At 42.7% G+C, this 143,158-nt stretch overlaps 2 protein-coding genes, 1 non-coding gene and 1 pseudogene across 5 annotated transcripts; 3 read left to right on the forward strand and 1 right to left on the reverse strand.

Moving 5' to 3' along the window:
• Positions 1 to 482: 482 nt before the first annotated feature.
• On the forward strand, positions 483 to 29,315 carry MKRN2 (makorin ring finger protein 2). Its single transcript, XM_059940418.1, has 8 exons — positions 483 to 633; positions 14,613 to 14,741; positions 15,639 to 15,820; positions 16,672 to 16,976; positions 17,882 to 18,096; positions 19,766 to 19,876; positions 27,726 to 27,870; positions 28,048 to 29,315. Exons 1-8 carry the CDS (start codon positions 608 to 610, stop codon positions 28,183 to 28,185), a joined length of 1,251 nt encoding a protein of 416 aa, XP_059796401.1. The 5' UTR covers positions 483 to 607; the 3' UTR covers positions 28,186 to 29,315.
• On the reverse strand, positions 29,223 to 101,507 carry RAF1 (Raf-1 proto-oncogene, serine/threonine kinase). 3 transcript variants are annotated; one of them, XM_059940409.1, is made up of 19 exons: positions 101,154 to 101,507; positions 66,422 to 66,506; positions 58,903 to 59,135; positions 51,420 to 51,532; positions 48,580 to 48,682; positions 48,131 to 48,288; positions 46,326 to 46,424; positions 44,516 to 44,669; positions 43,864 to 43,923; positions 41,380 to 41,407; positions 41,142 to 41,269; positions 40,673 to 40,790; positions 34,749 to 34,833; positions 33,801 to 33,977; positions 32,551 to 32,597; positions 31,252 to 31,370; positions 30,744 to 30,875; positions 30,474 to 30,608; positions 29,223 to 30,246 (listed from the first exon to the last, which is right to left on the reverse strand). In XM_059940409.1, the coding sequence occupies exons 3-19, from the start codon at positions 59,107 to 59,109 to the stop codon at positions 30,103 to 30,105; spliced, it is 2,007 nt and encodes a 668-aa protein (XP_059796392.1). In that variant the 5' UTR covers positions 59,110 to 59,135; positions 66,422 to 66,506; positions 101,154 to 101,507; the 3' UTR covers positions 29,223 to 30,102. The 3 variants fall into 3 exon arrangements, with proteins under 3 accessions (XP_059796392.1, XP_059796391.1, XP_059796393.1); XM_059940408.1 differs by lacking the exon at positions 66,422 to 66,506; XM_059940410.1 differs by lacking the exons at positions 43,864 to 43,923; positions 66,422 to 66,506.
• TRNAG-UCC (transfer RNA glycine (anticodon UCC)) lies at positions 80,706 to 80,778 on the forward strand. The gene has a single exon. It is a non-coding gene; the product is annotated as a tRNA-Gly (tRNA).
• Positions 101,508 to 124,010: 22,503 nt separating the features above from the next.
• Positions 124,011 to 124,767, forward strand: LOC132375356 (ferritin light chain-like; annotated as a pseudogene).
• The last annotated feature ends 18,391 nt before the right edge of the window (positions 124,768 to 143,158 follow it).

The raw sequence follows: 143,158 nt of genomic DNA on the forward strand, positions 1-143,158 counted from the left end.
AATGCCAGGAAAGAAAATGAGGTCTAAAACTTGGGGTGGGAATGGAGATTTTGAAAAAGAGCAAGATCTTTGGATTTTGCCCTGGAGAGGGCTAAGGAATTCCTTAAGTGGGAGGCGAGGCTTGGCGGAAACAGCTGAGGCTGGGTCTGAGAAAGGGGCCTAGGGAGGGTTTGGGTGGGTAGGAGTACTTGGGATTAAGGTGCGCAGAGGAGAGGCGGGAGCTTGGCCTCGGGAGGGGTGAGGTAATTCTAAGCCGTGAGAAGCCGCTAAGAAATGCAGTTGGAGAAAGGGGCAGACCCATAGGAACTAATAGTCGGCACCCGGGATAAAACCTGCAGGACTGGGAGGCTAGCCAGGCCCCGCCTAGGAGGTTTGAAAATGCCGGACTAGGAGTGCCCGAGATTGGGGGTCGGCCCAGCCTCACCCCTGGGGCGGAACCAATTGTGACGGCGGCGAGGTTTGCTGCCGGCGCTACAAAAGTGCCGCACGGGGACGACGGCGTGCGCCGGCGTGACGCGGCCGCGCGGGATGGGCAGGGCCGAGGCCTAGGCGGCGACGAGAGCGAGAGGCGGCAGCGGCGTGACGGCGGCCCTTACACCCGACCGCCATGAGCACCAAGCAGGTCACTTGCAGGTCAGTGCGCGGCCCCGCAAGTCCTTCCCCGGGTGCGCCCCAGTCCTGCGCCAGAGAAACAAGCCGGAGCGGGTTCGTGGAAAGTGGCTCCCGGTTCGGGGTCCGGCTTCCCTAGGCGGGGCGGGCGCGGCGGCCGGAGCCTGGGACCCGGCGGTGCGTGGCCGAGCCTCGTGGCGACACCTGGACGAAGCCAGCGCGGGCGGCTGTGCCGCGAGTTCCAGGGGTGGCCCGTGCGGCTGGAAGGAAGGAATGCTGGTGGGGCCTTGGGGGGCGGGCCCCTGGGCCTGAGGGTTTAGCTGGAGGAGGTGAATTGGAGTTGAGTAAAGGGACACCAGGAGATGGTTTACAGATGGAGATACCACGCAGGTGTAGTCTGTTAATCGTCGGCGAGGGCCTCAAAGAAGCTGGGGCCCCGAAAGCGGCCTTGGTTTCCTGAGAGTTTGGAGAATTCCGATGCAGCGTAAACTTGCAGAGTTAGCGAGTTAAGAATTGCTGTGTGGAAAATAGCATTTACTGGAAGTTTGTTCATTGCCCCGCATATTCCCAAGTCATTTATACTCGTCACCAGTCTTCACTACAAGGCAGACATTATTCCTATTTTGCAGTGCACGAAACTCAGGCTAACGGAGGTTGAGACTCTCATCTTACTGAGAGACCCATTTCCGTGGAGAAATGCAACATTAATGGGTGGCTGGCTGTAGAAAATTCAAAGCCGGATGGCTGCACTGCTCCTGTTAAATACAAATAACTTGATGAGTAACACCCTCATTCCTTGCTAAGCGTGTGGCTTGAAGGTACTGGAATCCTAGTCTTAATTGGACCTGGAAAGTACGATTTTTCTTTTAATAATTGGTTTCAGTTAAGTCTGTGTGGGAAACATTGATTAGGGGGGAAAAAAACCAGCCCACAGTTGTATGGTTTGATTGTGTAATGAGCAGTTTATTTAATTATCATCTGTGTTGTTACTTCTCTTCGTTAGTGTGAATAGTTGAGACAGTGTAATGTAAAAAGTTTCCTGTTAGTATTAGTCTATATTAACTGTTCAGCCAGTTTACGCAAGGCCTAGATGATGTATATTTAGCAGTTGTCAGAAACTTGCACTTAAGTGTCTATAGAAAAGAGTTTTACTAGGTTATTTGTGATAAAAGGTCTTTTGTGAAGACCTTTGTGTATGTTTATTTTTATTTGTATAAAGTTCCGCCTGTTGGAGCAATATGCTTAGTCATTGTGGACTGTATAGCAAATTCTGGTTACTGCTCCTAAGATGCGGCCACATAACGGTGCACGTTTGTATGATGATTTGTAATTGAATCTCAACTCTGTGTGGTAATTTAATTTTGCAGATAAGGAAACCTTATGCTCAGGCTTGAACCTTGCCACTAATTCACATCTAACTGCAGGAACAAAAATGTAAATTAGGATCATCTTGGGTTTTTTCCTTCTATACTAGGAGATGGCCTGACCTAAAAGCTTTAATTCTGTTTTTCCCAAATAGGGGTATCCTGCAGGAAGTTGGTGCAGAGAAACTAGAGTGGGTTGGAACACTGGGAGGGGATCAGTTCTGTTTAAGTACTAACTGTTGTTCGTTGCAGGGGCTTGCAGTGTGCTGGGTGCTCTTTGAGGTTCTTTACAGCCGTGTCGCAAGTAATCCAGCAACACGCACCATTCCACAGATCGTAAAAGCAAGCCTCGGCATTGAAGTGACTTGCCAAGGTTATTCAGCTTCCACGTGGCAGATATGTGGCATCAGAATTTATGCTCTTGTAGACCCTATGGCTCCCAGATAAGTTTCAGAAATGCTAAATTAAAGTTTCTTTACTACAGGAATTTTCAAAGCTTTTAATATGCTCATATGAAAGGAAAACTCAACCAAAACCATAAGGAAAGTAAAGGTTACTTGCAAAGGGATGTGAAGGAGTTGGACCTCACAAGGGCTGCCTCGCCAAATAAAAAACAGAACACATATTTAAACAGGAAAAACGGCCATATTACCAAGAGTACCAGGTTTACGTTAGTGTGCTCGTGATGGGAAAGCTTTTCTCACTTGATTATCTTATTCACTGAAGTCATATCTCCACACATTGGTAACTTACATGAAATAATCCAGGTATGATTTATTTGGGGGACCAGATCTAAACTGGGTGGTCTGCTGTTTTTGGTTTATGTCAGGGTGCAAACTGTTTTTTGGTTTGTTTTCCTTGCTGTGGGATGTGATATACTTGCTTATTCTGAATGTCAGCTGGACAGAGAGTTTGTTTTGCTTCCATTCTAATACGAATTATTTCTCTCAGAGAGATGGATGTGAAATGCTAGGATTCCCAGACTTAATGACAAAGACACTCCATATTTATTGCCTGGAATGCAAGAAAGGCCGCTCACACAGTTGTGCTATCAGTCAGCTCCCCTGATTTCTTGACATTCCACTCTATCCAGAATCTCAATCTGGGGATCCTTTTTTGCTGATGGTTTTTCCAAACCATCTCCCTATGTCTTCCAGTCTGTTTTCAAAGCCCTGGTGCAGGCCTTTATTATTGCTTGGTAACCAGTTTGTTTGTCCTCCTCCTCGATGTGATAGAGGTCCCTTTGTTTTATAATCAGTAGTACAAGACCTAGAATTACAGTTTCCTGAGAGTCGTGCCTAGAGCTTTTGACTCATTGAAAGTCACAAAATATGGGGCATCTTGTGGCCAGTGAGTGGTAGGAAGAGCTTGAGCTCCAGACTAGGGCAGTTCTGGATTCTGATTCTGGTATCACAGTCTCTTTATCTGTAAAATTGGGATAGTAATGCCTAACCAGCAGCGTTGGTTTAACCAACATTAGATAGTCGTTAGATAACAACGACTAACCATCCTAAGAGCATTTATGGTGTGTTAGGCTAAGCACTGACATGCAGTCTGTGAAGTACAATTATATCATACTACAGATGGGGAAACAGGTTTGGAGATTTAAATAATTTGCTCAAGGTCACAGGAAGCTCTCTGACCTCAGAGTCTTCCTTTAACCACTACACTGTACTTTATTTCATCCCCACCTCTTATCAGTTATTTCAAGCCTCCCACCATGCCTCGCATTAGCTGTGTTCCCCCTTGATGGATCTTTTGTCACAAGCAGTACAGCCATAAAATTTAAGTCTGTGAAATTATGTGCGAAAACATAAAGGAAGGTGACACTGAGAATGCAAATTACCCATATACCTGGAAATGATTTGCAAAAGTGTTTTGCTAGAGACAGGCACCATTGAAAGACCTGCAAGAAACCAGATTGATTCTGTTTGGTTCAGCCCTCAGGCACAGCGAGAGCTGCTGGCCGTTTTGTGGCCAGTAGTGAACCTCATATCCTTTGCAGCATATAATAGCCACACCATCTGAAACGGTCTTCGGGGTCACCCAGGATAACAGATGACTTTGGAGTGTCCCCTAGAAAGAATCTCCCTGCTCTGAGTCTCCAGCCATGCACTTCCCCCCTCATACTAGCAACAGCCCACCCCCCTCCCCAGCTCGAGTCTCAGTCTTCCCTCTAGGAAGATATAAGGGATGGTTTGGCCATAGGGAAGGGTGAGCAGTTGGAAATTTATTACAGGGTGTAACATGAAAGAGGCCTGGATTAAGCTTAGTATAACCTAGATGCTGAGGAATCTCTGTAAGCGGATGATAAAGATGCCCCGAAGGACAGGCAGGATGCGCTCTAGGGAGTTTTGTGTTTGTCACTGGGGAGTGGAAGTGGTGACATATGCTACAGAAATAGCGCTGGCTGGCTCCACCTCTTATAACACTTGTTTCACACTCACCTTTCTTGAAGGCAGTGATGGTGGCCTAGAAGTTATTTTTGAACCTTTTAAAATTTCAGCTCAGTCACTTACAGAAGTGAAATGGCTTGCATGAAGTCACCAGCTTATAAGTGACAAAACTAGGAAGCTTTAGGTGGTGGTTAAATATTTTGGATTTTTGATGGGAAAGATAATTAGTGCAGTTTGGAAGGCAAGTTTTCTGAATGGGACTTATGGGAGACGGTAGAATTATAAAAGGCATCTGCAGGACCACCACTGAACGTCTTTCCTCTTGCACGCCTGGTTAACAGGTAGTATCTGGTAGAGGAGCTCTGGTAGTCTCTTGCCCTGATTCTTTCAGGAAATCTTGTCTAGTTCTCCAAAAGAAATTATTAATGAAGTATTTGTTAGATCTCTCTTTTGTGAAACTGTTTATGTAACCAGTTTGAACCTGTTCTCTTCCACTCTTTATGAGTTTACTAATCCTGATAATTGGATTTGGCTCTTGGCACTGATTTTCTTTATTATTTTTTTTGTTTGTTTTTCTACTTTCATACCTTCAAAGATTACCGTAGTTGAGGATGATTGGAATAATGTCACAGTGTTGAGTAGCATTTCTCAAGAAGAATTACCAAACTGCTTAGAAGCATAATAAACTTCCGTGTCCAGGGTCCCAAGACCACCCCTACAGCTAGTGATTGGCTAGAATGACCCATGGGACTTAGCGCATAGTCGTACTCAAGGCTAAGATTTATCACGGTGAGTAGTGAGGAGTCACAGATGGATCACAAGGGAGAAGGACTCAGGCGGCATCTGGAGGAGCCCATGTGCAGGCTTCCTGCCCTCACTTCCTCCCATAAAGGGTCACAGCACACTCTTCCTCCCGCAGCAGAAATGCAGCAGCAACATGTGCCCAGCGAAGCCCGCTAGAGATCCAGTGCCCTGGACGGTCACCCTCTGCCTAGCATGTACCCAGACCAGGCTCCCAGAAGGAAAGCAGATGTTCAGCGTAAACCACATTGTACACAGTATAGGCACAGTGAGCCACTTTCATCACTTAGAGACAGTTTATATCAGTGTAGGGAACTGTTTACCAGCCAAGTCCCAGGTGCTATAAGCAGGGCCTTGCCTCGTAAGCAGACTCAGACCTGCTCTATTAACTCTTCTGCATACTTTTTAAATCAGTATTGTGACAAGATTCTTTTCATATAGACTTTTTTTTTTTTAAGTTTCTAACAAGAATACCCTTTGTTTGCCAGATTCTGAGCCTTCTTTCTTTTTAAGTAAATCTACAGCAGCCTTATAGCAAGTTACTACACAATCTCTGATTTAGTGGAAGACTCCCAGGGGGTGTTGCCTGGGAAAAGCATAACTGACCACCTAGAAAAGACCCTATAGGACACCACCTTAGTATAGTCACTTACATCACAGGTCCAGTCATCTTTGTAGGCTCAGAAATTTGATTCTGTTGGTGTATTTAGAGATGGCTCATGCTACCCAAACTCAGTAGACACTGACATATGAAGTAGAATACCCTTTTAACATTTCCTGGGTGAAAAGAAATTGTCAGGTGGGCCTGGTCAGCACTTCTGCTTTTGGGGAGATAGGTGGAGAAAGTTAGAAGTATGCTTAGGGAGCAAGGAGGGAGGGAAGGGCTTAAAAACTTGTGGCCTCCAGCTCAGCGGCCTAGCAGCCTCCCAGGCCCATTGTAGGGCCGAGGTGCGGCACGAATTGCCACCCATGTTCTCTGGTACCCTTTCTCTGGGAAGGACAGTCTGGGCCTTCTGACCTTCCTTAGAGTCCACTCTGTTTCCCAATGTTTGAACGTTGTCAACCGTTCTCCAGTTCCAGGCAGAACCACATAATTGGTTAGGTTTAGGCTTTCTGTGTTCTATCGCATTTAGTGATGTTCCAGCTGTGTCTTCCTCAAGTTATTCCCAGGCTTTTTTTTTTTTTTTTCCCCTTGATGTGTACTCGATGTACAATATTATATAAGTTACAGGTATATAATATAGTGATTCATAGTTTTTAAAGATTATACTCCATTTATATTTATTATAGAATATTGGCTATATTCCCCATGTCATACAATATATCCTTGTAGCTCATTTTATACCTAATAGTTTGTTCTACTTAACCCCCTACCCCTATATTGCCCCTCCCCCCTTCCCTCTTCCTACCAGTAACCACTAGTTTGTTCTCTGTATCTGTAAGTCTGCTTCTTTTTTGTTACATTCACTAGTTTGTTATATTTTTTAGATTCCACATATAAGTGATGTCATACAGTATTTGTCTGACTTATTTCACTTAGCATAGTGCCCTCCAAGTTCATCTACGTTGCTCCAGATGGCAAGATTTCATTCTTTTTTATGGCTGGCTGAGTAGTAGTCCGTTGTATATACGTATACCACATCTTCTTTATCCATTCCTCTGTTGATGGACATTTAGGTTGCTTCCACATCTTGGAAATTGTAAATAATATTGCTGTGAACATTGAGGTGCATGCATCTTTTCAAATTAGTGTTTTGCATGTATCTTTTCAAATTAGTGTTTTGCAGGGTTTTTTTATACACCCAGGAGTGGAATTGCTGGGTCATATGGTGGTTCTTTTTAGTTGGTTGGGAAACGTATGTACTGTTTTCCACAGTGGTTGCACCAATCTACATTCCCACCAACAGTGTAGGAGGGTTCCCTTTTCTCCACATCCTCACCAACGTTTGTTATTTGTGTTCTTTTTTATGATAGCTATTCTGACTGGTGTGAAGTGATCTCTCATTGTGGTTTTGATTTGCATTTCCCTGATGATTAGTGATGTTGAGCATCTTTTCATGTGCCTCTTGGCCATCTGCATGTCCTCTTTGGAAAAATGTCTATTCACGTTTTCTGCCCATCTTTTTTAATCAGGCTGTTTGTTTTTTTTTGATGTTGAGTTGTATGAGCTGTTTATATATTTTGAATATTAACCCCTTATCAAATCATTTGCAAATATTTTCTCCCCTTCAGTAGGTTGTCTTTTCATTTTGTCGATGGTTTCCTTTGCTGTGCAAAAGCTTTTATGTTTAGTTTGTTTATTTTTGCTTTTATTTCCTTTGCTTTAGGAGACAGATCCAAAAAAATATTGCTACGATTGATGTCAAAGAGCGTTCGGCCTATGTTTTCCTCTAGGAGTTTTATGGTTTCCAGTCTTACATTTAGGTCTTTAATCCATTTCGAGTTTATTTTTGTGTATGGTGTTAACAGATGTTCCCAACCATGTGTTCAAGAGCACCAGCTCTCTTGGGTCAGGGGCCCCAAGTTGGGAAGCACTATACCGTGGAGCTGCCAGGAAAGCACACTGTGGGCTGGAGGGGTGGGAAGGTTTCTTGGTCCAGCCAGGACTCGTGCTGGTCTTGAAGGAAGGTGGGTTATCACAGTTAAGTACAGTGAAAGATGGGGTACAGTGTTGTAGAAAGGGGCCACGGTATGGACAGAGGCAGAGTGACAGGAAAATCAGTTTTGGTGGGAAAAGGTCAGGGCTTGGGAAGACCGGAGCTGAGGTCCCCTACTCAGCAATTAGATCTTCTCTAAGTCATCACACCTCTCTGAGCCTCAGCTTTCCTGTCTGCACCATGGGTATAGAGCTAATATTCCTCAGAGTAGTATCAGGATTAAGTGAGATAAAGAAGTGAAAGTGCTAGACAGAGTACTGATGGTACTGCTCGTTGGAGCTGTTGTATTTTTGCTCATTTCATATATTTCTGATAACACATTTCATATATTTCTGATAACATACTTGTTCAGAGGGAGGGAGGGCCCTCCTTGCCCCAAAGTCTTCATTCAAGAGGTATGTGTTATCCCTCTTTAAAAAGATAAACTGTCACAGCCATACGGGAGAGGGGAGAAATGGGTGAAACCAGAGTGCTTGGGAGGTGATAAGGTGAAAGCTGGTGTGGGAACATCTTGGGAGTTACCCTACCACTGTCTGCTTTTGTATATGTTTGAGACTTTCCATAGTATATTTTTTAAGTTAAAACATGGGTTCACAGAACAAGCCCCTTTACAGAGCAACCTCCTGACGGGTTCCTCTCACCTACACTTCCAGCCTCTCCTGTCTGTCTTCGCCCTGCAGCTCCAGTGGCCTTTCTGCAAGAGGCCTAGGAAGGGGGTTTAATGTGTCTGAGGGCTTGACTTGGGCCCCTTGTCCCCTATTGGGAGGCGCACTCATCAGTATTCCAGCTGCCCCAGTCAGGCCTGATCCGCCATCTGTCTCAGCAGGCCTGCCGCGCCCTCATGGGGCCTCCCTTCCCTGCCTTTCTGTGTGCTTCTGGCGCCTGCTCCTCCCGCCCATCGGCACCCCGGCATTCTGTAGACTGCTTGGCTAGGCGGCCCCTGGGCCCGCGCCCCCTTCTGTCTGCCTCGGTCCATGGACTGACTCCTCAGCCCTATGCGTGCGTTGTGATAAGGCACAGGTCCCTCTTGTAACTGTCAGCTTAATCGGCAGCATTTTTTACTAAACTTTAATAAGAGCTGAACTTTGGGGGTACCCACTGTGAGATAGGTATTGTACTGAGCGTTTATGTGTTTGTTTGTTTGTTTTTTTAATTAATTAATTAATTTATTTATTATTTATTTTTGGCTGTGTTGGGTCTTCGTTTCTGTGCGAGGGCTTTCTCCAGTTGTGGCGAGTGGGGGCCACTCTTCATCGCGGTGCGCGGGCCTCTCACTGTCGCGGCCTCTCCCGTTGCGGAGCACAGGCTCCAGACGCGCAGGCTCAGTAGTTGTGGCACACGGGCTTAGTTGCTCCGCGGCATGTGGGATCTTCCCAGACCAGGGCTCGAACCCGTGTCCCCCGCACTGGCAGGCGGACTCTCAACCACTGCGCCACCAGGGAAGCCCCCTATGTGTTTTTTTTAAACCATACTCTCTCCAGTATTCGATACTTATTGTAATTTTTTTTAAATAAATTTATTTATTTTTGGCTGTGTTGGGTCTTTGTTGCTATGCACGGGCTTTCTCTAGTTGTGGCGAGCGGGGGCTACTCTTCGTTGTGCACGGGCTTCTCGTTGCGGTGGCTTCTCGTTGCGGAGCACGGGCTCTAGGCACGCAGGCTTCAGTAGGTGGCGTGTGGGTTCAGTAGTTGTGGCTCATGGGCTCTAGAGCGCAGGCTCAGTAGTTGTGGCGCACGGGCTTAGTTGCTCCGCGGCAGATGTGGGATCTTCCCAGACCAGGGCTCGAACCCGTGTCCCCTGCATTGGCAGGCGGATTCTTAACCACTGCGCCACCAGGGAAGCCCTTCATAATTTTTTAAAACTAAAGCAACCATTTACTATTACAAAAGCAGTATATGTTCATAGTAGAAATATTAGAAAGTACAGATCAACAAAAATAAGAAAATACCACGGGGGAAGGGTAAGCTGGGGCAAAGTGAGAGAGTGGCATGGACATATATACCCTACCAAATGTAAAATAGATAGCTAGTGGGAAGCAGCCGCATAGCACAGGGAGATCAGCTGGGTGCTTTGTGACCACCTAGAGGGGTGGGATAGTGAGGGTGGGAGGGAGACGCAAGAGGGAGGGGATATGGGGATGTATGTATATGTATAACTGATTCACTTTGTTAAAAAGCAGAAACTAACACACCATTGTAAAGCATTTATACTCCAATAAAGATGTTAAAAAAAAAAATACCATATGCCTTACCCTCAAGGATTGCCACTCTTAAAAAGGCTATTGTCTGTCTTTCCACATTGTTAAAATGCAGATGTGTGCATGTGTGTAGTTAGTGTTTAGCAAAATGAGAGCGTACTGTACGTGCTGTTTTAAAATTTTTTAATTGTAAAATGTACATAACATAAATTTATCCTCCTAACCATTTTTTTTTATTGTATTTATTTATTTATTTATTTATTTTTGGCTGTGTTGGGTCTTCGTTTCTCTGCGAGGGCTTTCTCTAGTGGCGGCGAGCGGGGGCCACTCTTCATCGCGGTGCGCGGGCCTCTCACTATCGCGGCCTCTCTTGTTGCGGAGCCCAGGCTCCAGACGCGCAGGCTCAGTAATTGTGGCTCACGGGCCCAGTTGCTCCGCGGCACGTGGGATCTTCCCAGACCAGGGCTCGAACCCGTGTCCCCTGCATTGGCAGGCGGATTCTCAACCACTGAGCCACCAGGGAAGCCCCTCTTAACCATTTTTAAGTGTTCAGTTAAGGAGTAGTAAGTACGTTCACACTGTTGTGCAGCCATCACCACCATCCACCTCCAGAACTCTTTTCTTCTTCCCAACCTAAAACTGTGTCCCCTTTATACACTAACTCCTCATTCTGCCTCCCCCAAACCCTGACCACACCCATTCTCCTCCCTCTTTCTGTGAATTTGACTATTCTAAGCACCTCTCATTAGTGGAATCACACAGTGCTGTCTTTCTGTGTCTGGCTTCCGTCAGTTGGCATAACATCCTCAAGGTTCATCCCTGTTGTAGCACAAGTCAGACTTTCCTTCCTTTTTAAGACTGAGTAATATTCCATTGTATGTGTAGACCACATTTTGTTTATCCATTCATCCTCTGATGGACGCTTGGATTGTTTTCACCTTTTGGCTACTGTGAATAATGCACTATGAACAGGGGTGTACAAATACTTGAGTTTTTGCTTTCAGTTCTTCTGTGTGTATACTCGAGTGGAATTGCTGAATCATGTGGTAATTCTATTTTTAATTTTTTGAGGAACCGCTGTACTGTTTTACATAGCGGCTACACCATTTTACTGTATATTCTGTTATATAATATGCTTTTCTCAGTTAATCATCTTCAACTTTCCATGTCAGTAAATTATCTGATACCTAGTCTGTACTCAGATTTCCCCATTTGTCCCACAAATGTTTCTTACAGCTGGTTTGTCCAAACCAGAATATAATCCAGGGCCAAATATTGCATTAGTTATTACATACCTTATATTCTGTCTACTAATCTAGTGCAGTTTCCTCCTTTTTAAATTTTCTTCTTTTAACAGCTTTATTGAAGTATAATTTACATACCATATGTAGGGACTGTGTCTATATGTAGCCTATATAGGCTGTATAATAGTCTTTATAAGGACCATTCTGTTCCTATAGATTTGCCCCTTTTTTAACACTACTTATAAATTGATTCATGCAACATGCGTCCTTTTGTGTCTAACTTATTTCACTTACTATAATGTGTTTGCATCTCATCCTTGTAGCATGTATCATTATTCATTCCTTTTTATTGCCAAATAATATCCCATTGTATGGATATATTACATTTTATCTATCTGTTCACCAGTTGATGGAATTGTCAGAGTTTTCACCTTTTGACTATTATGAATAATGTTGCTATGAACATTCACATATTATACACATATTTGTGTGAACATATGTTTTCATTTCTCTTGGGTAAACACCTAGGACTGGAATTGTTGAGTCATATGGTAAATTTATGTTTAAGTTTTTAAGAAACCACCAAATCATTTTCCAAACCCAGCCCCCCCCCCCCCCTTATTTTTTTTCCATGACACTTCCTTGGTAAAGAGATCTGGCCCACATACTGCCTCTTCTTTTGTATTTATCTGGTTGCTTCCTCATGAGGTCTTTTAGCTTGTTCCCAATCCCCCTGTATTTCCTGTAAACTAGAAGTTAGATCTGAAGTTTTGTTGGATTCAAGTTAAATGTTTTTGGCTAGGATACGTGGCAGGTTATGTTGTATACTTCATTCATATTGGGGAACATCCGCAGACATGTAATGTTTGAGGTTTTTTGGTTTTTGTTTTTCCATATAGATACTGGGTCCAGCATCATTTGTTGAATTACCTTGACAGCGTTTATCAAAAGTTAATTGATCGCGCATGTGTGATTCTATTTACAAGCTTTTTAAAGAGCCTTCCTCAGCCTCCTTGAACTCCAGTTTCTGTCTCTTCACCTCAGCAAGACAACAGTGCTCTGCTTGGGGTTCCCCTCCCTGCACCAAGGTCCAAAATATGCCTCAAGGCAGAAAGCCAGGCTCGCCTCCCTTGTTTTCCTTCTCTTCAAGGGCCAGTCTTGTGTTGCCTTTTGTCCATGTCTGAAAGCAGTTGTTTCATATATTTTGTTCTGTTTTCTAGTTTTTCACAGTGGAAGGGCAGGTTCCATGCTCCTCCAAAGCTGGAAGCAAAAATCTGTTCTTTCTCTTTCTTCTTCTTGTACTTTAGTTTGGATAGTTTCTATTGCTTTGTCTTCAAGTTTTCTGAGATTTTCTTATATAGTGTCTAATCTGCCGTTACAATGTAATTCTCATTTCATGTATTGTAGTTTTCACTTCTAGAAGTTCCATTTGGTTCTTTTTTATATCGTCCATTTCTTCCCATGTTATTTTTGTGTTTTCCTTAAAATCTTCAGCATATAGAACATATCTGTAATATCTGGGTTATATAAAACATATATGTAATAGCTGGGTTTTTTTGTTTTGTTTTTAACTTTTTATTTTATATTGGAGTATAGCCGATTAACAATGTTGTGATAGTTTCAGGTGCACAGCAAAGTGACTCAGTCATCCCTATACGTGTATCCATTCTCCCCCAGACTCCTCTCCCATCCAGGCTGCCACATAACATTGAGTAGAGTTCCCTGTGCTATGCAGTAGGTCCTTGTTGGTTATCCTTTTTAAATATAGTAGTGTGTACATGTCAGTCCGGAACTCCCTAACTATCCCTTCCCTCCACCCTTCCCCCCTGGTAACCATAAGTTCGTTCTCTAAGTCTGTGAGTCTGTTTTGTTTTGTAAATACGTTCATTTGTATCATTTCTTTTTAGATTCCACGTATAAGCCATATCATATGATATTTCTCTTTCCCTGTCTGACTTTACTTCACTCAGTGTGACAATCTCTAGGTCCATCCATGTTGCTGCAAATGGCATTATTTCATTCTTTTTTATGGCTGAGAATGTTACATTGTATGTATGTACCACATCTTCTTAATCCATTCCTCTGTCGATGAACATTCAGGTTGCTTCCATGTCTTGGCTATTGTAAACAGTGCTGCAATGAACATTGGGGTGCATGTATCCTTTTGGACCATGTTTTTCTCCAGACATATGCCCAGGAGTGGGATTGCAGGGTCATATGGTAGCTCTGTTTTTAGTTTTTTAAGGAACCTCCATGCTGTTCTCCGTTAGTGGCTGCACCAATTTACATTCCTACCAACAGTGCAAGAGGGTTCCCTTCTCTCCACACCCTCTCAAGCATTTATTGTTTGTGGATTTTTTGATGATAGCCTGTCATAGCTGGTTTTAAAGTCCTTGTCTGCTGAGTCCATCATCTGTCATTCCTGTTATTGACTAATTTTTCTCCTGGTTATGGGTCACATTTTCCTGCTTTTTGGTATGTCTAGTAATTTTTGATTGGATGCCAAACATTGTGAGTGTTTTTGAGCATTTGGATTTTTTTGTCTTCCTTCAAAGAATGTTAAAGTTTGTTTTAGCTGACAATAAGTTATTTGCTATCAGCTAGATCGTTTTGAAGCTTGTTTTTTTTAAAAAAACTTTATTAGGGCAGGTCTAAAATCTCTTTATTTGGGGACTTGTTTACCCTTAATGCCAAGGCATGTCCCTCTACAGTTTCCTCTGAGTATTCAGCCAGGCCTCTCTGCTCTGGCTGGACAGAACTAGAATGCCTCCCAGTTGTTCTTTCAGGGCCAGAATTGGACAACTTAGTGGAACATTCTTATATGTGTCTCCTGGTGCTCCACTATCTTACTTGAGCCTCACCACAGTTTATAGTAGAGTAGGCAGTGTAATTTTCGTTTTATAGGTAAAGGTAGGAAGGCCCAGGGAAGTTGGTTTTGTGACTTGCTTACACGTGGCACAGCTAGATCTTGAGCCCAGGTCTCTGACTCCTTTACAACCATACCCTTTAAAATCCATGAGAACAGAGCAGTCTTTCAGTGTGCATTTTCTCAGTCATGAGGCTCACATTTTATGTATGTGGCATATCTTAAATCAAGAGGATATATCTTAAGACAGAAATGCATGGGATCATTTTTCTTCCAGAAAAGCTGTCATTGAAATAGATGTGGTGCATCTAAAATCACTGTCTTAGAGACAAGGACATAAGTGTACCTGCAGTGCCCAGGAGAGCCTTGATACATAGTATATGCACAGTGTGTGTTTATATACTGGGTTCAAGAATTTGGTGATTTTACAAAGCAAAGTGTGCTTCTAAAAGTTTTATGCCTCTGCTTGTCTCATCAGGTATTTTATGCATGGTGTGTGTCGGGAAGGAAACCAGTGCCTGTTCTCACATGACTTGGCAAACAGCAAGCCATCTACCATCTGCAAATACTACCAGAAGGGCTGTTGCGCCTATGGAACTCGTTGCAGGCAAGAACCCACTTGTGTCGCCAGCTGTTGCACTGAGTTCACTACCTTCAGGGATTTAAATCCTGGGTCTTGATGATGGGAAAACTTTAGTTTAAAAGTAATGTTACAAAAATAATTTTGAAACCTCAAATTTAGTACCGTTAAAATAATTTTAATTTTTCAAAGTCACTTTTCATGCCTCTTCTTATGAGTCTATAGTCATAAATTTGCCCTCACAGTATACCTAAGATTTTCTGTCTTGCCTTTTTTTACCATGTCATAAGCTCCTTCCAGTGCTGCTACTTTGTCTTAACTGTAACTTTATAATTCTTCATCACGTTGACGTACCATCATTTTATTAACTATCCCTGTATTAGATAGTTAAGGGGCTTCCAGTTTTTTGCTATGAGTGCAATGAACATTTATGAGCATGTAGAATCTTCCTTTTTTACTGACATCTGTAGGCAAGTTTTGTAACTTCTAGACAGGAGAACATTCCAGAACCTGTTCTTGTGCTGTTGTCGTGAGGGCTGATCTGCTTTCCTGGGCTGCAGAGCTCCCTTCAGTCCTTCCTCTGTGCTGCCTGGGATGTGGGACGTTGGCCCACTCTGCCCTCCCCCTGCCAGTGGGCGCCCCCGAGAGACAGTCCAGGACAAGCCAGTCAGTCAGCATCTCCGGAACCGTCGGGCTCTCTTTGTGTGGTCTGGGCGGTACATCTGTCCCACTTAAGTGGAGGTGATAGACAGCAGTGTACTACTCACTCTGAATTGCCAGGCAGTTCTTACTAATTGATGAGATTTTTATCCATTAAAATACGGGAAACGACTGAGCAGAAGGAGGGATGTTCCAGGTCTGGGGAATGCGGGAGGTATGTGCGTGTGGTGTGTCCGTAATGCATCTGCTGTGTGTTTTGTTCAGATACGATCACACGAGGCCCTCTGCTGCAGCTGGTGGGGCCATGGGCACTGTTCCCCACGGGGTGCCCTCCCTGGGTTTCCACAGTCCTCACCCTCCTTCTGACCTCACTGCATCAATCGTGAAAACTAACTTACATGAGCCTGGGAAACGTGAAAAGAGGACATTGGTACTTAGAGACCGAAGTGAGTGAGCAGAATCCTTCTATTGCCTTTTTGAACAGCACTCTTGCCTTCCTTGGCCTTCTCCTGTCAAAGGGGGTCCTAACCTCACACCCAGAACGGTCCTGAGAACAGGCTTCATCTGGCTGCAGAGCATTCAGATGACGCATTAGGCCTCGTGTCCGTGTGTGTCCTCGTCTCTGCTTGTGTCCTGACATGTAACATCGTATGTTCAGCACACGATAGGCAGATCCCATCCTAAGCACACAATAAGTCCATCCCGTCAGCTGTATCCCCTCGGAAAATGTTAGAAGCCTGATGGGTACGCAGCAGCTCCCGTGTGAGAAGCGGGTGGGTGGCCGAAGGACAGTCTGACTCTGGCCTCAGGACCCAGAGACTTGCTCCAGATTTTCATTCTCCTTCACTTTAAAAAGATTGGTAACTTTACTGGTAAAAAGGAAACCACTGTATTCTATTGACCTCATTCTGAATTCCTTTTGACTTATACTTTGTTTTCTTTAAAAAATTTTTTTTTAAGTGTAACTGGTCCATGTGTTGAGATTTCCATACTTGCCATTTTTAAAAAGGAACATTAGTGTTATTTTATATAAATATATCATGGTCTGCTTTGCTATTTCCCTATGTTGCCAATTATGTTTTTTTGTTTTTTATTATGATTCTAAGTAATATCACTCTGAACATTTTTTCCTTTTATTTTTCCCCTCTTGGCCTGTTTTTTTCCATACATCCCAAGAGTGAAATTCCCAAAGTCAGGGTTAATTTGTCACGTTTTGACTGATTGCTTACCAGAAAGGTTGGGCCAGTTTTCATGTGTGTGTGTGTGTGTGTGTGTGTGCTGTGTGTTTTATTTTAAGATCTCTCTGGCATGGCTGAAGAAAAGACTTGCCCAAGTGTGGTGAGTAATCCCGGAGGCTGCAGCGACCCGCAGAACAGCCCGGAGCTGAAGCCGCATTCCTACCTAGAAGCAATCAGGAGTGGTCTCGACAGCGTAGAAGCTAGCAGCTCCTACAGCAGCGAGCAGCAGCTGTGCCCCTACGCAGCTGCCGGGGAGTGCCGATTTGGGGATGCTTGTGTCTACCTGCATGGGGAAGTTTGTGAAATCTGTAGGTTACAAGTCCTGCACCCGTTCGACCCAGAGCAAAGGAAAGCTCACGAGAAGGTACAGTTGCAAGCCTTTATGTGAAGTCGTTTTAAGGAATTTGAAGTGCACTAAGTGACAAAGTCGGTATTTCTGTAAGCATCTTTCCGCCAGTAATACCTGCATTCTGTACCTGGCCAGCCAGGCCGAGTTCTGGAGAATTTGAGGAGTTCAGTGTCGGAAGGGACCTTGCAGGTCATTAGGCTCCTGTGTTTGTGCAGGCTTCTGCTCAGCACAGGGCTGTGGAGGTTGTCTGAACCCTCTGCCGTCTCCCGGCGGGTGTTCAGGTGAGCACAGGTTAGAGCTTCCCTCCTCCCCAGGGACATGACATCCGGGTGCTGTGCTGTGGGTTCGGCTTGAGTGTGCGTCCACTGTGCCAGGGCCTGGGTCCTAGGTCCTTTGCATTGATTCTGGTGCCTGATGCGTGGTGCTGCGGGGGGGGACATGCTCTGTTCACCTGCCTCCTGAGTGAAGGGATTCGTTCAGTAACTGGTTCTCGTAGGAAGAAGTGATGCTGCTGACCTCTGACCCTGGCCTGTCAGCCTGATGTTTTAGATTAAGGGTTATTTGGCATTTCTGGTGTTGGTGTTGGGAAAGGCGGTACCCAGAGGGGCAAGGAGACCAGGGTCCCAGTCTTTGGGACCTCCTTGACCCCACAGTGGCCCTCTAATCTTCTTGGGCCTCTGGTCTCGGCTTTAAATTGGAAGTGACCGTGGAGCAGTGCCGACAAGCAGGGGGGCAAGCCAGTGGTGGTCTTGAGAGAGCTTTGTGTCCCGAATGCAGGGCGTGGCCGGACCTGCCTGAAGCAGCCACAGTCCCCGTTCCCTCCCGATCCTGGTTGTACTGTGTGGCCGGCAGTCACTCCAGGCTCTCACCACTCCCCAGCCCAGAACCAAAGGTTTCCTTCCTCCCTCCCTGTACTTCAGATCTGCATGTCAACATTCGAACACGAGATGGAGAAGGCCTTTGCCTTCCAGGCGAGTCAGGACAAAGTGTGCAGCATCTGCATGGAGGTTATCCTCGAGAAGGCGTCAGCCTCGGAGCGGAGGTTCGGGATCCTTTCCAACTGCAACCACACGTATTGCCTGTCTTGCATCCGGCAGTGGAGGTGTGCCAAGCAGTTTGAGAACCCAATCATCAAGTAAGTGCAGCAGGGGTCTTACCTATAGAATCTGGGAGAAGGTTTGATTTGGGATCTGCTTCCGTCCACAGGGAAGCCTTCCCTTGTCCTCCACAGGTGAGCGGTGAGTCCTTGAGCAGGGACTTGAGCAAGTCGCAGACCTTCCCTGAGCCCAACTGCCTTTTCCTTTAAAACACGGGTGACAATTCCTGCCAGGCATTTAGGGTGTTGGGGGGACACTCAGCAGGGATCCTCTGTGTGAGAAGGCCCATTTGACTCTGGCACAGTTACTGGTGGTCCGCCCGTAGGCCGACTGCCTTTTTTTATTTAATCTGTAACGTAGGGCTTATTTGAGGACTAAATGGAATAGTGCATGTAACACATTTCACGTTATGTCTGATAACATGGGATGTACTCAGTGAGCCAACACAGGGTTTTATCCCCCAGCTTTATTGAGAGATAACTTACACATAACATCATAGGATCCTTAAATTCCACAGTGGGGTGGGAGAAAAGCTAAGTCATAGTGAGAAGTTACTGCGTGCTGTGTACTGTCAGAAACTTCACATACATTAAGTCGTAATTCTCTCAGAGACCCTTGATCATCATTCTCATTTTATGTATAGGGAAACTCAGATATGGTGAGGTCAAGTAACTTGCCTGAAGTTACACATTCGTATGGTAAAATAACAGCTTTATTGAGATAAAAATGTACAATTCAGAGGGTTTTTTTTAAATGTATTCAGAGTTGTGCAGCTGTTGTTACTATAGTCTAATTTTAGAACATTTTCATCATCTTAAAAAGAAACCTCTACCTACAGTCACTGCCTGTTCATCCCTCTTTCCAGCCCCTGGCAACCACTAATCTCCTCTTTCTCTATGAATTTACCTGTTCTGGACATTTCATATAAATGGAATCATACAATACGTGGCCTTTGTGTCTGGCTTCTTTCACTCAGCATGTTTTCAGAGTTCACCCATATTGTAGCATGGATCAGTACTCCTTTTATAGTGACTATAAATAGTATTCTGTTGTATGGCTAGACCACATTTTGTTTATGCATTCATCAGTTGATGGACATTTGGGTTGTTTCCACCTTTTGGCTATTACGGCTAGTGTGCCTATGAACATTTGTGTATTTGTTTGAATACTATTTTCAGAACTTTTGGGTATACCCTTAGGAGTGGAGTTGCTGGGCATATGGAAACTCTGTGTTTAACATTTTGAGAAACTGCTAGACTGCCATCCAAAGTGGCTGAACCATTTTACATCCCCATCAGCAACATAGGAGGATTCCAGTTTCTCCACATTCTTGCCAGCACTTAGTTGTCTTGATTTCTGATGTTAGCCATCCTAGCAGGTGTGAAGTGATACCTTAGTATGGTTTTGATTTGCATTTCCCTGATAACTAATGGTACTGAACATCTTTTTCTGTGCTTATTGGCCATTTTGGAGAAATGCCTACTCAAATCCTTTCCCCATTTTAAAATTAGGTTGTCTTTTTTATTGTTGAGAAGAACATGTTTCAACAGTAAATTCGGTTAGAGGATTGCGTTTGTACCTTTTAGAATTCTGGGGTGGGAAACAAACACCTGGAGCGGTCATGCATTTGAGCACAAGGTTTAGTGGTGGAGTGTGCACAGGATTTGTAACTGAATCTCTCCCTTACTAACCTGATTCTTATTTCAGGTCTTGTCCAGAGTGCCGTGTGATATCAGAGTTTGTAATTCCAAGTGTGTATTGGGTAGAAGATCAGAATAAAAAGAACGAGTTGATTGAAGCTTTCAAACAGGGAATGGGGTAAGTGCTCTGCGCTCAAGCGTGATCTGGTGCGGGCCTGGCTCTTGTTTCTGTCTTTGCTTCATGCAGGGCCTCCCCTGTGGGGAGGCCACTCAGTGTCTTCTTTCTCTCGGGCAGCATGCTGGGCTCTGGGGACACAGAGGTGAGCAAGCAAGGCCGTGGTGAAGTGGACTTGCTTAACGGTTCTTAAGCTGAGCAGTATCCCCTAGAAGTCCTGCTTGTAGTGCTGAGATAGCCTTTTTATCTCTGATCATTCGTTCAACAAATAGAGATGCAAGATCTATCTGATAGGCCTTTTCTAGTTGCTGGGGATAGAGCATTAAACAAATCAGACAAAAATCCCAGCCCTCACACAGTTCACATTCTACTGAAGGAAAAAATAAACAAGAATAATAAGAAACAAACAAGAAAATAGGAAAATGTTTATTGGATGGTGGGGCTAAGGAGTGAAATAAGCCTGGGAATGGGGATAGGAAATGAGGGGATTGTAGTTTCCATACTGGAGCCCAGAGGACACAGTAGGGCGACCTGTGAGCAGAGACCTCGAGGAGGCAAGGCAGCGAGCCATGTCCATGTGACTGAGAAGGACACTCCAGAGGGAGGGAACTGTCACTGCAGAGAAAGCTCTGAGGCTGGAGTGTGTCTGCCTTGTTCGGAACAGCAAGGAGGAGCTGGACGAGAGAAGCAGGTGGGGAGAACACTGGAGACGAGGACAGGGGGAGTGGGGTGAATTGTGTAGGGCTCTGTAGGTCATTGGATAGACTAGCTTTTTTATTCTGGCTGAGGTGGGCAGCCGTCATACGATTTTGACCAGAGGAGTGACATGATCTGATATATATTTTGAAAGGATCACTGTGGCTGAACCACTGAGAATATATTGAAAGAGGAGGCAAAAGTGGAAATGGGGAGACCAGTCAGGCTGTTACAACAGTCCAGGTGAGATGTGGCAGTGGCTTGGACCAGGGCAGGAGGCCTGGAGGTGATGGGAAGTGGTCGAATTCTGGATCTGTTTAGAAGAACTGGGATGGATTTGCTGATGCGTTGAATATGGTGGAGGGGTTGAGGATTCAGATTTCACTTCCAGTGTTACCACTTTTCATTTCTTTGCTGCACTCCTATCTTTGTTGGCCAGTTTCCTCTTTCAGTTATCCGTTTTTGTAAAATGTCTTGTGGGTGTATCACTGGGAAAAAAGGAGGCAACACAGCGCCACTGAATAACGGATGCACAGTGACCACTCACCGACAGACTTGGGAGGAGAGTTAAGATGGTCAGTCACTGACCATGGTGCACATGTGTTGTTCCTGTGGTGGTTTGGACTGAACTGAAGAGCTGACAGTGTGTGCTTCACATGGTCACTCACAGTTGTGTGTTGTGGTGACAGAAATTTGAACCGTGTTGCTGGGGGACCATTGGCACTTAACGAAACCATGGTGGATTCATTTCCTGTGGCTGCCGTAACATTACCACAGACTGGGTGCTCAAAACACCAGACATCTGTTCTGTCACACTTGTGGAGGCTGGAAGTCCAAAATCCAGGTGTGGGCAAGGGTGGCTCCTCCTGGAGGCTCTGAGGGAGAATTTGTTCCAGGCCCCTCTCCTGGCTTCTGGGCGCAGCGTAACTCCAGTCTCTGTCTTTGTCTGCTCTGTGTCTTTTTCTCTCCCCTCTGACTCGTGTCTAAGACCCTCCCATTAATCCAGGATGATCTCATCTTGAGATCCTTAACTCCATCAGTAAAGGTCCTTTCTCCAAATAAGGTCACATTCACAGGTAGCAGGGCTTAGGATTTTGACCTGTCTTCTGGGGGCCACTATTCAACTCACCGTACATGGTGTATCAGTCTGTTCCAGATTAACAGCAGACTGGGTGACTTTTATAAACAGCAGGCATTTATTTCTCACAGTTCTGGAGGCTGGGAAGTCCAAGATCAAGGTGCCAGCATGGTCGGGTTCTAGTGAGGGCCAGCATCCTCTCACTGTGTCCTCACGTGGTGGAAGGGGTGAAGGAGCTCACCGGGTCTCTTATAAGAGCACTAATGGCATTTATGAGGGCTTCACCCTCATGACTTAATCACCTGTCTCCTAATTCTATCCCGCTGGACATTAGGATTTCAGTATATGAATTTTAGGGGGATCCAAACATTCAGACCATAGCACATGATCCGAACCTTGCAAAAGCAAGGGCTGCCTGTTTACCGGTTGGTCTGTGCCCCTGTTGATGGATACCTCTGCTGTTTCTGCTGTGTTAGCTATTTTGAATATTGTTTAGAATTCCATTTTAACTTGCAGCTTTTTAGCTTATCTCTTTTTTTATTTTTATTTTTATTTTTTATCTCTTTTTTTAAAATGGTTTTTTCTTGGGATTACAATATACTCCTAATATTTTAGTCACAATTAATGTTCCTGCTGCCTTATATAATATGCAGTTACTTTCTCATTACCATCTTTGTGCTACAGATATAATGCATATGCATTATGTTTACATACATTAGAACAGCACAAGGTAATAATATAATTTTTTATTATTTAGGTATAATTGACAAATAAAATTATGAAATACTTAAAGTGTACATCATGGTAATTTGATATACATTGTGAAAGGAGTCCCCCATCTAGCTAATTAACATATCCATTGCCTCACAAATTTTTTTTTCTACCGTGTTAGCAAATTTCAGTTGTACAATACAGTGTTGTCAACCACAGTCACTATGTTTTATCTTTATTCATCTTAATAGGTGATAGTTTGTACCCTTTCACCAACCTCTCCCTATTTTCCCTGCACCCTTGCAACCACTTTTCTACTGTTTCTATGAGTTTAACTTTTTTTTTTAGATTCCCACATATATGTGATGCCGTCCAGTATTTGTCTTTCTCTGACTTATTTCACTTAGCATAATGCCCTCGAGGTCCATCCATGTTGTCACAAGTGGCAGGATTTCCTTCTTTCTCGTGGCTGAATAATATTCCATTTTGTGTGTGTGTGTGTGTATACACACACACACACACACACACTACACATTCTTTATCCATTCATCTGTTAAACAACTTGTTTTCATATCTTGGATATCGTGAATAATGCTGCAATGAACATGGGGGTGCAGGTATCTCTTCTGACAGGTGTGAGGTGATATCTAATTGTGGTTTTGATTTGCATTTCCCTGATGATTAGTGAGATTGAGCATCTTTTTATGTGCCTGATGGGCATTTGTGTGTCTTCTTTGAAAAACTGTCTCTTCAGTTCCTCTGACCATTTTTAAATCTGATTGGGTTTTTTTTTTTTTTTTTGCTACTGAGTTGTATGAGTTCTTTGTATATTTTGGATATTCACCCCTTACCAGATATGTGATTTGCAAATATTTTCTCCCATTCAGTAGGTTGTCTTTGCATTTTGTGATGGTTTCCTTTGTTCTGCAGAAGCTTTTTAGTTTCATGTGGTCCCTCTTGTTTATTTTTGCTTTTGTTGCCTTTGCTCTTGGTGTTAAATCCAAAAAATCATCTCCCAAGGCAGATGTCAGGGAGCTTGTTGCCTATGGTTTCATGTCTTACATTCAAGCCTTTAATCCATTTTGAGTTAATTTTTATGTGTGGTACAAGATTGTGGTCCAGTTTCATTCTTTTGCATGTGGCTGTCCAGTTTTCCCAGCACCATTTTTTGAAGAGACTGTCCTTTCCCCATTGCATATTCTTGGCTCCTTTGTTGTAAATTAATTGACCATATATGAACAGGTTTATTTATGGGCTTTCTATGGTGTTCCATTGATCTGTGTGTCTGGTTCAGTACCATACTGTTTTGATCACTATAGCTTTGTAACCTAATTTGAAATCAGGAAGTGCGGTGCCTCCAGCTTTGTTCTTCTTAGGATTGCTTTAGCTGTTCAGGACTTTGTGGGTCTGTACAAATTTTAGGATTGTTTTTTTCTATTTCTGTGAAAAATGCCATTGGAATCTTGGTAGAGATTGCTTGCTTTGGGTGGTATGGACATTTTAACAGAATTCTTCTAATCCATAAGCATGGAGTATCTTCCCATTTATGTGTCGTCTTTGATTTCATTCATCAGTGTCTTGTAGTTTTCAAGTGTATGACTCTTTCACCTCCTTGGTGTTTCTAGGTATTTTATTCTTTTTGATGCAATTGTAAATGGTACTGTTTTCTTAATTTCTCTTTCTGATGATACTTCATTGTTAGTATATGAAAAAACAACTGATTTTTGTATATTGATTTTGTATCCTGCAACTTTAATGTATGGGATGTAATATTTACATGCATTAGAACCTCACAAGGTAATAATTTTTGCCTTAAAACTTGTGTATTTTTTTAAGAGTAAAAAAGTTTATATTTACTCATATATAGTATTTCCAATGCTCTGTTATTTGGTATGTAATTCCTTCCAATTGATACAGTTGCCCTTCAGCCTCAAGAACTTCCTTTAACATTTTGCTGATCTGCTGGTGATGAGTTTGAAGGTTTTCTTTTTATCAGAAATAGCTCCCCCCCCCCCATTCTTGAAGGATATTTTCATTGAATTTATTGGTCTAATTGGTCTTATTCACATATTTGCCTCCTCTTTCAATGAGTAAAATTCTGAAATAATAGTTTGGGGTTTTCCCCCCCTCTTCTTTCAGCACTTTGCAAATGTCGTTCCACTGTATAATCTGGCCTCTGTAGTTTCTGATGAGAAGTCGTGTGTGATTCAGATTGTAATATGTCATTTTTCTGGGTCTTTATCCTGGTTTCAGCAGTTTGATATTTTGCCTAGGAGTGAGTTTTTTCGTATTTTACTGCTTGGTTTTCTCTGAATTTGATATTATTCACCAAATTTAGAGAAATTCTGGCCATTGTTTCATCACATTTTTTACTACCCTGTTTTTCTTCTGGGATTCTAATTACAGGTGATAGACTTTTTTATATTGTCCTATAAGTTTCAGGCTCTGTTCTTTTTTTTTTTTTCCAATCTTTTTTCCTCTCTGCTCATGTTCTTGAACACATGTATAGTAGCTGCTTTGAATCCTTGTTATCTTGAAGTTAGACTCTGTTGATTGTCCTTTAAGAATGGGTCACATTTTACTGATTCTTCATTGAGTTATTTTGGATTGTAACCTAGACACTGTAAATCTTACCTTGTAGAGACTCTGGATTCTGTTAGGTTCATTTATAAAATGTTAATGTTTTTGTTTTAATAGGCAGAGAAATTGTTTAGACTCAAACCCTTGGGCAGCAGGTCAAATCTCAGTTCAGTTTTTTTATCCTTAGCTGAGTTGCCTTGAGCCTGCTGCATTATTGATGTGTGGGTTAGGGGCTGGTCCGGGATTTGGGAGGAGTTAGTATGCAGTATTTGGATGGGTCCCTCTCAGGCCCTTTTCTTTGGGGGACTGTTTCCTTGCTTCCAATGGTTGATTTCCACCAACTCTTTTTGTTCTTCAGGCCGGAAAGACTTGATTTTTCCACTGGAGTTTAGCCACCCTGCGTAGATACTTGCCTGGAGCCTGCTCTAGGTTAAGTGCTATTTTTTCTTAAAAAGATAACTCAGTCTCTTGCCATTCCATTCTTCCAGGTGTCTAATCTCTTGAAGAATCCTACTTTTGTTCACTCTCCAGTGCGTTCAGGTCTTTTAATAGTGTCTGTATTTCTAGTTCATCTGCAGGAAGGGTACTAAAAGCGAAACTGTACATTATCTTTTTAAATAGTTCCTTTAAGTTGCATATTGATTACTAAAGGCTTGGTATCTTCTTGTTTTACCATTTTTACCTCCTGCGATGTTCTTGTGTGTCCACCAGAGGGCAGGAGTGGCAAGGCAGAGGGGTCCAGCCTGTAGAAAGGAGCTCTGCTGCAGTTGTCTGAAAAGTCACGTTATTGCTGCTTGGGTCTTCCTGGCCTTGCTTTCTGTTGATGACAGTGTTTTCATGCATTCCACAGACATTTACTGAGCTGCAGGCCAGGTTCCCTCAAGCTAAACACCAATGTGGGATATAGAGTAAAATTCAGTAAGAAATTTCATGGGAAATTACAAAAGGACAATTATGATACAGGTTATCTGGTGACAGATTCATCATGAGAGGCCCGAGCCAGATGTCACAATAAAGAAGGCACTGGGATCCACCTGGGAGTGTCAGGGAAAGCAGGATGGGAATGGGACCCTGAGCCCTGAAGCATGAGTAGTCCGTGTGTCGGGGTTGGGGGCTGGGATGGCAGATGGGATGACATGGATGCAGAATGGTGCAGATTTTGTGTTTGGGGAGCAGTGGGCGTGGTCCCTGGGGTTGAAAGAAGTGTGTCGAAGGATGTGGGACCTACAGGGACACAGGCACAAGTCTGAAGGGGCCTTGAGTGGTCTTGAAGAACAGGACGACAAGGGACAAACTGTTTGGGGAAGCTCCTCTGAGGTGTGTGAAGAGAGTAGAACCTGGTGGGAGGGAGGCCAGTTGAGACTGGACCATGGCAGGCAGGCAGGCAACAGAGGATGGTGCCCCGAACGCGTCAACGGTGTGGGAACCGAGAGGATGGTCGACTGGGGAGGTGTTTTGTAGGCAGAAGTAACAACTGGATGTGGGCGCTGAGAACAAAGATGGAGTCGGAGTGATCTGTAGGCTTATGTCCCTGGTAACCAGATAAAGCTTGGAGGGGGGGGGGGGATCATTTTGGGGTGGGGACCAGAGAATAATGTTTTGAACCTGACGAGTTTGTTAAAGCCAGTGTCCCATAGACCCTGTTAAGAACTCGCCACTTGAACGGTCATTTGAAGATCTGCTCAGAACCTTGGGGACAGTGGGCCATGGATGGCGTCTGGTCCACAGACCTCTGCTCGAATCCACTCCCCAGTCACCTGTGCTTGAGTCAGACCTGGTGGAAGTGGACAGCTGCTGGGGAGCTTTTCTTTGTGCTGCTCTGAGGCCTGCCTCAGGGGCTTTCACCACCCCATCTCTGCCGTCGTCCCCTTGTCTGAGAAAACAGGAAACACTGACGTCAAGAAGGTCCCTTCCTTGTCTGCCACCACCACGTACCCCATCCCCGCGGCAGGCTGCCCTTTCTGCTGGGATTTGGCTTCATTTCTGCACCTTCCCCACCCTTCTGGCTTCTCTTCCTCTGCAACGTGGGATCACTTATGATTACATAAGCCAAATTTCATTTCAGCAAGAAGGAATGGGAATTGTCTGTTCGGTTCTCTATTTGGTTCTAAGTTTCCTCAGGAGCAGGGGTCTGTAACATAGGGGTCTGTAGCTAGAAACTGAAGATGGGGGGAAAATCTTTTTAACTTTCTGATAACTGCATTTTGTAGACCTATATGTCTTCTTTTATGCATTTAAAAACATTGTTCCAAGAAGGGTTCTGTATAGAGTTACGAAGCCCTGCTCTGGAGGGTGGGGACCAAGGAAAATTGGAATGAGACCTGTAACTTTAGGCAGCTGCTAAAGCCTGCTGCTTTCCCTGTGACTCCTAAGTAAAGGCTTCCTGTGGTCACCTTGACATCACTGCTGGCCAGAGGAAGGGGAACTTTCCTGGGTGAAGCTCCTGTTGGGACTTTGAGCTGAGGCAAGTAGCCCAGCTTCAGAACCTTGGAGCCCAGACAGCTGGCCCAGAGGAATGGTCAGGCCTACCTGCCCCTGGAGGCCTCTGGAGCACTGCAGGCTCAAAACACAGTGGGGGCCCCGTGCACGTTAAATTCCACATGAGGCAGCATATCGTGGTGCAAGTACCGTCCAGCTTGGAAATCAGCATCCAGCCTTTCTGAGCCTCACTTTCAGCACCTCTGACCTGAGGCTGACCTGGCTCTGGTAGGGATGGAGGAAGACAGTGGTTCATCTGCACCCCAGATTTTCCCACTGTTCTTTTGATCTTTTCTTTCTGCTTTTCAGAAAAAAAGCTTGTAAATACTTTGAGCAAGGCAAAGGGACCTGCCCATTTGGAAGCAAATGCCTTTACCGCCATGCTTACCCTGATGGGCGGCTAGCAGAACCAGAGAAACCTCGGAAACAGCTCAGTTCTGAAGGCACCGTGAGGGTAAGGACTTCGCCATCTCGTCAGGAACACCCACCTGTAGGCATATCCCGGGACTGCTCCTGGCCCCTCCTTGTAGCTTTGGCAGAAGGGCGTTGTGGTAGGCAAACGAAATAGAAGCTACTTAGCTTTCACGTTGCCTTTAGCAATAACCAGGCACGTTTGCTGGCTGTCTTGCAGTTCTTTAATTCAGTGCGGCTCTGGGATTTCATTGAGAACCGAGAGAGCCAGCATGTCCACAACACTGAAGACGTCGACATGACAGAGCTTGGGGACCTCTTCATGCACCTCTCCGGAGTGGAGTCATCAGAACCCTGAAGAGTAGGTGGTCGCCCTGCGTCTTTGGCTCCACCAGCCGAGCCTTCCCCAAGCCAGGGTGTGCAGAGCTTCCTTCACGGCAGCCTGGGGTGGCGTGTCACTTGGATTTAACCTTGGTCTCATCCACTCCATTATTACAGCCATGGGAAGAGTGAGGATATAAAATAACCTTAACACATATATGGAATCGCTGCTTCTCTAGTTGCTATTTATCTTAGTTGCACCTCAAACTCCTCAGGGGGGCCAGCTGACCAGCCAGAGTTTTCATTGATTGATTCAGACCAGCCTGGCTCCCGTCCTCGAGGACCGTGCAGCTGCCCCTAAAAGCAGCAGATTCATTTATCTTACCAAAGGATTCCTGTGTGGTGAACCTCCCTAGTATACTGAAATAGTGTGGTCAACACTGGATTTGTATATTGCTTTTAAAAAACCACGCTGCACACCTTAGCACAAAACTTGACTTAGGGCTCTGCAGTGTCCCAAATCAGGGGAGAAGTCTTGCTGCAGGACGTTCAGCAGACAGGTATAAACCTTCTTACCTGGGGGTGGGGGCTCTTGAAGTAGCAGGAAGCAGAGATACGGCCCCTCTTTTACGGTTTATGTTAGGGTCACAGTCAGAGTAATCTTGCACACACGCCTCCAGGGGAAACTCTCACCTGCTGGCTTGTGCCCCGAGGGCTCAGCCCCGAGGGCTCATGTGTGTTTTTATCTGTAAAGAACAGTTTCTGGTCCTGAAGAGAATTGAGTACAAGTCTTCTGTCATCAGTAGTGATTTTAATTGAAGGAACATTAGAACTTAAGGAACTCCAAGCCTAAATTATTTTTATAGACAGCTGTAGACACCAAATGTTTTATTAAAGAAGAAAGTCTTACTCTTTACCTGATTTGGAGTAAGAAGGGTGACAAAGGCTGAATTCAATTCCCAGCAGAGGCTCTGGGCCCATTTCCTGTTTCTTGAGTTCTGCTCCCAAAGGCATGAACAAATGGAGTTCAAGCTGTGAGCTCAGGATTTAAAAGGAGGAAACAGCCATTAAACCTACATTTAATTTATTTTATTAAAATAACAAATTGAATAACTGTATTTTGTCAGGCGCAATAAAAACAAAATTAAACCCAAATTATCAAGAAAACCTGTGTTCCTGGCTTCCTTGCATATGATGATGTAGGGACCAGGCTGGCGGTGGGCGGGGGGGGGGGGGGGGCCCCGCCCCATAGGGGCAGCTCCTGGAAGACAAATTCAGCACAATGGAAGACTGCTCCCTGAGAGGGCGGAGACTGGGAGGGGCACGCCAAGCACCTCTTCTGGAAAACCATCCCAAAGCACTAGAGACCTTCAAGAAAAGGAAGTGTCCCCAAAGTCAAGTCCATATAGTACCAAAGCAGGCTCCTCCAGGCTGCCACGGTCTCGACAGTCCTGGGCTGTTTGGTGCATTATGTGCAAAAACTACCTGTTTGGTGCCACACCACGTATCTCTGAAGAGAAGTCCGTCCTTCCTTCTGTGGTAAGCGTTCCTCGTAGGAGCTGATTTCCAAAATCCACGTGTCCCCACGTCACGGCTGGTTTGCCTGCTACCTACATTTCCCCTCTGGGTGCTTTTTCTTGCCCTAAAAATACTCGTTTAGCCAACAGCTGGGGCCCCAGATCATGTACTGCCATCAGCAGCCACCGGTGCATCTGAAGGAGGCTCGGCTCATGAGCACAGGGGTTGCGGGTGAGCAGGACAAACCAACACTGTGAATGGCTTCCTCCTCCCAGGGCCAGAGGGGTAGAAAAGGCAACGTGAAGTTAAGGCCCTGTGAGTGGTCTAGAAGGTCCTTAGCAGCAGCTTCTCTGAAGACGAGCAATGTCCCCGCAGAAAGGTGATGCCTGCTGACTTCCCTTCCCACCTGGTGGCCTGAGTGCAGGTGCAGAGTCAGCTAGAAGACAGGCAATCTAGGGGATGTGGTCAGCGTGCAGGCATTGATGTCCTCGGTATGGGCCGCCCGGTGCAGGGATGGCTCAGAAGCGCTCCGGTTGATTTTCGGTAGAGAGTGTTGGAGCAGCTCAATGGAAGACAGGATCTGAAACGAGGCCATAAAATGGTCTCATGGCGGGAGGCGGGGCGTTCTGCAGCAGCAGCTTTCAATCTGGCCCAAAGACACAGGCCGTTCTCCCCACCCCACCTGCATCATCTTGTGGAGAACACAAGTCCCTCCCTATAGAACAAAAAGCAAGAAACTTCTCTCCTTGTTTGTATCACTAAGAACTCCTGCTTTAATCACTTCTAGCTCCTTGAGCCAAGTCTTACCTGGGGAAAAAGAGGCCTCTCTTCCTTAACTTTCTTCACACAGTCGGCTACCAGCCTCTTCATTGCTTTGGGGCAGTTCTTGTACAGCTTACTAAGGTCTGGGGAGGCGTACCCTCGGCCCACCATGAAGATGATCTAAGGGAAAGAAAGTAGTTGAGGGAACAGGTGGATGAACAACCGTGAAAGCAGCACCTTCCACCCTGTGCTGCTCAGACGGGCAGAGCCCAGGGGCTTCCACAGTGAGCGGGTCGTTGAGCGCCAGTGACGCACCTGATCGCGGTTGCTGATGTGGGAGTAGGGCAGCTCCCCTGTCATGAGCTCGTACAGCACGATGCCGTACGAGTAGACGTCGGACTGGAAGCTGAACGGGTTATTGTCCTGCATTCGAATCACCTCTGGGGCCTACGGGGACAAAGTGCGTTTGTCACCATCTGGGCCCCACAGACATGCAGGAGCCGGGCTGGGTATGAAAGTCCTCGCCTCAGCCCTGCTGTATGTAGCTCTTTCCCAAAGGGCTCCCACTCTCAGGCTCAAAGGAGCTCAGGAATCCTGTCTCTGAGATCCAGCACTCCCCATCACCTAACTCCCCGAGCTGTGCTTCAGCACTTCCTCGTCGCCAGCTTCCTCCAGGAAACCCAAATTTGCCCAGGGGCTGCCAACACTAAAGGTGTTACCGAGGTGGTCGGGGAAATGTAGAGAAATACTTGAAGTTTGCACACACATCTCCCATCACCCCTTCTGGCCCTGTACCCTGCTAGAGGGGGCCTAGCCGCCTCACCATCCACAAGATGGAGCCGCTGGGTTGTTCAACCTGCTGAGAACCACTCCAGCGCGACTTCACTGTTGCCAAACCAAAATCTCCAATTTTCACCGTCAGGCCTTCATGGAGAAATATATCTCAATGCTTGTTAAGGACTCTGGTTTTAAAAGAATGGTCAAGCTACTTTTGAAAAACTTCCCAAAGTTCTTACTAGCACCATCTCTCGGCCTCCCATCTGCCCCAGCCTTCGCTGCACTGGATTCGCTAGTGCTTTAGAACGCGGCTCCTTCCAGGAGGTGCTCTGGGTACCAGATTCTCTGGCTCCAGCCACAACAAGCCAGTTTGCCCCCCCGCTGCTGCTGCCTCCATTTACACACCTAGGAGCCGGGTGTCTGGCCTTGTGACATTCCCACATAACGTAGGTGCCTTACGCCCCAAGACTCTGAGCATGGCCTGCTGACTGCTTACATCCATTTCTGCCTGCATCCTGCCCTCTAATGGCTAATGGAAACACCCTGAGTCCTGAATGCTGTCTGCCTGAAGGCATTTCTCACAGGATAGGTACCACTTGGTGACTTCGAAATCAAAACCAAACACCTCAGTTCTGAGTAAAGAAGCCAGGCGGTTTAAGGCCGACTTGTGTGATCTGCTGATGCCCAGTAATTCATACCCTTAAAATCGGTGGTGTCTGCCTTCATGGTATAATATGTTGGTCCCCCAAAACCCACCACTAAAAGGTATCCTATGTCTCAGACCCATGCCCAAAATAGGCCACATCCCATCATGCGACCCAACACAACTGCTGTGCCTCGCACTGGCCAAGAAGCAAAGTGCGGCTGTAATGCCATACTCCTTTCAAAGAGAAAGGCTGGGGGAGGGAGGCAGACGTAAAATTGTTACATTTCACACCCTACAGCATGAAAAACACCTTTATTCATTCCCCTTCCGTAAAAGCACATTAAGTCTTGGAAAGGGTTGATTCCAACAGTAATCTCTAAGGAAACCATTTCTGTGCATTCAAGAAAGACAATTTTAAGTAGTAATTTTTAAAATCTTGCAACTTTTGGCTTGAAGCTACTGTCTAACCAGATATACAGTCCACAAACTAGAAAATAGCATAAAAGACAAAAGGCCCATTCCCCCAAGTTAAATTTAATAATAAATAGCATTTAAAAATTAGGCCGGTTTCAAGCATAACCCAAACAGGTATCTCAACTTCTATGGAACTCTTTCCAGAGTCACTTTTGCTGAGGTAAACTTTAAAAGTGTCCTAAATTTAGAACTGAGCAGTCAGATGAAACCACCACCAAAGGATACTGTTGGATTTCATGTCTCTGTGGATGATGTTCTTTGCATGCAAATAGCTGTGAAGGGAAAATAAGTCTATTAAAACCAGTTTGAGAGATATTGGTAGAAAGCAGCTTCAAAATACATCTAAGAAGTAAACCACTTGACGGCCTGACTCCTAGTTGAGAAGTCACGTTTGGGGATTGGCCCTGCACTGGTTCAGCCTGGTCCACGTCAGGAGTTACATCTGAAAGTGAGGCCACAGCGCAAACAGGGAAGGTCTTCTTTAAGCATCAGTTTTATTCAAAAAGTAATTCCAACAACCCAAATATCCATCAACTGATGAACAAATAAAACGCTGTATACAATGGGATATTCTTCAGCCACAGAAAGGAATGGAGTACTGACACACACTACAACATGGATGAATCTCTCAAAAACACGCCAAGTGAAAGAAGCCAGACACAAAAGACTTCATCTAGTATCTTGAAAATCTTCTAAAATTAGACAGTGGTGATGGCTTACACCTCCGTGAATATACTAAAAAAACTGAATTGTACACTTTAAAGGGGTGAATTTTATAAGTGAATTTCATCTCTAAAAAATAACTAGTCATTTCTGAAAATGTATACAATGCAAATTCCATATGAATTTTAAAAGTACAACATGAGATTTTATAAACCACTTGTAAGCACAGCTTTAGTTAAGTTCCTAGTCGTCAGGGGGTATGAGGAGTTCCCCCTGTTCCACATTAGGGGTACTTCAAAGGAAAAGTTTGAGAAGCACTGCCCTGGCTTAGCCAAGACTGAAACGCATACGCACACCCCTTTCACAGAGAAATGTGTCAAGCACAAAGACCCAAAACGATAGTATTTAATGGAGGTGCTATGGATCACCTTAATTTAAGCATTCTCCAAAAGGAAAAAGTACACAGAACGTGACATCTGATCAAACCCTTACGTGGAATAAGCACACTTGATGCGCTACACCTCAGACACGATGCCCACCAGAAGGTGGCAACCCGCACTGTGCTGGGTGTCTGGCTGAATTTTGAGGGCAGTTGCTGTAACCTGAATCTGAGCCCTAAGGGGGTAGCCTCAGTTTGGGCAATAAACCTGAATTTCTCGTTCCTTTGGCCCAGCACACAGGTTCATTTCCAGCTGTGCAAAAATATCACAGAAGTCACTTAACAGGCTTGGCTTTTCCTAATCTTGGTTCTGATTTAGGGACAAGTTGATCCTTGGACCCCAGATTTTCTACTCGTCAGGCCATTCACTCACTCCATTCCCTGAGCCGTCTGCCGGGCAATGTCAATCAACTGGAACATCTGGAACTTGGTCTCCTGGACGTGCAGGTGTTTATAGAGGCTGCTGCCCTCGCACCACTGGGTCACAATTGCCAGGTTGTCCTTCGTCATGTACCCCATGAAGAGCAGGATGTTCACGTGCCGGGTTTTGCTGGAGAGGGGAGGAGAGAAGAAAAGGCTCTGCACCTGCCGCTGCTGCAGGACAGGGAGATCTCGTCTGCTTTCCCACGGTCTCTGACCAGACCCTGCGTGCTGCTGACGCCACCCATGCTTACAGTCCAGGCGCTGGCAAAGCCAGCACAGTGGACTGCTGACGATCCAGCTGGTGCTGTGAGCTGACAAAGGGGCTGCCGTCACTGCCCTCAGTGCTGGCCTGGATCGAACAGAGGACGTTCTCTTCCATCAGCACGTATTCACCAATCTCCCCACAGGGGTCACAAGGACCCCTCATCTGTGGAATCCATCCTTATTCAGTTTATTCCTACAAGTCTCAACAGTGACTCAAAGACTTAAAAGCTGACGGTTTTGAAGTCCAAATTAAGGCATAAAGAGTTCTTGGAAATAAAGGTGAAAATAGAACCCATCTCTCCCTACGTCAAAACAAAACCCAGAGATAGAACCTGGGCTGTTCTATCAACGTAGTGAGCCCAGAGACCTGAGGCAGTGGAAGGGGGTATGCTCATCAAAGGGGGCTCTTCTAAAGGCTTAACAAGCGCATAAGCTGGAAGAAACCCTCCGCTCCTTTTCACTCATGAGGGAGTTGTTTCAACCACAGGACTCCACAGTGGACACTCACCACCGGTCCCAGCCATCAGCCCTCAGAGACAGGTCACGTCATGCAGCCTGCTTCCTCTGCAGTGCTTGTACCAGCATCCACGCCCCGCCCCTGCCACACCAAGGGACAGGCCAGCTTTCTACTCACCGAAGGACAGCCACTTCATTCCTAAAGGCCTGGAGCTGCTCCGGTGTGGGATCAACAACCTTTAGAATCTTTACTGCAACGTCTCCTGCAAATTAGTTTACAGTCAGTGCAGCTGAATGATCTTACTTTGTTATTTTTCATGTACACTAGTTCTGAGGAAGATATAATTAATCACTTATTCAAAAATCATATACCTACACAGACGGAACAAATACTATGCAAATTTCTGAATTATCAAGTAGCCTAAAAAATTAGATTATACTACTATCCTTAAAATACCGCCCCCCAGGCCTTGAACCAGCTTGGTTTAAACTACTCCTGTCAAGCCTGGCATCCCCAGCGGTGAGGTCCTGTGTGACAGGTCACGACCTGGGCCTGTGAGGATGACATCAGCAGGTGGATATGAATGGCCCAGCAAATACTGAGTCTTCGGGGCCAGGAGGATGGGGCCCGGAAGCAGGCCAGTTAGTAAGCAGTTGATGCTAACTAAACTCAGCAGCCACATTTCACAAGGGAGAAGCTCCCTTGTACAAATTCAAAGACATATATTGAAATTAAGCCTTTCGGCTTTCAATGCCATTAGAAAGTAATCCTAATGATTAATACTGGTTGCTTACTATACCCTGGCACTGTCTGTTCTCACAGGTATTACCTCTTTTAATCCTCGTAGCTGCTCTATGACGTTAATACTGTTGTCCTCATCTTACAAGCAACAAACTGAAGTTTAGTTACTTGGCCAAAGTCATATAGCCAAAAGAAAAGTGCTGGAGCCAGGATCAGAACCCTAGTCTGATTCCAATAGCTGTACTTCTAACTAAAATACTGACTACTAACTGACTGTCAATCACTGTGAGTAAAACCAGCCTCTTCATATAACTTCAGAAACATCCAGAGATCAATTCTACTTTCTAGGTGCTACCGATTTAGAAGCCATTTTAGAAGTGTTATGTCATACTTATAATAGTTGTAATGATAATAAATTACCTGAAGCCCTATTAGGACCTCAGCTTTTCATGACAAGTAACTTTACTAAATACAATGATCAAACAAAGTAGGAGTTAAGTTCAGTGGCACTTGGAGGTGACTTAGTTCCTCCACAACTGAGCATGTGCCCTTGGCAGCACCCCCTGCAGCCTGCTGGAGCACTCATTCCACTTTTGGGGAGCACCAAATGGTACAGAGATGGTTCTTATGATAGGTCCCTAACTGTTGCCCCGTGATCTCTGTTTGCATCATCTAAAGCTAAAATCCCCACTTAGCGGCAGCTTCCAAATTGGTTCTTATCCAGTTCACTGGTGCATGAACTTACTGAGGGCCCAGGGCTGCCTGGAAGGTGCTGCTGACGTTGGATGGCAGAGCTGCATGCTGTATTCAGGGCTGCCTTATATCTAGGAAGATGGAGCTGGTCAACTATGCAGCCCCAACCTCAAGTTCCTTATGACTGAGTAGAGGGACAAGAGTCTTTTGCATAAGTGCCCATTCTGGAGCAGTCTGAGCCAAGACAGGATTGGGGCGAGGGATGACAGAGGAGGGGAGTAAGTATCTTGGCAAAGATATAGAAAAGTTTTCTGAAGGAAATGGGATATAAGCCAAAGGAAGGGGCTGTTCTAGACTTGGTACACCAGGAACAAAGGTGAGGTAAGGGGGATGAGAGAAACGGCAAGTTGTGTTTGGGAAACTCTAACATAGCATGTGATCTGACACCTGTAGGACACGAGGGAGGCCAGGGAGGAGGAACGCAGGTGCAACGCAGGCACGTGGGTGACAGTAGGGATAAAAAGGAGATGGAGGCAAGAAACCCTGTGAAGGTGAACTGACTCAATGTGGCAGTCAACTGAGAGGAAGGGCCAGGAGACGGCCAGGCAATAGATGGGGGTTTAAAGGGACAGGCTGGAGATAGGGATGCAGAAGAAAGACTTGGGGAGATGCTGGATGGTCCCTCAGAAGGGGTTGGTTTCTAGTTCATGAGCCTAGTTTTGCAAGCCCTTCCCTTTCTCACAGCTTTTCTCTGGGCATGCTCCAGTCGTCGCTGAACTCACCCTCAGCGTCACCCATTTTGGACCTGATCAGTAATGCAACCTCAGACCTCAGATGATCCACCAGCAGCCAAAGCCTGTTCACAGTGACTCGCTCTGACCTGCTGTCAGCTGAACGTCTTCCACCTCTAGCCTCTACTTTCTGGACTCCTGAACAAGACTTACTCCTGTTAAAAGTTCATCTTTTCTTTCTTCTATCATCATAGACACTTCATATCCTCCCATCTTTCTAAATCCAAATCCTGTTATCCAAATCTGCATGACACCGCTGTGTAAGTCATCCACAATACCTGAGTCATGCAAGTCACTGATGGGAAGACTGAACAGGGTCAAACTAAAAACAGAGCCCACAGCACCGTAGGGATCCAGAGGCCAGGCAGCTCACGGTTAACAGTTATGGTAACAGATTATGCGCACTTTCTTACTGAAACCCAGAGACCATACTCTGCGTTACAGCACACCCTCATTTGTACGTGTACCCTCCAAGGACTGCCATACCAGCGATTCAGTCTGCTAGGAACAATGGGCAAACACCATAGGAAAACCAATTTCAACTCCTATACAGAACGGTTTTCCACTGGTAGGAAATGCCCAGAGCTAGAATGACTTTTCAGGTAACTCATGAGCTCCCTATCACTCTGGTTTTCAGGCCAAGGCTGGCCAAACCTCCTAAAGATCTTGCACAATCTGAGACCCCCATTTCACCCAAATGATATCCAAAGTCTTTACGGTACCCTATAACCCACACCCCAGACCTCACACCCCAGACCTCACTTCTATGAGCCTCTCCCTCACTCATCCTACTAAAGCCATTCAGACCTCCTTGAGTTCCTCGGACAGGCCAGGTGAGTGGCCCATTTTGCATCTGCTGTTGCTGCTTCCCAAATGCCACTTCCTCAGCAGATTCCTCCCTAACCAGTCTACTAAAACCTATGAACCAGGCCTGCCGCTCTATACCTGCTTTCCTCCATTTTTCTCCTTAGCACTTAGGACACACTATCTAATTTGCTTTTCTTGGTTATTATCCCCACCAGAATATCAACTCCATAAGAGAAAGAATTTTTATCTGTTTTGCTCAGGGCTTCATTCCTAGCCCCTAGAAAAATGCTCGGTATTAGAAGAATGCTCAGGAAACACTGGCTGAAGAAATGAGTGAATTCTAAGATGCAACTGTCAGCAAGGCAAGTTATGAATTGAAAAGCTGTCTGTCTGAAGCTCTGGAGCTGGAAGTGGGCACAGCCTCTAGCAGGGAACACCGGGGACTTAGTTGCTCAGCAGTCCTCGGGGCCAAGCACGTCATGACCAAGTCCACCTCTCCAGCATTCCGTGCAATAGGCATTCAGTAACACTGCTTAATAACTACATGAAGTACTCAAACCAGAACTTCTTACTTTCCCTTCATAGTAAAGTCAGAGGCAAATGTAGTACAAGCAAGTTAAGATACATGGCTATTGGTTATCATGTTTTTAATAAGATATTACGTTAATATTATTCATCTACCATTGAAGAAGAGCAAGCTACTATCACTGCTGAATTTCAAATGTTTTTACCTTTTTAAACACCAATTAATTTCCCTGCTTTAATCATCTGAGATTGTCTAAAACTTATTATACACACCCCTGCTTTCCAGAACAGAAACAGAATGAACACCATTCCTCCACTTCTTATTGACTCAGTCAAAATGACAAACCTCAGCCTTAGGCTGGGCTGGGGATCCCTATACATGGTTATACCAGGCTGCTGACTTCACACTGTGGCCCAAGAGTGTTCTCAGGTTGGGGGATCTGCTCTTGAGGGGGTTGCTGCCTTCTTCTCATGCTGTAAGTGACCTCGCTGCTAACAGTCTGACAGCTTCAACTGCTATCTTCATCTCTTTTAATATGTCGTCTGTAATTAGCAGAGGCTGCCAAATCAGACCCCAAATTCATGCTCAAAAGGAGACTCTGCACTTGGGCCCAAAGGGTCTCTTCTGTACATAAAGTGCGCTTAGTTCACGGATCTGAGGCCTCCACTTTGGCTGCTTTAAGACCTTTTCTGTTCACAGCCGACGGGCAGAATCGGGGCGGCGGCGGGGCGGGGGGGGGGGGGGGGGGGGAATCACCAAAACGGCTGTAATTTTTAAGAAATTGAATAAAATATTCTATTATATATAGGAATCAGAAAAGCAACAGGGGAAAAAAAAAGGAAGCAAATATAGCACAAAATACTCAATCTAGAAATTACGCTTTCCTTGACCCTCTCATTTTCCTCTTCGTTCACAGACCATGGCTTGCTTTCTGAGGGGCTAAAAGTCCACTGCTCCTCGCTCCTCCGACTTTTGACACTCTTAACTTAGAAAAAGTAGAATCTTAAAGCATTAGATGTTATCTACATTCTAACAGTTGTCTTTGTGGAAGTAACACTATAGCAAATACATCTCCTTACCATAATCTAAAAGTTCGAGATTGAGAGAAAACACAAGCTCAAGGCAGTACTGTGGCAAATCTAATGCTCTGCAAAACTATGAACCCCCAAATAAAAGTGCTCAATCAGAGGAGGCTTAAATTTGGGCCCAACTTAAACTGCACGTATTGGCTTTTAGCTGAGGCTTCAAAACGGATAAAAATGATAAAATGCTCCTAATGGAAGCATTAAAAGCAGTGTTTTCTGCTCCACTTCCTGCAATTACTTACAGCCTTCTTGTCTCAGATACAAGCACTCAATCTCACAAAATTGTGTTTTTCTTTTCTAAGGGATCACCAAGACATTTATGACATCTATTTAGAAAATATTCTGCAACAGCATAATTTCTCAGTGACCCAGGAGGCAGGCCAGTAGTATATTAGACACAATTTTTGAAAGAAAAGGAGTCACCCTACGTGTATCTACAAATGTTCAGTCCTTTGCCAGTTCCTGCAAAGAACGAGAAATTTGTCAGATGATTAGTTATAAGTGGAAAACCCAGTGTTCCTCAGTTTTTAGCAACTTGAATTTTAATGCTCTAATGTATTTTACGCTCATAACTTTGTCCATTTATGTATAAAGATAAATATGGTGGCGTCCAAAGTAGAAACACAGGCATCTAGGCACTTTAGGTTTTGTGTGTGGTTTTGTTGTTGTTGTTTGCTTTATTAAAATCTGAATTTAGAAGAGATGTCTTTTGGGGAACATGTAGCATTTTCAAGAAAATACTCTATTTTCTGGCTGACATCCTAAAGCCAGAGGCATTAAAAACCTGACAGAAATGTTAAGTATGTTGACAAAATACAGAAGCTTTGGCCACAGACCTTAAATTAGAAAGTTTCTTCCAAGTGACAAAGTGTTTCCATTAAAATAAGAATGTCAACTCCCCACAGATTCAAGAATTAAGTCTGTGCATTCCTGTTTGATAGAGATTCCCACAACCAATCCCAGGGCAGAGCAAAGAAAATCTGTTTTAGGAGGCTCCTGGCTTTCCTGTGCCCAACTGTTTGACCATGGGTATGTTAGTTCCCCCTCTTGGGGACCTTGGTTTTCTGGCATGTAAAATCTCTAAGGTCTTTTCCAGTTTTAAGTTTCCAGAATCCATGCCCCTCCTAATAGCAACAGCCTCTTAAACACATTTAAGGAGCTTCAAAGCATGTTCCTCCCAGGCGCACACTGTATTTAATCAGTTTATAAGAGACTGTGACATTTCACTATGGTGCTCAACTCTTCACCAATTTCTCATTATCCTGAAAACTTTCATACCAATTATAGCATTGCTGAGTCTTAGAAAGAACAGTATGAAATGTCACTGAGATACCGTTAAGTTCAATCTTCACATGCAATCAAGTACCCTTGGAGAGTGCTGCTGTGAGCCTGCCTGGCCCTCTCTGGACTGAAACGTGACTTCACCCTGGTAGTAAAGGGAGGGGGCCCCAAACTTACCATGCCACTTGCCCTTATAAACAGTTCCAAAGGAGCCTGACCCAATCCGAGTGGAGAGCATCACTTCACTGGCTTCTATTTCCCAGTAATAGCTTGAATCTCTCTGTCCACGAGGCCTCTAAAACAAGCAGAGATCACTGATATACTCTGTGGACTGTTAAAAGACTGTTTAACAAGGGTGTCAAAGAAAAGATCAACCCAACTCCATCCATTCCCATATCTTTTAAAGATAGACATATTCACTATAATTCCAGTTTTTGTCTTTTGAGAAAATACCGTTTTAGTTGTGCCCCGCCTTGCAACAAAGCAGCAAGTTTTCCAATGTAAGCATGCCAAAAATGGCATTGACATTTATAATGTATTCATTTAATTAGAGTCCCCCAACCCTAAAATTAAAGGCATTCTCATTTCTGACTAAGCTTTTCTTACTGAACCCTAACATGCAGGAGGTACTGTTGACCATACTCACAATTTTGTTTTTCTCCTGGGTGCTGGATCCCGGTGCCCGCTCTCTCTGTGCCGGCACAGGGGTTTTGGGCTGTGACCAGCCTGTTGGGCTCAGATTGTTGGGACTGCTGGACAAGGCTGAAGGTGAGGCTTAATAATAGACAAGACAAACAGAATTCACACATGGCTAAGCCAACAGAAGATGCACAGCATAAAGAGAAAAAGCCCATGACTATTTGCTAAATGACTTAGACAAGTACCTGATTCACTGTGACTTCGAATTGCATCCTGAAACAGAAAAGGAAAGCTGGTCAATTTCTGCACTAGAAAAGATGTTCTCTGGGGGAGGGAAAGGGAGAAGGATTTACAGGAGCAAAGTGGATTATAAAATCTCTAAAACACAAAAGGTCTAATTACATACTCTTACTTTTCTTTGATTAAATTCATCAAATGTCTGTGGCCAATATCTCCAAGATTGTTATCATCAAATATTAGGAGGACTGATGCTAATTTCTCATACACAATAAAGCAGCATTCTTTTTTCTCTGAAGAAAGCAATGCACACTGCAGACTGATACTCTTTAAAGGAAGGCTGGCAAAGTTACTATCAAGCTGAGCTCCTTCCAGTGGTTGGGGATCTTGCTCCACTGAAGCTCAAAAAAATAATAATAAAATATTTTTAATGAGGGGTTCAGTGGCAAGTTCACTGTTACCCCTCTAGGAGTTGGATTTGCTATGGGTAAGCACCACGACTACATATTTTATCCAAACCTAATATCATAGAAAGCTGGAAGGACCATAAATCCCCTAATCTAAAACCTACATTTTACATATAAGAAAACACATGTGAACAGATAAAGGAACATGGCGAGTGTCACACAACCAGTAGGTGGCAGAAAAAGAACTAAAAATCACCACCCACGGATCTCAGCCATGAGCTCATTCATCACAAAATGCTCCTCAGATCTTATGGGTAAGCTCTGAAACTAGTTACATTCTACTCAGGTAAGAGGTCAAAGGCTACCTTTAGAATTTATTAAACTGTTTAGTTGGAACAGTTTAAATCACAGGGCGCTCCATGAGACCTAAATCCTCATTTTTATAAATCCTCACTTGGAATATATAAATAACAATAATAGAAAAATACTTGGTCCCCATATCCTCAAAAAGGATTATTTCTCTTGGAAGTCTTACTCTGTTTTCTTTGTGTAACCACAGTAAAGACAGGATCCTTTTTTTCACACAACTGTTACCAGAATGCTCACACGCTATGACATCTTTACAAGAGATAAGAAGAATCACAGGCCAAGCTGCCCCTCCCCCACTTTCACAGCCCCACCCAAACATCTTCAGAATTTGCCAATAAAGCCTGGTTCTGGGGTTCTCAAACCTGGCCAGTCTTCAGAATCACCAGGAGAGGTGTTTAAGAATACAGATTCCCAAGCCCCTCCACCCCACTAGGACTGATTTAAGTATGTCTGGGAGGGAAGGCGGGAAACCTAGGAACCTGCATGCTTTTAAGTATGACAGGATGACTGCCAGGTAGACAAAACTTTCTCCAAAAATAACTTGAATTTCAGTAGAATATTTAGCAGCTGTAGCTTTATTATTCAACTAATCTATTCTTTGTTTTTAGTCAAAGCGTGGCACAATGTATTTTTACTGACCAGAATTACATTCCCATGCACTAGGATTTTTTCTTAATGTCGTCATAATTTTCTTCCCCGTATCCACTTACATACCTCATACTTAATTCTGTGCTAGTTTCTACAGCTGGACTGATTTATCATCATCTCAAAATCTAAATATTAGTTAAAGAGAACTAAGATGGTTTAAACAAAGCAAGAAAGTGTACTTTTAAAATGCTGAATCATATGTAATTTTTACAAAACAGGAATCAAAATTTGGTCTGCTTCTAAAGTACAGAGAGGATTAAGCACCACAAATGTGCTAGTTATTCTATAATAAAACTTCAAGAATTTTCACTTTTCATGTTCCCTCTAAGTATTAGAGTGTTTATACAGGACTAAATCATATATCAGAAGAAAAGTAACTGGTATATTACTGTATTATTATCAGGGCTAGTGACAATACAATAGAAACAATAAAACTCATAGCGTGCATATACATGACCCCCTCACAATAATCTTGTGATAACCAAAGTGCCCCCAAATGACCAGTTTAGGCCCCACATTCGAAAGCCAACTCTTTTGTTGAGTCCCTCCCACGTCTCACTGGTAGGACAAGTATGTCGAAAATGATGTGAGGTCTGAGTGAGGTACGTAAGCTGTGCGTGAGGTAGTGGGTGGCCCTGAGGTTTTTCAAGGAACAATTCATGATGTAGATAGAGCACAGCTGTCTTTGATAAAAGCTTATCAAAGGATTTTCAGGGCATACCAACCAAACTGACACATTTTGTTTCTAAACAAAATAGAATCGTGATGCTGTTGAGTAACAGCTAAACAAATCTAGCATTCGTCTTTAGTTGAAAATGATTAAAAAAAAAATTTTTTTAATACCCTTGGCCTCAAAATCTCATTGGAGAAACTGATTTCACCTATCAGCAATACTACATACAGTTATTTTTTTACTCCCAAATATGCTATTGCCAAAAAAGAAAACATGAGACCAAGTCTGACAAGAAACATAAAATTTAGTGATTGTTTCATTTTTGATAGGCTACTGACAGTCTTAGCAATCCTGCTACTTTACAAGAAAGCAAAGGCATGAAGAAGAATACCTACTCTTCCCCTCAAACAAAATCGTCTGGACCACGCCCTGGGAGAAGGATTCAGGCTGTTATTCTAGTCCAAAGCAATGAGAAATAAGAAGAATAAAGAACAAAGGAAGTATTTTAAGTGTATTCAGTTGTTAATAAAGATGAACTAGAAAGCAAACCAAACAGAACATACAATAAAGCCAAGAAAAGAAAAAGCAGTTTGAAAACACTAGCTTTGCGCATTTATATCTCCCTAAATACCTGCTTATTAAAATCCTGTGACTCCACCCTTTTATTTCTAAATAAAATCACTTAAAGTCTTTCAGAGAGTTTGTAGTCCTCTATCACTATTATTTTCTTTCCCACATGAAAAAGAAACTACTCTTTATGTATCTTATTCACTAGCTCACTGAAATCCTATTCAAATTTAACATGGAAAGAATCAGTTCAAATGTTAACATTTCTTCAGGAAATTTCAGTTCTCCACTTGAATGATATACCAACCAGATTAATTAAGCTAGTCTCAAGATGTAGTGAATAAGAAATCAAAAAGTCCAGAGACCTGACAAAGTGCTGCAACATTCCTTATCAGGTTTGAAACCCAAAACTCTCTGACACAACCGTCAACCCCAGCCGAGTAACTGACACTCTTCACCACCCGCAAAGGACCCTATTACCTCAATCATCCTGCTGTCCACGGGCAAGGTGGTGCTGACCATGTGGACATTAGGTGTGGACGTCGACCTCTGCCTCTGGGAGAGGGAACCTTCAGAGGAGGGGCTGGAGGTGTTGAATGTGAAAGCGTGGGGTGTGGAGTATCTGTGCTGGGAACTAGGTGAGAAGGAGAAAGAAAATTCCATGGTTGACACTCAGGCCTCTGTATTGGTAAAGTCTTTCAACTACCTATTTCATTAAGATACTTGGGGGCAAACCCTACTTATACTACAAACTTTGACAAAAATGTTCCTTTCTTTCAATATGCACCATTTAAAATGTTTCTTGTTTAGATGCCTTTGCATGCAAATTTTTAAAAAGTAAATAATATATGTGCTCTGAAGTCATGTGAAAAGAAATGATACGTTATAAGTTTTCTTCTATTTAATAAATCACCTCTACAGGATACTCCGAATTTTTAGACCATCTCTGGGAAAGAACAGATTAGCATTTGTCAACCAATACTACCCCCTACAAAAGCTAGTTGGAACTTGCCCAGGTTAATTTAGAGACTAAATTAGAAAACTTTAAGGAAGATTTTTTAATAGACGGTTAGATCTGCCAAGCATAGCTGCAAACAGGCCAGCATTTTATCCACTGTGCATTCTCTCCCCCCATAAACAGCTCACAAAATCAATTAATGTGAATTCAGTTTTTAGGTTTCAATACCTAACTGAAATTTATCACTGGCTTCTTTTACCCAACGCCACTCTCCCACCAACCAATCTGGGAACACGCATTAAGTTTAACATTCTCATTATTTGCTCCAAAGATTACTCGGAGTTTTGTTTAGATTCAAGTAGCACCATGTGTAGATTCAAGAGATAAAAGACTTTTTTTCTAAGAGAAATTGCTCTATTGCAATTGCCTTTCCAGGCAATTCAACATTAATGCCTTCAGAGGCCTGGTTTCTTCTACCTAAATCTTCAGAAGCAAGTACAGTTTTTCGGTCAGGTTTGCTTTTCAAATTATCAAGAAAAATAAAAATCATATACAAATATATACAGATATCACTTCAGTACAAATTCCTTGTTCTGAGATATACTGCCTTTAACAATTTCCATGACAGTCTTACAAAGGCCAGTAAATATTATATGATTATATATAAATTAAAGTCAGATATTTTGGACAAAGATGTAGATTTATTTTAGGTTCCAAATTCACGTGTAACAGTAAGGCATGTGGACTCGACAAAACTCTGATTTTAAAGCCAGAAAACAGAGTAAAGACAAATTATGTGCAAACTCACAGGCACATTAAAACAGATATTTATATTAAAAATCTAATTAGATTCTTTTCAAGATAGCAGTTTATTCAATATTGGGTTGGCCAAAAAGTTCGTTCAGATTTTGCCATAAGATGTTATGGGAAAACCCGAACGAACTTTTTGGCCAATCCAATACCATGGTTTCAGCAATGCAAGGCCATAATAAGCATTTCAAAGTTGAGGGTTTTATTTTTACCGAATCAGTGTATATCGTTTTGGGACGCTTTCCCTGAGGCTCACTGCATACTGAGGAAGGCAAAATCTCAAACTCTTTAAAATGTAATGAGATACAAGGGACATGCTAGGATAATAGAATAAATTGTAGTCAGAGTCACTTTACAGAATTTAAGAACTAGAGGACCACAGAGAAAAAGTTCTACGTTTTGCTCTAACGCCAATACTGAGTTCCACAGAAGCAGCAAAGGGTTTACACAGAGAGAGGAGGGAACGCAAGGGAACTCTTAATACAACTTTCCAAAAGAAAAGCAGTAGGTAAAAAAAAATACCTAACAGGCATCCGGGAAACAGACTCTCGCATCCGACGCATTGTCAAAAAAGGCAGTACTGGGACCCCACTATCACCAACAATGGAATTTGGGAACAGCCTAAATGAAATCAGAAGAAGACTGGTTTATAGACTTGCAGTAGTAATTTCACAGTCAGCCTGCCTGGCCTTGCAAACTCACAGCTACTCAAACTCAACTTTTCCTAGTCACATTTTCCTGGACCATTTCCGGCTACCCAGGGTAAGGGGCTACCCAAGTGACTGGGTTTGAATGACTACAGAATGTGAACAATCTTGACCGGCCAATGAGCACAGAGTCTCTAGTGTGCATTTCTAGGAAATACTGGCCCAATGTCCAGCCATATCAAAATAATGTGTTTTTTTTAAGCTAGAGTAGGGCATTTTATAACCTAAATCACGTAGAGCTTTTCAGAAACATTCTGTCTTGGAAACGCACAAATGAAAAGACAGAAATATGAAGGATAGATCACCTTCAGCACCAAAAGTCATAAATAAGAGGAAAAGTGATATTAACATTAACTGGGCATCTTCCCTCCATGAGATGAGCACTTGGTGCCCGGTAAGTTCACATGTTATCTCAGTTAAGCCTCAAAAGAACACTGCAACCATGGTAATACCCCCGTTTTTCAGATGAGTGAGCTAAGGCTCAGAGGGGATTACAGATAGTTAATGACAACACTGAGATTTTGACCAATGTCTGCTGGACTCCAAAGTCTGTGCTGTTTATGCTACCCAAGCTCTCTTTGCAAAAGCAACATGTGACTACCACGAAAGCAAAAAAGATGTTCCCATGGTAGTTTAATGATAACACTCCCTTAGTTTTTCTAGTACCTTCAAAAAAGGATAAAAGTTCATCTTTGACTTTTCATATCCCTGTTAATAGTTTTTAAGAGGTTCTCTGGAATATGTAACTTTTAATTTAAACCTTACTAAAGAAACCAGTTTGTGTATATGGAATATATTTTAGTAACTGGTTTGTCTTCTGAGGGATATATGTGTTTTGTTTTTTTTTAAATGCTCATTCTATGTTTATTTATTTATTTTATTTATGGCTGTGTTGGGTCTTCGTTTCTGTGCGAGGGCTTTCTCTAGTTGCGGCAAGCGGGGGCCACTCTTCACCGCAGTGAGCGGGCCTCTCACCATCGCGGCCTCTCCTGTTGCGGAGCACAGGCTCCAGAGGCGCAGGCTCAGTAATCGTGGCTCACGGGCCCAGTCGCTCCGCGGCACGTGGGATCTTCCCAGACCAGGGCTCGAACCCATGTCCCCTGCATTGGCAGCGCAGATTCTCAACCACTGCGCCACCAGGGAAGCCCAATACATGTGTTTTTTAAGGTTTACTGTAATATCATTTTAAGACTAATGTTTTCCCTAGTTTGAGGTGAAGAAAACAGCACCAACCACACTTTCTGCTCCTTCTCGATGTCAGAGGTCTGTTCAGTGTTATTTAAAAGTAGACAGAGTAGTGTCTACTAGCAACCTAGTAAAAAAAAAAATCTGGGGGGGTTTTCATATCCCTCTGCTCTTTGCCTTACTGAAGCACAGTATATCAATCTCTATTTGACAGGTAATACTCCTACCAGCTCGTTTTAGAGTGTTATATACCACATTAAAACTTGCTAGTTTCAGAACTGTCATGTTTCTAAAGTAGATTGTTTCCAGATGATGATAATTCATTTAATAAGTCTAAAACCCAGACTTGTCAGTCATATATACAGTATGCATCCTCAAAAGAGGTTTATATCTCCCTGCCCCCTTATATTCTTTGAAAAAAGAACAATGCCTCACAAGAGTTGTCTGATATTACTCCAGTCCACACACATAGTAGGTACTTTGGTGCTACAATGCTCGTGAAACTTGTAGCCACAAGTCTGACATCTAAACCCATTTAGCAGGAACTTCTGACAGATGTCACAGAAGGCAAGCTTCAGGAAGGTCTTCCGAGCCTGGAACAAGAACACAGGTGTAAATTATACTGAATAAAAAACAAAATAATTTCCTTCTTGACCCCCAAGAGGTTTTATCAGAACGAAGAATCATACTTCCAACATTTGTAAAATTCATACACAGAAATTGAAGTACATCTGTGATCTAATGACACCTAAATTGCTTTACTGTAAACAATGGCACAGCTTTAAACAATCCAACAACATATATACTTATTATCTCTGAGAAATTCCTATTGTGCCAGCCAAAGCACCCAACATACACAAAGAGAGAAGAGATCTGCAACTTACAAAGTTGTGTGTTGTGAGCGGAACATGATCCAAGAAATCTACTTGAAGTTCCTCTCCAATCAATGAGGCAGCATCAGTATTCCAATCTAAACGTGCTTTTTTACTAAAGAGGATTTTAAAAAACATAATATGAAAGGGAAATATTTAAATTAGGTGAAAGAGTTGAATACCAGTAATAACAACAGCTACCATTTAGCTCATGCTACATAAACATAAAACTTAAATCCCATACAACACTGACATTTAATTCATACAACAAACCTATAGGGACTTCCCTGGTAGCGCAGTGGATAAGACTCCGTGCTCCCAATGCAGGGGGCCCGGGTTTGATCCCTGGTCAGGGAACCAGATCCCACACGCGTGCTGCAACTAAGAGTTCGCATGCCACAACTAAGGACCCAGTACAACCAAATAAAATAAATATGGGGGGAAAAAAAAACAACAACCTATGAAGTGGGCATTATTATCCTCATCTTAAAAATGAGAGAAATGGGGCTCTAAGAAGGTAACTTGCTCAAGGCCACACACAGAGTGTAAGGGCCTATTTGGAATCCAGGTCAGTCAGATTCCAAAGCTTGTACTCTTAGAATAAAGTTTTTTTTAAACAATGAAATAAAACAATCTCATGATAAAGGAAATATGCAATAAATTGGATTTATAACATTAAAATCCTATAAAAATCCTAAAATCCTATAAAATGGGTTATAAATATTGCTACAGTAGCAAAATTTAATCTTCACTAGCCTACTTCAATCTAGAAAATACATAAATAGAAAGGAATCACAAATAAAATGCACTTTTCTATGAAGAATGGGCTTAAATCTGTAGAACTGTCTGCAGAGTCTATACATATAAATTGATGAAAGACTTAACTGTCTTAAAATTTACTCTGAAACCACTCTTTCTGTGCCTAAACAAGACAGAAAAATAGGTACATTTAAGTAAAAATTAATGCCCAGTTCCTTTCTCATGCCTATCTAGTTTATCTGGCCCATCTCCTGACGGAAGAATATTCTCAGGTAGGGAGAGAACACCACATATACAGCACCATTCTAACCTCTCCCTTCACCTACGAGAAGCCTATTAGAGCCATCTTTCTGATTATATAGCAGGAAATAATCCATCCCTTAATATAATTCCCTATACAAGGTCTGGGAAACCCAACATTACTCCAAAGTCCTGTTTTGCCCTAATGAAGAGGGAGAGGGTCAGTCCTGTTTCCTGATCAGTCTTGAGGTGCCATCCATCCAAAAGAGAACCTAGGGTAGCTCCAAATAAATGCAGCCGTGGACAAGAGTGGATCAAGCCCCTCACTGTCTCAGAGTCTCTCTAGTCTTTAGGGAGCACTATGCTCTGGCTTGGGGACCAACCTGGGACTGTACCCACATAAAACTGGCATCTGCTTCAAAGATTTGCACTTCAGCAAAAAGCCCCCTAAGCTGAGAGGAATAACATAAACAGATGAATTTATGCTCACCCTTTTTGCTGCAGCAAAAATAGAAATGAAACTTTTCTGATAAATAAGGAAAATAAACAATGAACAGGCTGGGGAAACAGCATAAACAGGCCTGAAAGAGTTAAGCAATCCTGGTTATTCTTTAGCTGTTACTACTAACAAATACTTGTAGCTAGACTTGTCCTTCACAAAGCTAAACAAAGCTAATTACTCTCTGATTCCATATGAATTGTTCCCTGCACCTGGCATTTATTCTGGCTGCATTCTCTTGTAACAAATCACCCCTTGTAGCTGTTTACATTTCATAAAGAAGGTCACCCCGCTGATAACCCAGAGATAAATGGACCCAATTACCAGGCTGCCTGATGCCAACAGTGACTGTTTTAAAATACTGCAAGAAGAAGAATACAAGACCTTCACCACTTTCATCCTTATCACTTACCCTGGACTGCCAGTTCCACCTGTAAGACCCCCTGTAATTCCCCAGGACAGGGGGACACAGTTCTTGAGGCGCTAGCCTGCTGTGTCTTCCCTTTGCCTGGCAAAGAAAATAAAAAGCCTCTCTATTTCTTATCTTCCAAATCTCTGTCTCCCTATTTTTATTCGGCATCAGTGAACAGGGAGCCAAGATTTGGCAACATTTTGAGTACTCACTCCCTAGGCTACTCTCTCAAACTGGGGAGCCCCTTGAAATATAGAAGATGTAAGATAAAGATCAATAACAGAACTAGCACTTTCCAAGAAGGTAAAATTAAGGTTATTATCCCAGATTTGGGGGGAAACAATAACAGGTAACAGATAGTCACAGATGGCTCTGATGCTATGGGGTATTACTCCTAGACTTTTGAGGCAATGCCTCTATCTTGCTACCACCATTAGGAATAGGATGAACTACACTGATTCTCCTTGAAGCAGAAATTCTCCTGCATCTTTTAGCCCTGTGTCTGTCAAACTGCTGGGATTCAGTAAATATTAACTGAATAAAAAGGAGTGAATTATAAAAGTGAATCTCTTAAAGACAGTATTCTTTAACTATAAATAATAATGAAACACCTTCTGAGTACCCACTCTGTTAACTGCATTATAGCAAACACAAAAATCTTGCTCTCAAGAAACATACCATCTGACATTACTGTTTCCTTCTATGGAAACACTATCCAACAACTAACATGTATTTTATCTTCCAATGCAATGTTCAAGCAAAATTTTCAAGTTCTTGGTATCTTATTTTTCTGAATTGTCTCTTTATACACAAGGGTATTCAAATATTCACTATTCTATAGGAAGCTAATACAATTTTTTTTTAAATGGGAACAGTTATTATGTGAAGCTAGGAAATCCTTACTAGTATGAAGGAAGAGCTGGCTGACTTTTGAGTTCTTACCCCTTGTGTTCGTGGAGAAGTCTGAAAACTGCACAGCACTCTGGTTGCAGGCCCCTCACCTTGAGAGCTTTCATAAGGCAGTCTTGCAAGCTCATTCCATTCCGCACGTTGACCTACAAACAAAGGACCACCTTTAGAACCAACACAGGCTGCACAAGCACATCCCTTGGAAAGGTGAATACAGAAATCAATCCACCAGTCTGTAAGGGTATATGTAGAAGATTTTATGACAGCATTGCTTGTACAGTTGACCCTTGAACAACACGGCTCTCAACTGCACAGGTCCACTTATACGTGGATTTTTTTCAATAGGAAACACTACAGTACTACATGATTTGTGGTTTGTTGAATCCGAGGATATGGGACAGCAGATACAGAGCACATATACCAAGGGCTGACTATAAGTTATACTCGGATTTTCAAGTGCACACGGGGTTGGCGCCCATAACCCCCTGAGTTGTTCAAGGGTCAACAATAATGGCAAACACACACACAGAGGAAGCACCCAGAATGTCCAGCAATAGGTAAGTGCTTGAATAAAGTACAGAACACCTGGATGTGTCACACGGTGCTGCTAATATATTACTTATAATGACTCGTCAGAGGGTGTTCATATTAACTGGGGGAAAATATTTTTCAGAATAATACAAAGAGTAAGATTATTTAAAGGGTGGGGAACCTATATATGTTTATATATGTTGTATGAGTGTGAAAAGATAGACACTCAGCTGTTACCCCTATGAGAAAGTGGTTGGGAGAGAGAAATGATCAACTTTCCCTTTCTACATCTCTAATTTGTTTGACTCAATGAAATGTTCAGGCAAGCATAAATATCCACCAGAAAGGAAAATAAGCCAACCCAATCTATAAACAAACATGAGTTCTCCTGATCAAAACTTTGTATTTCAACCTATTTTCAACAAAATGCTTGATCTTCCTAACAAAAATTCCATCTCACATGCACTTCACACTAGGGAGGGCAAGCAGGAAGTGGAGGAAATAAAGCCTCTGCCCTGCTGTCAGGACAAACATCACTGCTAGTTTAAATAAATGTGCACACCCATTCCAGACAGCCTGAACAGTATACGCCCCTTCACATCCCCCCGTACCCAATCTTCAAAAACTGAGCAGGCACTCAGAAGCCTAACAGAGGGACTTTCCTGGTGGTCCAGTGGAAAAGAATCCACCTTCCAATGCAGGGGACACAGGTTTGATCCACGGTCAGGGAACTAAGATCCCACATGCCGCGGGGCAACTAAGCCCGCGCGCTGCAACTACTGAGCTCACGCGCCTCAACTAGAGAGCCTGCGTGCTGCAAACTACAGAGCCCACGGGCTCTGGAAGCCACGCACCCTGGAGCCTGTGCGCCACAACTAGAGAAGAGAAAACCCTGCACCCCACAACTAGAGAGAAGCCTGCGTGCTGTAACAAAGAGCCTGCACACTGCAATGAAAGATCCTGCATGCCTTAGGACTTCCCTGGTGGCGCAGTGGTTAAGAATCCACGTGCCAATCAATGCAGGGGACGCAGGTTCGATCCCTGGTCCTGGAAGATCCCACATGCCGCAGAGCAACTAAGCCCACGAGCCACAACTACTGAGCCCGCATACCTAGAGCCCGTGCTCCACAAGAGAAGCCACCGTAACGAGAAGCCCGCACACTGCAACGAAGAGTAGCCCCTGCTCGCCACAACTAGAGAAAGCCCGCATGCGGCAACAAAGACCCAATGCAGCCACAAATAATTAATTAAAAAATTAAAAATAAAAAAAATTAAAAGATTCTGCATGCCTCAATGAAGATCCCACATGCCACAACTAAGACCCAACGCAGCCAAAAATAAATTAAATAAGTAAATAAATCTTAAAATTTTTTTAAAAAGCCTAACATAAACTGTGAGTGCCAGGGTGCTAATAATGGCAGCTATATAAAAATTTCACCTAAGCCCTTAAGCATTTCAATAAAAGCCCTATACATTTTGTTTTTAAAGCCAATAAAGTTAATCAAAAAGTAAGGCAACTAGACTCAGTACGGGCTGTAGAGAGAGAAGAATGTAGATTAGCAGTGCTTGCAAAACTGCCCAAAGTAGAGTCCTTCCACTGGGTGAAAGTGTGACAGCTGACAATGGCCAACCCAGCCCCTTCCCAGAGGGAGGTGAGTGATGTGTGTACTTATTTTAAAGGTTTAAAATTTTTAAATATTCATTTACAGTGTTTCACAAGTTTATTTTAAAGGTTTCTTGAAGCAGTGATACCCTTAGAAATATCCCACTAACTTCCAGCTTCCAGACACAAAACAACAAAGTAAAGGGAGAGAGAATGATCTGAACTATGAATACACCAAGAATGAGGACAACGAAAAGTAAATAAACACTCACATTAACAGAATCATGACCTGTATCAAATACTGTGCAGTAGTACTTTGAAAACTGTAAAGTGATATCTGTGCTATTTAATCTTCATTAAAAGTCACAGCTCCAAGAGCTAGACAGTTCTTTAAATATCCTCTAATCCAGTGGGGTTCCCAAATGTGGCTGATATTAGAATCATCTGAGGAGCCTGTGAAAATATATTTTCCTGGTCTGCCCCCTCTAACACATCCATCTGATTCAGTTCATCTTGAATGAAGCGCAGGAATCTGTATTTTAAACTGCTTCTCGGGTGATTCCAGTGGTAATTAATGGGCCTCAGCTATGATCCAATCACTCATCCAATAATAATTAGCAGCAGCAGTTAGTCAAAGAGTGTTTGCAAAACAAATGACAAGAAAAATTCAAAAGACAAGCAACTACTAATTATTCTGAAATTATTTAAATCAGACATAGATCCTCTCTATCACTCTTCTCTCTTACAACTCCCCATGGACACAGGTTGTAATCAGCTAAATGTGACTAATCTCTGGAGCCCACTAAGTGATTATGATAGTCATTCTGGGCTCCAGCAGTGAAGCAACCTGGGGATGATTAGAAACAGCTGACTGGCCATGCTGGCCAGCAAATGACTCCTTCTTCCTTCAATGCTGCCCTGAAGCTGGGTGCCTAGTGAAAGAAGGTGGTTCTTCCAGAGACACACAGTCCATCTCTGGTCAAAGAAACAGAAGAAACTAACTTTCTCTGACAGAATCTTCTCAAAAGCTGTCGGAGAAGTCAAGCTTCCAAATCAGTCGTCCCCAACCACCAGTTGTGCTCAAATGAAGGCTGTCAAGGACACACAAATGCCGGACTTCCCTGGTGATGCAGTGTTTAAGAATCCACCTGCCAATGCAGGGGACACAGGTTCGAGCCCTGGTCCAGGAAGATCCCACATGCCGTGGAGCAACTAAGCCCATGTGCCACAACTACTGAGCCTGCGCTCTAGAGCCCGTGAGCCACAACTACTGAGCCCACGCACCATAACTACTGACGCCCGCACGCTCTAGAACCCATGTGCCGCAACTACTGAGCCCATGTGCTGCAACTACTGAAGCCCACGTGCCTAGAGCCCGTGCTCTGCAACGAGAAGCCCCCACTCGCCACAACTAGAGAAAGCCCATGCACAGCAATGAAGACCAACACAACCAAAAATAAAAATTTTTTTAAATTTTTTAAAAAGTATACACAGATATAGAAAACACTCAGAAATAATCATAACTGCCATTTTACTTATGAACTAGCCACTGTAGTCAGCATAAGCCTCATTTCATAAAGGTCAGGAAACAGAGGCTCAAAATATTATGTAATTTGTTTACATGATACAGCTTATAAAAGGCAATACAGGGATTTAAATTTGGGCCTTGTTGTCTTCAAGGCCCATACACTTAATTATTACGCCAAACTAAGTTTCCCACTCTTCCAGGCAAACTGGTAGATGGGGGTGGAGAAGACAGTGGCAGTAAAGCCCAGAAGAAGCACCAGATGATCTTCAGCTTCCCATCACATTCAGACTTCACACCTGGGCTCTCCACTTAAGGTAAAAAAGAAAATTATTGAGAAAATAATGGGTAAAAATCACTTTGCAAATGAAAGACTACTGTTGAAATATAAGGGGATTATTATTATTATTTATTTTGCCAGCCATTAAACTTTCATTTTTAGGAAAGGGAACAAAAATAAATTTACTCACACTTTAAAATGCCTTTGAGTTTTGCCTTCAGTTCAAAATGTACCTAAATGTACACAACACTATAACTGGAAGGCTCTTTAGGGTCACAAAAGAAGCATAAGGGAAGTTTTAGTAAAGTGGAGAGAGTTGAACTGTTAGAAACAAACTGAGAAAACTCTGGACTGTACTTGCCAACCTTGTAACCTTGCCTCGCCTAGGTACACAGAATAAACACAATGCACTGCTTTTACACAAAAAACAGAGGGTGGGAAAGGCGGAGGTGTGGACGTTTTGAAGGAAGGTTTTCTCAAATGTCCCACGCCAAGCAAAATTAGCACAACTTCGCTTTTCTGTTTCAACCAGGTGTTTTTTTTTCCCCTCCCAGTATAGTAAGAAACTTTTTGAGCAGTAATTTTTGGAAAAGTTGAGATTTTGTGTCAGAAACTATGCAGGAATAACGGGCTAGTCCAGTGCCCTTGGAAAAGAGCTGTGATTTTTTTTTTTTTTTTTTAATTTATTTATGGCTGTGTTGGGTCTTCGTTTCTGTGCAAGTGCCTTCTCCAGTTGCAGCAAGTGGGGGCCACTCTTTATCGCGGTGCGCAGGCCTCTCACTATCGCGGCCTCTCTTGTTGCGGAGCACAGGCTCCAGATGCACAGGCTCAGTAGTTGTGGCTCACGGGCCCAGTTGCTCCGTGGCATGTGGGATCTTCCCAGACCAGGGCTCGAACCCGTGTCCCCTGCATTGGCAGGCAGATTCTCAACCACTGCGCCACCAGGGAAGCCCAAGAGCTGTGATTTTTAAGCTACCTCCAGCTTTGCCACAAGGCCTAGGAAACTTACCAAAATAATTTTTTCTAGGTAATTTTATTTCCTTCAATATACTTGTAATATCAAAAAATTTTTAAATGAACAGTTTGCTTTAATATTCAGAACAAAACAATTTTTTAATCACCAGAAATGTCTAAGGGAATTTTTCAAAGAACACTTTGAAATATATCCCCTTAAGAATGTACTATTTTCACCTCACACCAGTCAGAATGGCCATCATCAAAAAATCCACAAACAATAAATGCTAGAGAGGGCATGGAGAAAAGGGAACCCTCCTACGCTGTTGGGGGGAATATAAATTAGTACAGCCACTATGGAGCACAGTATGGAGATTACTTTAAAAACTAGAAATAGAGCTACCCTATGATCCAGCAATCCCACTCCTGGGCATATATCTGGAGAAAACCATAATTCAAAAAGATCCATGCACCCCAATGTTCATTGCACAACTATTTACAATAGCCAGGACATAAAAGCAACCTAAATGTCCATCAGCAGAGGAATGGATAAAGAAGATGTGGTACATATATACAATGGAATATTACTTAGCCGTAACAAAGAACGAAATAATGCCATTTGCCGCAACATTGATGGACCTAGAGATTATCATACTGAGTGAAGTAAGTCAGACAGAGAAAGATAAATATCATATGATATTGCTTATATGTGGAATCTAAAAAAAGGGTACAAATGTACTTACCTACAAACCAGAAACAGAGTTACAGATGTAGAAAACAAACTTATGGTTACCGGGGTAAGGGGGGGAGGAATAAATTGGAAGATTGGGATTGAAATATACACACTACTATATATAATATACACACTACTATATATAAAATTGGTAACTAATAAGGACCTACTGTATAGCACAGGGAACTCTCCTCAATACTCTGTAACAGCCTATATGGGAAAAGAATCTAAAAAAGAGTGGATCTATGTATATGTACAACTGATTCACTTTGCTGTACACCTGAAACAAACACAACATTGTAAATCAACTGTACTCCAATAAAAATTTAAAAATTAAAAAAAGAAGAATGTACTATCTGTTTAGAGGAAATGTCAGTAAAGAAGACATTCCAGGCAAGACTAACAACAGAATGAAGGCCAAGAGCTAGGATAAAGCAAGAGGTGTGAAAGGAACATAAAGCAATAAAATCTGCAACTGGAAAGCCAATTAACAAAGACCCTAAGTGGAACCCTATTACACTGTTGGTGGGAATGTAAATTAGTGCACACACTATGGAAAAGAGTATGGAGGTTCCTTAAAAAACTAAAACTAGGGACTTCCCTGGTGGTGCAGTGGTTAAAGAATCCACCTGCCAATGCAGGGGACACGGGTTCGAGCCCTGGTCCAGGAAGATCCCACATGTTGCAGAGCAACTAAGCCCATGCGCCACAATTACTAAGCTCTAGAGCACTCGAGCGACAACTACTGAGCCCGCACACCACAACTACTGAAGCCCGCGTGCCCTAGAGCCCACGCTCCACAACAAGAGAAGCCACTGCAATGAGAAGACCGCACACTGCAAACGAAGAGTAGCCCCCACTCACCACAACTAGAAAAAAAAAAGCCTGCATGCAGCAACAAAGACCCAACACGGCCGAAAATAAATAAATAAATTTATTAAAAATAAAAACAAAACTAAAACTAGAGTGACCATATGATCCAGCAATCCCACTCCTGGGCATCTATCCAGAAAAGATGAAAACTCTAATTCGAAAAGATACATGCACCCCAGTTGATAGCAGCACTATTTACAATAGGCAAGACATGGAAACAACCCCAGTGCCCACCAATGGAATATTACTCAGCCATAAAAAAAATGAAATATTGCCACTGAAGAATATCATACTGGGATTTCCCTGGTGGTCCCGTGGTTAAGACGCCGAGCTCCCAATGCAAGGGGCCCGGGTTCAATTCCTGGTCAGGGAACTTGATCCCACATGCCGCAACTAAAGATCCCGCGTGCTGCAACTAAGACCCAGCACAGCCAAATAAATACTTAAAAAAAGAATACCATACTAAGTGAAGTCAGTCAGACAGAAAAAACATATATTACATGATTATCACTTAAATGTGGAATCTAGAAATAATACAGATCAATCTATACACAAAATCAAAATAGACTCACAGATATAGAAAACAAACTTACTGTTATCAAAGGGGAAAGGTGGGATAAATTAGGAGTATGGGATTAAAAGACACAAACTACTATACATAAAATAGATAAGCAACAAGGATTTACTGTATAACACAGAGAACTATTCAATATCTTGTAATAACCTATAATGGAAAATAATCTGAAATTATATACATATATATATATATATATATAAAATATCAGAATCACTTTACTGTACACCTGAAACTAACACAATATTGTAAATCAACTATACCTCAATTAAAAACAAAACAAAACAGGTACAACTACAAAACACTAAAATAAAATTTTAAAATGCATGACGACTCAAAGTGACAGTGAATATCTTGCCTGCCTATAAGATGGGCAACATGACCCATAACACTTTCTATAGGGTGATGGGCAACTACATTTTCTGAGAGGAATGTTCACATACCACTGTTCTTTGCTTGTTTGGCAAAAAAACACGGATAGTGTTGCTTGTCTTAGAAGGGTCCGTAAGTTTGCCATCATCTGATGCCCGACGCTGATAGCCAAACTGCTGAACTATTGTAGGGGAGATGCAGCTGGGGCCATCAAACACCGCATCTTTGAATCCAAAACCATTGCTGATCGTCTTCCAGGCCCCCTGTATGTGCTCCATTGATGCAGCTTACACAATACTTAAACCTGGTAAAAATAAATAAATAAATAGACAAGTAATTAGAATTCTTGAACAAAAGTAATTAACTCAACAATACAATATACAGAGTAATTGTGAAAACAGTAGTATGTGGGCTTTCTTGTAGGTGACATCTTCTGCTTAAATAAATTACTCAGAAAACTTCTATTTTAGTATATTTCCATAGAATATTTCATAGACAACTCAAAAATTAGCAAAATGGGGATTAAAGATCTAAAGACTCATCAAGAGTTATACCACCAGTTAAAAGCCAACCTGGAACTGTAAGCCCAGGTCTCTTGACTTCTTATTCTAATAATGGGTGGGCCAAAAGTTTCATTCGGTTTCTTCCATAAGATGGCTCTAATAGCACTTAATTAATTGTCTTTAACTTCATTTGAAACAATTTTGTTAGACTGTATGTGACAGCTGTCATATCAGCGTGCATTTAAAACAAGACATCAAAATTGGTGAATTTTTGTGTAGCCATGTTAATGTTGAAGATGGAAGGAAAAGAGCAACATTTTCGGCATATTATTTATGCTTTATTATTTCAAAAAAGGTAAAAATGTAATTGAAATGCCAAAAAAGATTTGTGCAGTATATGGAGAAGGTGCTGTGACTGATCAGACGTGTCAAAAGCGGTTTGTGAAGTTTCGTGCTGGAGAATTCTCACTGGACGATGCTCCACAGTCGGGCAGACCAGTTGAAGTTGATAGTGATCAAATCGAGACAGTAACTGAGAACAATCAACGTTATACCACGTGGGAAATGGCCAACATACTCAAAACATCCAAATCAAGCACTGCAAATCATTTGCACCAGCTTGGTTATGTTAATCGATTTGATGTTTGGGTTCCACATAAGTTGAGGGAACAAAACCTTCTTGACCATATTTCCGCATGCAATTCTCTACTTAAATGTAATGAAAACATTGTTTTTACAACAAATTGTGACGGGCGATGAAAAGTGGATACTGTACAATAATGTGGGACGGAAGAGATTGTGGGGCAAGCAAAATGAACCACCACCAACCACACCAAAGGCCGGTCTTCATCCAAAGAAGGTGATGTTGTGTATATGGTGGGATTGGAAGGGAGTTCTCTATTATGAGCTCCTTCCGGAAAACGAAACGATTAATTCCAACAAGTACTGCTCCCAATTAGACCAACTGAAAGCAGCACTCGACAAAAAGCGTCCAGAATTAGTCAACAGAAAACGCATAATCTTCCATCAGGATAATGCAAGACTGCATGTTTCTTTGATGACCAGGCAAAAACTGTTACAGCTTGGCTGGGAAGTTTTGATTCATCTGCTGTATTCACCAGACATTGCACCTTCAGATTTCCATTTATTTAGGTCTTTACAAAATTCTCTTAATGGAAAAAATTTCAATTCCCTGAAAGACTGTAAAAGGCACCTGGAACAGTTCTTTGCTCAAAAATATAAAGAGTTTTGGGAAGATGGAATTATGAAGTTGCCTGAAAAATTGGCAGAAGGTAGTGGAACAAAACGGTGAATACACTGTTCAATAAAGTTCTTGGTGAAAATGAAAAATGTGTCTTTTACTTTTACTTAAAAACTGAAAGCACTTTTTGGTCAACCCAATACTTTTTCAATTCCACTTCTCTCCTTCTTTTGTTACTGTGTATTAAGCATGAGCAACTACACTTGAGTATGAGTAACACATTAGTACTATGAGAAATTAAAAAAAAAAAGTGTAAGCCATAACTTTCTGCCTTTGAAGAAGAAAAAGAAACTAGTATTCTAGGATATGTTAGACACTTAATATATAATCTCATTTAATCTGTGTAAGGACCCCAAAAGATTTTAAATCCCTTCCTCCAACCACCCTTTATTTTTTAAACAAATAAGGCACAGAAAAACCATGCTACTTGCCCAAGAACACCCAGTTGATAGGTAAACTAACCAGATTCTCTATCTGTTTATATTTAAAGTACATGAACTTTCCAACATAACATTCGGAGTTCAGTTTTAGTGCAGAAACAAAGCTTATAAACCGAAGCAAGGAGAGACAGTTACCTAACAAAAAATAATCAAATGTTTTAATCGGGCAACAAGAACACTGTAATGAAAGTCCATAGATAGTCACACAATGACAATAAGTCAGATACTCTGCAGTGAGGACGTGCAATGCCCTGATGCTGATTGGGAGTCAGCAACCATGCAGAAGTGAGAGGTATTTATTTCCTCCTGTAGAAAACAGTGAGGTTGACAGGGAATCCCATCCTTCTCAAGCCTTACTCCTTCAGAAACTTGTTTTATCTTATTATTAGCATTATTAGCAATAGTTACCATTTACTAGGTGCCTACTATTATGAAACAGTATATACTGCATACATCCCACTCATATTACCCAACCTGATCCTTAGAGGATACTCTAGGTAGGAATTACATCCCTATTTTTACAGTCGAGCTTTAGCAGGCAGAGGTGGGATTCAGAATTGCGCAGCTCTATCTGACTCCAAAGCCCTTAACCTTCTCATATATAACACTGGCACTTGAAATCATTTAGTCAGAGCTAAAATGGCCTAGAGTTAATCCAAACATCTTGTTCTTAACCAGAAGTTTCTGTCTGAATACGCATTATGTACTATGCTCTTTCTCACATCACATGCCTGAAGCAAAAGAGGACAATAGATATTAACTATTCTTAGCTGACAGCTGAGAAAACTAGAGAAGTTTAGAGACTTAAGACCACTACCTGGCATTACTCTCAGAGTCTTGGCTCAACTGTTTTGGAGGAGAATATGGTAAAAAACTATAAGTTTTGAAACATTCTTAAAGACTGATCTGTTAATTCAATATCACTCTAGGAATTTATCCTACAGAAGTATAAGGAAAGTGTATAAAGATATATGTATAAGCATCTTCATTAGAGCATTGTTCATATCCTTAAAAAATTGGGGAAAAGACCAAATACTTAACAATAGGGAATTAAACAAATCATACTAATTCCCACGTGATAAGTAAAGTAGATCTGTATGTGCAAAGGTGGAAAAAGCTACCCAAGACAAAACAAAAAATGACAAATGTAGTTTGAACCTCTTTCATACTAATCTAGAAAGAAGGAGGGAAATCTAGAGTCACAGAGAAGTGAGAGGGGCTTCCCTGGTGCCGCAGTGGTTAGGAATCCGCCTGCCAATGCATGGGACACGGGTTTGAGCCCTGGTCCGGGACGATCCCACATGCTGCGGAGCAACTAAGCCTGTGCGCCACAACTACTGAGCCCGCGTGCCACAACTACTGAAGCCTACACGCCTAGAGCCTGTGCTCCGCAACAAGCGAAGCCACCGCAATGAGAAGCCCACGCACCGCAACGAAGAGTAGCCCCCGCTCGCCGCAACTAGAGAAAAGCCTGTGCGCAGCAATGAAGACCCAACGCAGCCAAAAATTAAAAAATAAGTAAAATAAATAAATTTATTTTTTTTAAAAGTAACACAAACCTATTTTTTTTAATTTAAAAAATAAAAATAAAGAAGTGAGAAAATATAGAATAATAAAGTACCAATATTTCAGCAAGATGATTAGGAAATTTTTACTTTTTATATATGTTTACTTTTTGCTTTTTTATTTTACTATTTACTACAAACATCTATAAGCCTATTTTATTTATGCAAAGGGGAGGGGCAGGACAAAATCCTACACCCTTCAAGTGGCAGGGCCATGACGCACTGCCTCCCATTTCTGGCACCTCTACCCAAGCCCCAACACACTCCTAACTCTATCCCTTCATTACCATGAGGTCACTTTTTAGGGGCATCTACAAGCTTCTCTTTTCCCTAGACCTTTTTCCCCAATTAAAGAGGAAGACTCCTTCGAACAACTCACTAGCCTGAAATGATGTGGCTCATAGAAGCAGCCAGGGCAATCTTAAAAATGCAACTTATCATTTCCCTCCCCTGTATAAGACTAAGAATAAAAGCTAAACTTCTTTCTGAACATGCCAAGCTTCACACCTCAGCACTTTTGAACTTTCTGTTCCCTTCATCTAGAAGGCGAAAACCTCCAGAAACAAGCAAGTTGGCTTTTTCACATCATTAAGGTCTTCACCTAAAAGACCCCTTTAGAGACACCTTCTCTCTCCACCCTAGTCAGAAGACCCCACTCCCCTACCGCCATCAAATAACCCTTATTTTCTTCATGCCACTTACCACTAATGTTAACTGTCTACAGATTTTGTTCAGTACCTCCCATCCCCTTTCTGCTCCATGCCAAGCTTGCCAGTACCTCCTGCCAATCGTGTTCACTACTGTATTCTTAGCCCTTAATACAGTACCTGGAACACAAGCACTCAAATATTTATTAAATGAATTCAGCTAGGAGCCAGAATAATGCTGCAAAAAATATAATTTTTTTTAACAGAAAAGACCTGTCAAGAACTAGTAAATGTGAATTAAATCTCCAGTTGGTAGTACACCTTTAAAAAATACCTACTATTCAGCAAAAGACAAACTGCAATAAATTGCATTCTGTATTTAATTGTGAGGGAAGACTGTATTACAATCTATTGGTTAAAGAACCCACTTACAAGACTTAACTGTAGACTAAGTCCAAGATCATAGTTATTTTATGACAAATGCTAAGTTTTGTAGGCACTTGGAAAATAACAGTGCTGGTGCTTAGTAGAGAACATACTACAATAACTGTTAATAAAAACTGATAAAATAAATGCAAATCCAGTTTAATTCTCAAGTTTTTGATTATTTATCATTCATAATTTTTAATTTTCCATGTCTATATCAAGACCACTTACAGGCTGAGAAGCACACTAAGGCAGTGCCTCCCAACCTTTTTCATTTCACTCGTAGAAAATGATGGATCCTATTTGTAAGGCATGCCTACATAAGCAGACAAGCCCAGAAAGGCCAAGGCCCCTACCAGTTGCCCCAGGACTGACCTGTTTATCATAGGAAGCTCTAAGGCAAGGTACTCTGTAATCAATTAACAAGAAAGGGTTCACATCTAAAAACAAGAAAGAAGCATCTTCTAAAAACCATACAGCAGGACTTCCCTGGTAGTGCAGTGGTTAAGAATCCGCCTACCCCACGATAGTGAGAGGCCCGCGCACTGCGATGAAGAGTGGCCCCTGCCTGCCACAACTAGAGAAAGCCCTCGCACAGAAACGAAGATCCAACACAGCCATAAATTAATTAATTAATTAAATTAAAAAAAAAAAAGAATCCGCCTACCAATGCAGGGGTCACAGGTTTGATCCCTGCTCCAGGAAGATCCCACATGCCACGGAGCAAGTAGGCCCGTGCACCACAACTACTGAGCCTGCGCTCTAGAGCCCGTGAGCCACAACTACTGAAGCCCGCGCGCCTAGATCCTGTGCTCTACAACAAGAGAAGCCACCACAATGAGAAGCACGTGCACCACAACGAAGAGTAGCCCCCGCTCGCCGCAACTAGAGAAAGCCCACATGCAGGAACGAAGACCCAACAAAGCCAAAAATAAATAAATAAATAAACAAATAAATAGAGGAAATTGTTCGTGTTCAGAGCAATTTTTAAAAAAAAGATAACTTTGGTAACAAAAAGTTATATGGAATCTAATTTTAAAAGCTCATTTCTGTCCAATGATTAAAAAGTAATCTTTTTTAAATAACTCTTCACATACACAAAACAGTAGCTTTATTATGACAAAAGTTCGCTGACCTTAAACACTTATACGTTTATAGTTATATATGGTGAGACAGCCTGAGAATTTGTATTCAACAGACTACACATTTACCTTCTACCAGAAAGGACACAGCATATTCATAATTTCACTTATTACGAAAGTGAAATTCTATAAATTTAGGAAGTCTACAATTTACTTAACGTGAATTCTTCTAGCCTGTTCTAGAATAGGATATTCTAAAACACTCTAGAATAGGCTAGGCTCAAATGGTTTTCAAGCTGCTTCCTTCTGCATTCAGACCTCCTCTCCTCCAACCACCCCCATTACAGAGCACCTCAGAAATCAAAAAGCCTAGATTCTACTCTACTTTGCTTCCTCCACCCCTCTTCCATTAAAGATTTGCCACAATGGGCTTAAACCCAGATTCAGTCTCTGAAAGACACCAGGGGATAGATATCTTATGACAGAAAAAGGGACAACTCATTAATTGCTAGATATCTTAGCTTTCTGTAGTTACCCACTCAACATTGGTCAATCATGAGTAGATCAAAATTTCTCTAAATTTATTTTTTCTAGCATAATTTCTGAAGCTGGCAGGTTCTATAGGTTCACCAAAGTTTGCCTTTTATTGACTTCATGCTTCATTCTGTCACACTGGAGTTTGAAGAAACATTCACTTCAGCCATGTAATTCATGATTTTTTAGTCTGAACTCTTTTTCAAAGCTACATCTTTCTATATCAAAATGTCTGTTTTTATTATCATAGTTCACCTCTCATAATCATTCAACCTCATTTATTCTCTACATGAATATTCCTTTTTAGAAAGTTAGAGAATGATACCTTTTCTACATCTAAGTTAAAAAGTGGTTTATAAATTCTAAATAGTACTGAGTTTGGGAGCAAACAAAATAACCAAACTAGAAAGACACACAGCCCTGAATTATGCAGCAAGGGGACTCAAGGAAGAGTCAAAGACCAAACCCCTGAATGTTGAGATCCATTTCAGTTGCCTTCTTTGGGCCCTTCTGGTTGGTACAGTAGTGCTCCACCTTAGAAAGTTTTGCTTTCTGCAGTTTGTTACCAGTGGTCAACCACGGTCTGAAAATATTACATGGAAAATTCCAGAATGAACAATTCCTAAGTTTTAAATTGCATGCTTTTCTAAGCTTTTTGATTTCTGAGTAGTGTCATGAAAACTCACACCAACCCGCTCTCTCCTGCCTGGGATATAAACTCACACCAACCCACTCCCTCCTGCCTGGATGTAAATCATCCCTTTGTCCACAGCACATCCACACAGTATACTCTACCTGCCCTTTAGTCATTTAGCAGCCTTCTGGGTTATCAGATGGGCTGTCTCAGTATGGCAGTACATGTGTTTAAGCAGCCCTTATTTTACTTAACAATGGCCCAAAAATGCAAGAGTAGTGATGCTGGAAATTCGGATATTCTCTTACTGTGCCTAATTTATAAATTAAACTTTATCATAGGTATATATGTATAGAATTAAATAGTACAGAGTTCAGTATTATCTGCACTTTCAGACATCCACTGGGGATCTTGGAAAGTATCCCTCACAAATAAGGAGGAACTACTGTATAACTAAAATAGTACCCAATATGTTTCGAACAAGGACAGAATAAGTACCTTCTTAATAGCCAGCTTCTTCAAGGAAGACTTCAAAATCTCAAGTCTCTTTCTTTCCTAGACTGTAACTCAGCACTTTTTCAAGCTGTGGAGAATGACCCATAAGTGTTCAGAAAATCATTTTGGTGAGTCATGACCAGCTTTGTCAAAAAATAAAGCAGAGCACAATATAACCACATAGTAAGAAATCTTTGATTCAGGTACACACACATTATAAAATGTATTCCTTAGTGTGGAACACTACTAAGTTTGAAAGCAATTGGTGTAATTCTAAAGCCCAGAATTCCTACCAGAGCTTCCACTGATTTCCCAAATGCATTTATCCACACAAAAGACATCTTCTTGCACTTGAATGATAAATTTTTTTTAAGGATCCATCTAGTCTTAAATTGTCTTTCTTAGCTCTACCAATGAACTCTCTCCATGTGTGTGCTAATTCCACCTCATGTTACATTTTAAAATAGTCGTTTCTGACGATCCAAAACCTATGGGATGCAGCAAAAGCAGTTCTAAGAGGGAAGTCTATAGCTATACAAGCCTACCTCAAGAAACAAGAAGAATCTCAAATAAACAATATAACCTTACACCTAAAGGAGCTAGAGAAAGAAGAAGAAACAAAACCCAAAGTTAGTAGAAGGAAAGAAATCATAAACATCAGAGCAGAAATAAATGAAATAGAAACAAAGAAAACAGCAGCAAAGATCAATAAAACTAAAAGCTGGTTCTTTGAGAGGATAGACAAAATTGAAAAACCATTAGCCAGACTCATCAAGAAAAAGAGGGAGAGGACTCAAATCAATAAAATTAGAAATGAAAAAGGAGAAGTTACAACAGACACCGCAGAAATACAAAGAATCCTAAGAGACTACTACAAGCAACTCTATGCCAATAAAATGGACAACCTGGAAGAAATGGACAAATTCTTGGAAAGGTATAACCTTCCAAGTCTGAACCAGGAAGCAACAGAAAACATGAACAGAACAATCACAAGTAATGAAATTGAAACTGTGATTAAAAACCTTCCAACAAAAAGTCCAGGACCAGATGGCTTCACAGGTGAATTCTATCAAACATTTACGGAAGAGCTAACACCCATCCTTCTCAAACTCTTCCAACAAATTGCAGAGGAAGGAACACTCCCAAACTCATTCTATGAGGCCACCATCACCCTGATACCAAAACCAGACAAAGATACTACAAAAAAAAGAAAATTACAGACCAATATCACTGATGAATACAGATGCAAAAATCCTCAGCAAAATACTAGCAAACACAATCCAACAACACATTAAAAGGATCATACACCACGATCAAGTGGGATTTATCCCAGGGATGCAAGGATTCTTCAATATATGCAAATCAATCAATGTGATACACCATATTAACAAAATGAAGAAGACAAACCTTATGATCACCTCCATAGATGCAGAAAAAGCTTTTGACAAAATTCAACACCCATTTTTGATAAAAACTCTCCAGAAAGTGGGCAAAGAGGGAAACTACCTCAGCATAATAAAGGTCATATGTGACAAACCCACAACAAACATCATTCTCAATGGTGAAAAACTGAAAGCACTTCCTCTAAGATCAGGAACAATACAAGGATGTCCACTCTCACCACTATTATTCAACATAGTTTTGGAAGTCCTAGCCACAGCAATCAGAGAAGAAAAAGAAATAAAAGGAATACAAATAGGAAAAGAAAAAGTAAAACTGTCACTGTTTGCAGATGACATGATACTATACATAGAGAATCCTAAAGATGCCACCAGAAAGCTACTAGAGCTAATCAATGAATTTGGCAAAGTTGCAGGATACAAAATTAATGCACAGAAATCTCTTGCATTCCTATACACTAATGATGAAAAATCTGAAAGAGAAATTAAGGAAACACTCCCTTTTACCACTGCAACAAAAAGAATAAAATACCGAGGAATAAACCTACCTAGGGAGACAAAAGACCTGTATGCAGAAAACCATAAGACACTGATGAAAGAAATTAAAGATGATACCAACAGATGCAGAGATATACCATGTTCTTGGATTGGAAGAATCAATATTGTGAGAATGACTATACTACTCAAAGCAATCTACAGATTCAATTCAATCCCTATCAAATTACCAATGGCATTTTTTATAGAGCTAGAACAAAAAATCTTAAAATTTGTATGGAGACACAGAAGACCCCGAAGAGCCAAAGTAGTCTTGAGGGGAAAAAATGGAGGTGGAGGAATCAGACTCCCTGACTTCAGACTATGCTACAAAGCTACAGTAATCAAGACAATATGGTACTGGCACAAAAACAGAAACATAGATCAATGGAACAGGATAGAAAGCCCAGAGATAAACCCACGCACCTATGCTCAACTAATCTATGACAAAGGAGGCAAGGATATACAACGGAGAAAAGATAATCTCTTCAATAAGTGGTGCTGGGAAAACTGGACAGCTACATGTAAAAGAATGAAATTAGAACATGCCCTAACACTATACACAAAAATAAACTCAAAATGGATTAGAGACCTAAATGTAAGACCGGACACTATAAAACTCTTAGAGGAAAACATAGGAAGAACACTCTTTGACATAAATCACAGCAAGATCTTTTTTGATCCACCTCCTAGAGTAATGGAAATAAAAACAAAAATAAACAAATGGGACCTAATGAAACTTAAAAGCTTTTGCACAGCAAAGGAAAACATAAACAAAACGAAGACAACCCTCAGAATGGGAAAAAATATTTGCAAACAAATCAACAAAGGATTAATCTCCCAAATATATAAACAGCTCAGGCAGTTCAATATTAAAAAAACAAACAACCCAATCCAAAAACGGGCAGAAGACCTAAATAGACATTTCTCCAAAGAAGACATACAGACGGCCACGAAGCACATGAAAAGATGCTCAACATCACTAAATTATTAGAGAAATGCAAATCAAAACTACAATGAGGTATCACCTCACACCAATTAGAATGGGCATCATCAGAAAATCTACAAAGAACAAATGCTGGAGAGGGTGTGGAGAAAAGGGAACCCTCTTGCACTGTTGGTGGGAATGTAAATTGATACAGCCACTATGGAGAACAGTATGGAGGTTCCTTAAAAAACTAAAAATAGAATTACCATATGACCCAGCAATCCCACTACTGGGCACATACCCCCAAAAAAACATAAATCAAAAAGACACATGCACCCCAATGTTCATTGCAGCACTATTTACAATAGCCAGGTCATGGAAACAACCTATATGCCCATGGACAGATGAATGGATAAAGAAGATGTGGTACATATATACAATGGACTATCACTCAGCCATAAAAAGGAATGAAATTGGGTCATTTGTAGACACGTGGATGAATCTAGAGACTGTCATACAGAGTGAAGTAACTCAGAAAGAGAAAAACAAATATCATATATTAACCCATGTATGTGGAACCTAGAAAAATTGTACAGATGAACCGGTCTGCAGGGCAGAAACTGAGACACAGATGTAGAGAACAAACGTATGGACACCAAGGTGGGAAACTGGCGGTGGGGGGTGGGGGGGTGGTGGTGAGATGAACTGAGAGATTGGGATTGACATATATACACTAATACGTATAAAATGGATAACTAATAAGAACCTGCTGTATAAAAAAATAAATAAAATTCAAAAAAAATAAAAGATTAATATAAAAAAATAGTCGTTTCTGCTACTTCATGTGATTCTTCCAGTTTTCACGTATTTCATTGCCAAGTAGACTCAAAAAAACTCAGTATACTAAGTTTTCATTCTTTTCTCAGGTACCATTAGTTATTTTGTATCTTTATTTATCATTCAAATTTACTGTGAAGATATCTACTTTAATGGATTCACTGACAGTAACCTGAGACCATTCTCTAATGCTGATTAGGTTATATGGTTCACTAACTTTTAAATATGACATTTTTAAGGCATGGAACTTATATACCCATGGTTCTCACACTATGACGTCTCATTTACTAAATTATTTTATCCTATGTAGAAGTTCCAGCATTTCATTCTCTCTCAAAATAGCCATTCCTCTTTACCTTTTCACTTATCACTTCTTATAATGATCTTTATTGCTGTAAGGTCTTCTATTTCCTGTTCTTTTCTGCTTTTAAAAGAAAATACCAAATAAGAGTGTGATGTTACATCTATTTCACTGAACTTAATGTAGATTCCACTCCCAATTTAAACCCTTCTCCAAAGTGCACACAACAAAGATTATACTCACTCACAGTCTTGTAACTTTCTTTTTAACCTTCTCTTCTGGATCGTCAGAGATCCAGTCTCTGTATAGCATGAGAACCTTAAAAGGTACAAAGTAGGTTTCTGGAAGTCTGCTCTTGAGGGCAGCCCCTGAGTAGAATTCTATACACCTCTATTGAGGCTTTGGGTCCTCTGTGATGTTCTTCAGGTAAAATTCTCCCCGTAAAGCCTCCCTTCTTTGCTCCCTATTCATAAAGAATTTACCACTCCCTCCTGTTTTTTATGTTATTCACATGTATGTTATTAATAGCCCTTCCCACCCCGAACTGTAATTATTTATTTACATGTCTGCCTCCCTACCTGACTATAAAAGCTCCTTGAGGACAGAGTACATGCATGCCTCTTTGTTCTCCTTTGTTTCCCCAGAACTTAGCAGGACATCTGACTCACAGGAGTTATTCAACCAAGACTTCAAAACCAACGTGATGGTAGTTGCAGAATCCATAATACATTAAATATTTAAATTTATGTAAATTCTTAAGGAAAATGGCTATTTTAATATGTAATATAAAATTATAACCCCAAGCAAGCATTCATGAAAAACACAAATACTAACAAAGACTAGCTATCTGAACAATAACAATAGTGGTTTGCTCTCTGTTTTGACATCTGCCAAAACTCACTAGGAAACAAGATATAGTCACCAAATAATTTCTTAAAATTCTGTACCAACTAAATAGTAAAAATGATAGTAATATTAGCTAACAGCTACTGAGTTCTTGACATTTCAGTATGTACAATACTACTGAGTACATACTACAGCATGTATAATAATATTGAATTCTTCACATATCATTATGTTAGTATCAGTTCTTTAAACATGATATCTCATTTAAGCCTCCCAAGAACTCTATGAAAGATACTATTATCCTGATTTTGGAGATGAAGAAACTGAAGACCACAAAAGTTAAATAAAATTATCCAAGATTACACAGTAAGCTAGACAGCCAAGATTACTGACAGAATATCTAAGGTCAAAAGCACTCAAAAGTTTTACCAGAGCTTTATTACACCATCATTCTTTATTCTTAAGGCAGATAAGATCAGTGCATCTGTGAGACAGGCTGTTACTCAGATGAGGTGCCAGATTTCAACCTTGTGGCTACCTGCTCTAGCTTCCTGATACTGGTTCTTTCCTTCCACTCTGGTCATTTGTTTTTATTATACTTTTTAAGACGATATAATTAAATTTGGGCAGGGGAATAAAGGAGAAAAGTTATCCATAACCTTATTCATCCTAACAAAACATTTTTTGGATATCATCTTCTAATATTAGAAGCACAATACATGAATATTTGTTCAAAATCTACTTCCACCATTTATTAGCTGTGTGGCCTTTTGCCAAATTGCTTAACTTCCCCCACACCAATTTTCTCACTCAATCTCTCATGCAATAAACATTACTGAGCAACTATTATGTACCAGACCCTGCTTTACTCTAGATGCTTGGGTTAATTCAGTGAATTAGAGACAAAGACCCCTGATCTCAGGAGAAGCATATCTTCCAGTGGAGGACACACAATAAAGTGAATTATATAACATGATAGTGGATGATAAATGCTGGGGGAAAGGAGACAAGTTGCAATTTACATAATGAGGTCAGAGTAGGCCTCATTGAGGAGGTAAGAGCTGAGATCAGAAGTCAGGGAGTTTGACCTGCAAGTAGCTGGGGGGGACAGTCAAGGCAGAAGGAACAGCCAGGAACAGCCAGTGAAAACCCTAAAGCAGGAGTGTCCTGTGTACAAGGAATAGCAAAGAGATCATGGAGTTCAGTGAAGTGAGAGTACAGTTGGGGGAGGAGGGACAATGTGGTTAACATACTGTTTTGTAGGTCACCGCTGTAAGGACTCTGCCTTTTACTGAGTGAAATGGGAAGCCACTGAAAAGTTCTGAGCAGAGGAGACACACAATCTGCCTAAGATCTTAAAAGGACTAGTCCAGCTGCTATATTGCAAATAAACTACGTAGGCAGTAGACACACAATTATGGAGTTCAAAAGATGTCTGCGCTGAAGGATTAACTGTAAAAAGGGATAATAATACTCATTGGGGGGCTTCCCTGGTGGCGCAGTGGTTGAGAATCTGCCTGCCAGTGCAGGGCACACGGGTTCGAGCCCTGGTCTGGGAGGATCCCACATGCCGCGGAGCGACTGGGCCCGTGAACCACAACTACTGAGCCTGCGCGTCTGGAGCCTGTGCTCCGCAACAAGAGAGGCCATGATAGTGAGAGGCCTGCGCACCGCGATGAAGAGTGGCCCCCGCTCGCCGCAACTAGAGAAAGCCCTCGCACAGAAACGAAGACCCAACACAGCCAAAAATAAATAAATAAATAAATAAAATTAAAAAAAAAAAAAAAAAATACTCATTGGGTTGTCATGAAAATTGTTAACAATGTTTGTAAAGCATTTAGCACTGTGCCTGACACTGATATTATTATAGCTTCTGCCTTAAACAAGGACACTCAGCATAGGAAATGAGAGGGTAGAAAATGAGCCTATGCCTCAATGTGCCTCGTACACAGACAGCATCAGCCTAAAAGAAGGGGATTCTCCTAAATCACATGAAGGGGGCAGTCCTGCTAGCTGAGCTATGGACCTTTTGCTATTTAGCATTGGTGTCTTTGGGGCTAATTGCGGCCTTCATCCTTGTCCATATGTGTACATGTGCACAACTGCAGTCTCAATCCACATCCTATGTTACATTATTCTCCTTCCAATTTTAAATATTTCACAGTCATTTGTCTAATCATACCCCACTGTGTTGGATGTAATTCATCCTTAACCTATTTTTTAATATCTTTATATTAGACTTTAATTGCTTTACAATGTTGTGTTAAGTTTCTGCTGTACAACAAAGTGAATCAGTTATACGTATACACATATCCCCATATCCCCTCCCTCTTGAGCCTCCCTCCCACCCTCCCTATCCCACCCCTCTAGGTCGTCACAAAGCATCGAGCTGATCTCCCTGGAGCTGATCTCCCTGTACTATGCAGCAGCTTCCCACTAGCCATCTATTTTACATTTGGTAATGTATATATGTTGATGCTACTCTCTCACTTCGTCCCAGCTTACCCTTTCCCCTCCCCGTGTCCTCAAGTCCATTCTCTACGTGTGTCTTTATTCCTGCCCTGCCACTAGGTTCATCAGTACCATTTCTTTAGATTCCATATATGTGCATTAGCATATAGTATTTGTTTTTCTCTTTCTGACTTACTTCACTCTGTATTACAGATTTTAGGTCCATCCACCTCATTACAAATAACTCAATTTCGTTCCTTTTTATGGCTGAGTAATATTCCATTGTATATATGCATCATTAACCTACTTTTAAGTCACATATTTTTTCAGATTTAAAAATCTCTGAAATCAGAACACATCTTAAAAACAATGCTGTGCCTTATTTATCCTAACAGAGAACCTTAAATCAACACCTCAGATATACAGGTATTTTGCTTAACAACTAGGTGTGAGATTACTGGGTCAAAAGATAAGAATTACGGATGAGTGCTGCTACTGTCATGTTTTCAATATTTTAAAATTGGTCTGGGGTGAATTTTTGTTTTTAAGATAAGCTTATTTGCTGAAGCAACTAGTTGCTATTTATTTTCTCTGATTTTTTTTTTTTTTTTTTTTTTGAGGCGGGGGAGTAAGGTAAGTTTAACCAGGAAAAGGAAGGTTGTGTTGTTTCATTTTCTTAGAAGTCACAAAGGTTTCTAAAAGTTTGAGAGAGTAAAGATACCGACTGATAAAGGCAACACCAGTGGGTGTAACTTTAAGAATTTCACATTAGGTCAGCTTTCCAACAGCAGGTTAGGTGTTTAGTGAGATTATTTTGTGTTTTTTTATACTCTATCGAAGAAAAATAGAACTCAACAGCCTAATTCCCAAAGAGCTCTCTGAAACCCTTCTAAAAAGGTGGCCCCGGTCTTTATTCCTGGAAAAGGTAAAAGGGAGGGTCTCTAGACTGGGGGATTTCAGGTACAGTTGAGAGCATGGATGCTATTCTGAAAACTATGCTAACTGAATGCTTAAATACAAAGACCAAACAGCCTCTTCCATAGCTGGGCAACCAGGCTCAAAGAAACTGACATTAGTTCCCCTACCTTATAATGAAGCTCAAAGACAGCAAGCCTAACCCAAGCATTCCAATCAGCTGTTTACTACCGTCCTTTTAAAAATAGACAGACTGCGAAGGATTACAAGACATTTTAGGAAAGCTTCTAACATGTATGATAAAGACCAGAACACACAGGCCACACACACACACACACACACACACACACACACACACACACACACCCCTGAATGACTTCAGCTATCAGATTAACTGGAATTATCAGAATGTAGTCCATCAAATGCCTATCACATTAAATTTTACAATAATGGGGTAACAGAAAATTCTACAAACTTCTACAGAAAAAAAAAAAAATACAAGGGATCAGGAATCAGAATGGCTTCAAATTTCTCAACCCTGGAAGCTAGAAGACATAATGAAGCAAAGTCGTCTAAATTCTGAAGGAAAAGTATTTCCAATGTAGAATAATCAGCAAAACTACTGTAGAAGAAAGATATTTTCTGCCATTCATTACCAAAAATATTTTACCCTTCACAATCCCTGTCTCAAGGGATTTGTCACATGAATAAGAGTAAATCAAGAAAGAGATGGCATACAGGAAAAAGGGCATCCAACACAAGAAAGAAACTAACAAAATCCCCAAGAGGTTAGTGGAGGGAAATCTCTGGATGACATCTGTGCATCAAGGACAAGAATCCATAATTTTGTGACCCTTTCTAGCAATCTCAAACTACCACCACCAACACTCACCTAGACGATGCCTTTTTTTCTTTTCTTCAGAGACAGAGAGAGGAGAGAGGGGAGAGAGGAAAGGGGGGGTAGAGAAGTGGAGGGAGAGAAGGGATGGAAGGAAACAGCTCACATTTTTAAAGTTCTACATGATCCTATACTCTCCTTTTTTTAACTGAAGTATAGCTGACTTACAATGTTGTGTTAATTTCTGCTATACAATGAAGTGATTCAATTATACATATATATACATTCTTTTTTGTATACTTTTCCATTATGGTTTATCACAGGATATTGAATATAGTTCCCTATGCTATATAATAAGACCTTGTTGTTTATCCATTCTATATATAATAGTTTGCATCTGCTAACCCCAAACTCCCACTCCATCCCTCCCCACCCCCTTCCCCCTTGGCAACCACAGGTCTGTTCTCTATCTGTGAGTCTGTTTCTGTTTCGTATATAAGTTCACTTGTGTCATATTTTAGGTTCCACATATAAGCGATATTATATGGTATTTGTCTTTCTCTTTCTTACTTCACTTAATATGATAATCTCTAAGTCCATCCATGTTGCTGCAAATGGCACTATTTCATTCTTTTTTATTGCTCCACTGTGTGTGTGTGTGTGTGTGTGTGTGTGTGTGTGTATTTTCTTTACCCACTCATCTGTCGATGGACACTTGGGTTGTTTCCATGTCTTGGGTATTGTGAATAGTGCTGCTATGAACATAGGGGTGCATGTATTTTTTTGAATTATAGTTTTATCCAGATATCTGCCCAGGAGTGGGATTGCTGGATCACATGGCAACTCTATTTTTAGTTTTTTAAGGCACCTTCATACTATATTCCATAGTGGCTGCATCAACTTACATTCCCACCAACAGTGTAGGAGGGTTCCCTTTTCTCCACGCCCTCTCCAGCATTTGTTATTTGCAGACTTTTTAACGATGGCCATTCTGACAGGTGTGAGGTGGTACCTCACTGTAGTTTTGATTTGCATTTCTCTAATAATTAGCGATGTTGAGCATCTTTTCATGTGCCTATAGGCCATCTGTATGTTTTCTTTGGAGAAATGTCTATTTAGGTCTTTTGCCCATTTTTCGATTGGGTTGTTTGTTGTTGAGTTGTATGAGATGTTTGTACATTTTGGAAATTAAGCCCTTGTCAGTTGCATCATTTGCAAATATTTTCTCCCATTCTGTAGGTTATCTTTTCGTTTTATTTGTGCTTTCCTTTGCTGTACAAAACCTTGTAAGTTTCATTAGGTCCTGTTTATTTTTGCTTTTATTTATACTGCCTTGGGAGACTGACCTAAGAAAACATCGGTACAATTTATGACATGATCCTATACCCCTTAAGCACATTCTCCCTTGTAGAGGAGTTAGTGAGACCTGTGCTGGGTCTTGAGATATTCTGGGTGGTTGATCAACATGAATAGAATAGTCAGTCTAGCAGTGTAGGGTTTCCCAAAGCATGGGCCATACATTATTCATGGTTTACAAAAATAATTTTAGAGGATTTGTGGACACGACATAAAATAATACTAAATCAATCAGGTAAAGATTATGATAAGGAAGAATTATCAGTTTGGTATCTTTAATACCTCTATAACACTTCATAATCTCCCTTTTTAATTAAAAAATATCGTTTTCAAACTCAAAGCCACTACTGACCCTAATATCTAACTACAAATTAATACTGTTTTTATTTTATTAAAATAGCAGCAAAGGAATCTAGTACTATATGTGATTCCTATTCTCCTGGCAGCTTCTTCTGGATTCATTTTGACTGTGTATTTTGGAAGTGCTTATAACATAGTTCCCTCCATTTCAGTGCAAAAGAAGTCAACACAAGAGAGTGAGTCACAACCATCCACCCTTGATACATCACTACATTTCCAGCAAAGAAGCTTGCACCTGCTTTGCTCCTGCAATTTAGGATGAGGCTATCACCTAGCCTTTATCTCTATAACTCAACAGCCTCAAACTACTTCACCTTTTTTAAAGTTCCAGAGAATCCCCTGGCAGTCAGTCCAGTGGTTAGGACTCCGCAGTGGGCACAAGTTGGATCCCTGGTCGGGGAACTAAGATCCTGCAAGCCTCGGCACGGCCAAAAAAATAAAACAGTGAGCTATTTAAGAGAAAATATTAAATAAGCACTACTATAGATGGTTCTCTGTTCTAGTAAAAGTTAGGAAGATGATACTTGAATGACTGAAGTGGTGAAACACTAGTCTAGCAGAGACAATACATTCTTTAAATTAATGACCTTGTACTCTGCCATTACTTATCTATCAGGCTTTTAAGCAAGTCTGATCAATAAAATCCTAGTAATCAAATCTAGAGTGTTTCTCAGCCTAATGCTCCTTCTCTCTTCCTCCTAAAGAGACTTTCATTATACTGCACTTCCAGGGGTTTCTTCTGTCTCCCAACTATATCTCCTCTACCTTGTTTATTGGCTTCTAGTCTTCCTCCTGCTCCAACCATGGATGTATCTCAAGGCTTCTATGTCGCTATACTTTCTTAGTGTTCCACAGCCTTTCCAACCTGCCTACATACATTGCCTCCATCAGTGAAAAGTGTGGTGAACAACCCTATGTTGTCTCCTAATCCCACACTCCTCTTTTGAGAACATCCTTCCTTCACCCATAGGAATAAGCCCTGAGCAGCGATGTTTATATGTTTATATTCATGATCCTGCCCCTTTAGAACCCACTACAACTGAATGGAGCAAGGATCCAAGCTGGGAACTTGATTTGAAATTGAGAGAACAGATAAACTCAGGAGGTATAAGAATGTTGGTCCATGGATGTCCAAAGCAGTAAAAACAAGTTTGCTGTTAAGATAGCAGTATTCTCCAAACTGATCTACAGATTCAATACAAGCCCTAATAGAATAGGCTTCTTTGCCAGCTTCTTTGTAGAAATTGACAAGCTGACGCTAAAACGCATATGGAAATTCAAGGGAGCCAGAACAGCCAAAATAATCTTGAAAAAGAACAAAATTCGAGGACTCATACTTCCCAATTTCAAAACTTATTACACAAAGCTACAGTAATCAAAACAGTGTGGAACGGGCATAAGGATAGACATATAGATCAGTAGAACACAACTGAGAAGGGTGCCAAACAATTCAGATATCCACACGCAAAAGAATGAAGCTGTACCCCTACTTCAGAGCATATACAAAAATTAACCCAATGGATGAAGACCTAAATAATGTTAAGAGCTAAAACCATAAAACTATAAAACGCTTAAAAGAAAACAAACGAGTAAATCTTGATGACCTTGAATTTGGCAGTGGTTTTTAAGATATAACACTAAAAGCACAAGCAACAAAAGAAAAACAGATAGGGACTTCCCTGGTGGTCCAATGGATAAGACTCCGTGCTCCCAGTGCAGGGGACCCAGGTTCGATCCCTGGTCAGGGAACTAGATCACACATGCATGCCGCAACTAAAACCCAGCACAGCTAAATAAATAAGTAAACAAAATATTTTTTTAAAAAAGGTAAATTGGACTTTAACAAACTTAAAAACTTTTCTGCTCCAAAGAACACTATAAAGAAAGTAAAAAGACAACCCAAAGAATGAGAAAAAATATTTGCAAATCATGTATCTGATGAGGGACTTGCATCTAGAATACAAATATTCTATAGACTACAGAATAAAGAATTCTTAGAACTCAATAATAAAAAAGACAACACAATTTAAAAACAGAAAAAAGATCAGCACAGACATTTTTCCAAAAAAGATACAAGAAACAGCCAAGAAGAACATGAAGAGGTGCAACATCACTAATCATTAGGGAAATGAAAATCAAAAACACAATGAGGCAGCACTTCACATGGCTATTATCAAAAAGAAAGAAAGAAAAAGAAAGGAAGGGAGGTGTTGGCAAGGATATAAGAAACTGGAACTCTTGTGCATTGCTGATGGGAATGTAAAATGGTGTAGCTGCTACACAAAACAGTATGGCAGTTCCTCAAAAAATTAAAATTAGAATTACTATTGAATATATGATCCAGCAAGTCCACATCTGGATGTAGACCCAAAAGAATTGAAAGCAGTAACTCAAAATATTTGCACACCCACGTTCACAGTGTTATTCACAACAGCCAAAAGGTGGGCGCAAGCCAAGTGTCCATTAACCAATGAATTGATAACAAAATATGCTATATACATACAAGGAAGTATCATTCAGCCTTAAAAAGCAAGGAGATTCTGGACGTCCCTGGTGGCACAGTGGTTATGAATCCGACTGCCAATGCAGGGGACACGGCTTCGAGTCCTGGTCCGGGAAGATCCCACATGCCGCAGAGCAACTAAGCCCATGTGCCACAATTACTGAAGCCCACACGCCTAGAGCTGGTGCTCCACAACAAGAGAAGCCACCACAATGAGAAGCCCACGTGCAGCAACGAAGAGTAGCCCCCGCTCGCCGCAACTAGAGAAAGCCCGCATGCAGCGACGAAGACCCAACATAGCCAAAAAATAATTAATTAAAAAAAAAAAAAAAGCTAGCCAGATTTTAAAAAAAAAAAAGCAAAGAGATTCTGATATATGCTACAACATGGATGAACCTTGAAGACATTATGCTAAGTGAACCAAGCCAGTCATAAATGGACAAATATTGTATGATTCCACTTACATGACGTACCTAGAGTAGTCAAATTCATAAAGAAAGAAAGTAGGATTAAAAAAAAAAGAAAGTAGGATGGTAGTTGGCAGGAACAGGAGGGGAGAGTGGGGTGAGGAGTTTAAGGGTACAGAGTTTCAGTGTGGGATGCTGAAAAAGTTCTGGAGATGGATGGTGGTGATGGGTGCAACATATTGTAAATGTACTTAATATCACTGAACTATGCGGTAATTTATATTATGTGTATGGTACATGGTGGTAAATTTATGTTATGTATATTTTACCACAATAAATTTTTTAAAAAGAATGTTTATAGTTGCCTAAATCTACCATGTCATTTAAAAAAAAAAAAAAGATAGCATGTTGATCATTACTGGTAAAAACACCATTAAAGTCATCGATACTAAATTTGGAGGCACTGGGAAAGCCCATGCATCTCCATGGACCTTGTGGCTTCATCTTAAAAATGAGGTACGAAGGACTAAATCAGATCTACTTCTGGCTTGGAGTCTCAGGACCCCTGTGAACTCCAAATGTTATATAAAAAAAAAAACCCTCCCTGGAATTCCCTGGTAGTCCAGTGGTTAGGACTCTGTGCTTCCACTGCAGGGGGCCCAGGTTCAATCCCTGGTCGGGGAACTAAGATCCTGCAAGCTGCACTGTGCAGCCAAAAAAAAAACTCTGGTTACTTCTATTTCAATATTTCCAAATAAAACCTAATAAATTATTCTTTAACCTTTCAAAAGCCTGTCCAGAGCAACAAAAATCATCAGGCTTCTCTCTCTCTTGCAGACTGGAATTATAGAACTTCAGGGTAGACTTGCAGGTTATTAGAACCTTAGGACATCAGAATGTTCATAGCAGCATTACTTCTAATAGCCAAAAGGTAGAGAACAGCCCAAATGCCCACCAACTGATGAATGAATAACTAAAATGTGGTATAATCTTCCCTAGGTATCTGCAAGGGATTGGTTTCAGGACCCCCTGCAGATAACAAAGTCCAAGGATGCTCAAGCACCTTATATAAAACGGCACAGTATTTGCATATGATCTACACACATCCTTCCATACAGTTTAAATCATCTCTAGATTCCTTACAATACCTAATACAATGTAAATGCTACGTAAATAGTTGCCGATAGGTGACAAATTCAAGTTTTGCTTTTTGGAACTTTCTGGTAATGCCTTCAGGTAAACAGCATTTCCCAGGGAAGCTCTTCAGAGTAAGGAGCCCCAAACATGACTTCACATCTCACTGGCCTCCAGTGAGTCACTCTGAACAAATCATTACGTCCAAATGGTTGGCCTTTACTGACTGACTTAAGCTAATCAGGCTCTCCACTAGAGCTAAAGATGGGGTCAATCTCATTAAAATGGCTCAAATGAATGGCTAGGTAATAAGGGCTGACAGTTCCTCAGAGAAAAATATGGGATACAGTTACAATGAAAGGGGGAAACAGAAACAAACAACAGGTGTTCACTTCACCGGTTTACAGGTGTTCACTTCACCGGTTTACAGGTGACAATCACCAAGATCAAGGGATTAAAGGAAGGAGCTTAGAGAAATCCTTAAATTGACCTATTGTACATACTCTTAAAGGTACAATCAAAACTCAGGTGATACATTTAAATTCAAGCTTCTCAAACATTGCCACTGTTTATAAAACACACACACGTGACCAATCAGGCAAGCAACATGGGTCCTTGTCGCTCTGTTCAGCAAATCTCAAGGGAAGATACCTGAGCAGGCAGGGGACAAGATACCAGATGTTCTCTTGTTCAGTGGCTTCTCTGGAACACATCTATCTCTAGGACCAGGAAAATAAAATTTCCAGAAAGTGAAATATGAGAAAATATAAAAGGAACAGACTTGACAGATAAAGAAAAACAAAACCCAGCATCTTTTAGGCATCTACTATGAGCTAGGCAACACCCTGAGCACACAGATGTTTATATGCTATTTCATTTAACCCACATAACCTCAAGTTACCTGCCTCCTCTGCAAAATATGGAGTTGGAAGACATGACCTATAATGATCCTTCTAGCTCTAACACATTATGATGATTCTAGTGCCATGAAAATCTAACATATGTTAAAATTTTCTGATATAGAAGATCCTTCCCTAGCTTTCCAAACAGACTATACTTCAACTTTCTCTTAATGATTTATAAGTTACTATGAGTAACCTCTGGTTATCTATGGAATATAAATATAGTATATTTTCCTAAGAAAACAATTTTACTCAGACTTGAGTGAGGGAGGTTAATAAAGTAACTAATATTTTAAAATATTTTTATAATACACCTGTTTTGAAGTAAAATTGAAGTAAAATTCAAAAACCAAAGAGCAACAAAAATCATCAGGCATAAAACATGACTTCAAAGAACTTTCAGGTTTAAAGAGTAGGCATTTAATCTAATTTTACTGGTAGTTTGATGGAAAAGTTTCAAAACAATAATGATAATGAATGTAACAGACAACAGAGTTCTGTGTCTCCTTTCTATTCTTCAGGTATTTCTTACACTCTGGTTGCCATTGCCACTTCTGACTTGATAGTATTTACACCTCTATGGACTCCCCGACTCCTCAGCATTTGCTATTGACAACCCGATATGAGAAAGAGAGATAATCAAGCCTGTGTATTAAGGAGCACAACAGAAGAGAAAGAACCTACTAGGCTAGAAAGGCCCTAGCCTACTGAGTAATGAAAAGGCTTCAGGACAGGCTTATGTGCATGGTCAAAGCTACATTCCAGAAGATTAAGGCTACCAAAAATCCAACATTCATGTAAGCAAGGTCCTCCTAACACACTTGGTCCACAAAACTGTATAGACTCTTACGGTAAAATTTTTTAACACCCAAATTATAAATTCTTAAACTCCATGAGAACAGTGACTCAGCTTTGATAACCTCTGTATACTTAACTCCTAGAAGAGTACTTGTTGAATGACTAAATAAACTGAGCTTGCATTTTGAAGTCAAAGACCTGTTGATGAGTAACCTTTTTGGCTGTGTGAACCTAGGCAAAAAACATCTAAGCCTTAATTTCTTCATCTGTAAAATAAGCACAACTATATTTTAAGAGGTGGCTATGAGAAGTAAATGAAAAACCACAAACTATGAAAAATTCACTGTCTGGTACATAGTGGTCACTTAATCCATGACAGCTATTACCACATGATAGCTATATTACTATTTTTGGTAATAATAGTGCTTATCCACACAATAAAGTAACCTAGTTATGATCCTTGATTCCTTTAGTATTTTCCTCACCCACCACATTTAATCATCCATCATGTACTGTCAGACCCTCCAAAATCCAACTACTTTAACCCAACCCAACCAATCTAACCTAAAGCACCATCTTCTCTTGCCTAGATTACACCAGGAGTCACAATGTCCACTCCCAAAGCCTCTAAATCTATTCTCTACTGAGAGACCTTAAAACACAGATCTGGTCACACTGTTGCTCCACTAAAATCCTTATTTTAAGTGTGACTGGTTCCCTATCACACTCAAAATAAAACCCAAGTTCTTTAACTATGACCTACAAGGCCTTACGTGATGACCTGGCCTCTATCTTCCTTCTCCACCTTATCTCCTACCCTTCTCTCTCTTGTTCACTTTATTTCTGTCATACTGGCCTTCTCGTTGTTAGTCACTTCTTGTCAATCATGTTTCCACACAAATGTCACTCCTCAAAGGGGACCACCTTGACCATCCTGTTTAAGTGTATCCTGCCCCTCCCCATCATTCTTCTCTCTTTACTCAGCTTTGTTGTTTTCATAATACTTTATTACCATCTAATATAATACTTTGAAATTATATTAGATATCTGCCTAGCCAATGATTGTCTGCCTACCCTACTAGATAGTACGCTCCAAGAAGCTAAGTTCAGTTCACCCTAAAAACCCCATCACCTCTAACAGTGCCTAGCATACAACTGGCCGTTACGACACATCCTGAATGAATAACAAATGCTGGCACCTGGGTCCAATGGGTGCTGAGTTCTAACAGAAATCATCAGTGCAGTCATTTATGAACCACACTATGCTGAGGGGCTACACCCTAGGACTAGAACACTGACAATTGTGGAATTCTGCAACTGTAGAATCGGCACAGTGTTAACTGCTGGCTGGCAGTCAGCTAAATTCATTATAGCAGCTCCATCAGACAAATCCCAGACAAAAACCAGCTGATAAGAGCCACCTGAAGCCATTATGTAATTCTACTATGCTTGAGGTATTTCCAAAGTTTGATTTACTAGTATTGTTTGGCATTTTTCTTCATAGTTGTTTTAATTTAAAAATAAAACAAAGCACCATTCTTGTTCACCTGCTGTGTCACAGTAAACTGCAAACATGTTCCACCTACACACACATGCATTTGTCCTAAATATACACTACTGGAAATAAAGTGGTTTTAAACCACATTGCCCCTGCTAAAGAAATGTAGAAGTGTGTTTTTAAACATGCCTAAGATCATGTAGAATGCAAAAGAATGTGTAGAAAGAGGATTTCAGGTGGAAGGAGGGGGTTGCTCAGCTTAAAGGAAATAGAATAATTAACAAATATTTGGGGTACATGTCTCAAAACAAGAATGCGTTCTTAAGCATAACCAAATTATAGTTTAGATTCTTGGATGGTAATCTAAAATATTCTTCATAGGGCTTCCCTGGTGGCGCAGTGGTTGAGAATCTGCCTGCCAATGCAGGGGATACGGGTTCGAGCCCTGGTCTGGGAAGATCCCACATGCCGCGGAGCAACTAGGCCCATGAGCCACAACTACTGAGCCTGCGCGTCTGGAGCCTGTGCCCCGCAACTAGAGGCCGCGACAGTGAAAGGCCCGCGCACCGCGATGAAGAGTGGCCCCCACTCGCCGCAACTAGAGAAAGCCCTCGCACAGAAACGAAGACCCAACACAGCCAAAAAAAATTAATTAATTAATTTTAAAAATAATAATAATAAAATTAAAATAAAATATTCTTCATATACATAAGTTGTCAACCATGAAACTGATCAGCAAAATTAAAGAGAAAAACAAACTTAAAATTTTGTTAGTTTTCAGCAATTTCAGAACATGCAAAAGGTAAAATCTGGGAAAACTGCTACATTTTCACATCAGGCTTGCAAATGATTCTAGAATCAGACAGTAGTCACCACTTTCTCTGTATTTGCTATGGGCCAAATACCATAGGCCATAATGTTGTAGCCCTAAAAATAAGTCTCCATCTTAGTAAATGATGAAGCCGATTTCTCAATGAATAAAAAACAAGCGACCGTTGAATGTCAACAAGTTTTACATGCCACAGCTAATTAGATGATTAAAATGATAAAGTTCTCAAACTCTTTTTTAAATAATTCAAATATAGGAATGTTAAAAAAAAAACTCAGCTTTTACAGCAAATTCATACTTCTTAAAATCAAGAACACATTCCTGGGGGTTTCCATGAACAATATGCACCAGGACAGCCAAGCAGAAAGCTCTGAAGAAAGAGAACAGAATTTTCATCTTACACTTTCAAGAAAGAAGTTTATCTTTTTAAAAGTCTAAACACTGGTAAAGCAAGGTACAAATCCTCCCCATAATACTGCACTATTGTCATCAGGCAACAAATCAAATGGGCAGTAAGAGCACAGTACCTTACCACTCAACTCGCAGGCACTAACAGAGAAGTCACAAACATTCTCTCAGCTAAGGCAAAAAGCTCTACTTTATTTCCAAAGTCTGCAGAGTTCTGAGCACTCTTTCCACAATCCTCATGCCCCAATCTACACAAAACACCATGTGACTGAGAAACTGGTTATAGCAGGAAGGAACACTCTTAGATATGCAAACAAAGTAAGAGGGTAGTAAATATAAGGGCCACACTGTTTGTGAAAACTGAATTGTTTAAAAATTTTAGAGAAATCAAGTTATTTCCTAGTACAATTCCTAACAAGCTGTTGAGAAGTGATATTACAAAGGACACTTGAATAGTTTATTCTAAACTCAAAATCCAGAATACCAGGGTTGCGATAAAGGCATTTTAAATGCAACACATTCATTTCAGCCTTCTCACCCTGTGACCCAGCTCTAGCAATAATTTCAATGAATTGCTGCATTCAGAGGCATTTCTAAAAATGAATAAATAGCACCAGATTAATAAAATAGTAATTATTAAGAGATTCATTACGCTGGGAGAGTCTTGTTTTTTGCTTTTTTAGTTTACCAGATGCTATAAAAAACATTTTGAAAGCAAGACTGTTTCAGGTGCAAGATTGTTAGGGAGCAGCACACGTACAAAGTACTATTAAAGAGCCCCAGGACAAGTCAAATCTGATAAGATCACAATTATGAAAATACCAGTATTTAGGGTATAATTTTTTTAAGCGATTTGAGTCCTATGCTTAAGGTCCATCTACCACCTCAAAGCCTAATCTGAGGCATAAATGTTTGACTGGAAATGTTATTCTATCAACTTCTGGAGATACCTCAGCAGAGCACTCACTCAACATTCCTCATCCATTGTCTTGTCACAGTTACTCTCCCGAAGGGTTAAAGGGCTGAAGGGTTAGACGCCTTTGGACCATGGTAAGAAAAATCAATTATAACAACCCTGATTAATTCAGGAAGCTCTTCAGGAGTTCAGTGTGCAAGAATCAAAAAGTCCTAAAACTTCTGCCTAAAAGAGTCAAGAAGCAGTTGGGCAAACTTGGGGCTAAGGTTGACTTTGTTTCACCCTCCCCCTACCTCAGCCAAGCCAAACAGCCAAATAAATTTTACTATCCCTTCCTGACTAGGGAAACACACACACACACACACACACACACACACACACACACAAACAATGTAAATATTTTCAGAGACATTTTGAATTTTCTTCAAAATGCCTCAGCAAATCAGTATTTAAAATCAGTTTTAAAAAACCCTCACTTTTGAGTTTTTATTCAAATATTGCTATCTTTTATTTCACTTAAAAATATTAAAGTGGTAGAGCAAAAAACACCTATGGCAACTAGCACTTTGGCGTTAAATGAGATTTTAAAGAAATTCTTAATCTACCTAAAATCTAGTTCCTGAGAATGTAGCAATGCATTCTGTGGTTGAGATTGATTGCAGAAAGTTTACTTCAAACAGGACAGCTTAAAATTTTACAGAACTTTACAGTTTATTCCTCTCCACACTATCTCATAGTGCTGTTAGAATTAAACAGGCTAAAAGCAGGTATTGTTCCTCTTTGTAGATAAAGAAAATGTGAAGTTCAAAAGATTTAGTGACAATAAGGGAAGCAAAACAATTCAGGTCCTCAGACTCTTAAATTACATCTCTATTTTAACACACTGATTTAAAACACAAAAAATAATTATTTAACATTGTTACTATTATACTACTTTGAAATAATTACTGTTTATTGTTTATAAGTAATGCATCGGACCTGTATGTGGAAGAAAGGAAAATAAGCTTTATATATCATAAGCAATTTAAATTTACTTCATATTTAAGAGATTTTTACATCATTTCTAAATAATAAATGATTTAGTTCAAATTACCTTAGAGCAGTTGTATTACTAATGCTTTTTCTCACATGACCTTTCTTCTTATCCACTAAATGATACAGGAGAGAATGTATGAAATATATAATCTTTTATTCAGAAAGCTAACTCTTATAATCTGCAGCAAATAGATAAGGATTTAAAACAAACATAATGAAGTCTAAATTGCTTTTTACAGCTCTGTAGCTCAGGGGTTAGAGCACCGGTCTTGTAAATTGCCTTTAAGTCATTCTTCTTTATCTTCAATCCAAAATTTTTCTCCCCAGAGTTGGTAATAAATACAGCTTAGATAAAATAAAATCTCCATGTAATCAGAAGACTGCTGAACTACAAACCATGACTCACTATTTCTGAAGATTAGTCAATACAAAAGAATTCCTATACATCAAAATAACCTGGGCACTGCCCTAGAGTTAAAATTCTGTTGTAATATTATCTAGCTGCTGTGAGTTTCTCCTTGGTTTGAAAGCAGAGAAAGGAGGAGGAGGAACTGGTAGCAAGAGCTTTAAAAGACTACGACTGGCCATAACTGACCTGAATCCACTACGGTGCCTATAGTTTTAAACAGCCTTTGACTTATGACACCTAAACTTAAGATATACTTGTATTTCATTCTCCTCTACTCAGCATGTTTTGTAAGATGTGAGAATTAAATAACACGTGAAACACACAGTGTTGGCCTAAGACAGTAAATGTTCCCTATTATCATGATATACAACAATCAGGAACTCTTCTAGATAGCCCTTAAACCTCCAGCCTGGGTTTTTCTGAGTTCAAAGCCTAAAGCTCTTAACCGCTACTGGTACTGTGTTCCAAAATTAAGTCCCAGGTTCCAAAATACAGATCAACTGTTTAGCTCTCACATTACTTGGGGGAATAACACTGGCCATATGCTATCTTGTTCATTTGATCTTTGCAAATTGTCTCCATATTCCCAGAGATCCTCCGCAGAGACTGCATGGAGTAATAATTCCAGATGCTTTACCCATTAGACTATAACTTGGAACCTGTGAGTAACATCGGCACGCTCCTAAATTACCTACAATTAACCAATGTAACTTTTTGGAAAATACCTCTCTCTCTGCTTGGATTTATCATTTCCTCAAAAAGCTTATTTTTTTCCCCATGATAGGAGAAATTAGACAAGATTTACTATCAAAGTGAAATAAACCAAATGCTATGTACAACTTACAGTGACAATGCTTAAAAGACAAGTAAAATACCCTATTTCACTGTTCTTTAAGTAAAATAGTTAGAAGTAGCTCTATTAACTATATATGGTATACAACTTTATTTGAAGTATATGTCAATTTATATTTTTATCAGTTAATTAAAATATTCTAACTCTGTATCTTCCTGGTAAATCAGAAAATTTGAAAACAGGCTAAGAGTATAGAGTAGGAGAAATGGTAGCAATGAAATAAACTTAGTTCATTTATTTTTAATAACTCCAACAGCCATTCTGATCAGAACACTAACACTATTCCAAAGACTTGTATCTACTCAGTTTTGATTACTTAATTGTCTAATGAACCTTTAAAATTACAAAAGCCAATAAATCATTTCAGAAATCTTTCCACTAAGCTCACTCTTCAGAGTATTACCTATCATATAAAATTCTAAGCATCTTAAACATTCCCCTAAGAACTGGCAAAATTTGCACAGAAGACTGTCCAGAGAGGGAAGTCTCCCCATTAAATGGTAAATGTTTAAGATAAAACATTAGACGGGTATCCCCAATCACTCCAAACTTTAGATTAAAGGCTTCAGTGTGAGCCCACAATTGTTTTATACAAGTGATTAAAAGTTCCTAGAACTTTATGAAATATTGATTAGTGGTGGAGAGAAACACATTTTGGAAAGAAGAATACTTTTTTTTTTTTAACTTATTTTTGGCTGCATTAGGTCTTCATTGCTGCATGCGGGCTTTCTTTAGTTGCGTTGAGCAGGGGCTACTCTTCACTGTGATGCATGGGCTTCTTATTGCGGTGGCTTCTCTTGTTGCAGAGCACCAGCTCCAGGTGCGCAGGCTTCAGTAGTTGTGGCACACGGACTCAGTAGTTGTGGCACACTGGCTTAGTTGCTCCATGGCATGTGGGATATTCCCGGACCAGGGCTTGAACCGGTGTCCCCTGCACTGGCAGGCAGATTCTTAACCACTGCACCACCAGGAAAGCCCCAAGAAGAATACTTCTTAAAGTGCTATTTTAAACTAAATCCCTAAATTAAATATGTAAGATTTGAAGAAAAGTTTTCACATACAAAGTCATAACAAAGGGATTATCATCTTACAGAAAAAAAGTAATGGAAGTAATTATTTCTACTCAAGTCAAAAAAAGTTTAGGAAAGAACTCTTCAGAAGGGATACCTCTGAAGGATTTATGAAAAGTAAGTACTTGGAAGAGGCAAATTTGATTAAGACTTGATCCTGGCCCTCAATAAATTTATAATTTAGATGAAGAAGTAATACAGGGATGAAGTGGGGTTAATCATATAAGGCCTATAAGAAGGAAATGGAACTACTCTAAGTCATAAAGAAAATTATAAGGCAGACGGCATTCCCAGAAACCTAACAATAACAGTAAGTTTGCATCACATCTAGAATTTAAATTCTAAGGTGCTCATAGGATGTAGGATGAAGTCAAAACTAACCCAGAAAATCTCTCTCTCTTTAATCTCTCCTTAAGTAGATGGTCTATACTTAGGGTATTTACGCCATCTATCTCTGTGTTTCTTCCTCTTTAAAATAAGGATCACAATGTACCTACATCTTCAGGCTGATGGGAAGATTAAATGAATTAAGGTAAACTCTCAGAAGAACCTGGCATATAGTAGTTAAATCAACAAAGGTAAGCTATTATCTTTAGGGACCTTTTTTAAAAAATGTATCTTTAGACAAAACAATCACACTCAATTGTGAGATGGTCAAACTATAAGGCTTGGGAGAATTGAGAATGACAAAAGAATAGATTCACTTTCTTCAACTGCAATCAAAATCTCACAAGAACATATACTCAGTATGAGGAATGGTGGCTAAAATTGCCTGCATTATTAAAACACTTTTCTTGGCAGGGCAAAAACATAGTTGAATACTCGTTTTTTGTTTGGTTGTTTTGTTTGTTTGTTTTTGCCGCACCAGGTGGCTTGTGGGATCTTAGCTCCCTGACCAGGGACTGAACACTGGGCAGTGAGAGAGCAAGAGTCCGAACCACTGGACCGCCAGGGAATTTCCTACTCGTATTTTAACGTATTTATAATGCGACTTCACTCTTCATTTCTCCTTTAAGCTCATCCCTTTGTTCAATCCAGCCTTGGTCCATCTGAGAGACTGGGTGATCAATTTTTCAAGATTACTCCAAGCTTCCTTTAAGGATTAAGTGTTTTGTTTTGTTTCGTTTTAATTCAGTTGGTCACACAACACTGGAAAAAAACCCACCCTCGCACATAAAAAGTTTCTGCTGAACAGAAACACTCAAACACTTAAATAAAATGTCATCTTGTCCAAGCTAGGAAACAATAATATGTCTAGTTTGGAAATGGCTTAGCTACAGTTTCCCAACCAGTTCAAAAGGGCACTCTGATGCACTGCAAGGTGGTGTGTGTGTCAATATTTTGAGTTTCCTCACCCCTCTTTCTCAATTTCTGACCACAAACTGGTAACTTCATCAGATGACTGGCCAGCATACACGAACATGAAAAAATGTGATACTCTACCCTTGTAATAGTTAGCAAGCAGGGCTGCCCGAGTTTAGAAAAGAGTCTAACTTTTTAAAAGAGTCTAACTTTTTAAAACAAGTTAATCAGCTAGTTCAAACAATTATGTTAAAGCAATCAGTTCCACAATGAAAGACATCTGGAGCCAATTTTATTTTTAACTCTTAGTTTTTCATTATTTTCATTTTAAGTCACTTTGTCTGAACTCTTTTTTAACCCAAGTTTTACTTTTCATCTCCAAATCAGTCATTGCTTCTTCATTTAGGCAGCAACTGCTCATTTTTAAATGAACAGAGCCATTTACAAAGTAAAACCATTAACACAAGCATGAAAATATATCAATACAATGCACAAATAAAACATGGTTTAGGAATGATCATTCTGATGGCTGGGTAATAATGAAGTAAAAAACGCCTAGTCAGTGGAAGGGGAAGGAGAGGAAATAAAAACCATGCAGACATCTCACCCTGCTAATAAGTTAATGCCTGGAAACACTGACTTAACCTTGTACCAATAATTTCTGTTCCACATAAAAGGCATCAATTTTAGTGGCAAGTCCTGCATAATCAACAAGTGACTTAAAAAACAGCATTACTTTCCTCAAAAATAAAGACATGAAATATAAAATAAGTGAATCCACTATTCTGCACACTGGCATCTCTCAACTGGGCAGACACTGAGATTTATCCTCAAGATAGGAGGTACTCCTCCAGGTTTACAACCTTGCCAAAGCTATTTCAAGAAGTAACCATCTGATTCGGCCATTTCTCCTACAATTCCTTCTGGAGTCAATGGCTTTCATACACAGAAAGATTCCCTAGTCTTCAATGATACCCCCAAAGGTAATCAATCACCTTGCTTGTTTTAAGAACTAGTTACAACTACAATAAGGTATACCTGTAAAACTGATAGTATCACTTGTTTCCCAGAAAATATTTTAAATCAACTTTTCAAGAATAATTTTCTTAAAACAAGGACATGTGCAGAAGTTGTCTCTGTAAATTAGACCATTAATTCATTAAAGCCCTAAATTATACCCAGCTACTTTGCCACAGGAGCAAAAAAACCAAATATGAAAATGTAACCTATGTAATTATACACCAAAGTCTGAATGCCTTAAGGAAAAGAACTATACGCATTTCCTACATCTTGTTATACTCCATCATCCAGTACAGTACCTCGCACAAAATTAGATGCTTAAATTCAGAATAAAATATTAATGGAGAAAAGCTATAATTACAATATTTATCCTAATTCTTTTCCATGGATACTGAATCACTATCTACCACATAAAAGTACTGATATATACAATCCAAAGCACCAGAATGCCTCTCCGTATACTGCAACCTGGCAGAGAACTGAGTGGAAAAGTATAAGAAACACTATCATTTAACGATTTCTAAGAATCTATTTCAACTGCTAGCTGCTTCGAAGAATATAAAGTTCAGAAAGACAGCCCTTGCCTTCCAAGAGTTTTTAAAGTAAAAGAAAAAAATCATCATTTCCCAGAGACTGACTATGTGCTATGAGCTTTCAGGATGACAAAGAGGCCTACAACAAGATGTGACAGCTTTTTTTTTGTGGTGATGGGTGGGGGAGGAGAGGGGTAACTTCTTAAGAAAACTATAAGAATTCGGAGCATGAAAAGGTCACTTATAGTTCGAGTGGAGGAAGAGATAGACAATAAAGAATAATTTCATTGTAATATTTGAACTTGAAGGGGTAGCATTTTAATAGACGCATGTAAATGTTTTTCTTTATAAAAATGGAATCTTATGGTACATATTTTAGTACCCTACTTTTTTCACTTAATATATCTTACCACCCAGGATTAACTGAAATCATCGTTTACAGGTTAACTGAACACATTTTAGATTAAAAGGGGATGAGGGTAGGGACTACCCTGGCGGTCCAGTGGTTAAGACTCCTCGCTTCCAATGCAAGGAGCTCGGGTCTGATCCCTGGTTGGGGAGCTAAGATCCCACATGCCACGCGGCCGCCAAGAAAATTAAAGAAAAAAAAAGCGCGGGGGGAAATGAGGGTACAAAGAAGGTAACTACAACAACTATATGTACCAGCTTACCAGAAAACTTTTTTTTTCAAAAAATGAGTCACTAATTGTGTAATTAACTTATCTCTTTCAAGAACATTGTATGCAAATACATTCATAAAGAAGGAAAAAGTCCATCAGATGCAAATACAGCCAACTTCCTAACCTTCTGGTTTGACCATTCGATCTAATCAGCAGTAAGAAAAAAGCCTAGAGCCACTTCACATCCATTAGGACAGTTACTATCAAAAAACAGAAAATAACAAGTGTTAGCAAGGATACAGAGAAATTGAAACTCTCATGCATTGCTGGTGGGAATATCTAATGGTTCAGTTGCTGTGGAAAATAATTTGGCAGTTCCTCAAGAAGTTAAACAGAATTACCATATGATCAGCAATTCCACTCCTGGGTATATACTAAAAAGAAATAAAAGCAGAGACAAATAGATACACTTGTAAACCAGTGTTCATAGCATCAATATTCACAAAAGCCAAAAGGTGGAAGCCAAAAGCCCATCAACTATTGAATGGATAAATAAAATATTTTATGTGTGCACACATGGGAGCATACACATACACACACACACATAATGGAATATTATTCAACCATAAAAAGGAATAAAATTCTCACACACAGTATAATATGTACGAACTCTGAAAACACAGTAAGTGAAATAAACCAGATACAAAACTATAAATATTGTATGATTCCCCTTATGTGAGATACTTGGACTAGGCAAATTCACAGATAAAAGTAGAATAGAGTTTACCAGAGGCTGGAGGTAGGGAGGAATGAGGAGTTATTGTATAACTGTTACAGGGTTCTTCTGTTTGGGATGATGAAAAAGTTCTGGAAAAAGATTAGTTAGTGGTCATGGTTGCACAACACTATGAATGCACTTAATGCCACTGAATAATACACTTAAATATGGTTAAAATGGTATATTTTATATTTTGTATAAGTTACCACCACCACTGCCGCCACCCCCCAAAAAAAGCCTAAAGGGCCCATTTTGCATTGTCAGACAGCTAGATAAATACTAGTCATGAAGGACATATCTATTCTCACATTCACACTTCTCTAATTCCAGTCCAGACTAAGATCAAGGAAGGCAGAAGAGTATCATTTATCCCCTCATTCTCTCTGGCTAAAACTTTCCTCCACGTATAAAGCCTATGAATGCAGAAGAAAATAGCCAGTATGGCAAGAGTGGCTTGAACCAATGAGTCAGCAAGCTGTCAAAGCAGGCAAATGTCCTTAAGGAGCTGGCAGTGAGAACCCAGAGCACTCTACTGATAAAGCAAAATAGAAGGGAAAGCTAAACAAGCTAATTCCTTCAACAGATGTCCTAAGTTACAAAGTTCTGAGTATGAGTTTAGTAAGTAGTATACCCTTTTAATGGTAAGCATTTGTGTGTGGTGGGCAGTAGGAAGGAACTAAATCCACAGGTGATTAACCTGTGAATCTCTACTCATGCAATTAATGTTTATTACATAATCCAGAGAAACTTTTAAGAACTAGAGATTTATAAACAAGACATGGCTCAGCTCTAAGGAGCTTAAGTTTAGCCATAGATGTAAGACATCTACACAAAAAATTCAATTCAATAAACATCATTTAGCACCTTACATTCAACAAATTGAACTGAAATCAGGGGGGCCAGCCACTGTGCTAAACTCTGGGTATTCGAAGATGATTTAAGATAAACTCTGGGTATTCAAAGATGATTAAGATACAGTCCTCTGAGAAAAGATGAGAGGTAAACAAATACTTTAATAAAATATCAATACGTCACAATACATACATATAAAGTCTACAGTGCATGGTACCAAAACGTACATACACAAACCGTGTTAAGTTTAAATAAAAGGTCTTATTATAAAACCTAATATTAAATATGGTAATTTAGATTCAATGCTTTCACCAAAGCACACAGGCCTGATCCCTCAGCCTCTCAAACTTTTTCACAAATATCAATAAAGAAGGACTTGCACATTGACTAGAAAGCATTAGTTTGACTTGATAACCTAATGGGATGATAAGCTCACAAATGACTATATGATAAAGACCATAAGAAAAATAAATGTAAGGGTTTTCAGGTGGGGTTCAAAGAAGGAAACAATGAGTGAGAAGAAGAGAAAAAGATCGGGAAATGATATTTAGAAGATGGTGTCCAAAATGACTCTTAAAAGAGGAACAGATAAAAGTGAGGAAATCCTGTGAATCTCTCCTCATTAGATAAGGTCGCTGAAGGCAGGAGCTTGCCTAATTCACCCTCCACCACACTAGCCTGCTGCACCTACTTAGGTGCTAAAAAAATGGCTTCTGAATTCCACTGAAGATAGTAAGAGGAATCCACATTAGCAAGACATAGAAGCAAGAACTGTATGCTTAGTCTGAAAAGCAATGGAGACTCCTGGACAATCTGCCAAAGGAAGTAAGGCCAGCACATCTACACTTGTATATTCTTGTATCATCACAAAACAGGATACATAAGAACCCCATAACATATTTCCCTCCATGAAAAAAAGCTGGGTATCTGGGAAACAAAGGGGAAAGCAGAATTACTCTGCACAGCATAACTTTCTGTATCCTTTGAATTTTGTAGCATGTGACTGTACTATCTATACAAAAAATTAATAAAACTTAATTTTTAAGATTCTACACATTTAAAAAGTGAATCTGGCAATAATGTGAAAAGGGAAGAAACAAGAAAAAGGAGTTCAATTCAGAGGTTCTAACAACAGTCAAGGCAAATACAGCATAAAAGCCTGAACTAATCTGGAGGAAGTAGAAAACAGGTGAAAGAAGCTCAAAAATATAGTTGTCAATGTAATCTGAGAGTGACTGAATGTTTGGAGGGACATAAGGGCCCACACCATGAATAGAATTTAACTTTATTATATGTATTTTTCTATTATAAAACAATATATTCAGAGAATATGAAGAGTATAAAGAGGAACATTATCCGTATTTCTACTGTTTAACAACCACTGTTAACATCTACATGTGTTTTCTTCCTATGGGTAGGTTCTGAGTTTTTTTAAAAAGCTTGAGATATAATTTACATACCATACAACTCACCCATTTAAAGTGTACAATTCAATGGCTTTTATTATACTCACAGAGTTGTGCATTCACCTCCACAATCAATTTTAGAACATTTTCAATACTTCAAAAATGAAACCCCTGTCACAGTCACTGCCCATTGCCCACTCCCTCCAGCCACTGGCAACCACTAATCTACTTTCTCTGCAGATTTGCCTATTCTGGACACTTCATATAAAAGGAATCATACAATATGTGGTCTTTTCTGACTAGCTTCTTTCATTTAACATAATGTTTGCAAGGTTTATACATATTGGAGAATGTATCAGTACATCATTTCTTTTTATTACTGAGTAATAATATTCCATTGTATTATGTTTTGTTTTTTAACACAACTGTAATCATTCGGATATAGCATTTCCCGTGTCATAAATGCTTCATATACGCCATAGTTAATGAAAAGCACAGGGCTCCATAAGCGGCTGTACCACAGTTTACTTAATCATTTTATTATTGTAGTACATTTGAACTTTTTCTAGTTTTTTCTACTGTAAACAAACTTTCTTAAACGCAAATGGGAGTTCCTTTCTGAATGATCTATCTGGATCCAGGGAAATGCCTCTCCCAAAAGCTCTGAGCTTCCTAATGAGATTTGCCACAGAGAACAAGAATCATGTTCTTCTAAGGAAAACTCAGTATTTCATCTACCCCAAACCTAGCTAAAGGACAGATGTTAAAAGCTATCTGAGATTGAAAAGTATGCCTCCATAAAACCCAGATTAAGAATGTCATAACTTTAAAGACCTATTAACATAGTTAAACATTAACTGGCCTGATTCTTCCATCAGAAATGTTTATGGGTGGAAAAAGGTAAATACTTTGTCCAAATATGATGCCTAGAAAGAAGTAGCTTCACAGAAATCAGACTACTTTTGCCTTCCTTAGCAGGTTGGAAGAAAATAAACAGGAAACAACATCTTGACTACAACAGTAAAGATGTACTTACTCTTGCTACTGGATGATAGTAAGTGAAACCCAACAGGTAGAAAGATGTCATCGGTATAGTCTACAAGGGTCCTCAGAAGCAATTAGACATATTTGGTTCCCTAAAACACTGTCATTGCCTGCAGCTTCCCATTCATTAACCAAAAATGTAAACAATTTCTAAATCACAAAGGTTTTGATTCCAAACTAGTTTTATGGCTGTTAATCCCCACCCAGTAAAATCCCTTAGAATCTGATCTAAAAATAAAACTCTGTGTCAAGTATTCCTCAAGAAAAACTATGTGCACTGATTGGAATGTGAAGCAATTAACACACTTCTTGAGTGATTTGCCAAAGAGACTTGAGATAGCTTGGGCCAAAACCAGTAACAAAGGAACAACACCCATCTGACATTTTCCTTGGTTAAACTGACATTCTAGGAGTAGTTTTAGAAGAAATGCTAACACATCTGAAGTTAACTACTAAAATCATTGCGAGCTACACAAGTATTCTCGGAGAAAAGGAGGAACAGAATGACTCAACCACTGTAAAATTAAAGATGAAAACTTTGATATGTAATTAAGGAATTTTTACTCACAACTTTAAGGCAAGAATAAAATACCCAGACATTACTATCCTGAGTATTATAGGCAAGGTAGTTAAGCCCTATACCAGAAATACTAACTGAATTATAACACAAATATCTAGTATCACATTTTCAACCTGGTCAGTTTAGCAAATAAGCATTCTTATACATCCAGACACATACATCAATATAAACACACTCTCTCACACACACCCCAACCTAAATCCTAAACAACCTTATCCTAAATGAACCCAAGTGTTCTTTCATTTCCCAATTAATTTAGCCAAGGTGAGCAATTTTCCAACTACAGACATTTGTTATGGAGAACTGACTTCCATGACACGCACAATTTAAAAAACAGAAGACCTTTTAATAAATCAAAGCTCGATTTTGTGGTTTCATTAACTCCCGTCCCGCTGTCACATTAGTCCACTGCCTTTCAAAGGCAATATTTAAAATTCTCTTCTGCAAGTCAACGTTAAGGCATGCTGTTTGGCTAACAAGCTTCTCCCAAAACCAGGATTATTATGTATGGCCTACTATGTTAACATGCAAACAAAAGCACTCTCCCATGTAACATTTTTCTACTTTTAGGCAATAGGTTATTAACAAAGTTTTATCTGGAATTAAAATGTGATAGAATCATGCACCTACTACTAACAGGCTATTTTAAATAGTAATTTCAAGTTATTAATTATATTTTCCATTTAATAAATAATCTGGTGCTTCTGGAAAAGTCAAATTCAACTTCCAAGAAGTTGTTTCATCTTCAGAGCAAACTCCTACTTTGGATTTCACAAACGGCATGTTTTAAACTAAAAGCAACCAGTCTCAAAGCAGTTATAATACAATACTTAATGTTTAACCATTCTGCATTTCATCTTTTAGATACTTTTCATCATAAGTGACCAGCTTAACCTGCTTCTCACTGTTTTCTTCTGCTAAACCAAATCCCATAAAATATGTTCTAATGTGTATGCCTTCAAAGTAGAAGGCTTGAGTGAAATACATCTTTTAAACTATCTGACAAGAGTTTAACAAGACTAAGCAGTTCCACTACAACTTACCATCACAAACACCACATACCTAAAAGATAAGCTTTTACAACAGAAAGAGTAACAGGTTAATTTTCCCAAGTATCCAGCGTTCAACTGGCTCAAACGTCTCTGCTGCATTTTCAACAGCTTATCCCTTGAAGCGATAAGGGTGAAAACAAGCCAAAAGGTTCTTCAGTGGTATATAATCATCACAACCCAAGAAAGATTTAGGAACTGCTAGATGAAGTCTGTTAATACCATAATAATCACTTTAGCATAAACATTAATCACAATACAGATCTTTGGGGAAAATTATGTTCCTAGAGCTAAAGACTTTATAACAGAATTGGAATCCACGGAATCAATCCAAAGAAACAGTTTACTATATAAAACATTTACTTAACCAAAAATACTCACTTGCATTCTACAATTTTTCAGATGTTTCATATCATCTGCCAATTTCTAAATGACTGGGGAGCATGGTTTACATTGTCAACAGCCACTGAAAATGTAGTATCAGTAGAGTATACTACATTTATAAAATCAACATTTTTGTTAGCAAGTGTAACTTTAGAAGAAACGTTTGCAAGAATCCCTAGGAATGTGAGTTCAGTTCGTTCACCACAGTGCAAGTACAAAACATTTGACATAAAGCCCTTATCAAAATGTTAACTGGGTTTAACAAAGTCAATCTGTGCAATTACTATCAGCTTTAACATCAAGAGAAGGAGGAAATAAAGTTATCAGCAAGAAAAGAGAATTAGCAACACTCGTTTAAAATAATCCCAATTAAATCAACTAGTTCACTATCTTCAACAAAGATCCTCCACAAGCTAGCCAACTTCTGTTTCAGACCCTAATCTCCCACCACTTCCTTCCTGCACCCCAGACTGCTTGCTGCTCCCCAAACTCCTGCACGTCTCCGTGCCTTTGTACCAGCTGTTCCCCCAACTTAGCATGCTCTCCCCTCCTCCTCACCTGATGAGCACTTACTCATCAGCCCAAACCTCAGCACAAAAGTCCCCTCCAGTCTACAAGCTTCCTCAACTCCCCCAGGCAAAACTAGTTGTTCCAAATTCCCAAGACACTTGGTAAATCCATCCCAATCACAGCGCACTGTGTTCATGCCTCGGGAGCTAACAGAGGGCAGACTCCCTCCACTCAGCCCGGAGAGGACGAAACAGGCAGAAATGATGAACGTGCGCTGAATCCATTCCCTACTTAGACTGGGTGATCCTCTAGAACCCGGTCACATCTCGAGGAGACACAGGAGACCCTATCATTCTTCCCACCAGAGAATGAATACCAGGAGGCACACCCAGAGCCCCTGAAAAAGAACAATGAATGAACACAGCCGCCTCGCCTCTCCTGATGTCCAAACTCCTCTCTCTGGGCATCGACTAGCTCTGCAGAGCCTCTGCAGCTGCAGAAATGAAGCGTCCTGGAGGCTCTCACTTCACACGCAAGAGCCCTGGATCTTCATTCCAAAGCATCCCGGGGCCAACCGTCAGTATAAGCATCGCAAATGTCTCATTAAGTACCCGCAGAGTCCTGAGACCCAAGGGGAGGCCCCTATGCCTTTGTGGTGGGGCACCGACCTATTTCCTCCTCCCGTCCCCGACTGCTCTCATCTTCCGGAAAAGGGTGTCACTTACTTGAGAGAAGATGCAAGCCCGGGTCCCCCACTCCGCGGCCAAAAAGACATTAGCCCATCTGAGTGACAACACAGATCCGAGACAGCTCTGGGCGGTTTTTCCCGTGGCCAAAATATAAGGAATGTGCACCGGGTACAGGGGTGGTGCCGGCACGTTTCCCCAAAACACAAGGAAACCTGAGTGGGGATGCGGGAACTCGGCTCGCCGGCCATGACACCGGGCCCCAGGGCCCCCGCCCGCCCAGCGCCACCCGGGGTGACAGCGGCCTGGCCCGGGCCCTCCGCCCGGCAGCCGCGGGGCCGCTCCGTCAGCGCCGCCTTGGCCGGGCCTCCGGGGAACCCGGCCCCCTCAGCCCCGCCGCCGCCCGGCTCCCCCGGCATCCCGGGCCCGGCCCTGCAGCCTACCTGAGGGAGCCCGGCCGCCTCTGTGTCCAGTCGTCCGGCTGTGGCGTCTGGTCCGCTCCTCCTCCCCGCGGCGGGTGAGGGAGCGGGAGGCGGTCACATTCGGCGCGTCCCCAGCCCAGGGGACGGGGCCCCGGGCAGCCCTCGCATCGTCGCTCTCGCACTCCGCGCCTCAGGGCACACACCCCAAAGCCCGGCCAGCTGGCCCTCTTCGGGGCCCAAGAAGAGCGGCAGGGAAGCCTTCGCTTCTCACGCTCTTTCTCGTCTTACTCCCGCCATCTAAGATGGCGGCCCCAGCGCCCGCACTGAAGACGCTTTCGGGCGGCCCCGGCAAGCGAGCCCTCCACTCGGTGCTCCTCCTCCCGACCTGCGACGCCACAAGCTCTCTGCTTCTGCGCGAGCCCGCCTGCCGGCAGACTTCAAACTTGGCTCGGGTATCCATCGCTCTGGCCTGAACTCAGGCCCCGCCTCCCAGGGGGCGTGGCCTCGCCATCTCGCTGGTCGCCATTTCGGAGCCGTGAAGGCAGTAGGGCGGGTCGTCTCTGGCCCTGGATTGGCTGGCAGTCGGGAAGGGCCAGGGTTTGGCTGTCCCAAAGGGGCCTGAGAATTGGCGAGGGGAGGAAGGCCAGCTTGCCGGCATCTCGAGGCCCAGAGATAACCAGACGTGCCCGAAGACTCCTAGCATAGAGGACCGTGTCCACCTTTGGCCCGTCCTCCCTGGAGTCGGACACATCAAGTGGCAAATCGCAGCCCATCACGTGGGAAAGTCCCTAAAGTTTTCTGAGTCTCAGTTTCCTCATCTGTAAAGTGAGGGTTCCTTTTCCCCCGTCAGACTGGCAAAAAGTTTAAAAGACTGATAATATCCAATCTGGTGCAAGATGTGTGAAAACCTGCTGTGTACCTTCATCCAGCGCTGGCAGGAATGGATATCGGGAGGGCAATTTGGCGTTATCTATGGACATTTGAATGCATATACTATTCCTCCCAGCAAGTCCACTTCTAGGCACTCATGCTAGAGAAATAGGTACACATACGCACAAAAAGGCACCTGCTAAGATGTTTATTACCATGTTGTTTGTGTTAGAGATAACACTGGAAAAAATGTGGATTAATTAAATAGGAAACAGGTTAAATAAAGGGTGCTAGGTCCACAGTACAGGATATCCATCTGTTAAAAAGAATGAGCTAGATCTATGTACTGATTTTTTTTTAATCCAGGACATTAAATTTTAAAAAGTAGAACATGTACAGAATGATTTTATTCATTCAAATACAGGCACACAAAGCTACCCAATACCATGTACAAGTCATTCATTTAAATTTTTATTGCGAGCCTGTTATGTACCACACATTGTTCTGGGTACTGGGAAGTCAACAGTAATCAAAAGCTCTGTTTTGCAGAGATGGGAAACCCAAAGAAAACATAAATAATAAATTCAGGTAGTAATATGTACAGTATAAAGGGAAATGAAGGGACTTCCCTGGTGGTCCAGTGGTTAAGAATCCACCTTCCAGTGCAGGGGACGCAGGTTCCATCCCTGGTCAGGGAGCTAAGATCCCACATGCAGTGGGGCAACTAAGCCTGCATGCCACAACTAGAGAGAAGCCTGCGCCGCAATGAAAGATCCCATGTGCCGCAAGGAAAATTCCCACCTGTGGCAACTAAGACCCGACACAGCCAAATAAATAAATATTAAAAAAAATAGAGGGAAATGAAGATGAAGAAGAGGAGATAATGACAGGAGTATGTGGACCTATATATAAATACATAAATATATAAATACATAATAAAATAATATATAAATACATAAATATGTAAATACACACAAATATACATAAATGCAGGGGAAAGACTGGAAGGCATTGAACATGTAGGGACCATGAAGGGATTTTTTTTTTTTTAATTAGGAATAATGATGTTACCTGCCAGGGTTCTTGGCCTCCTTAATCAATAGAAATTGATCAGAGGCCAGACAAGAAATTCAGGCAAGGCTTTATTGGGGCCCCTGCTGCAGCAAGGGGGAGTGAAAACAAGCTCGCTCCCCAGGTGGGTGGCGAGCTGTTTCCTTATAAGGGATGAGGGTAGGGGCGGGTCGAGGGTCAGGCTTAGGTGGTCTGCCCACCCCTTTGGTAGTGCTGTGTGCAGGGGGCATGCGCAGTACCTTGCTTTTGCTCCCGACACCTCCGAAGTGGCAGCTGGGTTTTTGGTCGTTTGTATCTTGTTCTCTATAATTTGCCCCAACTGCATGCACGCAGTTATTTTTAGTCCCTTACAGTTTCTTTGTATTTTGTCCAGGTGTAAGCACTGCAGTAAAGGGTCCCAGGTCCCAGATCACATGTCCCAGCCTGTCTCAATAATACGTACCTCACAGGATTAAATGAGATAAAACATGAAAAGCACTTAGCACAGAGCCTGGGGGTTGAGGCGGACTGCCAAGGTTCAAATTTGGACTCTGCCCCTTCCTCATCTGTGACTTGGATAAGTCATTTAAACCTCAGTTCCTCATCTGTAATGAAAAAGCGATAGCACTCACCTCTTAAGAGTTGTAAGGATTTAGTGAGTTTAAGATGTAAAGCACTTGGAACAGTGCCTGGTTCACATTAAACATTATAGAAGTGTTAGCTGTAATTATTATAGTTAACTCTTATCATCCTATCATTACTGCTTAGGGCAGAGCAGCAAACCACACTTGCCGACCCCTAGGCCATTCCTTTCTTCAGCCACCCCCAGCTGGTATTTGCCCAGCACTTCACAGCTTAGAGGGTTGAAGGAGTCTGTGCCTCATTCAAACTTCCCAGCTCACCAGTAAGAGTGGCTACTTCATTTTTTCAAAAATAATTTATTGAGGTGAAGTACACATAACATGAAATTAGCCATTTTTTAAAATTTTATTTTATTTGGCTGCATCGTGTCTTAGTTACAGCATGCAGGACCTTCATTGCAGCATGCAGAATCTTTCATTGTGGTGCTCAGGCTCAGTAGTTGTGGCGTGTGGGCTCAGTAGTTGTGGCGTGCAGGCTTAGTTGCCCCACAGCATGTGGGAGCTTAGTTCCCCAACCAGGGATGGAACCTGCGTCCCCTGCACTGGAAGGCAGATGCTTAACCGCTGGACCACCAGGGAAGTCCCGGAATCAGCCATTTTAAAGTGAACAACTCAGTGGCATTTAGTACATTCACAATGTTATACAACCGCCACCTCTACTTCCAAAACACTTCCATCACTCCAAAGTAAAGCCCCTTACCCTTTAAACAGTTTCTCCCCCTCCCATCCCCACCCAGCCCCTGACCACCACCACTATGTGTTCTATCACTATGGATTTCTCTGTTCTGGATATTTCATGTAAATGGAATCATATAATATGTGACCTTTTGCTCTGGTTTCTTTCACTTAGCATAATGTTTTCAAAGTTCATCCCCGTGGTTGCACATAGCAGTACTTCATTCCTTTTTATGGCTGAGTAGGTAAGTATATACCACAGTTTGTTTATCCATTATCTGTCAATGGACATTTGGGCTGTTTCTATCTTTCAGCTCTTGTGCATAGTGCTGCTATGAGCATGCGTGTACATGTACTTGTTTGAGTACCTGTTTTCGGTTTTTTTCAGGCATATACCTAGGAGTGGAATTGCTGGGCCATCTTGGACTCCACTGGGTTGCATGTCCCCTACTTTGCAGACCTCTGGTTTAGTGGTAGGAGAAGTCAGGAGAGCTAGAATTACTAGGAAAGGTCTCAGAAGACGAACAGAAGTGGGGAAAGGAATGAGTCAGAAACGGCTTGAAGAAGGGACATGCCATGAGCTCAGGTCAAAGAGAAGAGGGAAAGAATGGGAGGGGTCCATTAGTAGGGGAAGGGGATGAGGGGAGGCTAACCTGGAAACTTTCCTGGGTGTTGGAATGTTCTACTTCTTAATTTGGGAGGTGGTTACATGAGTGTGTAGATATACATATGTATGTAGAAATGGCTGTGTGTAGTTTTCTATACATTTGTTACACCCCAGTAAAGAATTCTTTTGAAAGATGGGCAATACGTTCTCCAAATCTGGCCAAAAAGGGTGCATTTTTTCAGAAGAAAGAAAAACTTCACAAATAACAGCTACCATTTATGGAGCCTCTTCATGTAATCAGGCATTTTTCACAATCTTCAATACACATCACAACTTAAAAGGCCTGATCTTCAAATGAGGAGCCCCTCAGAGAGGGTAATTAATCTACGGACAAAGCTGGGAAGTGGTGGAGTGGGGGTCAGGACCCGTTCCTCTGTTCATCCCTCATCCAGTTGCTGAAGATTTCTCTCGTGCCTGGTATGTGCCAGGCCCCATGTTAGCTCTGGGCCCATAGCAGCGAATAAGCCACAGTCTCTGCCCTCAAGGACTTTAGGGTCACAGCGGGGCAGACAAGCAGCGAACAGGTAAACCAACACATCCACGTGAGACTCAGGATTGTAGTAAATCCGTGACGGGAATGACCAGAGAACGAAGGAATGGGGGGCGGTGTGCCTTTAGACTCAGGAGCCAAGGAAGGCCTTTCTCAGGAGGAGGTGATAGTTAAGCTGGGCACTGGAGGTGAGAAAGAGCCGGGAGAAGAGCATTCTAAGCAGCCGGAACAGCACGTGAAGGGCCATGAGTGGGAAAGGAGTGCAGGCCAGTGTGGTCAGAACACAGCCAAGGAGGGGGAGCTGGGGCTGGCGCAGCGGGGACTGGACAGAGGATGGAGTCATAGAAGCCTGACTCCCACGCCTGTGCCCTTTCCATGCCATCCTACCTCTCCAGCGAGTTTAATTTTAGTCACAGATGAGTTTGACGTGTGGGCCCGGCCTGGGCTGGGTGCTGGAGAGACAGAGCCATGTAAACAGACAGTTACCCCACCAGCTGGTCCAAATGTGCTCCAATGGCGAGGAGCTGCCGCGTTCTGTGGGAGGGCACCCGGGGGGAGGGGGCAGTGACCGGTTCTGCCTGGGAGGGTCAGGGAGGCCTCTGCAGAGGCAACCTTGAAGCTGAGTCTTAAAGGAAGAGTCAGAATTTTCCAGACTGAGAATGGAGGGTGGACAGGACAGGAGGTGGGAACAATGTGGGCCAAAGCGTAGAGGTGTGACTTATGTTTGGGAAACCTCAAGCAGCCCTCCGGTGGGAGATGACCTCCGCGGGGCGGAGTGCCCAGAGAGAATGGTGAAGGGGAGACCTGGAGGGCAAAGGATGTCTGGCCAGAGTCAACCTCCCTCAGGCCATAACAGGGCAGTCTGTAACGGGGAGGTAAGGAGCTGCCTCCTCGGGGGTCAACCATAATACACGCCGTGGAGTCACATGCAGGAAAGCCTAGTGCAGTCATCTTGGAAACCAGCAACAATTAAGGCCTGGGCACCCTCGGAGATTACTTGGGGCTTATAAACTGCAACAATCTCTACATAAGTCAATCTGGCAATATCAGAATTACAAATGCGTAAACCTTTTGCCCCAGAAATTCTCCTTCCGGGCATTTATCCTACAGAAGGACTTGTAAACGTGTGAAATGATGTGTGTATGGAAAGATGTCCAAGAAATACTGTTGAATGAAAGAAAAAGAAAAAGAACCAAGGGACAAAACAGCATGAACTGTATTCCACTTTTTGTGAAAAGGAAAACATTTACTGGTAAAGGCTTAAATTAACTGGGAAGAACACACAAAATACTACCACTGGTGATCACAGGCTAGGGGGAGGGTGGGATCCCAGTAGATGAAGTACCAGAGTGGAAAAAATTGTTTTCACTGCCTAACTTTTTATAATTTTTATTTCCTTCTTTTTCTTTTTTTGTTACTTTTTTGTTTTTTCTTTTTGATTTAATCTTTGGTTTCTTTTGTATATCTTTTTTTTTTAATTTATTTTATTTTATTTATTTTTGGCTGTGTTGGGTCTTCATTGCTGCGCGCAGGCTTTCTCTAGCTGCGGCGAGCGGGGGCTACTCTTCGTTGCGGTGCGCAGGCTTCTCATTGTGGTGGCTTCTCTTGTTGCGGAGCATGGGCTCTGGGCAGGCAGGCTCAGTAGTTGTGGCTCGCAGGCTCTAGAGCGCAGGCTCAGTAGTTGTGGCACGCGGGCTTAGTTACTCCGTGGCATGTGGGATCTTCCCTGATCAGGGCTCAAACCCGTGTCCCCTGCATTGGCACACGGATTCTTAACCACTGTGCCACCAGGGAAGCCCCTCTTTTGTATATCTTATTTTTACTTGTTTAGTTTTCTTATCTTTTTGCTTAAATGTTTTATAGTTTCAAATTGTTGAACCATGTGAGCATGTTACCCACTCAAAAATTTAATTTAGAAAAACAGGCCTGGAGGTCAAATGGAATGGTCCACACTGGAAATGGGGGAATAAGAGATGGAGGGGGTCAACAGTGTGCCCAGCAGCCCCACCACCTTCTCCATTGTTCACACTCCCCCCCACCCACAAACTCAGCGTGACCCTCACCAGGACACCAACCACCCAGGACTCCAGGGCTAGGCCTGAGGCAGTGCCCTCCGGGATGCCTGGGCCCCTGGATGCCTGACCAGCTTCTCCACACTTCCCAGGACCACATCCTTTTCTACTCTAGCTCCTCAGCTACAGGCCCTGGAGATAAAAGGTGCCCTGACTACACAGCCACACCTACAGTGTCTGCTGGGGGGTCCACCTGCCTTTTGAGCGTGGCCATCGCACAGCCTCCAAGGGCCTCCCCCACCACCTCCTAGGCTCACGTCTGCCTTCTTCTTCCCAGCCCTGGACCACATCTTGTGGATGAAGACCCACCTCCCAAAGGAGGCCCTGTTCACCACCCCCTTTCCACCATATTCCTATTTCAGCAGCCGATGAGGAGAACACATATTTTCTCCCTGGTAAGCACAGCCAGCCCCTCCTCTCTCTGCACGGAGGAGTAGGCATGGGCCCTGAAATCAGGCAAATATGTGATCAAATCCCAGCCTTGCCCTCACTGCTGTGATTCTTGGCCTCTCCCTCAGGTGATGTAGGAGTAGAAACACTTGCCTTCACGGGTTATTGGGAAGAAAGGAAATGGGAAGGTGGCACGCAGTAGGTGCCCTGGCACACAGTGGGTGATCAGGGAGCACTGCCCCTCATCCCCTCTCCCACACCTCTTCCTGACTTCCTGATTTCTGCCCTCAACGGACAAGTCTGCCAGGTCTTGGAAAAGAAAAATGCCCGTACTTTCAAATGTCCCTTTCCCCCTTCCAGTTACCACCGTAATTCTTTCTTCCCTTTTAGGGTCAAATTTATCCAAAAATGGTCTAGACTCAGGCTCAGTTTTCTCACCCATCCTTCCACGAAGCCCCACAGTCTCCTTGTCACTGAGTGCGCCCTCCAGAAGGCTTTCCCAAGCCCAGGCCTCAGTGCCCTTTATGACGTTTGGTAAAGGGCACCATCCCCTTCCTGTTGAAATTCTGCCTCTGCCTGACGTCTCCTGTCACAGGACCGGCCACCATTCTCCTCTCAGGCCTGTGGAAACCAGAGCACGTGGCAAAGCAGCTCGTGCTATTCCCTCTGCTAGAAATGCTCTTCCCTACTCTCCATCCCAGCTCCAGGGCCCCGTCTCCACAGAGCCGCCCCTGGCACCTGCAACCTTCAGTGTTCTGTCCTTTCTCTGCATTTTTGCGCATTTCCTGCTTCAGCCCCATACCTCATCGGGCTGCCTTTTCTCAGGCTCTCACTGCTTCAACTGGCAGAAAAGGCCTGAGGTCTGGAACCAGACACTGAATTTCCATCTCCTTATCCTTTTGGCTGTGTGACTCTGCGCCAGGCAAACAAGCCGATACACCTTTCTGAGAGGTTTTCTTATCTGTGCACGGGGATAATTAGGCCCACCTCACAGGGCTTGGGCGAGGCTGACATCCTTATTAAAGCATCTTATCTTGTGTTCATGAGGGGCAGGGTGGGCGGCATGGGCATGAGATTGGGGAAGTCACACAGGGCCCCTTGCACTCAGAAGGCCCAGCACTTGGGGTTTAATGCTCTGTGGTCTCTATCGTGAAATTCTTTTTTTTTTTTCAATCTTGAAATTCTTGGTAATTTCATCTCTGAATTTGTGTTTCGGTAAGTGAATCTGATGGGACAACGGAGCCTGCACTCAGGGCTGCGGAGCCTCCGCTCACACATGGTCGTGTCTCCTGCCTCCCAGGGGTTCTCGGATGCCTGCCTCCCTTCCTTTCTGGCACTTCCTTCCTGCCCAGCCTCCAGGTCTCCAACCCCACCCAGCGACCTTTGCCATCCTCGTCCTCCAGCCCTGGGATGGACTCCTGCCTGCAGCCAGGAGGCCCACGCGGGCCCCTCTTGGGGTCTGCACTCACGCTGTGAGCAACCCCACACCTCAGGGAGCCCGGTGTTTAATAGCAGATACAGAACGCCACGACAGGTCTAGAGAAAGGAAAAAACTCTACATTTTAGTACCTTTCATGGCAACTTTTCCTGCTTCATGAACGAGAGCCCCACACCTTCACTTTGCACTGGGCCCCTGAAATTATGTAGGTGACCCTGGAGAGAGGCCAGCAGGGTTATAAGGCCCTGGAGGGGTCTTAAAAATTGCCAGTGCATCATGCAGGTTTAACCTGGGGCCTTACCATTCCAGTCGCCCCACTGTGTAACAAGCCACTGTGAACTTAGGGGTGTAAACGTGATCTACTTTGTTATGCTTACAGATTCTGTGGCGTAGGAACGCAGGCAGGGCCTAGCAGGGATGGCTTGTCCCACAATTTCTGGGACCTCAGGAGGAAGGACTCCAGTGGCTAGAGGTGATCTGAATGGCTGAGGGCTGGACCAGCTGGGGCTGGAGGGTCCACTTCCAAGATGGTTTCCTTACTCCTATGTTTGGTACATCCATGGGGATGTCTGGAAGGCGTGTGTGTGTGTGTGTGTGTGTGTGTGTGTGTGTGGCGGGGAGAGGGGGTGGATGTTGGCCAGGACAGTCTGCCTGAGCACCTCCTGGCCTTTCCAGCATGGCGGCCTGAGGGTAGTTGGAATTCCTACCTGGCAGCTCAGAGCACCAGCAATCGATGCAGAAGCTGCACCATCTTTTATGACCTGGTCACCCAGGGTCACGTATGGTGTACTGCACTGGCTGAAGTATTCACAAGCCTTCCCAGATTCAACAGCAGGGAACACAGACTCCATCTCTTGAAGGGGGACTCACAAGGTTACACAGACTCATATGCGATGGGAGATATTGTTGCAGCCATCTTTGAAAAGTACAATCAGCTACAACTATGATTTAAGTTTTAAAATAAATTGTGATTATCTTGTGAAGAGCATCATTAGTTTGCATTACGCTTGTAACGGGATTATGATTTAAAAGCATCGTATTCCTTATATTCAACAAAGCAATTTGTTAAATATGAGCATTTAAAACGCATCACTGCCATTTTTTAATATCTGCTTTGGCATTTCTACATTTAAAACTATAAATAACAGGAGCTTCAAAAAATGGAAGTGTCTCGGGTCTCTCTCAATCTCCAGAACAAGGATCTAATTATTTATTTTTGTAATATTCTACTACCCTGATCCCCCAGAGTGTAGCACTGAGCACACAGTTGGTGCTTAATATTCACTAATTTCACTATTCATTAAGACAGAAGAGAAACTGTGGCTCCAGCTTTGAGGCAAATCTAAAGGAACAAGACTTACTGGATAACTAAAACTTTAATTTCAGGTTGTTTCATTGTCACCATTATCCAGAGTCTAAAATGGGTACAATTTCTTCATTGGCTTGGGTTGGCTGATTCTAAAGGGAGAATGAAAGCCAGATAATCAGGACCACGGGTGTGCTTGTGTTGCTTTGTTTTGCATAAATCATGTGGACAATCATCTCAGTTCTCCAGTTCATTCTCCATTACCTCCAGTGAAGTTTATTTCAATGAATGTTTACTGAGCATGCTGGGGGCCACATGCTGAGCTAGCCACTGGAGATGTAGAGATGCCCAGCATGGTCCATGCCCTCAAGGGGCTTACTGTGCAGTTGGGGGAGGGGAAGGAACAAATGAAATACAGCCACATGCAAGCAACTCAAACATGATAGTATGTACGGGGCCTGACCTTTCCCAGAGCAGTTGACTCAGCCAGGTCACTGTGATTGGTTCAGGGATGGACATATGACCCAACTGGATCCTATCAAAGTGAATCTCAGGATTTTTGAGGAAGCTCCCATATACATCTTCTGAGTTTTCCCCTGGATTTGAACTCTGAGGCTAGGGAAGGCTGGGGATGCCTCAGCTACCTTTACACCTTTACAGAGCTGAGCCTGGAGTCCTGCAGGGTCCTGCTGACCTCTGTTGAGCACTGAAACCAACCAAACCTGTGCTTTTCAGTTCCATGCAGCATGATATTCCCTTTTTTTGAACTTAAAACCATTGAGTTAGTTTTCCCATTACTTGTAATAGAGTCCTAATAGATGCTCATGTGATTACCTGTTGATTTCCTCTCTGGCAATATTGACATTCAGTTAAGGTCATTTCTCTTTCTTTTTCTGAAAAGAAATCTCCTAGAACATGGAAATCACTGGAGGCTATGCACACACTTCCAGAGGGAGAGGGTCTGTGAACTGAAGGACCACTGAGGGAGAAGCCACCCAGCATCTTTTGGCCCTCTGCAGCTCTGTGCCCTCAGACGGCCTGCTTCACCTGGCCAACCCCCAAGGCTCTTGTGGATTTACAGTTTGATACTGGAGAGCCTAAATGGCCATCTTCACCAGACTAGGTCCAGCACGTTGTGAGAACTTGGGAATTATTGTTATTATTACATTATTAGCACTATCTGCATCCTTTATAAGTAGGCATTGGCCTCCTAACTTTGAGTAGGTGGGAACTGAGGGGCTTTTTTTATTGGGATCCTCTGGTATTCAGCTTCCACCTGTACCCCTTCACCTACCTCTCCAGAAGGGAAAGACTGAGAGATGGTACCAGAGGTCAACCTTAACTAGAAGCTTCTGACACCAGATTCGTAGAAATCAGGCCTGTGTGTGCAGCCCTTTTCTCAGCCTCAAATATGGTTTGCACACTTAAAATTCTAGATATTGTTTTCTCTTAGTTCATTTCCTCATTCTGGTTCTGGGCAACTTCGGTTTTATCTTTCTCCTCGGACCACTCCTCGTAACGTTGGTGTCCAGTCTACATTTGCTCTATCAGGAAAGTCAATGCCTTTCTTCAGAAACAATTTCGGAAGGCAAACAACTCCAAAGCGAGTCGGTCAACATAGAAAGGAAATTAATAGCAACAGCAATAGCTAACAGTGACTGAGAGCTAACTATCTCTCAGGCATAATGCCGTAAGGCATATGGCAGCAAATCGTGTGACTGAATCTGAGATGGGTACCAGGATCATCCTGTTTCCCACGCAAGGGAACTTAGGCAAGGACACGCTGCTAACGGCGGGTGAGCTCTGGGCAGAATCCAAGAAGTCCAACCCCACCCCCATCTATTTTTAAGAAAATAACTATTTATTTTGATATAATTTCAAACAAAGAGAAAATTCACAATACAACTATAAGGAACTCGCATATATAGAACCTGCATTTTTAATCATTACACTATATTTGTTCAGTGAATAAATAGGTACTCAAACATAGCAAGTAGCTAATCTTAATTAAGAAGACACCAGTATACCCACAATGAAAACCCAAAACAAAGATTCATCTTGGCTGCAAGTCCCGAAGCTGAAGAGGGAAATGAAGGGTGTCTAATATTTTTTGCACAATTCTTACTCATTTCTGTATTTATCCTTCCTGAGGTTTACTTACAGCAATAGATAGATTCACAAAAGCTTAGAGCTTTGGGAAATCTTAGAGACCCTGCAGTGCAAGTTCCTCTCCCACCTCCCACATTCAGCAGATGGGTGAGCTGGCTTTAGGGAGCAGCTGGGGTGCTTTGCTTCCCAAGCAGCCATGGGGAGCCGCGAGCCCAGGGCCTTTAGAACTGGATCACTCACCTCACATGGAAGTCCCGCCCTGTCACTTACAGGCTGTGTGACCTTGGACAAGGCCTAACCTCACAGAACCTTGGATTCGTTGCCAGTAAATGGCGCTAAGAATGCTGACCTCGGGAGGTTATGGAGAGAATTAAATGAGATAAGCTTGCAAAGAGCTTGACATTTAGCAGGGATCCAATAAATATCCCTTTTCTCTACTTTTTTTTTTTTTTGGCCAGGCCAAGCGGCTTGTGAAAGCACTGAGTCCTAACCACTGGACTGCCAGGGAGTTCCCTCTACCTTTTCAAATAGCTTTTTTCACACTTCAGATGATTTCTCTACAATAGAGTCCTAGAAGTAGAATTATACTGGGTCAACTGGAAGAAACATTTATATGACCCTTGATCTGTATTGCCAAGTTCTTTTCCAAAAAGGGTCTTGCCACTGGTGGCATGTGAGATTGCCAGTTTCACCATTTATTTGCCAGTTTCACCATTTCTTTGCCAGTCTAAGATTTTTTTTTTTCCCCCTTTTGGGTATTAGAAAAAGAAAAGTATTGTATCACTGTGTTAAGTTGTATATCTTCCATTAATTGGCAGGTGAATATTTCCCCACATCTACATTCCCTGTTTTCTGACTTGCTTGTTTGTGACCTTTGACTATTGGGGTATTGGCACTTTTTTCTTATCAATATGTGTGAATTATTTTTTACAATAAAGAAATTAACTTCTTATATACTGACTGCAAACATTTGTTCCTAGTCTTTTGTTTGCTTTTTATTTTGAAGGTGATGGGAATTCCCTGGCAGTCCAGTGGTTAGGACTCAGTGCTTTCACTGCCGGGGCCCGGGTTCAATCCCTGGTCAGGGAACTAAGATGCCACGAGCAGTGTGGTGAGGCCAAAATAAATAAATAAATAAAAATAAGTCTTTCTATTTGAAGATGTTTCATTTATTTTTAGTGATTTTTGTTGTTATAGTTATTGTTGTGGTAGTTTTGGAGGTTTTTAAGCCACGGAAGTGTTTCATCTGTATTTTGATGTTTTTCTTTATAATTTATTCTTTAAATTTTAAGCTGCCCCATCTGGGAGTTAGATACTCTTTTTTTTTTTTTTTTTTTTTTTTTTTTTAAATATATTTTTTTTAATTTTATTTATTTATTTATTTATTTTTTATTATTATTATTTTTTGGCTGTGTTGGGTCTTCGTTTCTGTGCGAGGGCTTTCTCTAGTTGTGGCAAATGGGGACCACTCTTCATCGCGGTGCGCGGGCCTCTCACTGTCGCGGCCTCTCTTGTTGCGGAGCACAGGCTCCAGACGCGCAGGCTCAGTAATTGTGGCTCACGGGCCCAGTTGCTCCGCGGCATGTGGGATCTTCCCAGACCAGGGCTCGAACCCGTGTTCCCTGCATTGGCAGGCAGACTCTCAACCACTGCGCCACCAGGGAAGCCCTAGATACTCTTGAGGAATCAAATGTTATGGGTTGAACTGTATCCCTCCAAAAGAGATGTTGAAGCCCTAACCTTCCAGAACCTGCGAATGTGGCTTTATTTGGCAATAGAGTCTTTGTAGACATAATCAAGCTGAGACGAGGTTACACTGGAGTAGGGTGGGCACTACCCCAATATGACAGGTATCCTTAGAAGAAGAGAAGACAGAGACATACAGAGAGAAGGCCATGTGACAACAAGAGCAGAGACTGGGGTGATGCAGCTACAAGCCAAGGATTGCCGACCACCACCAGAAGCTAAGAGAAGGGCAAGGAAGGATGCTACCCAGAGTCTCAGAGGGAGCACGACCCTGCTGACACCTTGATTTCACACTTCTGGCCTCTAGAACTGTGAGAGAATAAATTTCTGTTGTTTTAAACCCCCCAGTTTGTGGCACTTTGTTATGGCAGCCCTAGAAACTACGCCAAATTAAGGCCAAATTTTCCTATTAAAATTGGACCCAAGGAGAACTGGACAGAAATTATCCCATGATAAATGTGGAAGTGCCAGACATATAGAAGAAAAGGGATGTTTTCCTACTACCGTCTGGAAAAAAGGGGGGGGGATTTTGATCTCTACCTTGTAATTTACCTTAAATTACACTGAAATAAACCCTAAATGGCTGAAAGATTTAAACGTAAGGAATGAAACTAGAGGCATCCTAGAGGAAAACATGTGAAATAAAATGTTTGTTCAGTGCAGGGAAGGCATTTCTAAGCATTATACAAATGCCAGAAGCTGTAAAAGAAAAAGTTGACACTGAACCACGTAAAAGTCAACTTTCAGCACAGTAATAAATACCTTCAGCAAAATCAAGGATCAAATGGCACACTGGGAAACAATATTTGCAACTCAATTCACAGACAAAGGATTGATTTCTTTAATAAAGAGAGCTCCAAAAATCAGTAAGAAAAGACCAAGTACCCAACAGAAAAATAGTCAAAGGATACGGACAGACAATTCAGAGGAGGGAACATGCAAATAAATCAAACATATAAAAATATAGCCACCATCATAATAAGAGAAACTACACTGAGAGACCACTTCTCACCTATCAGCTTGGGCAAAGTCAAAAAACATTTGCTAATTACCTCCCAAACATATTCAGTGTATTCTTGACTGAGAAAAGCAGAAGGTTAAGACCACAGTCTCTGGGTGACCTCTTAAGATTCTTTGCAGTGTTGGGACTCTCTGATTATCATAATTGTCCTTGTCATTATTTTTACCTATTAGCATTATCTGAGTGTCAAGACATCAGTGGTACTTGAAAAAGCAACTCTAGCAAATGGTTAACTAAAGTGTAATGGTTAACTGCCTGGGTCTGATTCTTGGTTCTGCCATTTTTTAGCTGTATGACCCTGAGTAAGTGGTTTAACTTTGAGCCTCGGTTTCCTCATCTATAAAATGGGGATGATGTAATGCCTACTTCATAGGGTTGTTTTGAAGAATTAATGAGTTGACATATGTAAAGCATCTAGAACAGTGTCTGGCACATGGTAAGTACCATGTAAGTGTTAGCAATTATTATCACCGTGGGGTGACCCTAAAGTCTGGAAATATAGAGAATTTCATTATGTATAATCAATAACCACTTATTCTGAAAATTCCTATGTGTTTCCAGATTTGGTGGCCACTCTATATATGCTAGATACTTTTAAATACATTATCTTCTTTAATCTTCCCTACAGTCCTGTAAGATTTGCTTTATTATCTCCATCTCACTAATAAGAAAACAAGAGATCACGGAGGTAAAGTTACCTTTCCAGGCTCACACAGTTGCAAGGGCCAGGGCCAGGATTCAAGTTTAAGTCTGCTCAGGTTATTTCTACTCCATCTCAGGCCATCCCCTACAGAGTGTCCAGAGGCACCCTTTGGTCCACTGAGGGTGGAAAATTTCAGCCCAGTTCCAGATGGCAGGCCCCAGCAGGATGGCAGGCTCCTCCCTGGCTCCGGCGCTGCCGCCTACCCCGCTGATTTCCAGAGAAAGTGGGGAGCGTTCCCCATATTCCAAGTGGAGAGAGGGGCAGACTGCTGGCTCCGCCCCCTGAGAACTCACGGGTGGGGGGGGGGAGGGGAGGGGTGGGGCGGGGCATGTGGGGAAGGGCTCAGAGGCCCAGAGAGAGACGCTGGGCTCGCTGTTACAGTCTGGCATAAACAGTGCCAGCGATTTCCTCCAACTCTGCTGCTCGGGTGTGGGCCCCAGAGTCTCTTAGATGCCTCCAGTTGCGCTTGTTCTACCGGACGATCAACGCGTGCGAAGTGTGCAGTGCGACCTGTTTTGTAAATAGATCTCATTTGGGCTGTGACTTTGAAAGCCAGCCAAAGGCCCCAACCTAAAATAGTCAGCCTACTGCCCTGTTATTTTCACGGCTTAAAAAAAAAAAAAAAAAAAAAAAAAAAAAAAACCTTCCAAAGCAAAGCAAGTATATTTTTATCACAGGCCTGCTTAGAATAGCAACACCTATTTACTTGGAGGGAGGAGACTGCAGGGCGACTTTCCGCGCTTCGGTTATTATCCAGACCCGGGGACCCAGTGCACTCAGTCCACGGAAGAGGGTCCTCCCCATCACAGGGCCAGTCCAGCGGCTTCTCCAGCCTTCACCCCTCACCCCAGTACACAATCCATATCCTGGCCCCCACGCACCTCACTTTCTAAACTGCTCCTGGGCCTCCAGGTCATGACCACAGGCCTTGCTTTCACGCTGGTTGCCTCCCCTCAACTCTCAGACTGTCTGCAGCCTTCACCCTTTGCTTCTCTCCGTGGCCGGAATGTGGCTCTTCTGTGGCCTGTGGTTCAGGACCTAAGGAGCATCCGTCAGCCATGAATAATCCTAATCACAACTGAATTTTTAGGGAGCACTCACTGGTTGCCAGGAACCATGCTAAGCATTTCTCCTCTATTATCTCACTGAATTTTTAGGCCTGTTCTGTGAGGTTCGCATTTTGCAGAAGGGAAAACAGAAATTTCGCTGAACTGCCCAGGGTCACACAGGCAGAGGACAGGCTGGGAGATCTGAACCCAGCTGAATGGCTTCCAGTGGTGTGAGCTCTAGATAATTCTCTCATCATTGTAGCTTTTTATTACATGCAGATGATATTATCCCATTTTGTATAACACGTATTTGTGACCATCTGCTAACATGACCCCCAAATGCTACTTCTGGGGAGGGGCAGGGAGTGAAAGTTTGAGACATTTTTTACTTATTTCTTTAAATGTTCCTGTTTATTTTTTTATGAGCGTGTATCTGTTATATTATCAGAAAAACAAACAATAGTTTGAGAAGAACAAATAGAAGCAAGCACTCAGCGTCTCTGGTAGAGGTAGCGTGTGTAGTGGCTAACAGCACACACACTCAGGAGCACCGCCACTTCCCAGCTGTGTGACCTTGGGTAATTCACCTAGCATCTCTGTGCCTGTTTCCTCACTCATGGAATGGAGGCTAAAAATAACATCTACCTCATAGGCCGGGCAGGAGGATAAACGTTGTTAAAAGTGCTCGAGGCAGTGTCTGGCACACCATAAGGGCTCCAGAAGAGCTTGCCACCATCCGGCACCTCAGATTGTAGAGGGAAGGCAAGGAGATGCAAAAGCAAAGGTCCTCAGGGGCCCAGCATGGGGAGGTCAGCAGCTGTCAGTACTCCAAGGGGTAAGGCTTGTGGCAATCGGGAGAGTGCAAAATCGTGGCTGGAAGGGGCTGCAGTGTTTTAAGGTCCAATGCATTTTCTGAAAGAGCTATAACTCCAGGATTTTATCAAAAGTCCCTTAAGGTTTAATGTTGGCTCAAATTGAACAACAAAAAGAAGGACCTGCAGAGCCCTTTGGCCCCAGGCTGCCAGCCTGCAGCCTTGCTCCCATGGGTCTACTGCTTCAATGGTCCTAGCTCCCCAGAGGAACCTTGACACCCAGCAGCTGACAGTGAGAGGCGCGATGAGTAGCAGATACCTGTGTTTGGAGGGAAGCGGCACCAGCTGACTAGGCAGGGATCCTCATCTCCATTTCACAGGTGAGGTAACTGAGGGTCAGAGAGCGGTAGCAATTTACCCAAGGTCATGCAGCAGTGTCTGATACAGCCAGGATTCAAACCCAGGAACTTCTGATTCCAAAGCCTGTGCTTCTAGGGCTATTTATGAGTCTCGTCCTTTCCTTCTCTAACAGTTCCTCCAACATCAGCTTTCTGACAAGAGTAATTAAGAAAAGAAATTTCGGGACTTCCCCGGTGGCGCAGTGGTTAAGTATCCGCCTGCCAATGCAGGGGACACAGGTTTGAGCCCTGGTCCAGGAAGATCCCACATGCCGCGGAGCAACTAAGCCCGTGCGCCACAGCTACTGAGCCTGCGCTCTAGAGCCCATGAGTCACAACTACTGAGCCTGTGAGCCACAACTATTGAAGCCCGCACGCCTAGAGCCCGTGCGCAGCAATGAAGAGTAGCCCCCGCTCACCGCAACTGGAGAAAGCCTGCACGCAGCAACAAAGACCCAACGCAGCCAGAAATAAATTAATTAATTAATTTTTTTAAAAAGGAGGGAATTGTATTGCCCACACTACCAGCTCAATTAAAAAAAGAAAAAAGAAAAAAACTTCTCCCTGTAGCATTTTTTTCTCTTAATTTTTTTTTTTTTTTTTTTTGCCTTGATATAAAAACTGTTGACTCCAACATCATCTCTAAATGAAATGAGGTTTTCCTCCACAGGGCATACAAATGGTTAGATTAAAGGTGTAGCTGGCCGCACACCCTGGCGCTGGCTTGCAGTCATCTGCCTCTACTCAGCATCTCTCTGAACACGTCAGCAACCGTTCTTGAGGTGCCCACTCTCCATGAAGGACTCTGCTAACCGTTAAGAAACCAATCAGAGCCCTGCAAGCACGAGAGGCTAAAGCTGGGTGGAGATGAGGATGCAAAGAGGACTTACATCCAGTCAGCCCCCACTGCACGCCAGGCACACTGACTCTTCCCAACAACACACTTCTAAATTATTGTGAAACCTCCTGGCTGTTACCTGTGATGTGGGTATTACTATCCCCATTTTATAGCTGATAGATCAAAAGGTCTGAAAGAAGAAGGAATTCCCTCAAGGTTACGTTCGTTGTAAGAGAGAAGTTACATCTCTCTAGACTCTCGCTCCTCCACGCATGGTCCCTGGCAGCAGCATGGGAATCACCTGGGAGCTTGTTAGAAACAGACAGTATCAGGCCCACCCCAGATCTGCTGGTCAGAAGCTGCATTTTACAGGACACTGCAATGAGTCTCACGCACACCAAGGTTTGAGAGGTGCTGCCCTAACTAACCCCTTCCCCCCCAAGTCCTCCGTCTCCCGTGCATTTCAAACTCTGTGCTGGGGTACAGTTGGCAGCTTTCTGCTCTTGATTCCCTAAGTTCAAAAGTACTTTGGCTTCAAACCTGACACTTGAAAGAAAATCCTAAATATAAGTACCACAAATCAACATTTGTGCATCATTTCCTTGACGGGTAGCCCAGTTTACCCAGGACTGAGGGAGTTTCTTGGGATGCAGGATTTTCAGCGTTAAAACTGGGGCAGTTCTTGGCAAACTGGGATGGCTGGTCACCATATCTCTATTCGAGCCTCTCAAACACAGGTAATTCCTTTCGTATAGTAGTTCTCAGCCCTGGATGTTCCTTAGAATCACCTGGGGAGTTTTGAAGAAAAACAAATGCCCGCTCACTAACCCAGATGAATTAAATCAGAACCTCTGCGGGTAGGTCTGGCCACTGATACGTTAAAAAAGACTCCCCATGTGCTTTGAATGCACAGCCAGGGTCGAGAGCCACTGTTCCTGCCTAAAGTTATTTTTTTGCTCTGAGTAGCACATTTTTCAGGAACATGAAGAGCTGACTGAAGGAAGGAAAAGGGGGAAAGGACTCGCCCTTACTGGGTCCATGCCTCTCATGCTGGTCAGCACCCAAGTACCAGAAGCCGAGCTACCTGTGAAATAGGAGTTATTTGTGTCCATTATGCAGATAAGAACACTGAGGCTGAGAGAAGTATCTCACCCAAGTTCACACAACTAGGAAATGGTGAACTGTGACTTCAGGTCTGTCTTCTTTTATAACCCCGGGAGGATGTTCTACACGCTACCTCCAAGATATCTAGATTTTAACTTTGCCATTGATCATGAAGAGATTCTGGATGCCTCCCAGCTGAGAATGGTCTGCTGCGGAGTAGAAGATGAGGCCCACCTGTACAGGTGGACTATTTTCATGCTGGAAATTCCTTCACCAGGGAGTCTCTCCTCTGAATCCTATAAAACCCAGGTAGACCCAGCAATCCCACTCCTCGGTGCCTACCCAAGAGAATGTTCATAGCAGCATTGTTTATAATAGCCAAAAGGTAGAAACAAGTCAAATATCCATCAACTGATGAATGGATAAAATGTGGTATCACTGTATAATAGAATATTATTTGGCAATAAAAAGTACTGATACATGCCACAACATGGATGAACCTTGAAAACATTATGCTAAGTGAGAGAAGCCTGACACAGAAGGCCACATACTGTAAGGTTCCATTTACATAAATGTCCAGAGTAGGCAAATAGAGACAAAAAAGTAGATTAGTGGTTGCCAGGGGCTAGGGTGGGGAGGGGAGAAGGGAGGAATGGGAGAGATTGCTAATGAACATGGGGTTTTTTTGGGGGTGATGAAATGTTCTGGAATCAGTGTCATGGTTGTACAACTGTGAGTATCCTAAAACTACCGAATTATACACTTTAAAAGAGGGGATTTTAGGGTACGTGAATTCTCTCTCAATCTGCTAACAGGAGCTCTCATCCATAGCTGGTGGGAAAGTAAAATAGAGCAGACACTGTTGAAAACTGGAAGTTTCTAGTAAGGCTAAACTTACACCTACCATATCATATAGCAGTTCTACTCCTGCGCACATTCCCAAGACAAACGAGTGCTTAAGTCCATCCAAGGACACGTACAAGAATGTTCCTAGGGAGGGCTTCCCTGGTGGCGCAGTGGTTGAGAGTCTGCCTGCCGATGCAGGGGACACGGGTTCAAGCCCTGGTCTGGGAGGATCCCACATGCTGTGGAGCAACTGGGCCCGTGAGCCACAATTACTGAGCCTGCGCGTCTGGAGCCTGTGCTCCGCAACAAGAGAGGCCGCGATAGTGAGAGGCCCGCGCACCGCGATGAAGAGTGGCCCCCGCTTGCCACAACTAGAGAAAGCCCTTGCACAGAAACGAAGACCCAACACAGCCAAAAATAAATAAATAAATAAATAAATAAATTTATTTAAAAAAAAAAAGAATGTTCCTAGCAGCTTTGTTCATAATAGCCTCAAACTGAATGCAACCCGAATGTCCATGCCGAGGAGAACAGATAAATAAACTGTGCTGTATTCATACGATGGATACCACACAGCACGACAAAGGGACTACCTACCGCTACCTGCCAGACAAAAATGAATCTCACTGATATGATGTTGAGCATTAAGAAGCCAGACAAAAGAGCCCATCTGCTATGATTTCATTCCTATGAAGTTCAAGAATATGCAGAACTAATGGATGATGATGATAGAAGTCAGAGGAGCATAGACTGGGAAGAGGCACGAGGGAGCTTGTTAGGGAGCTGGAGGTGTTATACATCTTGATCTGGGTATTTGTTGATTGGGGGTGCACATCTGTAAAGATCACTGGGTTATACATGGAAGATTCATGTGCTTCGTGAACTTCACCATGTGTACGTACGTTATACCTAAAAAGTCCAGAAGCTCCTCAGCCAATGGTGACCTTGTTCTGGGGTTCACTGATTGACCCTGGATGTCTGCACAGTGGACTGAAGAGGGCACAGACTGTGGAGTCAGGTGGACCTGGATTCCAGTCTAGCTCTGCCCCTGTCTAGTCCCATGACCTTGGGCAAGTCACTCAACATTTCTCAGCCTCATGAAATGAAGAAGCAATCTCTAACAGGGACGGCCTTGAGGATTAAGAGAAAAAATACATGTCAAGTCCCGAGTACAGGGCTCAGCCCAGGAGAGAACAGACGAATCCCAAGTGGTCAGTCAATGGTGGCTCATACAAGACAGCTGCTCTGTCAGAAGGATGTAGAGTCGGAGCCTTCTGGCGGGAACAGGGGCAGATGAGGAGTGGGCACAGCCAGGACAGTGTTTATGAAACTTGTCTGGATTGTCTGCCCTGTTGAAGAGACCACCAGGAGAGATCGCATGGAAAGCCAAGGAATGACCGAAGAGAGGCCCAGTGTCCTAGGGCCCCAGCTGAGCCCAGGTTCCGAGCTGTCCCCACCAAGGTGCAGCCACGTGAGTGAGCTGCCTTGCAGGAGGCTCCGGAGGACCACCGCCCCAGCCAGCATCATGTGGAGCTGAGCCGGTCAATCCACAGAACTGGGAGATCATAAACTGTCGCTGTTTTAGACTTTGGAGTGATTGCTATTCAGCCATAGACAGCTCATACAGGAATTGCTATCTAAGCGGGGGCTCCAATAAACAGCACTGAAAACATGGGCCATTGGCTTAGGAACAGGGCAATGGGCAGAGGCTAGGGGGCCTTGAAGAGATTGTTATTGGAATGTGGAAGAATGTGAGAAATTGTTACGGGAGCCTGACCAAAGGGGACACGACTTACGTACTGACAGAAAAATTTAGTAAAACTGTTCCCTGTAATAACGTGGAAAACAGAAAGTACAGTTCATAGCCTTGTTGCTTTGGCTGAGGAGATTTCAAGGCAGAATGTTGAAAGAATCAACTGGTTCACTTCAGCTGAGGGATGGACAGAGGATGAGCTAAAGAAAGAGCTGTTCCGTATTCCAGAGGAATCTATGGGAAATGCTTCTTGCCTCAAGCTTGTTAGGTTGGAAAATAAGACCGTTTCTCATTCCCAACATCTACAGCCCAATAAAGAGTCTCAAAGGAAATAAGAACCTGGGGGAGGGAAGGAACCTGGTGGCAAAGATCAAATACAGGGTGCTTCCCGTGAAATGTGGCCTTCGGGTCAAGATGAGATCAAGGATGCAGATACAAGAGACTTTCTTGAGACCTCAGATGCATTTCAGGGTACGGCGTAGGTAGAGCCTCTCAGCTAGACCACAGGCTTCTAAGAATCTCTGAAGGCGTGTCCCCTTAGCGCTTGCATGTGGCCCAAAGGGTCTGTTTCAGAAAGAAATGTTAAGTGTGGCTTTTGCCTAATGGAGCAGGTCATTTGATACATGGGAAATGCACAAAAGCTTGCATTTTACTAATCTGGACTGAGAGGAACAGAGGTATTATATGTATATAGTTGTACCTAAGTATCCATGGGGGATTCATTCTAGGACCCCCGTGGATACCAAAATCCACAGATACTCAAGCCCCTTACATACGCGTTGGCCTACTATTTGTATATAACCTAGGCACATCCTCCCGTATACTTTAAATCCTCTCTGGATTACTTATGATACCTAATAAAATGTAAATGCTATATAAATAGCTGTAAATACAACGTAAATGCTGTGTAAATGCTTGTTGGAGGGGCAGTGCACCGGCAGTCCCGGGAATCTGTCTGTAGCTTCTACGGTGTTTGGACAGAACACCGCCAGGGATACCCCTTCTTCCAGCCTCCAACCACCCTCCAACTTTTTTCCCAGCCACAACCTTAGGCACCAACCTCTCAGCCAGCCTCGGCTTCAGGGAACAACCAACGCCATATTCGGAGTTTCTCTCCTTGTTGAGGATCAGCGGAGCTCCCACGTTCCTCAGGATTATTTCCCTGCGGTGGAGGCCGCCATCGACCACCCGGTCAACGCGCGCCTGCGCGCCTCCCACACCCAGCTCTCTCTGGGCTTCTAGTTCCACAGAGACCACGTGGCTCTGGAGGGCGTGGACCACTTCTTGGGCAAGTTGGGGTGGGAGAAACGCGAGGCTGCAGAGTGTCTCTTGCAGATGCAAAACCGGCGTGGCTGCCGTACACGCTTCCAGGACACGCAGAAGCCGTCCCAAGATGAGTGGGGTAAAACCTGAACACTGTGGAAGTCGCCACAGTCCTGGAGAAGAACCTGAACCGAGCCCTCTTGGATCTGCATGCTCTGAGTTCTGCCCACGCAGACCCCATCTCTGTGACTTCCTGGAGAGCCACTTCCTGGATGAGGAGGTGAGACTCATCAGGAAGAAGGGCGACCACCTGACTAACCTCTGCAGGCTGGCCGGCTCCCAGGTTGGGCTGGACGAGTATCTCTTTGAAAGGATCACCCTCCTCAACGACTAGGAGCCTCCGGAGCCCAGCGGCCTTTGACGACCCCTCTGACAACCCCCTGGTGCCAGGGCTTCTGCCTGCTGTCACTAGGCAGCTTTTTAACCAGCCTGGAGCCCTCTCCCAGACCGCAGACCAAATGGAAACAATAAAGCTTTTTGCAGGAAAAAAAACAATTGTTGGAGTGCAGCAAATTCAAGTTTTGCTTTTTGGAACGTCCTGGAATTTTTTTCCCAAATATTTTCGGTTTGTGGATGGTTGAATCTGCAGATGCAGAACATGTGCATATGGAGGGCCAACTGTATGTGTGTGTATATGTAAAATAAAAATACAGGGACTTCCCTGGTGGCGCAGTGGTTAAGAATCCGCCTGCCAATACAGGGGACACAGGTTCGAGCCCTGGTCCGGGAAGATCCCACGTGCCGCGGAGCACCTAAGCCCGCGTGCCACAACTACTGAGCCTGCACTCTAGAGCGTGCGAGCCACAACTACTGAATCCCGCACGCCTAGAGCCCGTGCTCCGCAACAAGAGAAGCCACCGCGATGAGAAGCCCTCGCACTGCAACGAAGAGCAGCCCCCGCTCGCCACAGCTAGAGAAAGCCCACGCTCAGCAACAAAAAAACCCAACGCAGCCAAAAATAAATTAATTAATTAATTTTTTTAAAAAAACCATAAAAGGTACGTATACATACATACACACATTATATGTACTTTTATGGGTGAAGGGTGTCAAAAGGTAAAAAAGAAAAATTTAAAAAGAAAGGAACAGAGACATTATAAAACAAAATGTAGCCTCCGTGACTCTCAACTGCCTAAGGACAGGAATCAGGCAAATATGAACCGTTTCTTAAGTAAAACAAGGATGACTCAGAGGGTGGAGCCAAGAGCCAAATAGAACCATTCCCAGGGAGCAGACCGGGGCCCCACAATCAACCTACATTCCCTAGCATGGAGCATGGAGAATTGTACCCAGAAGAATTTCAGAATTGTGATGGACCTGTGACTGCTCTGTCTTCCCTTTTGAATGGGAGTGTACATTGTGGTGCTGCAGTTCCTGTCTCATCTTTATATGTTGGGTACGTGGGGGCAGATCACTTCTCTCTAGTCCACAGGTCTTCAGATCAAGAGGAGCCTTGCCCAAGTGCCTCATCAACAATTGGATGAGAAACCAGACTTCTGGCCTGCCCTTGAGGCTGAAATAGGATAAGAGTTTGGGGGTTACAGAAAGTGGGGGAAAACATTCATTCTGCACAAGAGAGGGAGCTTGGGGACGAGACAGGAGACTGTGGTGGCTAGTCTCCAAAGATGGTCCCGAAGGAATCATGCTTCCCGGTGTTCATGCCTTTGTGCAGTCCCTTCCCATGCTATATTTGGCCTGGTCCAGTGACCTATTTAACCAACAGAGGCAGCAGAGTGATGCAGTGCCAACTAGGGGCCCATGAATTAAGGGGACCTGGCAGTTACAGCTTTTGCAGTTTGAGGAACCCTGAGCTGCTATATAAGTCTGGCTCCCTTGTACCAGAAGGACTGTGGGAGGGAAAGGCCTTAGGGAGATGGGGAGGCCCTGAAATGCCTTGGAAAGAGACAGAGTTTCAGGCTTCCCAGTCCTGCTGAGGCCAGACTTCTAGCCATCCCCACCAAGCTGCTAGACATGAGAGCGCCATCTTGGATGTTCCAGTTGAGTCCCCAGTGGACTACTCCATGTGACGTCAGGTGGAGCAGAACTGACCCCAGATGACCCCAGTCAACCCACAGAATCATGAGAGATAATAAAATGGTGGCATTTTTAAGCCTCTAAATTGTGACATAACTTGCTATGCAGCAATAACTAAAACCCAATCCAATATTAAAGAACAAGCAAGCCCACTCAAGGTATCCATATAATCGGCTTCCTGAGGCAGAGAGCCAAGTGGAGGGGACCTCCCTGGCAGTCCAGTGGTTAAGACTCCGCACTTATAATGGAGAGGTGCAGGTTTGATCCCTGGTCGGGGAACTGAGATCCCACATGCCTCGTGGCACGGCCAAAAAAAACCAAAAACAGAGAGCAGAGTGGAGAAGGGTGGAGAGGGGATTTGGAAAAGAGAGAGAAGGTCAGAGTAAGATGAAAACAGGGCCAAGGACTACTCCCTGAGGAGCCCCAACAATTCATAGTTAAGCCTTTGCAGGAGGTCGAGCCTGCAGAGGGGACAGAGAGCGGGCAGCCAGAGAGGCAGAGAACGCCAGGTTTGTTCACTGTCAGGGAAGGCAAGAGCAGAAGGTGATGGGAGGAGGGAATGGTCCAGCAAATCTCACACCGCTCAGATGTCAAGTCAGAGGAGGATGAAGGATCCATTGAGATTGCTGGCCTTCAGGAAAGCCATTTAAGTCCTCCTTGGGCTTAATCCTGCACTCCCTCCCTTAGTAGGTAGCGCTAAATGAGGGGGTCTGTGAAACCAGAACTGGCAAAGGAGCTGGGGCTGCTCCCAAAAAGTGAAAATCCAAATGGCCGGTAAACCCATGAAAAGGTGCTCAACCTCCTTAGTCATCAGGGAAATGTAAATTCAAACCACAATGAAATTCCATTTCACACCCACCGGACTGGCTATAAATAAAAAGCCTAACAATACCAGGATCTGGCAAGGATGTTGAGCAAATGGAACTCTCAGGCGTTGTTGGTAGGAATGTAAGTTGGTACAACCATCTTGACGACAGTTTGATATTAACTGGTATGGCTGAGGATGTGCATAGTGTGTTGGGCCAGGTTCCCTGGGAAACAGACTCTGAGAAGGGAGGTTTGCACGCAGGAGCTTTACTGGAGAGGGCTCTCAGGAACACCACCTGCAAGGGAGTGGGCTAGACCTTCCGAACTGTCCTGAATTGATGGTGGGGGGTCAGGCCCTTGTACCCCTGATTAGGCTACTCATTGGCTGGGGCTGCCCCCAAGCAGGGGTCCTAAATGTAGACAAGGCAGCCCCATTCATAAGACTCCGAACTCCCAATGCAGAGGGCCCAGGTTCGATCCCTGCTTGGGGAACTAGATCCCACATGCCGCAACTAAGAGCCCGCATGCTGCAGTGAAGATCCCATGTGCCGCAACTAAGACCCAGAGCAGCCAAAACAAACAAACAAATAAATAAATATTTTTTTAATTAAAAAAAAAAACGACAGTCCTATCCGTTAAAGGGCAAGACCCCTGATGGCTGGTGCCTCGGTCCCGTGGGAGGTCAGGATGCACACCACAGCATTCACTACAGTTCCATACCATCTGGATCTCCTGCTTCATAAGTTAACACCATCTGAGAACATCTCCAGGATTCTGATCCATCTCTTTTTCTGGGGAAACTTACAGTTAGTGGAATTAGCTACAGCTCTCACACTCCAGCTGGTATAGTCATTATCTCCCTCCTTACTACCCGTTCTAGACCCCCTAACCATCAGCTGGCTCCTCTGCTGGTCAAGGTGGCTTACCTGGCCAGACAGCCCAGACCTTCATCCCTGAGATGTGTGAGACCCTGGTCACCATGCTCATCTTAGTTATGGCTGCTGCATCTGTCTATTTACCATCAAAATTGGTCAAAGAAGAACCAAGAAACACTCAAGAGGGTCACCTGGAGTGTCGAATGTATTTGTCTCTGTCCTGTTGTGTAACAGCAGCCCTGTCTCCTGCTGATGTCACAGTCAATTCACCTGCCAGGAGGGTGACTCCTCTTCTTGCTTGCTGGTCTCTTGGCACAAGGAGCCTGAAGCAATCAGGTAGCCGCTACAGCTGAAAGTTTAGTGGGATTCTTGTGTATCCTGGTGGAAGCATCCCCCTGCTGGGAACCCAGACCTCAAGACCTACAGAGCCTAGAGCTGTGAGGATGGGAAGCCCAGATTCTCCCAGTGGCTCATTCGGAGTACGAGGAAAGGAGTAACTCTTACTTCTACCTGCTGATCCCTAGGTCTGCTTCTTCTGTGTACTGTAGGCAGCACCCATTCACGGTTTTGGTTTAAGGTGAATCGTGGAAGAGGATGCCCCATCCACACAGAGTATCTTTTCACAAGTTGGTGCCTCAGTTGCATCTCTGTTTTCTAGCTAAAGTGTTTCCTTTTTAGACCTATCAAACATTTTTAATATAATTCTCTTTTTTTAATAAATTTATTTATTTATTTATTTTTGGCCGTGTTGGGTCTTTGTTGCTGCGCACGGGCTTTCTCTAGTTGCGGTGAGCAAGGGCTACTCTTCACTATGGTGCGCGGCCTTCTCATTGTGGTGGCTTCTCTTGTTGTGGAGCACGGGTTCTAGGCCCGCGGGCTTCAGTAGTTGTGGCTCACGGGCTCTAGAGCGCAGGCTCAGTAGTTGTGGCACACGGGCTTAGTTGCTCCATGGCATGTGAGATCTTCCCGAACCAGAGCTCAAACCTGTGTCCCCTACATTGGCAGGCGGATTCTTAAACACTGCCACCAGGGAAGCCCAACAATTCTTTAATATACAAACTTCTCAACAGCATCCACAGAACAGGGTGGGGGGGTGGGAAAGGGGTTATGAAGGGGAAGGGCAGGTTTTCAGGTTCCTGACTGCTTCCCTCACCCCTATTGCCTGTGAGAACATGGTCTTCACAGAGGACCAGTCAGTTCAGCCAGAGGCCAGGGGCCACACAGCGCACTCTAAGGCGGCCTGAGTGCAGCCGGCCACTCCAAAATAACATCATCACCACCTCTCGGGAAAGCCAGATCCAGTTAGGAGATGAGAGGAAAGTGGTTGTTACTGAGGAATCTTATCATTCCTCAGTATTCTGCTGATCATGCCTTTGGGGCACAGAATAGAGTTTTCTAGAGACGGCTGGATTGAAAAGAGCTAAAATCCTCCTGGGAGAAGAAGAGAAATTGAATGTGAGCCTACCTCCTACCAGGATGTGACTCTAGAAAGCTAGCCTCTTGGTCTGGTCAGATGTTTGGAAGGGGAAGGAATGACAGAGCCTTTGGCCCAACAGGGCTGGAAGTCTTGCCGGGTATTGACCAAGAAAGCCTCCAGGCAGGCCAGGGAGGTCTGTGGGAAGCAGCTTTTGGCCAATGGTCCTCAAGGGAGCCTGGTGGTACATTAGCTTTCAGGAAGAATTTATTGCATGTGTGGAAGAGAGAAAGGATTCAAGTCAGAGAGTATTAAGAACTAAAGTACCTCCTTCTTACAGGTCTGTGGTGTAGAAATGAGATAATACTTCTGGGCTGGGGAGAGACCCCAAACCTGTTATCTTTTGGGGGCCCGGTTTGACCAGCTTGGATGTATGTTTTAGCCCCAAATTCCTCATAAGTCCAAAGCCTCCCCCAAACCAGCAGTTCCTGGGCAATGTGGTGTGTGATAAGTCCAGTGGGTCCCATGGTCATACGTCTACTGCTGCACCTTCTTTGATGTAAAGTGAGCCCCTTGGTCCAATGTGATGTTTTCTGAGACCAAATGGCAGTGGATCAAACACTCTGCAAATCTTTAGATTGGTCGAGAACGTGTAACCAGGAAAGGTAACCCCATACCCAAAATATGTGTCAGTCCCACCCAAGACAAATTGCTTCTTGGTAGAAGATGTCCAATGTAATCAGCATGCTACCAAGTGACTGGTGGGTTCCTTGAAGGGTGGTGCCATGTTGGCAGCTCCAAGTTAATCTTTGTTGCTGGAAAAGTGGACATTCACCAGTGGCAGTAGCCAGATCGTTCTTAGTGAATGCAGAGCCTCTACCCCTGCCACATAACCTCCATTCATGCGGCTATTGTGCCAGAGCTGGGGCGGCCAGTGACAGAAGTTGCCTGCTGACCTAACTGAATCACTCTTTCTGCTTGGTTGATTAGTACCTCTTCAATGATGAATGCTTTCCATGGACACCAACATGTGGTGCAAAGACCTTCACACTTTGTGTCCATCCCTGTGGGTTCACACACATCCCTCTTTCCCAGACCTCTTTGTCCCCAGTCTTCTAATATTTATCCTTCCTTCTTTCCCCCACTGCCCATGAGGTCTGTATTTATTCTGACCTCAGACCACTTCTCTTGTCCACGGAGTGGATGCCCACATACACTGCCCAAAGCCCTGCCCATTGGGAAGATTCCACCTTATTTATTGTCTTTCAGGGTCACTTCGGAATGAGGCTGCAGTGTGGCCATCCTCCATTTTCACCTTCTACCCACATACCAAACAGATCCATCTGCGGATTAAGCTTGGCCCTTTCCCTCCTTATCAGGTGGCCATGGGGGTCCCATGCAGCCACAGGTGTGAGATGAAGGGGATGTGTTGGTGCAGTGCTGGTGGATGACATGGGGGTCTCGGCCATCTGCCTGTGCAGCTTACTTGTACACTCTGCCCTACTTGTGCCCCATCCAAGATGTGCCATCTGACTTTGGATTGTTGTCACACCCACCTGACCTCATGACATGGTAGGTCTGACAGATCCCAGCTTGTGAGGGGCTGTTGGGGCTGCAGGGTCCCTTCATGTTCCATGGTCAGGTGCTCCGTCTCTGCCAGGGCCCACCCCAGGAGGACTTTCTCAAATGGTGATAATTCTCTGCTGCAGAGTGAATGGCCTTGCTCCAGAACTCTAGGGATCTGGGTTGTGATGTTCCCATCGGGGCTTGCCATAAAAATGTGGCGTCTTTTCCCTCTAATACCATAGGTTCTCCCAGGTTCTATGGCCCAAGAGGCAGAACTGCTTGCAGGACAGACTGGCTCTTCTGCAGAGCTCTTTTCTGCCCGGGACCTGCTCAAAGATGGCGGCCTTCCACGTCACTCAGAAAATAGGTTGGATCAAAATTTCCAAGTATCAGGACTTCCCTGGTGGTGCAGTGGTTAAGAATCCGCCTGCCGATGCAGGGGATGCGGGTTCGATCCCTGGTCTGGGAAGATCCCACATGCTGCAGAACTACTAGGCCTGTGTGCCACAACTACTGAGCCTGCGCGCCTAGAGCCTGTGGTCTGCAGCAAGAGAAGCCACCGCAATGAGAAGCGCGCGCACCGCAATGAAGACCCAATGCAGACAAAAATAAATAAAATTAAAAAAAAAAAATTCCCAAGTATCAGGTACGCCGACCCCAGCCTGCAGAGGTCTACCAGCACGCTGTGCTTCCTTCTGGATGGTGGGAGGTACAAGATGCAATCAGATGTCCTTTACTTTGGAGGGGTTGTCCCAGCATGCTCCAGACCACTGAACCCCCCAAACTATTGATGTGATGAGCCCCTGAAACTTAGAAGTGTTAACTGACCATCTTCTAGAGTCCTTGACTTCTTGTACGGTTTATCTACTACCCTCTGGAACCATGTCTTGTTCTTCGAGTCCTCTTCATGCTATTTCACCAATAGAGTGGAACAATGTGCTGTTTTGCAGCATGTTCAGATGGTCCAGTCCCTTCTGACTGTATTAGGACAGAGGGCAGGAGAGTTAACATAGGCTGAGCTGGATAGTAAATGTGTACTGTTGTCTGCCCCACATAAAAGTGAACAGTTTCTGGTCCTTTTTCCTGTTAGGGATGTAAAAGAATGTATAAGCCAGATCTATGGTTGGATACCATGAACTTGGAGCTATGTTAATGTTTAGCAAAGCTACCACATCCAACACAGCAACTGCAGTTGGGGCTACTATGTGGTTGGGTTTGCAGTAGTTCAGTGTCAGCCTCCAGGAAACACCTGGTTTTTGCCTGGGTCAGATTCATGAATTAAAAGGGGGACAGATGGTGACCACTACCCCTGAATCCTTTGGCTCTTACATAGAGATCTCTGAAGAAAGTATTCTTAGACGCATTTGGCACATGAGGAACCTGAAGCTTAAAGAGTTAAAAAAAAAATAGTTTAATTATAAAACTTTCTGCTTTGTCAAACCAAAGCATTTGCACTTAACCACTAAGCTACCCAATCAACAGCTGTAAATAGAGTTCATTTAGGAAAGTGAAAAACAAGATCTCACTGAATTGCTACATGTCCACACACATCCATCATGCTTTTTGTTAGTTTTCCTAACAAGTCTAATTTTGGAATCAGAGGGGGCAAATTCTACCTAATTTCTTAAGAGTAGAAAATCAAACTCAGTTGAGAAAGTTTTGTTAGCTTTTATTCCTGGCAGCTGTTGGATGAGCTTTATTTCCTAAGCTGTATGCCAGGATGTTTCCTCATTTGATTTTTCCAGGGCATGATGGAAAGAAAAAAAAAAGAAAAAGAAAAAGAGTTGCCACCCCAAATTAAAATATTCCCTTCCATGAGGAACAAGGTAGCATGAGGCTGCCTAGAGCCAACAGTGACTCTTTTGTGCAAATGATGAAGCAGCCCCAAGGTACGACTACCCTCTGTGTCTTCATAGGTGAGTCATCTCATGGGTCTCAGTTTCCTCATCTATACAATGGGAATAGTAATAGTCTCTACCTCATAGGATTGCTGTGTCTTGTTCATCTTTGAGTCCCTAAAATACCTGGCACAAAATAGCATTCAATGAATATATGCTGAATGAATTAATGAATTTTAGAGATTAAATGAAATGGCACATTTGCACAGCACATGGCAAACATTAGATTCTATGGTGGCAGTTTGACAATGTATATTAAAACCATGAAAAACACACAGGTCTTTTGACCCAATGATTCCACTTCTGGATTTGGAAACAATTCTAATAATTTTAATAATTAAGATAATGAATTCATAATGATGACAATCTTAATTAATCAGGTAATTAATAATTAAGGATGCACCAAAGATTTAGCGGCAAGAATGCTCCTGGAAAAACCACCTAAATGTTCATAGTTTTTTGGTGAGGCATCTAGACGTGTGACACATAGAAAGACTTTATAAGGCTACACACTAAGGCAGTGGTCCTCGAAGTGTGATCTGGGGACCAGCAACGTCAGCATCACCCGGAAACTTGTTAAAAAAGTAAATTCTTGAGCCCCACTCCCAGCTACTGAATCAGAAATTCCCCGTGGGGCTCAGCAAACTGGGTTAAAACCACAAGTTTAAGAACCACAGCTCTAAAGTGTTTCTAGAGATTGTTTCTTTGTGAGTGGAGTATATCAATGGTTCTTCCATTTTCTGACTTTCCTGGAGTAAGTAAGCATTACATTGCCAACTGATATGAGAAAAATAGTCCATAAAAAAAATGGAAAAGAAAAAGTAAACTCTGAGTGGAAGTGAATGGGGAGAAAAAAGTTATGAAAAAAACAAAACAGGAAAAAAGCATTCCCTGGGGTAGGGGCGGGGGGATGGATTGGGAGGTTGGGATTAGCAGATGCAAACTATTGTATACAGAATGGATAAACAACAAGGTCCTACTGGAGAGCACACGAACTATATTCAATATCCTTTTCCAGTAATGGAAAAGATATGCAAAAGAATACATATATAACTGAATCACTTTGCTGTACAGCAGAAACTAACACAACATTGTAAATCAACTATACGTCAATAAGTTAAATTAAAAAAAAAAAGAAGGGCTTCCCTGGTGGCGCAGTGGTTGGGAATCCGCCTGCCAGTGCAGGGGACACGGGTTCGAGCTCTGGCTCAGGAGGATCCCACATGCCGCGGGAGCAACTAGGCCCGTGTGCCACAACTGCTGAGCCTGTGCTCTAGAGCTCGGGAGCCACAGTTACTGAGCCCGTGTGCCACAACCACTGAGGCCCGCGCGCCTAGAGCCCATGCTCCGCAACAAGAAGGGCCACTGCAGTGAGAAGCCCACGTACCACAACGAAGAGTAGCCCCCGCTCGCTCCAGCTAGAGAAAGCCCGCGCGCAGCAACGAAGACCCAACGCAGCCAAAAATAAATAAATAAATAAATAATAAAAAATAAAAAATAAATTAAAAAAAAAAAAAGAAAAGAAAAAAGCAATCCTACCTCCCTAATGTTCTTTTCTTTCCCCCACTTTACTTCTACCCCACACCAATGGGATGTTATATATTTACAAACTTGACTAGTGTCCAGGCCATTTTGTAGCTGTGTTTTTGTGTTTTTTTAAAAATATTACATAGCAGCATTTCCCATGCTGGCTCATCAGTCTTCAGAATTATCATTTTAAAAATGGAGGCACTAATGTTACTTAATTATGATGGTTCTCTTGGCCACCTAACTCTTCCCCTGTGTTTTCAATTTTTTGCCATCATAAATAATGCTGCCACCAATATTTGCACATACACTTTTCCCAAATTTCAAATTATGTTATTCAGATAGGTTCTCAGAAGGGGGGCTGCTGGATCGAAGGGCAGAAACATTTTTATGGCTCCTGCTAGGTGTTGCCAGGCTGCTCTTCCAAAGAGTGGCCACTGGTTTCCACTGCAACTAAGTATTAGAAAGACTGCCAGTTTCCAGACAGCCTCCCCAGTGTGAGGCATTATGATTTAAAATAGTTTTGCTAATTTAATGGAGAAAATAAGTTATCTTCCTGCTGTTTAATTTTAATTACGTTATTAGAGACAATTAACAGCCTCCCCCCTTGAAAAATAAACTACTAAATATTTATTCTTTTGTAAACTGGGTTGGGAGGAAAGTTCTGGACTTCTCACCATTTAACATCTTTGGGCTTCAGTTTCTTCATCTACAAAATGGAGGGATACCAGAGTGACTGTGAAATCAAGTGAGACAAAGTATGGGAAAGCTCTTCTTAACAATATATTCTGCCTGTATGTGTTACTATCACCCACCCCCACTTGGCTTCAAATGTACCTATCTACTAATTTATTTTAAAACGTTCTGAAAAAAAACCCCCAACAACTTTCTGCTTTGTCAACAATCCAGAAAACCTCCAACCACAACCCAAATCTTGAAAAGCCATCTTTTTTTGTGACGTGGTGCCTTAGAAGGCTGTGGGCAAAGCCCCTTCTTAATTTTTTCAGTTTGGTATTTTGTTCTGTTTTTTTTTTTTTTTTTTTCTTTCTTTCTTTCTTTTTGAGGGAAACACTACGACGTGTTTGGAGTTTTCTGGAGAAGGTCCCTCAGTCGAGGCCCTCGGATATCACTACCTGACTCTAGCAGGCAAAGAGCTCCGCGAGGCGAGGGCGCAGCCTCCCGGGCTCTGCCGACCCTCCCTTGCCTTTGGAAGAAGAGCCCTTCTCATCAGGAAAGGTCAAGGACGCTCTCAGAACCAACAGAGACGCTTCATGTGCCAGAAGCGGACCTCGGGCCCACCTGGCAGGTACAGGAGCCAGAACACACTGCTTACCCACTCTCAAGAAGCGACCCGCTCAATGTCTTTCTCCGTTGCCAGGAAACCTCGCTTTCCCGAGGCTCACCAGTTAGAGCCCCCTCTTGCGTCCATGCCCTGTAATAGCACTTTCAGTTGAGCAAAGAACAAAGATTTTTTGTTTTTAATACTTGATTTCAGTCATTTTTATTGTGCGATATAATATGCAGAAAAGTATACAAGATATACTCACAGCTTGAAAAACAGTTATAAAGTAAACCCCGGGTAGCCACCACCTAGGTAAAGAAACAGCATTGCCAGCACCTGGGACACATTAAAACACCCTTCCCCCATCACACTCCAACCTCTACAGATAAACCTCTCCCAATGCTTCGGGAATCCCTTTCTCGCTTTCCTTCATGGTTTGATTACCTGTACATGCACCCTAAACAATATAGCTCTGGGTTTGTCTGGGGACTTTATATAAATAAAACCGCATGGTTTTACTCAATATTATAAGTTCCACCTGTGTTGCTGTGTACAGGTGGAGTGCATTCATTCTCATTGCTGGGTAACATTCCACTATGTGACTGTGCTACAGTTTATTCTCCTGTTGATGGACGTTGGGCTGTTTCTAGTTTGGACTATTTTGAACAGTGCTGCTGTCTCAGAGTGAAATTGCCCAGCAACAGAATGTGTACCTCTGACTTTACTAGATAATGCCAAACGATTTTCTGAAGTGGTTGAACAAATAAATGTTCCCACCCGACATCGGATGTTCGTTCCCAGTGCTCCATGGGGCTACAGTTGTTATTGGCAGACATGAATTTTTCCAATCTGGTGAACGTGTAGTGGTATCTCATTGTCATTTTAATTTGTATTTCCTGATAATTAATGAGATCAAGCACATTTCCCTATGTTTACTGCCCAGTTGGATTTCCTCTTATTTGGAGTGTCATTAAATTTTGTATCCATTTTCTTTTGGGTTGTTTTGTGTTTGTAGCAGAAATCTGTAGTTCCTTCACGTGGCCAATCTCTGCTCTCAGCAGCTATTATGGTAAACAGATTTTTTAAAAACTTTTTATTTTGACATAATTTCAGACTTATAGAAAAATTGCTAGAATAGGACAAAAAAATCCTATATCTCTTTCACTGTATTCCCAAATGTTAACATATTACCATATTTAGTTTATTCTTCTCTCGTAAGTACATTCCCCCCCCCGAATTTGAAAGCAAGTTGGAGACATCCTTCAGTATGTGTTTACTAAAAACAAGGACATTCTCTTACATAACCACAGTACAATTATCAAAACCAGAAAACTAACATTGCTACATCAGTAGTGTCTTAATAGTGACACAGTAATAATGTTTTAGCTGCAGACCTTATTCAGATTTTGACAATTGTCCCAGTCATGTCCTCTGTAACCGAAGAAAATTCAAGATCAGGACTTCCCTGGTGGCGCAGTGATTAAGAATCCGCCTGCCAATGCAGGGGACACAGGTTCAATCCCTGGTGCAGGAAGATCCCACATGCTGCGGAGCAACTAAGCCCGTGTGCCACAACTACTGAGCCTGTGTGCCACAACTACTGAGCCCGTGCGCCTAGTGTTCCACAAGAAGAGAAGCCACCGCAATGAGAAGCCCGCGCACCACAACGAAGAGTAGCCCCCTCTCACCACAACTAGAGAAAGCCCGCACGCAACAACGAAGACCCAATGCAGCCATAAATCAATAAATCAATAAATAAATTTATTTAAAAAAAAAGAAAATTCAAGATCATGTTTACATTCATTTATGATATCTCTTTAGCCTCCATTAATCTGTAACAACTCCTCTGTCTGTCTTTGTTTTGTATGACATTGACACTTTTGAAGAGTCTGGATCAGTTATTTTGTAAAATGTCCCTTGATCTGGGTTTGTCAGATATTTCTTCATGATGAAATTCAGCTTATGCATTTAGGCAGGAATATCACAGAAGTGATACTGTGTTCCAAAGCATCATTTCATTTCATTTTATTATTTTTTAGACTGGAACAGCACAAGCTTTATTTAATGGCCAAAGAATGGAGAGGTGGGAACTTAGTTCGCAAATCAGCTTCTCCCAAAACATCATTTTAAATCTCAAGATCAGTGTAATACATTGCTCATTTATCCCATCAGGGGCAAGAGATTGTTGAGTATAAGATTAGAGATTTTAACGTCATAAAAAGTGAAAAGACAAGCCATGGAGTAAGAGAAGAAAATTAAAACATAACATACTAGACATCAAATACTAAACAGAGGATAGTATCCAAAATGCATCCAAAATTCTTACAAATCAATAGAAAAAAAGGCAGACAACCCAATAGGGAAAAAATGGACTTAAAGACTTGATCTAGTTCTTCCTAAATGAGGAGATTCAAATGGATACTAAATATGTTTTTTAAAGTGCCCACCATCATTAAGTAAGCAGGGAAATGCAAATTAAAACACAACAAGATAACATTATATGCCTGACACATTGGCCCAAATTAAAAGGTGAGTGTGAGTGAGGTGACCGTGCTACTAGACATGCCAGAGTTTAATTCATCAACCACTTTGGAAAAGAGTGTGGCCTCATCCAATGCCCTGAAGGCCTGAATAGAACAAAAAGGTGGAGGAAGGGAGGATTCACTCTCCCTCTGCCCGACTGCTTGAGCTGAACATCGGTCCTCTCCTGCCCTTAGACTGGAACTACACCACCAGCTCTCCTGGGGCTCCAGCTTGCAGAATGCACTTCATGGGACTTCTCCACCTCCATAATCACACAAGCCAATTCTTTACAATAAATCTCTTTATGTATCTCCTACTGGTTCTGTTTCTCTGAAGAACCCTGACTAATATATCCAGCAAAGATCTCTGTTTCAATGATCTGTTGCAGTGCAACAAACCATCGCAAAGTCGGTGGCTTACAACACAATTTATTGTTTTCATCATTTTCCAAGATGGTCTGAGCTGAGCTGGGTGGTTCTTCTGCTTCTCATGGTGTCTGCTGGGGTTGGAAAGTCGAAGACGCTTTTTCACTTGCTTGTCTGGCGCCTCAGCTGGGGTGGCTGCAAAGCTGGGGACTGGCCAGACCTCTCTCTGCCTGGCTTCCCCCAGTGGCCAGCTTGGGCTTTCTCACTGCAGGGGGGCTTACAACAGTCAGACTTCTTACACGGAGGCTGAATTCCACTAGGAAAAGCAGAAGCTGCCAGGCCTCTTAAAGGTTTGGCCTGGGGTAGTCACATGTCACTTCTGCTCCATTCCATTGGTCAAGGTAAGTCACAGTTCCATCTGAGAGTCAGGGGTTGAGGAAACAGACCCCCCTGCCCCGCCCCACCCCCCATGGCGGGAGCAGCACATGCACAAAAGGAGGGGAGAGATGGTTGGGGTCCATGTGGGGAGACTCGTCACCTTGTGACCGGGTTCTGTTGAGTGCTGAGCCTGGATTAGTTGGTTTACAGCCTCTGTGGCTGTGTCAGAGAGACCCAGAAAGGGAAAAAGGAAGACAAGATGCTGGGGGACAGCCAGTGCCTCTGCCACATGCCCAGCCCTGAATCAGTGACTGGGATGTGCTGACTGGCTAAAGCCCCTCAGAACCCACCGCCAGAGCAAGTGTGCCGTTGACACTCCCAGAATCCATTAGGTGCAGGTTTTTGTGGGGGGTTTTATGGTGGTAAAATACACATAACATAAAATTTACCATTTAACCATTTTTACATGTATAATTCAGTGGCATCTGTAAATTCACAGTGTCTTATAATCATCACCACTATCCATTTCCAGAACTTTCTCATCACTCTAAACAAACTCTGTACCCATTATTCAATAACCGCCTCTCTCACCCTCTCCCAGCCTCTGGTAACTTCCGTGATACTTTTTGTCTCTATGAATTTGCCTATTCCAGTATCTCATATAAGTGGATCTCATATCTCATACAATATTTGTCCTTTTATGACTGGTTTATTTCACTTGACATAGTGTCCTTAAGGTCCATCCATGTTGTAGCAGGTGTCACAATTTCATTCCTTTTTATGGCTGAACAATATTCCATTGTGTGTGTAGAGCACATTTTGTTTATCCATTCACTCATCCATTGATGGACACTTGAGTTGCTTCCACATTTTAGCTGCTGTGAATAATGCTGCTGTGAACAGGGGTGTGTAAATACCTGTTTGAGTCCCTGTTTTCAATTCTTTTGAGTATCTATCTAGGAGTGGGATTGCTGGGTTCTATATGTAACTTTTCAAGAAACTGATAAACTGTTTTCCAGGGTGGTTGCACCATTTTTTTTTATATTCCCACCAGCAGGGCACAGGTGTTTCAATTTCTCCACAGCCTCACCAATACTTGTTATTTTCCCTTTTTTTTTTTTAACGTAATAGCCATTCTAATGGGTGTGAAGTGGTATCTCATTGTGGTTTTTTTTTTTTTTTTGTGGCACGTGGGCTCAGTAGTTGTGGCTCACAGGCTCTAGAGTGCAGGCTCAGTAGTTGTGGCGCACGGGCTTAGTTGCTCGGCGGCATGTGGGATCTTCCCGGACCAGGGCTCGAACCCGTGTCCCCTGCATTGGCAGGTGGACTCCTAACCACTGCGCCACCAGGGAAGCCCCCTCATTGTGGTTTTGATTTTCGTTTCCCTAATGACAAATGATACTGAGCAAAGCAGATTGCCCTCCCTAATGTGAGTGGGCCTCATCCAATCCACTGAAAACCTGCCTTCTTGGGCTTATTGGCTAGTTTAAAAACATCTTCTTGGGAGAAATGTCCATTCAATTCCATTGCTTTTTTTTCTCTCATTTTTGAATTGGGTGGTTTATTTTGTTGTTGAGTTGTAGGAGGTTTTATATATATATATATATATATAGTCTGGATGTTAAACCCTTATCAGATGACTTGCAAAAACTTTCTGTTCTACGGGTTGTCTTTTCACTCTTGATAGTCTCCTCTGATGCACAAAAGAGGTTTATTCTTCAAAGGTAAATTGCAGTGGCAGAAAAAACACCGGGCAAATACCAAATACTGGCTACAATCAAGTGACCCAAACTGGAGCTCCGGATCATCCTAGACTCCTTTTTTCCCTTCACTTCATTCATTCACTTGCTTAATCTTTCATTCATTTATTTATCGAACAAACTCAGAGCCTAGTTGAGAAGACCAATATGGACATAGAGGACTGCCATGCTGCATGTTAAGAACACCAGCCATGGGGAAAGGCCAGGGGGCTGCGGTGGGCGCACACTTCCAGCCATACTGTGGATTAGACCTTAATGTCTCCAAATTTACCCTTCTTTTCTGCTCCTATCGCCCCACCTCTAGTCTCATCTCATTAGTCTGGGCCGTCTGAGAAGCTAGCACAGGATGAGATGAAATATGGAAGGATGTCCTTAGGGAAAACGCCTATGGGAGAGAAAAAGGGGAGGGAGGGGGAGGCTGGGATGATGCAAATCTAGCCCCAGGGGAAGAAGACAGGGAAGGAGGGTCAGGTGGAAGGGTTTTGTCTGCTGGATACTCTAAGGAGAGTTCGGCAGGTGTCAGGGAGTCCTCAAGCCAAAGTGAACTGTCAGAGGATCCTGTGTCTCCCAGGAAAGGGCCTGCTTAGTATGCCTTCTGAGTCAACGGCGAGGAGCATCCCGCGGGAAGCATGGCCTTGGTGCAAACACAGAGCACAGCAGCCCTTGGTCAATTATGTTCCCCGTAGTTGGAGGTCATGCTCATTCGCATGGCCCCCACAGGGCCACCAGAGTGATCTTTCTAAAATGCAATCTCACCATGCCACTCCTCTGCTCAAACACCTTCCATGGCTCCCCACTGTCCTCAGGCTAAAGCCCAGCTCCTTACCCCGGCTCTCAAGGTTCTCTGGGGGAAAGCAGGCCATTTGCCCTGTGTGATATCTTTTTTTTTTTTTTTTAATACTTGTTTTTTGTTTTTTGTTGTTGTTTTTTAATTAATTAATTTATTTATTTATTTATTTTTGGCGTGTTGGGTCTTCGTTTCTGTGCAAGGGCTTTCTCTAGTTGCGGCAAGTGGGGGCCACTCTTCATCGCGGTGCGCAAGCCTCTCACTGTCGCGGCCTCTCTTGTTGCGGAGCACAGGCTCCAGACGCGCAGGTTCAGTAGTTGTGGCTCACGGGCCTAGTTGCTCCGCGGCATGTGGGATCTTCCCAGACCAGGGCTCGAAACCCGTATCTCCTGCATTGGCAGGCAGATTCTCAACCACTGCGCCACCAGGGAAGCCCCCTGTGTGATATCTTGCCCACTAATCCTCAATCCTACCCAGCCATGCTGGACTGATACCTGTTGCCCCCCAGACATGCTGTCCTTTCACTCCTCCATGCCTTTGCCCACCCTGGGCCCTCTGCCTGCAAAGCCCTTCCCTACATCTTCCCTGCAAAGCCCAGCCTCCACGTCAAGCACTTGCCCCAGCTTCCCAGGCTCAGTCAACAGCATCCCCTGGCTCCATCTCTGGTCCTGCCTGGGTCCTCTGGAGTAGACGGAGGATTCCTGGGGCCGTGTCAGGAGGAGACAACTGCCACAGCACTGCTGTGCTTCCCTCTCTTCCTCCCAGTGCAAGCTGGCTTGGATGGCCTCGAAATACCCTCATACCCGTGTCCTCCTCTGCTGTGGTCACAGCAGAAACCCAGTGTACAGTGTCCAGGGCAAGCAGAGATAGAAGCCCACCCCATCCAAGCCCTTCTCCACTGCCCCACTTTGCAACCCTGCCTTCCTGGACTCAGGATTCAATGCTTTATTTTTAAACCACTTGTTGGACTGGGGCTCCGGGAATCTGCCTGACGCCTGAGGTGTAACCAGACCCCACTGGCACTGGCCTTGAGCTGTAGCTCGGCAGAGAAGCAGTGAGGGGTTCCAAGGGCAGGGCTGGGGGCTGGGGCCCCAGGGATGCAGCACACTAGGGCAGGCAGACCCTCCACTGAGATCTGGAGGTGGGGGGCTTTCTCTCCCAGGGCATGAGGGACCCCTACAACCTGACCCACCTGAGCCCCTCCTTTGACACCTGGGCCCAGAAAGCCCAAGGACACCAGCAGCAGTTCGAACTCACGTCTTCACAAGGCAGTCACCCTTCGGTCAGGTATCGGCTCCCTCGGCCCCCTCTCTCCCCTGCTCCCCACTGTTCTACACCGGGCTGAGTTTGCCTGCCTGCCCCTGAGGGCCCTAATATGTGCCTCTGCCCGAATCAAGTACCTCTAGTCTGTGCCAGAAATGCAATCATCTCACATAACCCTCGCCACACACTGTGAGGTGGGCGCTGCTGTGATCCCCATTGTACAGATGAGGAAACTGAGGCTGGGAC

Source organism: Balaenoptera ricei, chromosome 11 (assembly GCF_028023285.1).
Source record: "Balaenoptera ricei isolate mBalRic1 chromosome 11, mBalRic1.hap2, whole genome shotgun sequence".
Lineage (NCBI taxonomy): Eukaryota > Metazoa > Chordata > Mammalia > Artiodactyla > Balaenopteridae > Balaenoptera > Balaenoptera ricei.

Bases quoted from the DNA above. Each gene is read 5' to 3' on its own strand.
- MKRN2 (XM_059940418.1), top strand. From the start codon at position 608: ATGAGCACCAAGCAGGTCACTTGCAG. The intron at 16,977-17,881 runs GTACAGTTGCAA...CCTGTACTTCAG, and splicing joins AAAGGAAAGCTCACGAGAAG to ATCTGCATGTCAACATTCGA. The intron at 19,877-27,725 runs GTAAGTGCTCTG...TCTGCTTTTCAG, and splicing joins GCTTTCAAACAGGGAATGGG to AAAAAAAGCTTGTAAATACT.
- RAF1 (XM_059940408.1), bottom strand. From the start codon at position 59,109: ATGGAGCACATACAGGGGGCCTGGAAGACGATCAGCAATGGTTTTGGA. The intron at 51,533-58,902 runs GTATGTGAACAT...CTTTGTTTGTAG, and splicing joins CAAACAAGCAAAGAACAGTG to GTCAACGTGCGGAATGGAAT. The intron at 46,425-48,130 runs GTGAGGCATTGT...GATTTCATTTAG, and splicing joins AGTAATATCAGACAACTCTT to GCTGTTCCCAAATTCCATTG.